This window comes from Lytechinus pictus, chromosome 3 (genome assembly GCF_037042905.1).
Source record: "Lytechinus pictus isolate F3 Inbred chromosome 3, Lp3.0, whole genome shotgun sequence".
Lineage (NCBI taxonomy): Eukaryota > Metazoa > Echinodermata > Echinoidea > Temnopleuroida > Toxopneustidae > Lytechinus > Lytechinus pictus.
Window position 1 is genome coordinate 9,283,455 of NC_087247.1, and position 121,774 is coordinate 9,405,228.

General features: G+C 36.1%; 3 protein-coding genes across 4 annotated transcripts; 2 read left to right on the plus strand and 1 right to left on the minus strand.

Moving 5' to 3' along the window:
• Positions 1-4,056: 4,056 nt before the first annotated feature.
• Positions 4,057-13,633, plus strand: LOC129256554 (membrane-associated guanylate kinase, WW and PDZ domain-containing protein 2-like). Its single transcript, XM_064096307.1, has 3 exons — positions 4,057-4,185; positions 7,640-8,091; positions 12,493-13,633. Exons 2-3 carry the CDS (start codon positions 7,755-7,757, stop codon positions 12,630-12,632), a joined length of 477 nt encoding a protein of 158 aa, XP_063952377.1. The 5' UTR covers positions 4,057-4,185; positions 7,640-7,754; the 3' UTR covers positions 12,633-13,633.
• A 14,896-nt stretch (positions 13,634-28,529) lies between these two features.
• LOC129257869 (membrane-associated guanylate kinase, WW and PDZ domain-containing protein 2-like) lies at positions 28,530-92,482 on the plus strand. The gene is made up of 23 exons (XM_054896296.2): positions 28,530-28,642; positions 32,533-32,652; positions 41,484-41,633; positions 45,567-45,762; positions 48,919-49,001; positions 50,490-50,547; positions 53,980-54,185; positions 55,819-56,007; positions 57,105-57,763; positions 58,865-59,030; positions 67,676-67,731; positions 75,658-75,727; positions 76,529-77,176; positions 77,510-77,667; positions 78,315-78,501; positions 79,037-79,207; positions 80,214-80,378; positions 81,875-81,912; positions 82,451-82,569; positions 82,857-83,283; positions 83,848-84,009; positions 85,499-85,634; positions 91,987-92,482. Exons 1-23 carry the CDS (start codon positions 28,564-28,566, stop codon positions 92,220-92,222), a joined length of 4,479 nt encoding a protein of 1,492 aa, XP_054752271.2. The 5' UTR covers positions 28,530-28,563; the 3' UTR covers positions 92,223-92,482.
• Positions 92,483-100,642: 8,160 nt separating this feature from the next.
• On the minus strand, positions 100,643-117,898 carry LOC129257866 (uncharacterized). Of its 2 annotated transcripts, none has more exons than XM_064096308.1 (4): positions 117,837-117,898; positions 112,070-112,236; positions 108,302-108,396; positions 100,643-106,913 (listed from the first exon to the last, which is right to left on the minus strand). In XM_064096308.1, exons 2-4 carry the CDS (start codon positions 112,172-112,174, stop codon positions 106,253-106,255), a joined length of 861 nt encoding a protein of 286 aa, XP_063952378.1. In that variant the 5' UTR covers positions 112,175-112,236; positions 117,837-117,898; the 3' UTR covers positions 100,643-106,252. The 2 variants fall into 2 exon arrangements, with proteins under 2 accessions (XP_063952378.1, XP_054752268.1); XM_054896293.2 differs by lacking the exon at positions 117,837-117,898 and adding an exon at positions 117,496-117,740.
• Between the last annotated feature and the right edge of the window lie 3,876 nt (positions 117,899-121,774).

A 121,774-nucleotide genomic window follows, 5' to 3' on the forward strand; every position in this document is an offset into this window, starting at 1 on the left:
ACAAATTTATTTCATTCCAAAATTGATGAACTTGTATTCACCTTGAATGAGCAAAGAAAATTTGCCATGCATGCACCTTCGACTGTCACCGCTTATTTTGTATAATACATTGGCCAGAACAAGAAACATAGGGACTGTATACTGATTGTAGGAAATGCCCTAAAGGGGGGGGGGTGGTATTTTAATCACTTGTGTCATTACATCGGGTTGTCGTGTCGGGTAAACGTGAAACCGACCATTCGAGAAAAGGGCCACCCTCCCCTAAAGTTTTGAAAGGTAGTGGGATATATTCCCCACTTTTCGGAGAGGGGGGATGGTATGAACAATCACCCCAACTCACATTTCAAGACAGAACGCAAGGGGTTTTTTTATCTTCAAATGATTAATACTATATTAATACCTTTAAATGCAGGAAAGGTGCTTAAAATTTGTCTAATTTTGCATTCTAAAAAAAAACCATGATTAATACTAATAATACCTTTAAATGCAGTAAAGGTGCTTAAAATTTGTCTAATTTTGCATTCTAAAAAAACCCAAGATTAAACACTAAGTCATTCTATATTCGTGAACAGCCTGAGATGAAACCTTGTGATAAATTGACTAAAACACTGCATAAGTTTACATATGTATTTCGCTAAACAATATGATGCAAGCCTCCAAATTTAGGTTGACATACAAAAGGAAATTTTGTAGAAATTTGTGAACAGGATGTGTATCTTAGAATAATGCGAACACAAAGCGCGAGCTGACTTAAAAAAAAAAATTGTATCCAGACCTGAAAAAAATGAAATTTGCAAACGCTTTTTTTTTAAATCATGAACATGACGTGTATCTCGAAAAAGAAATTAATGACAGCTCGAAGCGCGAGCTAATGCAATTACTGTATTGAATAAAGTTTAAAAAGAAACGATTACACCCCCCCCCCCCGCCGAAATCATGAATATGAGTAGTGTATAAGGGCGCTGAGAGTCTGGTTGAGGAGCAAATATTGAGGGTATGTCGCGGAAAACAATAGAATAATCCCCTGAGAACAATAGAGAGTAACATTCTTAAACAGTATGCGAGGAGGAGTGAGGGAGTGTTATAGGAGGGATATATCGACGATTGATGAAAATAAACATAAGCGGTCTGTTTGGACTTGTTCTTTTGTTTGCGATGAGATCAACGTATCAAGGAAGAAATAATCAATAATAGGAAGAGTGGTCATCCCCCAAATTATACATTAAGGACATTTTATACTTTCAACCAGTGGTTTGGAACAGTCGTGAGTGTGTGTTTTCAGGACTCAATGCGTAGCTTTCCAAGCATAATATGTTGTTAAATTTTAGTTCATGTAGCTTGGAGAAATCGAACAAGCAAAGAGTTGATGTCTTCGATTGATAAAACTGTTGCTACACAACTGGTGGATTATTTTTTTTATTTACTTCATCATTAGTACCAATATTAAAATTTAAAAGAATAGTATGACCATGTCATTGTACTAGTGTGTTTTAAGCATTCATTTACGACGACGGTAAGGTAAAACCATAATGGTTCCTAGTATATTGTTCATATAATATGATAGTGAGACATCCAATTATCCATAGCAACGATGTAAACAAGATACTACATGTAGGAACCATTATGGTGTAAGTTTGATATTAGTTTTATTTTCATTTTTGGATTAGAAAGATCTTCATATGATTTATTTTCTAAATGTTTTTTTTTTTTTTTTTTTTTGGGGGGGGGTTGTTTTGGGGGTTTCGTTAGTTTGAAACCAATTGATTCATTGTTTAGAGTTTAAGAGATACGTTTCTTTTTTCTTAATTTCTCTCGGTTCCATATTCACATAGATATGTATATATTCAGGCACGGATCCAGAGGGGGGGGGGGGCACGTGCCTCCCCCCTTTTTAGAAGTAAAATAAAAAAATTTAATGTTAAAATGCCATTAAAACAGAGGTGTCTGCCCTCTTTTGAAATTGAAGACCTTTTTTTTTTGCTTGTCAACTTTTTTCGGGTACGAAATATGCTTGATTTGTGATTGAAGCTTCCACCTTTTTTTTTTTTTTTGTAAAATTTTTTCGGGTACGAAATATTCTTTGTTTGTGATTGAAAACCTTTTTTTTTTTTTTGCTTGTCAATTTTTTTCGGGTACGAAATATCCTCAATTTGTGGTTGACATTTTTTATTTTTTTTGGCGTGTCAAAATTTTCCTCCAAAAAATTTGCCCCCCTTTTGGAAAATCCTGGATCCGCGCCTGCATATATCATTTTGCTCTTGATTATGTAAATATCAGTGATTCATTTACATGTATATTAATTATAACATATTGTATGTTTATGCGGACAAGGCCGTTGTGGAAAGCAGTTCTGAAACTGACAATGCCTGTATAAGTAAAACCACAAATAAATACATAAGCAAATATATATAAATAAACAAACCCCCAAAATAATAAATAAATAAATGATATGATGGACGATGATGACATTGTTGCCATAATTATGAAGATACAGTGGTGTAATTTGGTGATTCTGCGTGATACTATATACTGACCTGGTAATACCATGGTCACATTTGTTCTACGGCGGCCGTACGGCGAGTCGAAAACAGCCGTTTTAACATTTTTTGTCAAACTACATATAGGTGGTTTGAATCAAAATTAATAGTACGGCTGTATTCGACTCGCCGTACGGCCGCCGTAGAACAAATGTGACCATGGTATAAGTAATAGACCCCAGCTAGGCCTAACGTTAGATGTAAAAGTCCAATACCCCTTACCCCTCGCCTCAAAAAAAAAAAAAAAAAACCCAAAAAAATAAATAAATAAATAATGATAATAATAATAAATAAATAAATAGATTAAAAATAATAAATAAATAAAACGCGACCAGGAACAAATTATAAAGTTTGACTGCTGCTGTTGACATGCTGGTGATGATTTGATGATGATGATGATGATGGTGGTGGTGATGATGATGATGGTGGTGAAACAATAAATAAATAAATAATAATAAATAAATAAATAAATAATGTTGGTGGTAGTGGTGGTGGTGGTGATGATGATGATGATTGCGGTGGTGATGGTGATGATGATGATGATGATGGTGATGATGATGTTGATGGTGGTGATGATGCATGATGATGATGATGGTGGTGATGATGATGATGATGGTGGTGGTGGTGATGATGATGATGATGGTGGTGGTGGTGGTGGTGCATTGTGATGATGGTGATGATGATGACGATGGAGGTGGTGATGATGATGATGATCATCATCATCATGATGGTGGTGGTGCTGAGTATGATGATGGTGTTATGGTGGTGGTGATGATGATGATGATCATGATGATGGTGGTGGTGATGATGATGGTGGTGGTGATGATGAAGGTAGTGGTGGTGATGATGATGGTGGTGCCGATGGTGGTGGTGGTGGTGGTGATGATGATGATGATGCCGATCATGATGGTGCATGGTGATGATGATGATGGCGGTGGTGATGATGGTAATGATGATGATAACAATGAAGGTGGTGGGGATGATGATGATGATCATCATCATCATCATCATCATGGTGGTGATGAGTATGATGATGGTGGTGGTGGTGATGATGATTATGATCATGGTGATGGTGGTGGTGGTGGTGATGATGATGATGATGGTGGTGGTGGTGGTGATGATGATGGTGGTGATGATGATGATGATGGTGGTGGTGATATAATGGACGATGATGACATTGTTGCCATAATTATGAAGATACAGTGGTGTAATTTGGTGACTCTGCGTGATAGTGATATTGACCTGGTAAATAATAGACCCCAGCTAGGCCTAACGTTAGATGTAAAAGTCCAATACCCCCTTACCCCTCGCCTCAAAAAGTCCTAGAGAACAAACAGAAATATACACTTTCAACACTTTAATTGGGCACAGAGTTGGGAAAGATAAATTTCAATGACTTTTTGTTTAAAAAATAAAAATTTTCAACGCTGTGCCACCTTTCAATATGTCCAACGGAAGGGGCGCGGTTGCACTATGTACATCGCATCAATTGCCCAAACAAAATTAGACGCGGTCAATTACGCATGCGCATAATGGCAGTCAACATTGTACACACAAACGACATATTTTGAACCCAAGCTTATGAAAATCACTCTTTGATGTACTGATTGAGGGCAGAATTCGATTAAAATTTATACGGTTTTGAAAGGTATGTATTTAAGAATTAATATAAATGGATATAAAGTAATGACAAAGTAAGTGTATTGCTTTAAGATTGATGAGTTTTAGGTCAGGCTCTGTGGCTGTGCGGATGTGTTCGTGAGCTCATGCCATGGTTAGCTTACGTCAAGTCGCCCGAACTGGTCCCCCACGCCCTGGCTGGTTATTCTCTCTCTTAGCTGATCCCTCCACTATTTGGAGATTCCTAGGGTCCAAGGTAAACAGATATGTTCCATATACGCTGTCATTCTGGTTTAGGAGGTTTGAACCATGTCAGTACGGAATACATCAATTTTGTGGAGGAAAAAGAGAGATAATAGGAGTAGACTATTGTGTAGTTCCTTGGGCAAACAAGAGTGAAATGGTATAAGGGTGGCCTGAGTAAAGTCCTGTGGGTTGGCATTGACATATAGATCGACACATGTTGGGAAGTCCACAAGGCAGTCCTTGACTTTGCCAATAAACACTTGACGGAGATGGTCTAGCTTGGGACACTGCCCAGTAAAATGTTCCACAGTCTCGTCGGTAGATTTGCATAGAGGGCAAGTGCGGCTGGTTGATTTCTTCAGCGTGAAGAGACGACACTATGTTAAGTAGGTGGCTGTAAGGAGTTGAGCTCTCACCACAAATGCTCTTCGTAAGACAGGAGAGAGTACACTTTTCGGGTACAGGAGTTTGGCAGAAGGAGGTATACAGTCTTGCCAGTACTTATTCGATGTGGTATCGGTAGTATGGCAGTGTATCATATTGCCGGACACCTTTATTTCAGTGCTTTAAAAATGACAACTAGAGGAAATAAAATCAAGAAAAATTCAAACTTGCTATTCCAAATATTATGAAAATTATGAATATGATATAATTATTTTTTATTTACCAACCATTTTCTTTGCATCGCACTTGCCGCATACCCCTCCACGAAAAACAATTATTTTCGTGCGCGACAAATTACATCATGATTCCGGACGCGCGCCGGACGGGTAAAGATATCCTTGATTATAATGATGTAAGAACAAATTTTTGTGATTTTTTTCTTCTTATATCATATCATGAGTAAATTTTAGTATTAACTATTATTTGCTTTTTTATATCGAATCTGAGCAGATGTTGGTAATAAATTCGTGTTTGATAACTTATTTTATTTTGTCTTGTTAGCTGCATGTTCCATGGCACTTTCCAATAATAATATGCTCGCGTTCGTATCGTGACGCTCATCAAGTTCTATCGATGCGCTGCCGATCGACGGCTCTACTCACGGTAAACCTCGCGCACGGTTACCTTGAGAACTAGCCGTCGACGATCACCCACAATACACCACACCTCATCATTCGATCGAAGGAGTGGACGAGATTGAAATTCGGCAAATCAGGCCCATATTTCCGTTAGAAAATATCTCAATTGTCAATACAAAACTATGTTATATGATATTTTGAGCATTTTCTGTCATTTTTAGAGATAATTAGGTAAAAAAATGATTTTTCGCCTTGTTTATGCAATCTTGTTCTATGTATTGCTCTGTGAAATTGAATTGCGGAAGTCTTACGGTACGAATTTGTTTTAGAACGCAGTAATATGCGCGTCCGGAATCATAATAGTGTCCGGTAATACAATACGTGACTATACGAGTCGAAGCTGTGTCGGTGAATTTAGCTGTGGTGTGGACACGAGAGAGTTTCGCTCTCCCCCGCCAAACAATCTGAATTAATAAATTTTGAAATTGAATGTATTATCAGATGGTAAAATTAAGCCAGAAGGCGAAGTCTACATCCACATGTCATTATTCTGATTGCTTTTTGACTTGAGTTGAGGTCACCCAAGGGTTCATTACATGCCGCCGCGCACAGAAAATTCAAGCCATATTAGAAGTCGTGTGTTGTGGACCCAAGAAGTGAGATCCCAGCACGCGCGACCCACTAGTTAGAAATCCACTGCCAAACGCGGTTCGTGGTGCGAGGTTAGTATACTAATACTAACCTCGCAATACGTGTGAGTGAGTTGAGGTAGGCTAAATGACCTTGTGCAAAATAAATATGGTCACAATAGTTACGATTTGGTCACAGTCGCATTATTATCACAGTTCATCATAACACTACATGTATTTGTAACTTGGATTCTAGAGTAACCTGCCCACAATTTTATATGTTAAGCTTTTCTGGGAAAGAGTTCCTTTTGTGACATATTTTGTCAATTTTGGTGGCTCTCGCAAACCGCCAAAAAGGAACTCTTCCCCTTGGCCTTGGCCCTTTTTTGCAATATTCTTTGTTCTAAAATGTCTTTTCACAAAATGAACTTTGCATCAAATCAATGTTCGTCATGTTTGTTCATAATCTTTGTCTATTTTTTATTGCAATGTTTATTTTCGCCTTAGTGTTTCATAAAATCTTGAAATGTATCGCAATGAGTGGCCCCAATTTGACAGCCCCCGCCCTTCGACATAACGCGTCGCATGTTCAAAAGTCACTGCGTGAATTGAGCCACACCGCATGCGATATGCAATCTGGAAGTTGCAGCGGCCATTCGGTCATGCATCACGCTTGGACCCTATGTCGAATGAAGGCCTGCCGCTATCATGCCATCAACTTGATAAATTCATTGCGGTAGAGTCTTTTTTTGTTACAATCTTAAGTTTGTCAGAATGTTTCCGAACTTGGAACAAAACCACAGATTTCTTCATTTGTAGGGCATTTTTCGGCTACCCCGCTTCTTGAATTTGAGCTAAGCCACCACATGCTCTGGAAATATAGCACAGAATCCGCATTTTTAATGGCAAAATTTGACATTTTAAAGGGGATTTTGTGGTGAGTGATAGTGCCCATATATGTTTGGTGTGTGTTGTGATTGACTGCTAGCTCGTGAAATAAGTTTGCCATGTCGAATGGAGGCATATGGTGAATTACTGTACAGCTCAGTCACATACAATAATGTCAATGTTTCTGAGGTGCTACAATGTAATTTACTTTCGTAGGTAGCCCAAATGGTAAATTAATTGAAGCTACATGTATATTTCTGCCACTTTGGGCATCGGGAAGAGCTCTATTTTGGCTTTGATTTCGACATCATTGTTCAAAGTCTCAATCGGACATCGTCTTTCCAGTAATTTCATTATGGACTGATGTTAACGATAACATTTCATTCAAACTTGGGGCAAAACTTATATGTGCACACAGCCAAATGCTCACATGATTGCATTTTTTATCACTTGCTTCAGTCCATATCAAAATTACAGGGAAGATTAAGTCTGAGACTATGAACGACACCAAAAATCAAATGCAGCTGGGCATGTATGCATTTATAATATGTCGCTTAGAAATGTATAACATTGTACATGTACATCATTGTCATGTTTGACGTATATTGGCAGTGAGAAGAGGGTTGCATGCAAATCACCCTTGGGTCATGCATTGTTTTACCAATCTTTTATTTTGATTCTTCCCTTGACATTACAGATTCCCCAATACCGGAGGAATTTATCTTACACGTACATGTGGATACACACCGTCGAAATCAACCAAAATAAAAGGAACTCTGGATGTATGATGATGTCAAGTATTTCTTAATTAGATGGCCCTAGTATCATCGATAACTGCCACAATGAAGGATAAGAAGAACCCTAAACCCCCAAAGCACTGGACCCAGAACATTCAGGAATGTACGTTACGACGGGCCCCCGACGGCGGAACACACTTTGCGCTGGGCGGAGGAGCGGAGCATGGACAGTTTCCTCATGTTCTCGATATTCGCACGGACAAGATTTTGCTGGAGTCCGGCAAGCTTCATATTGATGATATACTTTTAGAGCTGAATGGCTATAAACTAGCAGGATACACACTTTGGGATTTAAAATCATTGATCAATCATGTTGGCTCTGAAGCACTTCGATTCAAAACACTGAAGTCTGGTAAGTCTGTTAAGTTTGTCCCCTTATCTATTATTTTAAAGCTTTCAGAAATGTATCCTTCAAAAAAAAAAAGATTAATTTCATGGCACTGGTAGAATATTTCATTCAAAATGAAAAATTATATTTGACATCTAATATGACACCTTCAGTCAGTTGTAAGACTGAAATCTTAAAAATATTAGCTTTTTACGGCACTGGCATGGCAGAGAATTTTATGTTAGAAAAAACTTTAACATACACAAATGTAGATCAATATTATCCAACAGAAGTAAGTACAAGTACACCCCCTCATGTCATGGATATATATGATTAATATAAAGGCATACATGTACATGTACATGATTTTCTATGCTGCTTCCTTTAATAGGAATAAGTCTTCTCAATTTGATTCTCTTCTTTATTCACTTCTATTTATCGAGTTCAAGAAAATTTTGGTGGTAAAGAGCTGCACTAAAAAGTTGGTGTTTATGTGAGAGGCGTACATCATCATCATCATCATCATCAGTGTACAGAAAAAGCAGGCAAGCCTGTCGAGACTTCCGGTCATTCCTTCTGATAGTGCTTCTTCCAACTTCACTAATTTGAATGACTTATAAATTATATGCATGCATGTTGTGTGGAGGGTGGATGGATATTTCTCCATGTATTACTGAAATAAGCAGTTGGCTTCTCAAATATTATTATTAAAATGTAGAATGCATGTAAAAAATTGACAAAATCTATCTACCTTCACTTTATTCAGGAATGATTACAATTCTTTGCATACATACTGTACACATGTAGCATGAAGCTAGGTCCTTTCATAATCGAATTTGTGATAGGACGCTAGCCATTAAGTTTGGCTGCACTCAGCAGGGTGCTACATAAGCACTTGCCCGATTGCCCTAGGCAAGTAAAAGTTAGAGTCGGGCAATTGTTTTGAAGTAAAGACCAAAACTACTTGCCCGAATTGTGCAAGCAAAATTCACACAGTAGAAAGCAAAATTCTCACAGTAGAATGACAAAATAAGGGTTGATATGATATGATATTGACCCTAAGTTTGGTCATGGCAGGCAAGATAAAATCACTTAATTGGCAAAAGAAATGCAATATTAACAAGGTAGATCAGTTCATGTCAAAAGAGAGAAAAGGTCAATGGTTTATAAAACCGCAAAACTTTCTTTTGAAGAGGTAAAACTTTTTTTTCACGTATTTTTTCGGGCAAGTGAAATAGATTTTTGGGCAAGTATATTCCAACTATTTGAAATTTTACTTGCCGGACCGGGCAAGCGCTTCTGAAATTTATGTAGCACCCTGCTGAGACTTGATTTCATGGATGTACAGATGTGAATTTTACTTACATGTAATCCTGTTTACAAAATGAGTTATTAAAAAAAAAAAAAATGTGCATGTAATGACTCAGGCCTAAAACAAATCTTGGCAAAGTGTGTAAAAACCCTCCTCATCCTTGTACACTGGTGGCAGAGACTTCAATTGAAAAGTGCATTACTAGATTTATATGAAATTACAGGACTTTGAGTCATGAATTGGCACAAGTTTAATGTCTTGTATATAGTAGCCTATGTTTATCTTGTATTACATATAGAACTTTGTACTCTTTTTCTTGTACTTCTACAAATCTGTGCATAACCAAAACAAATACTTGTTATCATGAGTAATTTTCAGACAATGTCTGGTGACTGGAAAGATTGAGTAACAAAATCACAACAAAACTGCAAGCAGATTCTTTTGAATTTTCTGAACAGTACAAGTCATGCATAAAAGTACACAGTAACACAGAATACATTTAGTATGACCTCCTTTCTTTGCTCGATTCTTATACTATTCCTACTACATGTATTATGAAGAAGAGCAAGTTATTTGCTCAATAATTTTTATGTGCATACAGGATATGTGTACCTAGGCTATTCCATTAAATGTAGTTCAGGATGACTTCATGTATATAGAGAACTGCATTCTAATTCTAGAATAATTTTCAGACAAGGACAAGGAGGAAAATCAATAAGCAACACAATTGTTTACTTTAAGATAATGAATAGAAAAATACCAACAGGCATCAGTGCTTTACACTTTTCTGTCCCAGAGGTTAAAGTTTGATGATTGAATGCGGAAACCTTCACTACAGTATAAAGGAAATTGGGATCATTTACTGAGGAGGAAGTTATCTGGTGTCAAGAACCTGTGGATCAGGATATTTCATTTGGAGAGGAGTGAGCTGTAAAGAGAGCGTTCTTGATCTCACAATGACAGTACCTGACAGAGATTTATCCGCACACCTGTCGCAAATTTTGTGCTTTTTACTACTGGGTCATTCCATGGGGTTGGGGCAAAAATTGTGACATCAGGGTCAAAAAATAGAAATGTAATAAATGAAAAGTTTTTTTTCTTATATGTTTCATGGGACAATTCTTCAACTAAATCCACTTACAGGCATTTCATACCACCCTGCATATTTGAGTAAATTGCGAAACAAGATTTGACAAAATACCACCGTTACACGGACATCATTTATCATCCTTACTTAGACTATACTCTCCCACTGTCAAAATAAAAGGGTTGATCTCAATTCCTCTTAATTAATATTTTGCTAACAACATTTTTAGTCACTTTATTCCATATTTTCCAACATGGCATATATATTTTGAAAGATTTAGCATCAATAAATGGAACTTGATGCTCTGTGTGTATACCAGTGCCATGTTCTGTGTCGTTCTTTTTTCTCACCAGTCAAGAAAATTCAATTTATGATGGCATGTAGAACTAAATAGTTGACAGAAGTCATGCCTCAACAGAATGGAATATTCTTTTTGGAAAAACTCAACTACTCTTTCTGGCCTAACCTTCTATTTTTGGTGTTACCACCGTTACATGGACATCATGTCTCTGTAACAGAGGTATAATTTGAAGCATTGTAAGTTAAGGTCCATTAATGGTCATCACATACCAAATTACACTTTCTGCCTTAAATTATTTGCACAAGATCAATTGATTATATTAGAAAAAAAACATTTTGCATGTCAAATTCTTTGCAAATAAAAGAAATTTAAATTAGAGTTTAAACAAAGAAAAATGTACAAAATTATTGACAAATTATGTGTCGTTCTTTTTTCTCACCAGTCAAGAAAATTCAATTTATGATGGCATGTAGAACTAAATAGTTGAGAGAAGTCATGCCTCAACAGAATGGAATATTCTCTTTGGAAAAACTCAACTACTCTCTCTGGCCTAACCTTCTATTTTTGTTTTGTGTTACCACTGTTACATGGACATTATGTCTCTGTAACAGAGGTATAATTTGAAGCATTGTAAGTTAAGATCCATTAATGGTCATTACATACCAAATTACCCTCTCTGCCTTAGAATATTTGCACAAGTTCAATTGATTATACTAGAAGAAAAACACTTTGCATGTCAAATTCTTTGCAAGTAAAAGCACTTTAAATTAGAGTTTAAACAAGGAAAAATGTACAAAACTATTGACATTATATTTAAAATCATACTAATCCTCAAGGTTCCACTTCCGTCTGTCTCTGGAAACATTTATGTTTCTGTCTAAAGGGGAAAAACGAAACAGTGCTATCTTACGATCTCCAAATCTTTTATTACTTTGAAATATCTCCTTCAAGATATTACTTTCAAATGTAGATACCTGTGTTACACGGACATCATGTCCTTGTAATGGTCATATTGAATAGCATTACTTGAATATTTGACATATTTTTCTAGTATCAACACACTTAATGCAAGTTAACTCATCTTACTCAAGTGTAGAAATACAACATCTACAAGCAAGCTTCTGTAATTCATATCAATGAACAGGTAAAATGTTTTTTTTATTCATACACAATTATAAATTTTTTTTATACCTTTGATACAATATTCAGGTGAAAAATATGTAGGGAAAAGGTTATAGTTTAGTTCTTCTAAGCTATGGTTTTTCAAGACAAAACAAGACAAAGTTGGCATAGACATGGACAATGCATTTATACCTTACACATATAAACTTGTTCAATTTGTTAACTCTAATTTGTTTTACCTCAGTTACATGGACATCATGTCCTCAAAATGGTAGTGTAGAAGTGACATTAATTAAAATACAATCATGTCATCACTGGAACTTACATACATTAGATAAAACATTAAGTTCCAACATGCGAAAAGGACAATTGTAAAGTACTTAGTGGACAAATTTAATTTAAAAAACTCACCACCTTTATATCTTGTTTTTTTAACAGAGTTGTAAGCGAGAAAGTAAAATGTACTAAGCTATTCTAATGTTCAAAAATAAAACTGCAAGAACTCTTTGGTAAACTTCTTACTGGCAAATGCAAAAAATGTTTTACACTGTACACTAAACCTGACTATTAAAATTAACATGCAATATTTCTCTCTGCATTCAGGTTACAAGTTTATGAACTTCAAGAAGACTGGTGACCCAATAAGAAAGTTTGGAAGAGGATTCTGTCAATGTCACAAAGTGGATGGAGGTAGAATTGTGCCTCGCCATCAGGCCAGGAGTACAGGTCACCAGATGTACTGAAGATATACATTTTCACCTTGAACAGAGGCTACCTGTAGTTGAGAAAAATAGTATTTGGAAGTTTGACTATATTTTTTAAGCAATAGGCAAATATTTTTTATATTATATCAAATCATTTACTTATTTATGTCTTGACATTTTCTCATTAAAGGGGGTGGATTACTAGGGACAATGAATCTGATCTGTTCTTGCAAAATACACAGGAACCTTCACTTTGTATTTTTTCATAGCAAATAGAATTCATCATTTCATAGTTCATAAATTAAATATAAAGTTACGTTTTATAGAAGGTTTTTGTATTTGTGTTGTTGTGTTCTACTTTGTTTTCACAATACAATTACTTGCCCATTACCTTTTCATAAATTATCTGTACTTCAATTTCATTTCTCAATGGATTTATTTCATCTAATTTTATTCTGCATTCTAATCAAGGGTGGTTATCTAGACAATTCCATTTAGTTTTTTATGACCATCCTATTTAATTTTCATCGCTGAAGTTTAATTTTTCAAGCAATTACATAATGTATGTTTTATTGGAATTAAATGAATTAATGGAATTCAAATCTGCAATTTACCTTCTGATACAGCAAATAAACTCTTGTGAAACAAACTTGATTGTGTGACATTTTCTTTTGTTCACTTGTACATGTTTTAAAAATCTCATTATATTGCAATAAAAAAAATCACATTGAAAACAATCACACAGGCTTTTGCTTTCTGATAAAACAAACCCCCCCCCCCCTCTCCTTACAATTGAATATATAGAAATCAAAATACAAAATATTGAAAAAATATTGAGAGAAAAAAAGAATGTGCTTAAAAGTATAACATTCAACAAGATGAAAAGTTTTGGGAAGGTTAGGCCTAGAGCCAAGAATTACTAGTAATTGGATTATGGCCATGCTTCATCATACACAAAGCACATGTACTATGTGTAGGGGGTAGTAACAGAAAAATGATTTAGCCCCCCCACCCCCCTTCTTTCGGATTGGGATCAGCCGACAAGCAAAAAAAAAAAAAAAAAAAAAAAAAAAAAAATGGGGGGGGGGGGGGCCTGCCTCCCCCGTGGCGCTGCCACTAGTTCTAAACTCTCATTTTTTTTGGGAAATTCAAATTTGATCATCAGGTCTTTGATACCCATATTACGTAGAATCAGTAGGAGCCAATTTAAACAAGGCGAGAAAGCCGCGAGATTTTGTACCAAATCTGAGATGTCAGCATGATCATCGGTGATAGAGCAGTTTTGAGTATCCATTGGCCTATTTAAATAACATATTTCGGTGTTTAAAAAAATCAACTAAATTGCGATTGAATCATGTCAGCTAACATTCAAAACATGTTTGCACGGAATCACAGTAATAAAAACATTATTTCTTTGGGGCCGTTTAGCAAATCTGGAACAAACACGGCTATGTCTCAATCACATATTTCACTTACACGAAAAGATACATGTGGGACTGTAGTAAAAGATTATGGAAAATTAGCGAGATTTTTCAAACTTAAAACACTTTCTGCATGATAATATAGTTTCACATTTTTAAGATAAGGTTTAACTGATTTAAAAATACGAGTATCGGGATAAATCTCCGTACTTACGTCGCTTTGAAAGGGAAAACATCGTGGAGATCCAATCCACCGTTACACGGACATTGCAGGAAGATTCCCAATTGCAATGCTGCAAAACACCCGATATCATAGCCGTTCATGTGCACGTGGATTTCGGCTAACATCCCGTCCGTCTGATACAACGACGGTCTCTTCTCCGGTCTCTCCTTTTTACATACGCGATGAAATGTGATCCACCGTTACAAATTTGGCCCGGACATCGCCCAAAACATCGGCGACCCTCGATTAATTTACATGACATTAACATTGGTTTTCAAAGCTAATCTTTTGATGAAAAGTTGCTTACTGCCTGCCCTTTATTTCTGACACATAACTTTGGAAAGAATGATTTCTGAATTTTAGTTATTTACCACTTTACCGCCGTTACAGAAAAAATAAACGCGGACATCGCATGTAACGGTGGTATGCGATGTTGTAGGAATGATTTATGATATGAAGCCTCTTTTTATTTGCTATCCCATTACTGTTTTGTTATTAAACAAATGTTGCTTTATCAATCATGGCCATTTGAATTTGACTAAGTTTATCTTTTAATTAGATATCTTCAACTGAAAATGACCATTTTGGATGTCACACTTGGTACCCCAAAAAAGAGTCTGGACATCATCATTTAAAGTCTCACCATCAAAAATACTTGAGGTTCAACATTTTTATTTCTGCATCAAGTAATTGCTTACATAACTGCCTTCCAACAAAACCACATTGCAACATCCAAACGCCAAACACATTTTCAGGATAAAGCCAACAATTCATAGGGAACACAAAAAAGTGCTGTTGCCCCAACCCCGTGGAATGACCCTACTACTACATGTATTGTACATGTATACATGTAAGAGGCCATTTGCCACTTGAAATTGGGAAATAAAATTTTAAAAACTATTGTATGAATGAATGAAGACAATTTATTTCTTGAAGCCTGAACAAGCTCACAATCTCACATCTACATGTAACTTGATAAATCATGATACAGATGCACAATTTTTTTTTTAATTCTTAAAAATGTTATTTTGTTTCAAGTAACTTGGGATGAAATTTTAAAATGAAATGGCTCAGTAACAGAGTGACTGAGTGAGCCTGGGGAATGGATATTTTGAGGAAATACAGTAATGACAAGTCAATACTAATTGTTCGGCCAGTGTTGCGACAGTGTCTTCCCTTGAGGAAAAAATATCATGTTTGTATTCTGAATAATGATTGTAAATTCATAACACCAGATCCAAATTTGAAACCACCCAAAGCTTCTGAATGAAAAGACTAAAGTGATGTGCTTGGTTACAATATGAATTGGAATGTAAAAATAGGCCTATCACATGAATGTGATATTTTTTAAGGGGTGGTGAGGGGAGGGGTAATGGATTTTTGGGAGAATTACCGATTTCTGTACGCATTTTTACATTTTTTTTAATTGAGCTATTGAGAATAGGCTTTATATTAAATCTACATACTTGTACTAAATGTACAAGACACCATCCTCCCAATATGAACTAAAATGGCCTTTTTCATCAGAAATATGATTTTCACCAAGTTTTGCTGCAACCCTATATTTTGTGTGAAAACTATTTTGAGAGGTACACCAAGACAAGGCTCGACAGCATGTACACTGATATTGACCACTGAGCTTTGATTCAAGGAATCTGAAGAATGTGTACTCAGTAATCTCCTTACAGTTACACTCCCACAAAGAGGGAGTCATAATGATGCCTTTCATTTTGCAGTCTGGCAATAGTGTAGGTGTAGGTGGGTTGAGTCATGGGCAAACCTCGTACACCTGTCAATAGTTGTATTCTCCCTTTCCTTACTTATTTTATTAGTTTTACTGTAAACACAAAGGGAACAATTTGTAATCTCAACGATTCATTTGATTTACATGTGTACTGTACATGTACATGTATGTCTATAATGTATGCTTACAATGTACATGTACATCTACTGTACATGTGGTCGACCCTGCATTGTAATGTCCTACGTGTCTAAATTTTGATTATAGGCCTACATTTTCAGTTGCCATTTCTATTTTTCTATGGTTTTCATGAACATTAAAAAAAATGAAAAAAAAAGTTTCAATTGGCTGTACATGTACCGTACATAAGCCTACATGTACATGTCTTAAATTTTGTGTCAAACTACATGTACACTGTATTAGAATTACATGAAGTCCTGCAATGCATACACTGACTGTAGGCGTGCAAACAAAACAAATGTAGATGGTCAGTACTCCAAGTTCTTACATGTACATGTACATGTAGGTCTTTATACACATGTACCATATTTTAAGCTATTTGTTAATAACATTTTCATTTAGTTACCGTATAACGTTGTGAGCAAATTTCTATCTTGAAAATAATTGCATGTTTGCATGTATTTTCATGCAATAATCTCATTAATCTGTTCAGGGCTTGAAGTACATACTGTATACAATGTAATACTGATCCAGTTTTTAGCAAACAAGGTTTATTAGATATACATATACAATGTAGGTCTTCGATATCCTTCACCTTTAAGCCTTATTTGTGGCCTGTCTGTTTTGTTTTTTCCATGTGACCTGGTCTGACCTCTCTCCTACTCCCCCAGCCAATAAACAGCGCACACCCATGATTTATGTTCACCCTCTAGTGATTGAGAGAACTGATCTTGAATTCTTGCCATATTTATTCTCTGTGTACTTGTTGTGGTAGTAAATTTTGTTAATTGTGTCATTGTCTTTACCATGAGTAGTACCTTGGGGGTCATCAATAATTGCAGGAATAGTTGAGGGTAATTAGCTAATTATATTAGGTGCATGTGTGGTCCTTACTACTAGCTTACATTTAGATATCGTTCTCACTACCTTCCAAAAACTAGTTTACTGGAAACTAGTTTATTGGAAACTAGCTTAATGTGTAATAATAACAATCAAAGCGATCTTCCAAACCGGTTCATAAAACCACCTCGCGATATAGTTTTCAAGATCGCTTTGCCTCGTTAAACTTGTTTTAGCGTAAGTGAGGACACAACCGTTCTTCGGAAGCGATCTTCGTACATTTTGAGCGCTCTACTCCACACGACAGGTGTAGAATGCCTACGTTGCAGTTTCGAATTTCGCATGAAACATGTCACCCCACTGAGAGCATTTCAATAGCAACAAGATCACTTTACGTGAAGTGATTTTGAAAACCACTTTCGTGTGATCAAATGGGAACGCTAGCAAAGCGATCTTTCAAACTGGTTTCCTAAACCGGTTCCCAGTAAACTAGTTTTAGAAAGCGTAATGAGAACGGTGTCTCTGTGCAATTTTAGTCAACATATTTTGAAGAATTATGTCACTGTACAAGTATGTAGACCCATCTTGTACATGTATATGTAGACATACTGGCGCATATTCTTAAGTCTGGTATATTTTAAACACTGGACTACAGTTGTGGTTTAATTATACATGTAGATAGTCTGGTGTGACATAAACAGAAGAGGTTCAATGTATCAGCCAATTTGACTCTCAAATCAGTGTTTAGGGAGTGTTTAGTTGTCTTCACATTAAAGAATTAGGAAAAAGCACAGTAAACATTACAAGAAGATGCTATATCACATGTTTGGCTTCCCATAATTTTAGCACAGTGTTAGACCATGGCCTAAGTTAAACCTGACTTCAGAATATGGGCCATTGTATTCAGAGTTTCACAGAAAATAACATTGGCACTTTGGCTTCAATATGTACTGATGGAAGTCCATACATGAACATACATGTACATGTAGCCTACTGTACATCTCCAGTGTATAAAAATAATACAATCGTGTGTGATCTTTGAACAATCATACTCTTTTGGCAGTTGGTCAGTCTTCTGTGACTACTACTGATGACTTCCTGAACTGTTTCCATTTGAAACTTTACAAAATCGGAGGAGTGTTTTCAGTTGAATTTGAAAGCTTTTATTGAAAGTTACTGAGCCCCTCAGATATTGAAAGAAGTGTGGGCTTGCTGCTTTGAAAGAAGAATGACGCACTCTGTTGACAGTACAGTCGGTCCACAAATAGGGCTCTTCTACCGGTAGTACATGTACTTTAGAACTCTCACCCCTATCCTCTTATGCTTTTCACACTGCACTTTTTGTCCTAAATTGGTGGGGCTAAGGGGGGGTCTTAGCACCACCAATTTCCCGGGGTTAAGCTTAGCCCACTTCGTTTTCACACTATGTTTTAGCAAAGTGGGCTAGCACGGTTAATAGTACGGTACTATCTGGCCCTGCAAAAGAGCAGGGTTAGCCGGCTTATTGTGGTGCTAGCACCACAATTGCGGTGCTAAGAGATGCAGTGTGAAACGAAACAGGGCTAAGCAAAAGCGGGGCTAAGCATTAGCCAATCACAGAAGTCGAAATTGCACGTTAATCGCGCTCTGTATGGTAAAATCATCAATATTTATGAGCTGTGTGATTGCCCGGGGTTAAGGCGTTAACCCCGGCTAAGCAATAATACGGGGTTAAGAAAGACAGTGTGAATCGAAAAAAAGATAGTATGGGGTTAAGGATAGTCCGGGGTTAAGGATAGTATGGGGTTAAGGAAATGCAGTGTGAAAAGCATATATCTGTAGTCTAATTAGACAAGTAGTAATTTTGTGTCATTAACAGCAAGAAGGAGGAGGAGTCATTGATAGTGGGTTGTGGTCTATCGGGAGAGAACAATAAGATGTGGGCTTAAAGTTATGGTACTAATCATAGCATGAGTCAGAACCCCTGTCCCAGCAGCTCTATAAACTGGAATACAATACAAAAGTAGAGGCTACAATTGTGTGAAAGAAGGGGGAGGGGGATTATAAAGGTGATCATGATTCAGTCCATGAATAGAGTGTAGAGTGTGAATTGAGTCATTAAAAATTGATTCTGTTTTAGAGCATTACAAAAAAAAAACTTTTTGAGCACCTGTAAAGCTGTTCTTTTACATTCTGCAGGACTACATGCACATGTATCTTCATTAGTGAAATGAAGTGTTATTGTTAAAAAAAAAACATTGTTTAAACAACAGCATCTACTGACTCTGCAATGTAGGCCTATATTGATCAGACGGAACATTCATGCCATGTTACCTTCGAGTGTAGCATTGATCATTGGAGAATCATATTTGAGAGATCTACATTGTATTCACACATCTTTCAACATTTTGCATAGTATGTTTACATTATGAAAGACATTCACTTTTATGACTGATGAAAAAGTAAAATGCAAACTTGGTTTGAATTGAAATAGATGTCTTTTAAAACCTAGATTCTAAAGGTAAAAAAGTTTTGATTGAATGCTGTCACAGTAAAGAAAGAAAGTGTAATTTGCAGGCTCGATACAGAGCTGTATGCATGTACATTTACAGTATGTGTCCATACAGAGCTGTATACATGTACATTTACAGTATGTGTCCATACAGAGCTGTATACATGTACCTTTACAGTATGTGTTCATACAGAGCTGTATACATAAATGTACATTTACAGTATGTGCCCATACAGAGCTGTTTACATGTATATTTTCAGTATGTGTGCAGACAGAGCTGTATACATGTACATTACAGTATGTGTCCATACAGAGCTGTATACATGTACATTTACAGTATGTGTCCATACAGATCTGTATACATGTACATTTACAGTATGTGTCCATACAGAACTGTATGCATGTACATTTACAGTATGTGTCCATACAGAGCTGTATACATACATTTACAGTATGTGTCCATATATATAGAGCTGTATACATACACATTTACAGTATGTGTCCATACAGAGCTGTATACATGTACATTTACAGTATGTGTCCATACAGAGCTGTATACATACTTGTACATTAGTAATTTAGTATGTGTTCATACAGAGCTGTATATGTACATTTACAGTACATGTATCTGTCCATACAGAGCTGTATACATATGTACATTTACAGTATGCGTCCATACATGTACATGTATGACTAATCATGATCTAGTGCAGTCCATTAAGAGTTCAAATTCACTCAGCTCAAGTCATATGCATGAGTGATCATGATGAGGCGTTGATTTGTTTCGATGGGTGTGTCCCAATCAAGATTTTTTTTTATGGAAGACTGCATGCAGGTCTTCTTCAAATACGTAATGGACCTAGCCAATGTTGATACAATATACATGTATTGTGAACCATTTATATTAAAAAAAAGCTACAATATGGTTCAAGACTATTGAAATGATTAAACAAATAAAATTAAACAATAATCATCCTACATGTATCTTTAATAATGAAGAATGAATGAGTTCTAGAAACGTAAAACTACCAATGCTAACATCAAACGTTTACTTGTAGATACAGTACTAAGCTTTCTACCGTAAATGTTCTCAGGTTACACTCCATGTACCAACCCCATCCATCGCTACCTAAAAACATAACAGTCAGTCCGCAGCCCGTCCGAAAGTGCTCTATTTTATTCAGCAGTATGCATAGCCGTCCGTGGTTATGCATACGTAATGAGCTGTGAAGACGAACTTTCCGATCGGTGTTTTTTGCTCTTAGAATCGTTTATTCCTCACAAAATTGGTCTTATTTTGGGGCAGATGTTGTTTGAAGGTTTGCATGGTGGTATGTACAATCGCTGATGTGGTTTACGGTACACCATGTGAAGTGTTGTAGAAACAGTGGATAGGAGAAGAGAAGAAATGGATAGGCGAGAAAGTGGAGATTTGAGAGTAGAGTATTCTTTCTTGAAAGTAGTCCTGAAAAGGACTGTAAACCAGGAAAGATTGATGAGTTGAGAACAGCTTGAGTAGTAGAGCTAGTGAGGAGATGCTGGCTTGAGTCGGCGAGTAGAGATGATGAGTAGTAGAAAGAATACTCTACTCTCAAATCTCCACTTTCTCGCCTATCCATTTCTTCTCTTCTCCTATCCACTGTTTCTACAACACTTCACATGGTGTACCGTAAACCACATCAGCGATGGTCTTATTTTATAGATAAAACTTTGAAATTTCTGATCAGCTAAATAAAATGCACATTTAATGTATTTTGAAGGCCGATATTTAGCTTAGAAAACATGATTTTTTTCAAGAAATATAAGTGAATAAACAGAGCGCATTTTTGCACCGAAATCACACTTGCGTCAAATTGATATTATAATCAATATAAAGCGTAGACATTCTTCTTTACGACTGAAAAAGAATTATGAAATTTTATGATGTAGCAAAGTCAGGAACCACAAAAAACCACGGCAATGTCCATCGCAAAATGCAGTAGAATTGCCGACGCGTTCTGATTGGTTAACAGCGGCGCACAGACTTACAACATTTCATATAGCTTAAAAAACCCGGAAGAAGTATGGAAGGGATCGATGGCGAATTGCGTAAGCGCATTATTTTGACGTGTGCAAGGACCCTGGTTCGAACCGGCCGGACTGTTTCTTTTTTCTTTTTTTTTTGGGGGGGGGGGTGACGGGGATATGTTTATGCTTTTTCTTTAAATCATATTCCTTCATCGTTCCTACCCAGCTTTATTCTCTTTTTACTTTCATGTGAAGTTCTATTTAGGCCTGTATTTATTAAATCATGGAGCTATTAATAGCTCTATGATTAATTCTTACTTCTTCTTAATCACTGCTTTTGATTTTCAAGTTCTTGATTACACTTATTTGGGCAGGGGTGGGAAGGGAAGTGAGTTAAAGGTCAAGTGCACATCAACAACAAATTATTTGAAAAAATACACAAAGCAGTTATATACACAAAACAATGGTTTGCAATTTATAGTTGATTATGTCACTCACATCACATTACTTTTTACATTTTTGTTGCATTTTTATTATATAAATTTTAGCAAATTTGATCTAAAAAATCTTCCTCGAATCACAATAGGTTACATTTATGGAAACTACGAATGTTAATGGAGGAATTAAAATCCCTCTCAAAATTTGTTAATGAAAATTAAAGTAAAATATACATGTCATGTACATGTATCAAAAAGAAAAATACACAAGAAATTAGAGTGCGTGTGACATAATCGGTTCTGTAATTTGCACATTGACCAAGATGAGCATATAATTGTTTTATAAAATTAGGCAAATTTCTCAATGTCAAAATAGTAATTTTTTTGAATTTTGAATCATAGTTTTTATGAAATTTTCTGCAATACTTTATTTTTCTTTAAATTCAAATTAATTTTTTGGTGGGGTGGACTTCTCCTTTACTCTTTGCTTGGAATAGGGAATGCACATTAATATTTATCCACGAACAAAATTGTCTAAACATATGCAAATCAGTAATTGGACACATGCTCACTTTCCTTTTATCCTGGCCACTCCCTCACATCCACCAGGTTTACAGTCTTATAACAAAAATGATGAATTAATTATAATACCATCACACCATAGCTCCATGATCACACAACATTCATACAGTGCTTCATAACACATATTTCACTTCTGTTCATATATGCAATAATTACTGTGGAAAACAAAAACAAGGCGTAACCACATTCAAATACCGTTTAAAAGGACAAATATATTATACCTTTCGAAAAAAAAAAAATTGTGAACATACATGGCACTTAACCTTCAGCACATTAGATAACATATAACAGAGTTGCTTGAGAACAAAATATAATTATGGGGCATTGCAAGAAACTTATGTTCAATTGCAAAACAACTACATGTTTGTGTTTAATCAAAGGACTTACCCTTAATTTTGAAATGTGTGATTGAGTAGAAAGTTTCTTGCAATGCACTATGAGTAACATTAAAAATGTTCTTTGGTTTTGAATTGTGAATTTTTATTTTTGTCAAGCTGTATTCCTGTCCAAGTCAGTATTCTTAGTCCTCCCCAAAACTGTGCTCTAATTTTTTTGTTTCCAATATCGATAAAGATCAATTTTCTGTTGTATCATTATCAGTCCAAAATTTGCAAACGAAAAAAGGGCTTTGTCCAAATCATGGTCTGACCATTATAGTACATGATGGAATCTCCCAGTATGAAGTCGAAAGCAGAGACCAGAGTCAGCAAGTATGCAGATCTGTGTGTAGAAGAGACAAAAAAGAGAGAAATAGTCTAAATTACTAAATAATCATTCAAAGTATGAATTATGTTACATGTAAGTCAATTAAGAGACTAACTAAGTACTGTCTGTGACAGCCACAATTTTTTTATTTTAACAAAATGGTTTATAAATACTACTGAGTACCGTAGTACCAGACTTTTTAGTTTGACTTTAAACTGTTTATAGTCTCTAGAGTAGACTGTCTGAGCTAATCATCATGGGGCTCAACTTCGACCAATTAAGAAAAAAGGTTAACAATTTTCAACATAAATCAAGAAATATCTCAAGCTATAAAAACTTGATGGAATTCGGAAACCTGATAATCATTGAATAAAACTTTAGAAGGGATCTACTTATTAAGCTTCGTTTATATTAAGTCTTAATTAAAAAAAACAAAGTCCACCGTCCACAGGCACAGCTCACATATGCGAGCCATCTGCCATCATTACAGAAGTTTCAACGTATGGGACCAAAGGCGAAATTCTACCAACCCGCGACGAACGTAATTTTGGCATTATTTCGCGCCATCGTGGAGTGAACGAGAAGGTTACTTCCGGGTAAAACGTAAATTTCTCGATTTTTAGGGTATCATTTTCTCTAAAATAAAAATATAAGGTGAGTTTGCGTCAAGTTGGTTCTGACATATTTTGAACAGTGACTTTTCTTCTTTCTAAAAAACCCTGATCGAAACAATTTGGTTATGTAGCAAAGTCAGGAACCAAAAGTGAAATTCCGACTACAAAATCGCAGTTAAAATATTACTAAAATAAGCATCAATTAAAGAGGTAAAAATGGAAGGTTGAAAATGTCGAAGTATGTAAAATAATATACCAAAATGTAGATGAAGGTCTTGAGAATAACTTACCACAATTCGTTTCGACGTAAACTGAAGTTAGCGACCAGTACAGAGCTATACCTTCAGCCCCTCCAATTCAGTGGGAAAATCAAGCCAAATTGATCGCACGTTTTCCTTCGGAGACCGCTAGAGGGCCGCTGAATAAATTTCCGTGAATATGCTCATTATCGCGCGAGCTGTGGTCTGACTGATAAACCCTCTTCTTATCAGACTATTGACACATTTATAAACGTACTGCTATTTGTGACCTGTAACTCATCATCCCTAATTAACATCTAGGTGTGGTGTTTAACTGTGTGTCATCCGATTGCTTTGATGAAGTTAGGGTATGAGGAAATACTCTTAAGCTAACAGTCCGCCCTTTCACACGGTAAAAAAACCTCGTAATTTGAATGATGATTTCAGTGAGAAATACGGCTAATGACGAATATTTAGCACGTGTGAAAAGAAACTAGAACCCTGGGACTAGAACATGATCAGAATCAAGAACGCTAATCACAGTCACGATAACAATAACAATCATTATAATGATGAGTCAAGATTCACGTGTGAAAAGGCCCATAGTTTTAGTGAGACAAACTACAGTCTACATGTTTTCCCACATGGCATGTATTCACGCACCGGTCTCCCAACGGGTGTGAAACTCCAGAGTCCAGATACAATATTTCATTGGTACTGTATGTTGCAAAATAAAATGTGTTGCAAAAATATGTTGCATTGCTCACCTACTGCCTTATTAAATCGATCTGCAACATTGGATAAGTTTTAACATTGCAGTGAGTAGGGATTTTTCGGGGGGCTCTTTTTAAAGGTCAAGTTCACCTCAGGAAAATGCTGACTTGAATAAATAGAGAAAAATCAAACTAGCATGACGCTGAAAATTTCATCAAAATTGGATGTAAAATAAGAGAGTATTTTTCACAAAACAGTGATATCCACAACTAGGTGAGTCAGTTGATGATGTCCACCACTCACTATTTCTTTTGTTTTTTATTGTTTGAATTATACAATATTTCATTTTTTATAGATTTGACAATAAGGACCAACTTGACTGAACCATATAGTATTAAACAATGATAATTCCACATGTTTAGGGAGTAATTAATCGTTGTATCACTTCACAATGAGGAGAAAATTAGAATATTTCATATAATAAAATACAAAAGAAATAGTGAGTGGATTACGTCATAGTCTCTTCATTTGCATACCAGCCAGGATGTGCATGTAACTGTTTTGTGAAATAACTTTCTTACTTTACATCCGATTTTGATGAAATTTTCAGTGTTAAGCTTGTTGGATTTTTCTCTTTTTATTCAAATCAACTTTTCATTGGGATGGACTTGTCCTTTAAAGTTTTTGAGTGCTCTTTTGAGCATTTTGGGGACAAAATCACCCCGAGCCCCTGTCTAATTTTTTCCCTGCTACAATGCCCTTTGACTCAATCTTCATTCCAATGTGATTTCTTTTTCAAGTTTAGAAATAAACACAATATTATATGTAGGCCACCATGTATTCTATACAGGGTTCTAAATCAATGATCCATACATGGAAGGAACATGATTTATATTGAAGACCAGTTCATGTATTCTTCGATACTCTTTTCCTAGCAAAGAGTATTCAATAGAAATTGATAGATATCTGTCGTCTATAAAGGCCACCGCACACCTTACGACCCGACTGGTCTACGACTGGCTTGCGACTGAGTGGGGGAGATGTGACGTCACAGATCTTGTCAGCTTGATAGTTGCAGACCGGTCAGAGACAAGTCGCAAGGAAAATCGGAAGGATATGACATGTCGAATCCTTATGACTGGATTGTAAGCTCAATCCAACTTCCAGCCAATCAGACAGCAGAGTTGTACGACGCGTATATGATAAACAACCCGCATACGCAGTAGGAAGCGCATTTTCTAAGTTGTTATGGCAAAAAGCAAAAAGCGCATGAGTGAGTTGCAGACAGCGTGGTAGTCGGATCGCAAGGTGTGCGGTGTCGAGGCTTATGACCACCTTGCGATTCATCTCCCCTCACTCAGTCGCAAGCCAGTTGCAGACCAGTTGGGTCGTAAGGTGTGCGGTGGCCTTGAGGTCAGCCGCTAGGACTGATTAACATAGATGTAAAAATGTTTCCTAGGTCGTTGGTTATATACCAGCTTGCGTTTACCAGCAAAAACGCTAGCCTGCCAAGTTCCTACGAGAGTTACCAGAAACAGAAACAGAATAAACTTCTAAATTGAGTACACTGTAGCAGTAATAATGTATAAAACTACAGGAAATAAAGGATAAAAAATAAAGGATACAGAGAGTGCTATACTATATTCACGATATTTGACATCATTTGTCAGCCGGATCCTTCTGTGTGTGTAATACCTGTTTGGATCCAGTGTACATGATGAGAATGAGATTATTTTAATCAGGCTCATGCAGTCAGTCATCTGATCATGCTACATCATGTCTCTCTGAATATTCTACCTGTATATATATAGCGACAAATCTTGTTTGTTTGTGAATTATCCATTCAAACCTATCTGATTAACAGACTCGCATGATGTAGCCCTGAGTGAATTTCCATCGAGCCTACTCTCTTTGAGGTTGATTCTTAATCACTTCAGTGCAATTTACAACTTCAGTGCAAAATGTTTTAAATCCCCCCCAAAAAAATCAGTTTGAAATAAGTATAAAGAATTTTTTAAAAGCATACAACAAAATTGGATGTAGAATAAGAAAGTTATGATATTTTAATGTTTCACTTATAAATTCAAAACATAGAGTTTTCATATTGCTTTTCCATGTACAATATCATATGATATCAATGTTTTAATAATAAAATCAAGAATACAATCTTTTTAAAGAACCTTGACTGCACTGCATACATCTACAACTGTATGTGGTTTATTACAATAAACAAACTGTTACAGTTACACATATTTATATTTTTACATCTGTATATAAAAGGGGCTTTCAAAATTGGATGTGATGTCATTCGTGACCACTTGGTTTCAATTTCAGTATTCACAGGACTTACATAATACATGTACAGTGTATAAATGGTATCTAAACAGTAGCTGGAAAGGTTTTAATAAGGGGATTATTCTTCAAGAAATTGTTATGGCTTGAGGATAACCAGTACAGGATTCTGTATACATGTAACGACTTATGAGGCCTTTATCCTTATAAAGGGATGCTCCGGGCTGAAGATATTTATATCTCAATAAATAGAGTAAAATTCACAGAGCGAAATGCTGAAAATTTGATTAAAATCAGATAACAAATAAAGTTTTTTAATTGTAAAGATTTGCATTATGCCGCTGAAACAGCTTCTAGGCATGTCTTCATGAATATTCATTAGGTGGGCTGATGATGTCATATCCCCAATTGTTCTTTTGTATTATATGAAATTAGGTTTATTCAAATTTTTTCTACCAAGAACTGAACAATTCGATTGAGAACTGATTAAGTGCATTAGTTATTTCTTGCTCCAACTTATTTCATAATAATGGAGACACATCATTTACACATTTATGAAAAAATGAAACAATTACGATTTCATGTAATAGCATATTGGGATGTGACATCATCAGCCCACCTAATGAATATTCATGAAGACATGAACTGTTTCACCGAATAATGCAAATCTTTAAAATTCAATAACTTTGTTAATTTGTTATCCGATTATGATGAAATTATCAGCATTTCGCTCTGTGAATTTTACTCCCATTTATTATTTTCAGCCTGGCGCATCCCTTTAATTTTGTTTTGCAATATACAAACGAAAAGTTTTTAGAATTTTAAGAATTTTCTGTTTGACTCCATGTTGGGCTTACTGAAAAAATGAAAAAAACATGTACAGAGAGAAAGCCTAGTTGGTCAGTCTACAGTAGGCCTATATCAAAAATACTTTACATTACTGTATATATGTTAAGTAGTGAAATGTCTAACACCTCTAGTGTAGTGCAGGCAGATGCTCTGGGCTCTAATTCTTCATGTGGTCAGATTTGCATGAATTAGTCAGGATTTTGTAGTTTTGCTAAAGGTCAGAGCGTTAAGCCCGTTGAAAATCAGAGATCGAGTTTGAGCTCTCCCTACCTTATTCTAGCTTCTATGTTGGTTGCCATGGCGATGGAAGAAAATAATCTTGGGCGGAATATTTAGCGGAAGGGAGTCACATGTAGGCCTACATGTTTGAGGCTTATATTTTAACTCCTAATCAGTTTCCTGAAATAGAATTTGCTCTGTTTACTCCTAGTAATTTTTCATGCAACTTGAAAGACAAAATGTTTTGAATTGCCATTTTTATAACCACTGTTTTGTTTGTCTATTTTGTTAATTCATATTTTTCTTATTAATATCGAGATGTTTATCACTTTCATTCATAAATAACCATTTTTGTGTTTGTCTTTCTTACTACTGTAGGTCAAAATCTTCCTAATGATTTGCGTAAGTACCTGAGCATGCGTATGCCGAAGGGCTCACCAGACCACGATCTCCAGCAGACGATCAGGGAAAACCTTTATGTTCGCACAGTGCCTTGTAAGTAATAACCAACAAATCAAAGGAATTGGACCTTACGTGGTACAAATGTACAGGTTAAGGTCAGGGCCCCGTCTTACAAAGACTTACGATTGATCCAATCAATCACAACTATGGAAAGCCAGCAACGTCAACATCTAAAATACATGTTTCTTCAAAATATTTTCTAGGTATGATGTATATTCATACATTCACTGTTTTCTTGTCAATTCAGTATGCTTCTCTTTGTTTTCAAAGGACATTATGCACATTTCCCAATTACCACATTGATGGATTTCCGTATGTATATTTCAGGTTGATTAGATCAATCGTAACTCTTTGTAAGATGGGTCCCTTATTTAGTACCAGCTTGATCATCAGTTGCAGCTGTATTGTACTCTAATAACCTTTTCTTAAATATGTAAATCAAATTTTCTTTAGGTGGGGCTAAATGGCAAGTTACAGTGTAGTCCCACCTAAAGTACTGGGTCAAGCTAATTCAACTTACTGTTCTCACAACTTTTTTTACAAAGTTGGCTAACTTCGTTAGTACGGAATGCTCTGGTGCTGCAAAAGAACAGGGTTAGTGGAGAAATTGTGGTAAGCATGGAAGTCTAGGGTTAAGAGACATCACATGTGAGAACAGAAATCCGGCCAAGCCATCTCGTGAACAGCTTCATGTAAGCCTAGCAACCACAGAGCTTCCAAGTCTCCCGGATCCTGCGGGAGAATACTGGATTTCGATCGAATCTCCCGTTCTCCCGACCCCATGCTAAAATCTCCCGGATAATCGTGATTTTTAGCTGTTAAATTGTAAAATTCATACAAACGGCTGTTTTACGAGTCTAGCATGTTCAACTCCCTTTACACCCACGTGGAACCTCCGGATCACATTTTCATTTTATCCAGTAACTTATACCAGTTTTTGTATAATCGTACATTTATTTCCAATCTAAATGAAGATAATTTTACAAAACGACTGGTGAATTAGTCTAACAAGCCATTTTATTTCCGGGTTCTGAAATGTGTGGGATGGAAACACTTTAGCGGCACTCGATGCACATGCCCCCCGATGCGCCCCGGCGCGGCCCTGCCTGGTCTCCGGCCTGCTACGCCGCGACAAGGGAAGTCCACGAGCATTGCGGGGCATTTTTCGTAAGCTTTTGTGCGCTTTATTCGAGCTGAAACTGTGGATCAATCATGGGATTAACAAGTGGATTACTTTCAGGAATAATTTTATTGACAATCCTGAAGAACAGAAGCAAAGTGGAGATTTTTTCGCCTACTAAAGTTTCACTTGGGTTGATCGGATTCAAACATTTTCTCTATCGTGAGTGAGCTAGCTTGGCACTGGCTGGCTGAGCTGTGCAGTGTGAAGCACGCCTCGTCCCGATTCATCCACACTACAATCGCATTGTCAGTGACCATGGAGATTATGGAGATGGAGTCATCCAAGACCAAGACAACAAAATATTTTTTGAAGTTTAAAGATAATTTTCAAGCGGAATGGGACTGTGTGACAATTTTCACAAGAATCACTCAGACAGAGACTTTAATTAATTACAGGCCACATAGACTAGAGTCTATAAAGTCTTTACACTAGTACAGGGCCAGGCAAGCTCATGTACCATGTTTACCAAGGCACTACTGAAGCCCCTTCCCCTCTGGACATTTAAAGGTATTTTCACGTTCAATGCATTCTTTTATGAATTATTGAAAATATCAAATGTTGTTTTTTAATGTGTTTTGCTACCCAAAACTCCCCTCCGTGGGACAGCATTCCGTCACTCCCTCACAAAACCATAGTACCTCCGCGAAATCTACTGGATTCTATCTTCCCAATGTTGGCAGCTCTGCAACCAGTCCAGGGTTACTGAATTTGTGTGATACCGGCTAGATTTCCTGAGACAGAATTAGGCAGAAAATATTGCCTGTGCTCCAGAAGACAGTTGTGGTATGTCAGTTATGTTCCCCGGTTGTCAAATGTAGCCTCAAGAAAACCAAGGGTTTTCAAGCGTACATGTTTGTATCACTGTACGCCATCCCCCCAAAACAGCAACAACAAACTCAGGTTTGAATGCATTTGCATTTTCTCCCTGTAACCAGCGACAGGTCCCTGCTGTAACCTACTGCTGGTAGTATTTGTTTTTTATGAACTGGACTGGTACATTAATACTACTTCCATTTGTGGCTGTGACCCTTTTCAAGATCATCAGGATTTAGAAATGACCTTAGGCCTGTATTAGTGGTACACTTATTTCTCATTAAGTCCACTCCAGTCATTCACCTCCCAATTTTTTCCATTCCTCTTTCTTCAATTTTCATTCACTCTCAAACTTGCCAGCCAGTGTTGCAAGGATGTTTTACAGGTTTCTTTCAGACCCATTCAATCGCCAAAATACTTGTAAATTTACAAAAGCTTTTTCAGGTCTCAAAATACCTAATATCTCCACATTCATACCCACCCAAACCAGAATAAATTTGGATGTACATTCTCAAAGTTATGAGCATGTAGGCCTACAGTATGGTCGTAGTTTTCCTGGACTTTGAGAATACCTTTGACTGACCTTGGAAATGTCCCTGTGAAAGTGCTCATAATTTTAAAAAAGTTATTTCATTGATTAGCCAGCAATAAAAAAAAAAACATTACAAGTAATTTGCTTTCGCTCTGACAAACCAACAAACAAACCCTGGTCTGATCAGATTAGATCTCGGTAAATCTTCTGATAGAAAATACCAGGTATTTTTTAAATTAGGTCTGAAAGTACCTATAGCTATTTCTTTCTGGTTGGCATGAATACAGATATATGTACATGTAGCAGTGTGTAAATTATTCCTCATATTCTGTAGGGCTGTATTTGCTCCAACTTTGTGTTAAATTAGTAATTTTGAAAGCAACTTCTGTTATGCCTTCCCCAATTAGAACTTTGATATGTACTACTCCATACATACAAATGTACATGTGTCTGATATAAGATACTGTAAGGTACTTCTGCAACACATTCATGAATCCAGGATATTCAAGATTTATTATGGCTGCTTCTCTATGTTTCCATGGTGATAAATATGAGTTGTATGTTGCATCATTTATAATAAGTTACTGACTGGTACAATGACATTTCAAATGTATGAAGGAGGTAAAATTGCTGTCTGGAGATGTATCTTTAATTATTTATGCTTGTTCTATTAAGTAAGCTACTTATTTTTTTTTTCATGATCTTTGTGTATTTCCAATGGTAATGCATTTGTGATACTTGAGATATTTTCTTGGATGTTTCATAATGATATATTAATGTTGATGCCTTTTAGATTTATATGAAAATGGAAAGCAAAATGGGGTTCTGAAGTTTAAGATGTTACAAGTAGCATTGTATGTACTTCATTTTGTACACGTACTTTAATATTTCATACAAAAGTATTTTCCATAGATAATGGAAAATGGTAAGAAACAGAACATTGTCCAACATCAGTTTTGAGAACCTCACATGGTGTACTCTACTTCGTTCCATCTAAAGTAGTTGAAACTTTAAAAATTCAAAAGTGAAGTCCATTATGATATCAAGCAAGTTGATTAAAAAAAAAAAGAGTGAATTGAACAAGTTGAAAAGTGAAGTTTCACAATATCAGTTTCGCTATATTAAAGGAAATTAGTATTTTTTCAAAGTTTGATATGAATTGCACTGTGTCACGAACCAATGCAGAACTTCAAATGCTATAAACTAGCTTGTTTATTTATCTTTTGAATAAATGTAATGTTCATTGTATTTTTGTCCTATTTGCCTTGAAATTTTCTCTGGTTGATTTCAACCAACCCATTAGCCTTTCAGAGCATTGAATAACATTGGCATGAGCCCAATAATTCCTGTCTTATCTTCTTTCTGCGCCATCTTTGTCTTTTCTTTAATATGCAGGTACTACCAGACCTCCAAGGGAAGGAGAGGTGAACGGTGTTGACTATAAGTTCCTTTCTGTCGATGAGTTCCTGGCCCTGGAGAAGAGTGGTCACCTACTGGAAAGTGGTCTTTTTGAAGGTATTTTTCAAATAGATTGTAGATCTGCTAATTTTCTTCTCAGCACAGTTTTAACGACCCAATATCAGAAGTGACATATGGAAATTGACAAACAATATTGAATATGCTTCAAAATGCAATATCCAAAACCGGCTATATTAGAATTTCTAACGGGCCGGGATTCTCCATGTATGTCATCTTGAGAATGGAGCTGTGATTGAGACAGATTGGAGCTTAACACAATACTCTTTCATTTTTGTCTCACCTGCATAGCAGAGTGAGACTATAGGCGCCGCTTTTCCGACGGCGACGGCGGCGGCGGCGGCGTCAACACCAAATCTTAACCTGAGGTTAAGTTTTTGAAATGACAGCATAACTTAGAAAGTATATGGACCTAGTTCATGAAACTTGGCCATAAGGTTAATCAAGTATTACTGAACATCCTGCCTGAGTTTCATGTCACATGACCATGGTCAATGGTCATTTAGGGTCAATGAACTTAGACCATGTTGGGGGAATCAACATCAAAATCTTAACCTAAGGTTAAGTTTTTGAAATGTCATCATAACTTAGAAGAAAATATATGGACCTAGTTCATGAAACTTATACATAAGGTTAATCAAGTATCACTGAACATCCTGCATGAGTTTCACGTCACATGACCAAGGTCAATGGTCATTTAGGGTCAATGAACTTTGGCCGAATTGGGGGTATCTGTAGATTTACCATCATAACTTTAAAAGTTTATGGATCTGATTCATGAAACTTATACATAAGGTTAATCAAGTATTACTGAACATCCTGTGCAAGTTTCAGGTCACATGATCAAGGTCAAAGGTCATTTAGGGTCAATGAACTTTGGTCAAATTGGGGTATTTGTTGAATTACCGCCATAACTTTGAAAGTGTGTTGGTCTAGTTCATAAAACTTGGACATAAGAGTAATGAAGTATCACTGAACATCCTTTGCGCATTTTAGGTCACATGACCAAGGTCAAAGGTCAATGAACTTTGGCCATAATGGGGGTATCTGTTGAATTACCATCATAACTTGGAAAGTTGATGGATCTTTCTCTTGAAACTTGGACATAAGAGTAATCAAGTATCACTGAACTACCTGTGCGAGTTTCAGGTCACATGATCAAGGTCAAAGGTCATGTAAGGTCAATGAACTTTGGCCACGTTGGGGGTATTTGTTGAATTACCATCATATCTCTATAAGTGTATGGGTCTAGTTCATAAAACGTGGAAATAAGAGTAACCAAGTATCACTGAACATCTTGTGCGAGTTATAGTAGTTTTCAAAATCAGCACTGCTGCTATATTGAATCGCGTGATGCAGGTGAGACGGCCAGAGGCATTCCACTTGTTTTAAATTCTGAATGAAAATTGTGATTATTGTATTGCTAATTGAAAACATTAATTTAACCCTTATTAAACTGCGGGGGGGGGGGGGGGGGCCAATTTGACCCCCCCCCCCCCTTGACAAATTTCGCGGCTATGCTGCCGCGCAAATTGTTTTGACTGCGCTGCCCGCTGACTTTATTTTCAAGTCTTGCACATCTATTGAGACCTAATTTGCAATGCCAGGGTATGCAGTTCCGAAATTACGCAATATTTTGTAAGCAAGGGTTTGAAAAAACAAAGAAATACATAAGAATAAAAAAAAACCAATTTTTGTTAGAAATGTAAAAATTCATATGTACACCAGAAATTAGAATTCTACTAGCTATATAAAGTGAGTTTAAGGCAAAAACAAAAAAAAATAGGGCAAATTTCATATGCTTATTGCATAATTAATTAATGAAAAAATATAACCAATTAATTTTGTGAAAATTTTACTATACAGTCTTGTAGTTTACATCCGGCTCTAGGCACGTGCAAATTTTCGCGGCGATTGTGCAATCAACGGCCGAGATCTGAGGGGGGGGGGGGGGAGTCAAACTGACCCCCCCCCCAGTATATATTGGTCTGAAATAGCCCAGTTAAAATAGGGTTAAACCATATAAGACTTTAAGTTCAAATAAACATTGAATACAAAAATCTACAAGTGTAGAGTTCATGTTGGGTTCATCTATATCTTGAAACAAAGGATAGGAATGTGAGATGACACTCACCTTTTCAGATAGCAAGTCATGTACATGTATACTGCTCCATCAAGGACATGAAACTACACAGGATATACCATCATTATTAAAGGCATATCCAAACAATGCCTTTAATATAAATCAGAAAACTTATAAAATTAATTAATTAATTCTAAACTGTCAAGGATTTAATTTCTGTAAGTTGGTTATGTCACTGAGGAAGCACTGCACTTCTTCCTTGCATTTCAACCCTGCCAATTATTGAAATTTTCCTCTTTTTTTACTTTGAAAAAAAAAAAATGATTTGGGAGTATTTATTACTTTCAGGGGCTTAACAGTAGTAGAGTGTGTAACTTCATACTACTCATGTGATAATATGAATGTATTTGGATGCATTTTGGAGAAAGGGAGCAATACATGTAGACGACGTAGGTAGAGGGGCATTTAATACACCTTGACTAATGAAGTCACTTGAAATTGCTAATGTGATATTTTGGGTGGATATTTCTGATTTATTTTGAAAAATCATTCAGTTTCTCAATTTGTTTCTTCCTCGTTGGAATAAAGCCATTAAAACTTATTATTGCCTGGGCTTTAATACACATTCAGTGAATTCATGGATGACAAGTCAGTTATGCAGAATGTAATAACAACAAAATAATACACATGAACTTTTGATACTGTCTGCTGTTATTTTTCCCCTGCAGGGTGGAACATTTGAATACAAAAATGTTGTCAGAGATGAAACACAGCAAAACATTTGATGTGAAAAAAAAATGTGTAAACTGAATAGTTGCTCACAAGAGGGCACATGGTACTTTAATACACAAGAATACTTCTCGAAAAGTATTGTAGTCTGAATGATATTTTGAAAGCACTTGTGACATTGATTTGGCAAGTTTAAAGTTCAATTGCCGAACACTTATTGTTTGTCCCCCCCCCCCTGAACATCCATCAACATCGAGAGTAAAATATACAGCCGATATTGCATATACAGTATTCGAATTTCTATCATTTTTTCTTTAGTTTTTGTTAGTTTTTGTCATGAAACCGCAGCCTTGATTTGTGTTTTTGTTGGTCGTGAGAGATGCCATTTATACCTGCATGTTATGACCTTCCGTTTGAAAGGTTCTGCTTTTTTTGTGCAAAGACTCCCAATGAAAAGATATTCGCTTGATGGGACCTTTTGTTGATTTGAAATGGAAAACTATTTCTTTGGGAATGATTTGTCGAGAGACGGATGCGTGACGGGCTTTTCATGGTGTGACGTCGTTTGTCGTGTGTTGTTCAAGTGCGTGTGTGTACCAGAATGGGACCAAAGCTTATGATTAGATCTCGTTATCGATGGGACTGATTTATGAAGTCTAACACAGGTGGATAATTCCTGATTACTAGCCCATATCCAATGGTGAGTTATTTAGAGTTAGCACTTCTTTCTTTATAAACTGCACTGTAGGTTACAATACTACACAATACAGTTGTGATGTCATTGTTTATGGCAAGTAGTTGTAAATGTTTACAGTACCTATATGTATATTCTTCACTATACTTCCTTTATTGCTTCCTATTCTGTGATAAGCCTCTTTTTAGGGGTTTTCAGGTCACATAATTCTTCGATGCATTTGAAATCTCTTCGAGCTGTGCATATTCTGAAATGTCTTTTTGCATATTGCAAATTGGAGGTGTAATATTATTGAAACTGAAACTGCATTTTTGCTATTTTAAGAGCATTCAAGCAGCGTTTGGTTAGCATTTTCTACAATTTCTAACCTTATCCAATATCCACATGTATACCATTGCCAATAAGGTACAGGTGTATTGGCCATGATACTGTTTTTTTACTCTCATTAATACCCCCTTTTTATGAGAAAATTGTTTTCTTGTGATAAATTTTTATTTTCCCACAGTCAAACTAAATACATGTATAGCCCCATGTCTTTATTTTCTCAAGATGGGTAATAGTGCTTCTTTTTTAATTGAAGCAATAAAACACACTTTCTGTCAAACAGAATTGCACCAGTGTGATTTTCAGCAATATCCAGCTCTTCTTTTTTTTTTTTTTTAGTTTTAAACAATTCATAGTTTGAACCCTTTGATAGAGGTCGCCTTTGGTGCACTTTATTAACTTGATTTAAGTTTACTGCTGCTTGGCAGTATGATGTCATGATCGAAATCTCCATTGCATTTGAGTACTTTTTATTCAAATTTCTTCTTGTTCTTCTTGTGTTAAAAAATTAGATTTTTGTTCTTGTGACTTAAAGGAAAATTTGCATGAATTTGCACGAACCAAATGGTTAACAAAACATATTTGGAAAAAGGATGATTTAGGGCTGAAAATTTGTGCCATTTTCACAACATGATTAAATTTAAAGAGCGATACCTACATGTAGTGTTATAATATACAAGTACGTAAAATGGCGATACACTGTAGTCCTAATAGTCCTTATAAATACTGAAGCCATGAAATTGGCTAAGTAATGATTCCATATTTCCACCCTTCTAATTTCTACTACTTTGTTATACTATGCTATATATGAAATAATTTTGCAACATGGGGAAGGCTTTATTTACTTTAAAAAGGGAGATTGATGTTTTTTTTTTATAAAAGCAAATAAATCATTAATATTGGTTTGATGAAGACCCATGGAAAGGTGTTCTCCTATCTTGTGCTATGAATTCAATAGAATTTGTTTTATGGTTAATGATATAAGTTGAATAGAGCTTTTTCATGGAAGTGGGTGTGAATAATATGAATATTGTATCCATGGGGACTAATTTTCCTGGTATGTATTTTATGACCACTGGGCATACTCTTTTGTGTTGCAAGACAGAACTTTGTTGAATTTTTTTTCTTGACTGACCAACAACTGAATCAAAACTCACTTTTTTTTTCTGAGGAGTAAAATTCTTCCCTGTTCTGCAAAAATCTGAAGTTTTTCAGAGAGAATGGCCTGGAACACAAACAATGATTGTTGAATCAAAATTCAAGAACATTCACTTTAAATTGGACATTTTTATAAATAAGCATTAAATTTGAGGGTGGGTTTTGCCTTTGATAATTTCATGGCCCTTTTTGTGCCCCTCAATTCGTTGCATGTACATTTACAGGTGACATGAAGAGGGATGGTTATATAGGCAATCCAATTTCGCAAAGTAATGTTTAATCATTTTTCCTCTTATGAAACATGAACCAATGTTTTTTAGGGGGGGGGGGCATATCGCTTCTGTCTTCATGCATGCTATGGATTCACAGACTGCATTCAAACTTGAAGGTGTCATTGGCTGATTTTGAATAAAAGGGTGCAATCACAACAAAGCATCAAATCACAACAAATTTATTGCAGTACCTGGGATTTAAGTCAGCTTTCAAAACTTAAAACTGAATAATTATATTAAAACTTCAACCCCTTTCTTGCATTCCATTTGAATATGCATTTAACGTCTAAAAGCATCTTTGAGCCATTGTTTCTTTTCAAAAAAACCGAACCCACATGATCCATTCTTTGGCATTCTCAAGGCATTGTGTCTGATCAAGGGGCCATGGTCTAAGCGACATTGCCTCGGGAGAAAGACGCAGTTGTACCGTTGACTGGTTAATACACTCGCAAATGTGCATACACCTCTTTAATGTATTGCATTTCATCTTGATAAAAGGAATTGAATACTGCCAATTATTTGCATATCAGGGCACCCTTCAGCATCACTTCCAACAGAAATCTCCTTTTGTGTATGTCTGATCCGTATTGATGCGACACCAACGCAATTTCTGCATATACATGTACCAGTTACCACTAGACTCCTTAGCCAAGGTTGGAAGATAAGATCAAGCATCCACTTTGAGCATGATTTTGGAGTTACATGTATGTGTTTTAGTAGATAGATCCTTTACTAGAGATGACTGAGCAGCGATTCCTACTTTTCTTGTATGGTAATTGGTATGAAGGAGAATTGAGGTCATCCTGCTCAGGGGAGAAAGTCTTGACCGTTTGTCTGGTGTCGCTGTCAGCATGCCTTGGTTGATTGTAGATGTGTACATGTAGAAGGTGATCTGTGTTAATACCATTACTGACCCATTCGAGGTAACCCTTTTTAGTTTATGTGAACTTGATACACGACCATACCTGGTATATGAATATGACATCTCTGTGAAATTTGTATCCTTGTACTGATCATAAATTGCTGTATAAGAAAATATTTTTACACACTGATACTTTTTCAAAGATATATGATGTGGAGTCTGGAGAACATTCAAGGGTTCTTCAAGAGTCGATCCAGGATTCTAGTATCGATTGATTAGGTCCAAGGCCTATTCTTTGTGCACTGTGTTTCATGGATTTCTAGAGTAGATTGATCATCATATTCCTGTTTCAATGATCTCGTGAAATTTAAGATTGTAACATTTTAGTGAAAATTTCAATGTGCATAAAGTAGACTATACATGTAGATATGGAAAGTACATTGTAGGTGAATCATATCACCGATTGCATGTGTGTGTAATGGCCTTCATTTAGGCTTACATCGTTTGTTTTGATACTTCCTTTAAAAAAAAAAACCCTCTGGTGTGGAGGTATAATTCATGAATTCTCATGTATGTATTTCAAAGTCAAGTTTTCACCTTCTGTACTTGACCTGCATTCATTTGTACTTTATATATACACATGTACTTTGAACTACAAAGACAGTACTAGATGGTTCATAGGAAGACCATATGTCTGCAGTTTCTGACAATACACGAAACCACTTACCCGTATTTTCATAACAGTGATCTAATTTCGTTGTCTTCTGAAGTTGCTCTGAATATTTGTTGGTGTGCTTCTCTGTATTTCTATTTTGGCATGTTTAGGAGTGCAAAAGTTCAAGCATTCCTCAGGATTTTGTCTCCTGACCTCTGTCAACCTGGCCTATTGGCCATGTCACAAATACACATCCAGAATCTTTTGCTTTTGTTGTGAGGCATATGGGAACCAATTCATAATATTTTACAGTCAAATCCACTGATTTGAGTGTGTATACAAATCACTGCATTTGTGTACTTTGGTGATATATGTGAGATTTTGACCCAAGATCGTATTGTTGATGTTAATCTTGATCAAATAATTATGTGTATGCTGTAAAATTTTAGAATTACTGAAATGATCTGATATTAACTTTCTTTAGCTCTGATACACTACACAAGGAAATACATGTATGGGACTACATACAAATATTGGCTCAAACGTTTTATAGCTGCTTGGTGGTATATTGAAAGTTTTGACGTCTGAACAGCAATCATATTGCAAAATGTGCCTATTGTAATTCTCTTTCCGACCAATTTGAAAAAAAGTTCCCCTATAAAGGCTTGAAGTCTGTATTTGAATTTTCTTTTGATTTGAACATTGCATATTATTAATCAAGGGTTTATCTTTAGAAGTAAACATGTCAATGAATCCCACTTTTTTATTCTTCTAAGATTTATCTTTATACACTGGCATAATGGAGCAAAACATAATTTTTGCTTCTTGAGCTCAATTGAGCTGAAGAATGTGCAGATGATGGGTTATCCTTGTTTTTCATGTTTTTTCCAAATATTTTCAAAGAATCTTTTTGAGGATGGAATTAAGAGCTTTTAACCGGCTGCCATATACATGTACATTCATGAAATGGATGTTGTTGATTCTATGAACAGAACAAGATATTTTAGACAACATATTGTGTAACTTTGAGGGTTGATTGACAATCAGCTGCATATAGGCCTATACATGCTCTACATCCGTTCAGTACACATATCAAAATAAGACTAATAGCTTCACAGACTCTCGGCAGTTTCAATACCGCATCTTCTTCCTCCTTCAGGCCAAAAGGTGGCTGGAAGAGATCTGAAATCAAATTTGTTTCCATCTGACTGCCTGTTTCACAGTCTGGGCTCTCCTAATTAGTCAATACACACGTCTGTGTTTCCAGACCAGTCTGTAACGAATATCTCGCTATGTGGAAGCGTTGCATTTCGAAGTGGAGGCAATCATGCCTTGGAAGTTTCTCACTCCCCCTTTCACTTTCTCCTGCATTCTGTCTTTCTCTTTATTGGATAAAAGAAAAATAACATTTCCAATCTCAGGAAGACAATCTTCTCATGCTATTTGCAGACTGTCTTTTTTTTTTACTTGAAAGCCATAAGAGCTCCTGCCGAGAAATGTTGTTCTCCTATGCATGAGATTGAGTCTAGACAATGCAATAAAAAGTTCTTATGGCATGTGCTCTCCAGATTGCTCATGTCTCAGTTGTCTTGAGGAGGGTGTGTGAAATTGTACTGATGTTTTGGCATTCACTTTATTCAAGACCCCTTGCATATGGTGTATTTTAGTACCACATTTATTTATCCATGTTAATGGTGAAACATACAGTCCTTCAGTAGGGGTATATACATCATATATAACCCTATGATTTTATGCAATATTAATCTATATCCAATTTTCAACTTCAATGAATGTTTTTATGATTATTATGACAACGACTCAATCATTGACAGCTATAGTAGTAACATTTATGTTAAATGAGACTTCCTATCTTTTATTTCTGTAAAAGGAACTATAAAAAAACATGTGGATGACAGAATAGTAGAGTTGAATTGCTGTAGAGTCCATAAGTCTCATTTAATATGATGTTTCTCCTTAGACCAAGCTGAATCATTTTACCAAATTTAAAAGACCACCTGAAGTAAACCATTGATTTATTAAAAAAAAAAAAAAAAAAACCAACAATTTTTTAAACAATTTTCCAATGATTTCAGGTAACCATTACGGGACACCAAAGCCTCCCCAGGATCCGCCCCCTGATGCTCCAGCCTCTACCCCATCAGAACCTGAACCCCAGCCACAGCAGAACAACTCCTCCAGTAACACAACAGATCAGGAAACTACCAAGAGGCATATCAGACCAGGTACGGTGTAATGGTTTTTATTTAAAGGACAAGTCCACCCGGGCAACAAAACTTGACTTGAATAAAAGGAGAAAAATCCAGCAAGAATAACACTGAAAATTTCATTGAAATCGGATGTAAAATAAGAAAGTTATTACATTTTAAAGATTTGCTTAATTTCATAGAACAGTTATATGCACATCCTGGTCTGTATGCAAATGAGGGGACTGATGACCCCATCCACTCACTATTTCTTTTGTATTTCATTATATGAAATTTGAAATATTTTAATTTTATTCTTGTTGTCATGTGAAGAAAATATTTATTCCTCCCTGAACATGCGGATTACCATTGTCTTAACATTATGTGGTTCAGCCAAGTTGGTTATTATTGCCAAATCTGTAAATAATTCAAGCAATAAAAAACAAATGAAATAGTGAGTTAAGGACATCATTGACTCTCTCATTTGCATATTACTGAGTTGTGCAATGTGCATAAAGGTTTTTTTTTTTTTTAAATAAGTGAATCTTAAAATGTCATAATGTTCTTATTTTACATCCAATTTTGATTAATTTTTCACTGTTGTGCTTGTTTGATTTTTCTTTATTTATTCAAATATACATTTTTTCTTGGGTGGACTTGACCTTTAATTTACTACAGAAAATGATATTGCGCCAGTTAATGAAAATATTTCTACTACTTCAATAGTTGGTTTGTGGTCCGTCTGATTTAATTTCATGAAGGGAAGTCAGCGTTTTTCAGGTCCTGATTGGTCTAATTGGTGTGAGATGGTCAAGGGCAGTCCAATAGTCTCTCCTGGCGAAGGTTGATCATTTAGCAGCTCTGATTTGTACACGATTCATTATCCCAAAAGTTTTAGCATTTCCATGTGCTTGGTCATTTTGAATGCAATTGCCAGGTTGGTTTTCTTTTCATGTCTACTGACCCGAATGCACACACAGGAAAGCATCACCAAAGTTTTCAAGTTGATTTTTTTTTTTGAAAATCACCAGAAAAATCTTTATGCAAAATTATTCAACCTGTAGAAAATTAAAACTCTACCTTTTCAAGAGAGCTCTCTTTATATTATATATTAATTGGTTTGCAGTTAAACAAAACCAAAAGAAATGTATGAAAATTCCTCAACATAAGTAGTGTTTAGTGTAAATTATGTTTGAACAGTAGGATCAGTTATTTCATATTTCTGCAATTAACTGTTTTTATTCACAAGTATCATATTAGCAAGAAATTAGATTTGACATGTATCGAGCAATATAAACGCTTCACCAGCTATCCTCGTAATTGGATTTAGATCGGAATTCGAGGTGCCCCATGTTTATACATATTATTGGTAGAGTGAAGTATTTATGAAGCAAGCGGGCATTCCATCAATCTCTAATTAGGATTCGTTCTTCCTCCTTAGCCTCCCTGATGGCAGATTGATTTATTTATAAGAAGTCAGGATTTAAAAAATACAGGGATATAGTACTTTAACAGAATATATCTGACAAAAATAAACACAAATACAATATCAGTATAAAAAACATTGATTGCTAATCAGCATGTTGGTTTTCGGCTTGATCGAGTACCCTAATTCTGTATATTTTTAATGGTTGGTGAGACTTGATTGAAGGCTACACCCGGGACCCGCTGTCATTTATCGTCAAGCTCTGGACATCAACTCTTCTTCACCAGGAAACAAATGCTTATGGTTTCAAATATGTAATATATTGCACAAGCGACACCCCCTTTTCAGGGCCACATAAACACTCGACACTGAAAGTACATACTGTACATGTAGGCTTGTATATTGACTCACAATCGCATTTGGAAACTATATTGTATTCATGAATATATACTTGGAGCACTTGATTCCATATTGCGTATATATTGGCGATGTGATCATCTTCGGAAAGGGTTAACTACATATACGTACAGTATAAATTGTGAATCTGTAGGTCCTTGATGAAATGAAGGTAAGCCTATTTTTGGAAAAATTGTATTTGAAAAAGATGTGAATTAAAATTTAAATCACCTTAAAATAATTTTTTTTGGCATGTGTTTTTTGCACACTTGTTCAAATGTTACATTAAATGTTGTTCATGCCAAGTTGATTCTCTCAGATCACACTAGAAAATGAAAATCACAAAGTGTTAAAACTGCCAAGACCTATGTGTATTAACATTCATAATTAAATTTTTAGATGTTTGTATGAAATGAGAAAAGCAACAGTGTTCCATGCTAGAACTTTATGGTTATACTCGTGTAGCTTTAATTCATAATCAGTATTCATCAGAACTTGTTCATTGAAATGCAGTAGAGTATAGTCACTGCGTGCTAATAGAACCATCAGTATGATAAATAGCAGTAATTTGCTCTATCGATGATGGACAATATCTTGTGTTCCATATGACTTGCAATTTCAAAACCATTCATCAGTCAGTCTGTTGCATACTCACCGCCCCCTCATCTCCGTTACAAAACAAGTGATCGCAGTTTGAATGTGCAGTGTGGTAGCGTTTAATCGGTAGATCAGCAGTATGATAAGCAATTGACCATGGATTTACCGTAATATTTTTCAGCATGAAATAGATATTGGATGCATGATCGTATATGGAGAAGTGTATTAATGTAGTCAAGAATTTTGCTGGTGCTGTTAGTGACTGTACCTGTAGTAGTACAGTTCAAAACATTTTAATCTTGAGAGCTTGATCGATTATTTGAAATTTTTTCACAAGTTGTTGATATATACTATAATACAGACCAACTATATGAAAATGTAATTTCTTTGATGATAATTAGTCAGGGCAAGTCCATTTTGCATTCTTAAAATGTGAAAATCGGTGAAGGTGAAATATCTTAGATGTTGGGGATACATGTATAATGTTATAATTTGCTTCAAAATATGATTTTTAATATCCACCTCCTTTCAAAATTCCTTCCCTCTGTTTTCTTTGAATATCTGTCAATATTGCTGTTGAGAATGAAGATATTAAAATATTATTTGTTTTTAATTAATATAACCTACATACAAATGGATAAAGGATTTTTATATTTTGTAATATGTGCACGCAAGTTGTTCCCTTATTGTTATGTCACTCATATGCATTCATCCTGAGAGATTGATTGACCTATAAAGTGGGTTAATTACCGTCTTTCTCTTTCAAAGAGATTACAGACGTCATTTAACAGTAACATGTACAGTTCTCCTGGGATCAGAGGGTCGTGTGTTCGAATCCCACCCGCGCTAGCATCCTTTGGCAAGACGTTGATCTGCATTTGCCCCACCCAGGTGTTAATTGGGTACCGGTAGGGTGCGAAAGTTATTGTGTGTTTGAATTTGCCAGCGCCTTTCGAGGCTGCGATGAATGCAAGGAGTGATCCGCAGGGAGTGAAAATTGTGCACTTTCGTGCGGGATTGAAATGAATCCAATGACCGGGGTGATAATATGCTGGAAAGTGCTTTGAGCCGTATATTGGAAAAGCGCTATATAAGTACTCGCTATTATAATTATTGTTATTAGTTCTAACGATGTATCCTCATTCTTTCCTGAGCTTGAGATTCATTGTTCCTTTCATATTTTCTAAGGATTTCTTTAATTTTTAAATTCTTACAGCCGCTGCTATCTCGTATGTCTTACCAAAAAGTGATCTACTCACAAGCCTTTCATGATGATAAACATTGGTGGAGCATGTATTATGAAAAGCACATTTTGTTATCAATGAAAAACAGCATTTGCTGATAGGGTGTTCCACCCCACAAGGGTAAATAAATAAAATAAATAAAAAATAAAATTCTTTTAACATAGACTATCATCCTTGACAGATTTTAATCTGCTGTATTTATAGTCTCCTGTGTTATTGGTCTTCTATTCTAATGATTACCTGAAGAACCAAGTTCCACATTGGTTTTTTAGTAATTCTTTCCTCTCATCTTGATTTGAATACCTGTAGGTTCAAAGCCATCTGCCCCTGGTAAACGTCAGCGAAACAAGTCAACGATAGAAGCTACCACCCTCAACCCCAAGCCTGTGGATTCACAGGCGGAGAAGAACCTTGAGACGGTCAGGAAACTTGAAGAGGACCTCGGACCTCTCCCGTCAGACTGGGAGATCGCCTTCACAGAGACAGGAGACATGTACTACATAGAGTAAGTCACCAAGCACTTCTTATACAGTTAAAAAGAAATACCGTATTTGCATCACTTGATGTACATTTGTTGGGCTCAGTTCTGCCCATGCTTTTTATGATGGTTTTTCATCAGAATCAGTACTACAGATATTGAACAGAGAAGGGCACAGATCAATGTTCATACATACATACAAGCATACTTTACATCTGAGCTGAAACCCTACAAGAACAAAAACAGTAATCTGGATGAAGAGTAAAGACTCTCGTAGTCACCCTGGCTATATAATTGATATTAAAAGTAACAAATTTACCTGATTAGGGCCCTATTGTGTGAATAGCTCATTCGAATGCAACTGAAAAAAAAAAATCGCTTGCAAGTCCTGATTGGACACTTCTGATTGGTTCAAAAGCAAGTTGTATTTGATGAATGGAGTTTCATTTGAATGTTTCTCTTCCTGCTGCTAGCCCTAGATGAAAGAATAGTGCAATAAGAGAAGCCATAATGATAGTATTGTAAGGTATTTATATCGTGCTCTCCGTCTAGAAGTATTCTATTTTTAGGCGTGGAAGGGGAAAAAAAAGAATTGACGATATTAGAAAAGATAAGACTTCAGTTTAGATTTGAAATTTCTCAAATGATGGTGGATTTCTCAGATCTAATGATGATAAATTATTCTAAAGAGGAATACCGTGGCAGAGAAAGCCTTTTGACCGTAGACTTCTTGTGAGTTGAAGGTCTGTAGGAGCGGCTGGTGTAATTATCTCAGGCTACGAGCTGTTGTATATTAAAAGGCATGGCGAGGTCTTGTAAAGATTGGCAATTAGGGTTATTCAGGATAGCATTATGTGCTTTTAGAGGGATCTTGATTTGAGATTCATGTATGCGTTATGAGGTCATATCAAATCAGTCAGCTATGGGTGTACTACTCTAGGGCAAGATGATTCCTATTCAGAAGAACCAACATGAATTGAATTTAGACCACTCAATTAAAAAAGGAGAGATTTATAAAGATGAACATTTAATTGTCACTTCATTTACAAGGTGACACTATAATGCTTTTTTATTACAATGATAAATTACAATGACAAAGAAATGGAACATACACTGTGGAAAATGTAGGAGATGCAGACAGTAACTTTTATTGGAGTAATCATTTGTTATCACTGTTAGCTGTATGGCTTTCTTAGTTCTACTGAACAAAATTATAAACGATATCACAAAATGCAATCCCTAAAATCTACAATTTTAAAATGTGAATATTCCCTTTTGTGTACAAGTTTTTTTAAAAGAAAATGTAAGTGATAACAGGATAAAATCAGTATGCAATGAAAAGATTGACATGATCCCTTTGTCCTCGTGGTGTCACGCTACACATGTATTTCTTGCATCTTCGATTAAGTCTTCAAGAGAGCCATATGTCATCAGGGGTATTGCTATTAATTCTCTGTCAATGCTCTAATTATACCAGAGTGCTAATAGGACAACGCTAATGGCTATTCCTTGTGTGTTGATTCCCAGAGATCATTACGGGCCGAATGATGTGTGGTGGAGATGAAGTGCACAGGGCGATAATGACTTTAACGGCCCAGCTAGTTCATGGTCAGAGATCATCCAGTGGCCGTTCCCGAGATGTATTTATAGTCCCACCTTAAGATTTCCTTGTTAAGGATTTCTTATTAAGTGGCCATGCAAGGGATGAATATCCATTTCTTTTACATTGCCAGGTGGTAGGCATGTTTTAGAACTGTCCCTAAAAATACCATCTCTGAGCAGTATACTTATAGGTATCCCTAAACGTACAAATTATTGAATTGATATGATGAACAGTAGAAAACATTTTTTTATGGTTTAAGTTAAAAATAAAAATTTATGATGATACCAACTTATAAAAGATATTTTTCTGTAAATTTATTTACTGGGTGATTTCAAGCATAGTTTTATTTCTCATCACTCACAAGATATAAGTTTTTCTCTTTAAAAATTTGATTTTATAAATGATTTTACTCTACAGTTTAAAAGTAACATTTTCAGTATGAAAATATTTTCTTGTGACTGGATATGAATACAGCTCTTATATGCATTTACAATTCTATGGATGACAAAGTCCCCTTTTTATTTCTTTCAAATGTTGCTTTTGTCCCTGCACCATAACACCAACATCACAAAATATGCATAAATGTCACAATGATTTATTGACAGGTATAATGATGATAACTTTATTGTCTATGGTGCCCATATCTTGCTTCAGCTCATAGCCAGCTGCAGCATATTGCTGAGCACTATAAAACTCCAATTGAAGATCTATACAGAAACCACATTATCAGTCAATATCCCCTGTATGCGAGCATTGTATGCATAATATATTATCTCATGCATGTGTGGTGTGCTACCGATTAGAGGCCTAGGTCTGCCTGGCTTAGCGAATCCATCTCAATATAAGAGAAAAAGAAGCTATTTTTGGTTTCGTTATGGGCAATCTGAAAGCATTGCATTCATGATTCCATGACATGGAATAGAATTTAAAGTTTAAGTACTGTATTGTTTTGGAGAAAAAAAATGGTGTGTGATTCACCTGATCAATCAGGTGAATTATAAAATGGACATTTATTTTACTTATGTAATATACCTCTGCTTAACGACCTGACTATGTTCATCTGATAATTCTTTCTCTTTATCTCTCTCTCTCTCTGTCTGTCTGCCCCACGCTGAATGATATGCACCAATCACTGGCTACAGTTTTGTTTGTTTTTGTAAACAATCTCCTCAGCCCCACCCATTTCCTTTGTCTCCTCATTCCTTGTTCATGTTGTACAATGTTATCTATCTCCATAACACATTTCTCATGTATATCTTTTAATATTTCTCTACTTTTCCACTTCCCTATCCATACATCCTAGACATCACAACATATGGACCGATACCTCTGTTTACATTGCTTTAGTCTATGCAAATACTAGGGTTCAGCGATTACCGTACTGCTCCAGATATCCTTGTGCGGACAATGAATTAATGAGGTGGTGAATTTAAACCATACTATGATCATGAACAAATGATGAATGTGAGTTTTACTGGTGTTGTTTAGATCACAAGATTTCATACACTGTGCATCATTTGTACTTTATAGTAATGTATTTCACTTGATTTTTTTGTGTATTTTGTTTTCTCATGAAATAGTCACAGAGATGAGAGGACCCAATGGCTAGACCCCAGACTTGAGAAGAAGAAGAAACATGCAGCCGCGGACCCATCGAAAGAAGGTATAATCCATGTTGAAATTTGTAATTTAAACTGCATTTACATCCATGTACATGCCCGAACAAAGACCTGGTGGGTGTTTCATAAAGCTGTTCGTAAGTTAAGAGCGACTTTAAGAACGACTGGTGATCCTTTCTTGTGGCAAATGGTATATTCATTGGCGATGGTTTAGCGCGTAAGAAAGGTTCACCAGTCGTTCTTAAAGTCGCTCTTATCTTACAAACAGCTTTATGAAACGGTCGCCTGGGCCCAGTCTTACAAAGAGTTACGATTGATCCAATCAATCGTAACTCTATGGAAATCCATCAGTGTCATAATTTTTTTCTACAGGAAATTTGCAAACTGTCCTTTGTAAACAAAGGCAAACACACCAAATTGTAAAGAAACCGATTAATTTATGAATATACATTATATCTGGAAAACATTTTGAAATAACATACATTTTAGATATTGATGTTGCTGGCCGTCCATAGTTGCGGTTGATCGTATCAATCGCAACTCTTTGTAAGACGGGGCCCTGAGCAGTTACACCCCCAAGTAGCAATAAAAATATTCATACTTTATCACCGGACCTCCGTTGTTTATTTATTTATTTATTTCAGTTTTATTTACGCAGGGTAGCCCTTTCAGTTATAGAACTGATTTACAAAGAGGCGTATACATATAAAAAAAAAAAAAAATAGTGATCACAGTGTATGAATAGATGGTCGCTGTCCGTTCCCTCATAGATTTTGTTTCCTTTTCACACCCTGATGCTATTAAGAACCCTTTCTTTATCTGGCCCATTTTATTTCTGTTTGAGAATATATTAAATATGCAATCATTTAAGATGTCAAAAGAGTTTACCTCTGCTAATGTAAGTCCCACTCACAACATATAATAATAATAATAATATAGGTATATTTACCCAGGGTATCCACTTCAGTTCCGAAAACTGTTCTCCCAGCGGGTCCTGCTATTATTATTATTATTATATGTGACCAACCACCCCCAAACCACCAATAAGTTGCCAGGGAAGGTTCTCTGTTAATAGCCAAATTAGTAAATTGGTCTTCAAAAAGCAAAAATTTAAAAACTTAGTTTGTCTGAAGGAGTATTTCTTCATCTTTATACTGTAAAACTTTCGAGTGGTAAAGTTGAATAGAAAACAAGATACAAGACTTTCTTTCACACAACTTTTTGCAGACTGCTTGGAAGTTTCATTGAAATTTCACAGTGTGCACATCTCATGCTTGAGAGAACACAAACTTCAAATGTTTTTTTCTCATTATTTTCTGAAGCTCTCGCTTGGTTTTCTCTGCATGCAATCTAGTATTCGAGTGAGTTATTGTTGATCAAATGTGACAAATCATGTATCATTTTAAGCTTGTTCAAACTTAATTTTTAAAAATTCATTTTGGACGACTTATTATTGGTTTTGGGGTCGCTTGTTTTAGATCATTTTATTGAATGTTCCAGTGCTCATCCTACATTTTTCTTTTAAATTTCAGAGCTTCCAAATGGATGGGAAAAGATTGATGATCCGCAATATGGCACATATTACATTGAGTAAGTATATGTAGGCCTATCTTTGGTTGTCCTCAAAGCCACCATCTTTTGTTTTCATTTGACAGACTTCAAAATATTTTGCAAGTATTTCTCCCCCATCAGTAAACACCCTCTAGGAAGCTTCGTATTGTAAAACTCTCATCCTTTTGAAATTTGGTGGACGGCTGATATTATATGAAAATTATTTCAGAGAGCTGAGGTTTTTGTGTTTATTTCATCTTGCTTATTTTCTATTTGACTAATAAAAGAATATGCTAGAAATTATGTGAAACATTGCTTGTGATTATATCTATTTTATTTTTTAGGGAACAATGAATATTATTGGGTTATGGAGGGGGGGTGAAAGATTTTACTATATATCCGTGATATTACTTTGAAGGCACTCTTGTAATTAGTTGAAGCGCACAAATTCCTGCCTCTAGACCAGCACACAAGTCTAAAGTATGCGATGCTCTAAATCCAATTACATACTCTATTTCTGATCACTATGACAATCATAACATATGATGAACAATGAAATAATTTTCAGAATACCAGCCCATTAGAGCAAGCAAAGAAAAATGAATGACCTGTTTTAAAATAGAGCCTTCATTGCATGAGTGTGGTAAAAATCTGAGGCATAATGGTATCAAAATGAAAAAAAACAACATACGTAAATGCTCTCTTCTCTTGGGTAATCAAGGTAATTGTCGATCATTGTTCTTTTTTTTTGTGCCCGAGGCTCACCATTTTCTCGTCTATCCATAAAGGGGTGGATTTTCCTTGCGTGATGTTATATCCTGAATTTATTCTTGTATTTTGAAGAGCATGAACATGTGTCCTGTGGTGCATTGTGCATGAACTAGTTTTGCAATCTACATGCCGTGTGTATTTCGTTGACGATGTATATTTTATCTCTTATGAATACCGCCCCATGGGAAGTGCTATATTGCATACTGGAAGTATAGGTAAATTGTACTTTGCAGCGGGACTTTTGTGTTATGCATGTTTTATTAAGTTCTATCAGGATTGATATACAGAGGAACTTTCCAGTATTTTTAGTTATTCTGGATGTTCAGTTGATAACATTGTAGATATTTTGAAAAGAATAGACTTCAATATAAAATTTAAAATGGGATGTATTTCAAGAAATTTGAGAGAATTTTTTTTAGTATATAATATTTAGCCTATAATGATTCCCTTAAAGAAAATAATAATAAGGTTTCAGATAATATGATTATATCTTTACATAATCACTGCCCCTGTATTTTGACTGGATAGATAACAATCCAGATGTAAAAAAAAAATATTTAAAGTTTTTAAAAACATACATGGCAAGGATATGTTTATACTTGGAATCACACACTTTTTGCTTTTCATTTGTTACTGGAAAATCATATTTAAATAATGTCTGGATGATATGACACAGGGAAAATGAAATTTCCTTGTTTATATGTAACCAAGTGTATGTCTCAGCCAATACTAATTAATGAAGTGTATGATTTTTATGCTGACATTGAGATTTATGGCTCTTATTCCTCTCTGAAGTACACTAGCATATGATTTTGATTATATTGGTTATACTTGGAGCTGGCTTGTATTTGAACAGTTCAGCCAATATTGACATCATGAGTAAACACACATGAAATGCGAAGTCCCATTTGAGCTAGTCTTGGCTCAAGATAGGATTATAGTGTTTGTTGCTGTTACAAAACACAAATCCTTCAGGTATTTTTGTATGGCTTCACAGGTTGCTCAACTGGAGACTACCATTTGGCTTGACATAGTTATAACCGTCTCAATATCCATACCGTACTCATCTGGCTGAATTAGTCACTTTGTGTTAGGACTTGCCTTGAAATTTGTTAGGAGTATAATTCATTCATAAATCAAATAACAAACTGCCATATGGTGTTTGAAATGACAACTGTAGGAGCTTTTCCTCATACCCATCACACGCTTCATCTACATGTAGGACACGGGTGATCATGCAACTAAAGTTAATGCATTAATTTGTAAGCCATATTTTATGATAGTTACTTTTATTTCATGAGAAGATTGAAGTGGAAGTAGTGTTACGATAGGATTTGTTTGTATCTCGGAAAAAATTGTTTTCTTTTATGGTAAAGAATGTCGGCTGTTGAATATTGATGAAGAGGTTGGATTAGATGAATGAAAAAACAAATTTTTAAAAGCCAATCTCAGCTAACCCTAAGTTTAAGTTTACTCATTATTAGGTCGCGGAGGATTTGTCAATTCGCTCTGTATTATTATTGATCTCAAAATGGGTTCGAGCAGAATCCAATGAAATTACTACCAAAGTGTTTGTATAAATAAAAAATATGTGCCAAATAGCTCTGGAAGAAATGCGTAATTGCCGAGAAATAAGCCAAATAAGCACGGAATTCCATGAAATGTCTGGTATTTTTCGAAGCAATATTAATACACTGTCCCACATATGCTTCTCTGTGTAAGTGATCATCAGAATTACCGACTTTGAGCTGAGATTTCTTGATTTTACAAAGATAAGGTTACATTGATATATGATAATATTTTGACAATTAACCTTGATTTAAAAGACTTTCTTACGAAATACCTATTTAAATGAATTCTTCTTGCATCTATTTGATGGGTTAGCAACTCTATTTAGATGAACATGACTTTTCCCTTTGTGAGATGAGGCTTTCACTAGATCTGGGAAATTGTAACAATTTCCAGGGATGCGTTCAGGGTTATCTCTTGTAAGAATTCCAGATAAGCACCTGTTCTGTTCAACTCAATAGAAAGCGATTTTCTGCCTCTTTTTTTTTATTTCTCTACTATTATCTCTGTCTCTCTTGCCATGCCATGTGTCTGTCTATCACTCTGTCTCTGTCTCTCTCTTTCCCTATCTCCCTCTCTGTGTCTGTCTTTGTCTATTATCTACATCCCTCTCTTTCTTTTAACTTTATGTGCGTGTGTGTCTACTATCTCCTGCCCCTCTCCCCCCATCTTCTTCAAGATAAATAGCACCATTTTTCACAGGGTCACTGCATGCAATGATTGATTAGCAATACCAGTAAACTCATTATGGAAATCACTCTCCATAACGATGATGATGCTTATTCATGTTTCTACCTGGCCATGTATACAGCGATATATCTATTTGAACAGTATTATCTTTGTCAGTTGTGTAGACAGTGCATTGATATGATTTGCTGTCAAGTCTTGACTTGACGTGCATGTATGCTTCCATTATCTCGTTCAGATTTGAAATGAATGAATGTGTGACTGTCAGGATAATGCAGATTGATAGTTGGATGTAATATTGATTTTTTTTGCTTGATATAAATAATCCACTATTTCTTATTATTCATTACTGTTTACAGACTAATATAATTTCGTAATTTTTAAAAGTATTTACCAGTTTACGGTCTAAACATATTTGTTTATCCTCTCATTCGTTTACTACAGTCACATAAATCGCAAGACACAGTTTAACAGCCCCTTGAAGAACGGCGACAAGACCAACTCACCAAGGTCTGCTCCGAACAGTAGCTACAACAGTCTGACCAGGAACAGACACGCAGATAGTCCAGGAACTCCCCACAGGACCTCAAATGAACCCGATGTGACCAAACAGAACAAGACCAATGGATCCATAGGACCGGAGGAACTTGGTACGAATGGTAGTAAGCCAGAATGATTAGGGCAATAAATGTTTATCAAACATCAATACGAAATAGAGAAAATACCCTCAGTCAAAAATGCATGCCTTTGAGTTGTTGAAAATAATATTTTTGGAGATGCCTCTAATGCTTAAATTTTGTGCCCAAACTCTCTGTAGAACGCAAAATGCATCCAATTACAAATAATTTTCAAAACCGTGCTTATTTCTAAGCTATATTAATTTAACAAAGGCCTGAAAACAGATACTTATTATTCTGTTAAATTCAAATCAGGGACTCAATCAGGAACTTCATTATTCCTAAAAGAATGATGAGTCTGGTGTATTTATGAACAGGGACATATATCTTTATGATTATTGGCTGTGATGGCTTACGTCACTAAGGTCAAATCGGGTCACATTGCTGACGAAGGTTGCAGTTAGCAGCCGAAAATTTCGAGGTAACTCTTCGTTATTTTCTGTTTTTTTGTGTTGTGAACCAAAGTTCAACAAAATCGTTATCTTTTACCAACACAGATGAACTTTCATGATCGGCTTTGTAGTTTGTGTAAATAATAAAACATTACAAATAGGCTTGCCGTGTTCAGTCTGTTATCATAAAGTCATGTGTGAACTTGATTCGCAACTTATTTAAAATATGCTCTACATATCGGTATCACCCTGAAATAAGAAGAGAACCATCAAGAACTTTATTTTTATTAGATTCTTGACTTGAGCATTTTGCATGGAATTCAAATGGGGATTTATAATGAACACTGAATGTATACAACTGCGACCCCAAGCAAAAATGGACTTACATGAACTAAATTTGATTAATCTCAACAGAACCATTACTTGATATGGTAAATTCGCTATTTATGTAATTTCCATTTTTTTTTGTTTGTTTTTTTTTGGTACAATTTTTGCTTGTTATCTGATATAATTTCTGAGTAGTCACATTTTCAACATTCTTGACATTTCCTCCCTTTGCTTATAATCATTGCTTATTTCAGATTATGTGGTAATTTTTTAATTGGTTTGAGAGAAGTTAGCATTCAGGGTTTGGCAAAGGTTATCATTGTTTCAGGTAAACTTGAGGCTGCTTTGTTTAGGGATCAACATTGACATAGGGATAAATTTTAAATTTCATTATATAGGGGCTGTCTTTCATAGAGCTTGATTCAAGCGATAGAGCAGTATCATTTTGAGCTTGTTGTAAGTTAATTGCAAGATTTTGTAAGATGTGCCCCCGTTGTGAGCACCACACATCCATTCAAATAATTCTTCTTTCATATACAGCAGTTGTCCTAAGAGCTAAGGTCATGACCCTAGCTAAAGTTCAATGATTGTATATGCATTCGGAGCGTTATGGCCCAGTTGATTGGTCTATTGACTTTGAAACGGAGGGTGATGGGTTCGAATACCAGCCATGGCGTAATTTCCTTCAGCAAGAAATGTATCCACATTGTGCTGCAACCTAGGTGAGGTGAATGGGTACCCGGCAGGATTAATTCCTTGAATGCATGAGCGCTGAAAGGTCGAGCTAAAGCCGGGGTAATAATAATAATAACAACGCGCCTCGGAATAGAGTATTTCTAGATAGATGGCGCTACATAAATGTCTATTATTATTACTTACTATTACAGAGAATGAGATGTACAAGTTTACCAACGACCCCAGCAAGTTGATTGGACAGCGCTACACTACGTACCTCGTGAAAGGAACCCAAGGCTTCGGCTTCACCATCATAGGAGGGGACGATCCCAATGAATTCCTTCAGATCAGAAACATTCTCCCAACAGGGCCCGCCCACGATGATGGGGTCTTGCAGACAGGTAACACCCATTTCCAGTTCAAGTTCATTCCCAGCAGAAGTTACAGAACACATGAAATTTATAATAATATTTGATAATCGATCACATTAGGCTTTGCTTGAACGATTTATATTTATATTATATTGGATGACCCAGAATGGAATACCAGAAATATTCCAAGAGTTTGGGAAAATAATATACTGGTAAAGTAGAGAAAGATTCAAAAAGTGGTAATTCACTTTGTAAGGGTTATCCCTGGTGATAATTTGATGGAGCAGTTGCATTGTAATCCATATACATGTAGGAGTTTGATGCTGTCAAGGAAATATAGAGAAACACCATTTGTTCATGAGAGCAGAACTGAAGAAAAACCCTTTGCAGCAGACCTTTAAACCATAATACCCTTTCTTAATAATACACACACACACAAAAGAAATGATTGTTTCACATTTCCTACAAAAGAGTAGCTTCTCTTTAACCTACAGCTAATGGGACCCCCCCCCCCCCCTTTCCAGCACAAAATTCTTGATTGCTCTGCAACTGTGTAACAGTACAACCAATGATAACAAAACATAAAACATAAATCTTATTGGTATAATTGGATTTGATAAACCACTCCTCAATTTTGATGGCATAAAAGAACTCTACATAGCGATGCCCTTTTCGCATGTCTCAACGTCTGTGTCAAATTTGGTGTCGATCAGACCTTTTGCGATGGAGATCTGAAGGGGAGATTCCCCTCCCCCCAGTAAAAACTTTGTCTGAAAAAGCCCAGCGAAAATAAGGTTGATGTTTTTCAGATTTCAGCTGTCATTCATTGTATTCTTCATGGACATCAATATTGATTTGTCATCCATATATTCAAATATTCAAAACTCCCAATAATTTTTGCATCTTGCTTTTACATTTCTTAACCATGTTTAAATTGTATTAAAGGATTTGACATTTAGCAACTACTCAAATCACCAATACAGATTTTGTTTAAGTCATGCCTTGGTTAACTTGTGGAATAATAGTCCCCTCATATTATTTTCTTTTGGGTGCATTTTGTGATTATGTATATGATTTAGTTACTATAAAAATAAATCTTCTCATTAAACTATTGTTTTCCTTCTCAGGTGATGTGTTGGTAGCAGTCAACAAGAAACTGGTTCTAGGCTGCACCCACCAAGACGTTGTTACAATCTTCCAAGGAATTAAACCAAATGATAGGGTAGAACTGGAAGTGTGTAGAGGATACCCTTTACCCTTTGACCCTGCCGATCCTAAAGCTCATATAGTAACCTCATATGCCATCGACCCAAACAAAGTATCCAATCAGAACGGCCTTGGGAACAAATCCAAATCGCTCGGTAACATCCGCAACCAGAACATTCCACCCGACTACATTCCGAACAACTTGGGACCAACTGGAGACGATGCGGTGTCGAGGAGCAGCCACAACAGCAGGGAGTATCCCTACACTCCGCCCACCCAGAGGCGGAGTCACGGGCCCTCCGCCAGAAGAGACACCAACCTCAATCGAATGCCTCATGTCAAGTCTCTTCCAGATCTCTCTCACAAGCAGCAGCAGGGTGGGGAACCGAACACCCAGAGAGCCAAGACGCCCACTCCGTCACTCAGCAGCCATCCGGGATACATGCCAGGATCACCCATGATTGGTGACAGGACCAGTTTATCCAGCGATGGAGGGCCGGCAGAGAAACATGACATAGTGTTTGTCAAGAGCAACCAAGGATTTGGTTTCACCGTTGCTGACAGTCCTCATGGACAAAAGGTGGGTTTTCAGTGCAGCCATGTTCAAGGCAGTATATACAAATTTGTCTTGCTTGTGTAAAATATAAAACTATTTCCAGGTCTTCAATCGGATATGTAGTCCAGGGCCCCGTCTTACAAAGAGTTACGATTGATTCAATCAATCCCAACTATGGACGGCCAGCAACATCAACATCTATTATGCATGTTTGTTCAAAATATTTTCTAGCTATGATGTATATTCATGCATTCATTGTGTTCTTGAAAATTCACTGCGCTTCTCTTTGCATACAAAGGACATTGTGCAAATTTTTCGTAGAAAAAAATTATGACACTGATGGATTTCCATAGAGTTATGATTGATTAGATCAATCATAACTCTTTGTTAGACGGGCCCAGAATTGTCTGTTTCTAAGAGGATGGGATTAATGAGCTAGTGTATATCATCTAAAATTGGTATAAACTATCCTGTCCAGCATCAGCTTTCATTACTTCTCACAGAGTCTGGTGGTGGGAAGTTATTGATAATCTGCCCCTCATCTCTCTATGAAACCTCAAGATATACTGACAGTGTAGTCAATGGATAATATTCTGAAGAGAGGTTGAATCTTCAGTAATTGTCAGAGCTGACAACTTTCATGAAACAGTGTTGTGGTCAAGAAATTATTGACTTGATATTCCTAGACACCTTTAATACTTTGAGTACTGAAACATTAATAAATTGAATATTTACGGTTCAGTCTTTTGTTTGCCAATTCTGACTGCATGTACAAATTCAATTTTTGACATTTCTTGGTTTCCTTTTTTGGAGCATTTATTCTTTGTTAGAAGTACATTCGATGCTTGCATGTATTTATTAGCTTGCTAGAAACATGAATAAGTAGTCAGCTAGCATTACGATCTTTGCAAAAACCAATGCTATTTTAATGTGCCTAGCCCGCAAAATGAACACTAAAAGCATCTAGATGAAAACACTCACTCCTGATAACAGAAGTATTCTGTAGTTCATCTTCTAGATAGACATAGCCCTGTGAAGGTTACAGCAGCAAAAGAAAAAAGATCCTACCTATTGTAAATGCTTAACATGGATAACCATTTTTTATTATTAATCTTAACATTGTAGGTAAAGCAGATCCTGGCTCCCCAAAGATGCAAGACTCTGAGAGAGGGTGATCTCCTGGTAGCCATCAACCGAGAATCCATCAATGACCTTCCGCATAACCAAGTAGTTCAGAAACTCAAAGACTGCCCTCAGGGTCAGGATACTGTCATTACTGTGCAAAGGGGAGGTATGTATTCTTTCATATTTCTAATTTTCATATTTTAAGGGAGATTGATATATTTCCAATGCCAGCATTTTCTGTTCAGGCTATTTTGATAGTTTTCAGAGGATGATTTTTCATCAGGAGTGTTTTTATTCAGCTTGGTATATAGAGTTCAGAAAAAAAATATTGAAATTCAGTTTTACTTCTTCGAAAGAATCTTTCATATAGATATCCATTGGAATTATTTATGAATTTTGTCAAAAATCTTTGGAAGAAAAGAAAGGAATATATTTGCATTGACATTGACTTCTTGTGAGTTCCAGAAAGTGCTATGGGTTTCAGAGGGCTTGGCCTCTTGATTACAGCCAGGATTTGTCTCTATATCTAACCTCCATTTTGAATTATACTCCCACAATAGTTAATGACCATGGAAAAAATGTTTCCCCATCCAATCACTGGCCAAAGAGATTTGCAGTGTTTGTGTTTCATTTCATTTTCATATCATTGTTGTACATCTGTGTTGTTTTAGTTTTGGAATGATGAGAATTCCCACTTCGTTTTAGTAGTTGATTTGATAATTATCCCTTCAGTCCTTTGATGAGAGGCTGAATTGTTGTTTATTTTCACATAAATTATTTTAACAATTGAAAAAATGAAAACATGCTAGAGGGTTCATTTTGTATCACATTTTGGTACGACTTTTCCAGACATAAGCTGTGTGTGAAAAATATCTCAATTTGATGCCTCTACCTCTGGTCTCTGATCAAATAATTCTGCATAAAAATTTACTTTAAACCTGCTCTTGTTAAAATGAATGTGGCCTCATCGATCTGTACTTCCCAATTTGGTGACAGTCTGCATTTTTTTCACAGCAAACTAAAAACTAGTTCATTATCAGTATTTTGATTCAATGGTACATCATTATTGGGAAATTGTTTTGATAAGTTTTTACATGTTGGAATATGCAAGTGCTGTAACCCAGAATTTGATTTTATTCACTGTGATTGAAATAGTTACAGTAAAGCAGGTATTGTGCATTATTTATCTTATTATCCTTTAAAATGCAAGTACTGTAGCCAAAAATTTTTATTTTATTCATTTTTCAACATAGTTAATCTTTTTACACTCTTTGAAATGCAAGCTCTGTAACAAAAAAAAAAGGATTTTATTAATTGTTTTCAAAATAGTTGGATGTACTTTATATGTGTGTCTATATACACTTTGAAATCTGACCAACATGAAAGGAGAAACATTATATATGGTTATTTTGATAAGAAGTTTGAGTTTAGATATAGGGCATGGTAACAATCTGACAGACCTGCCAACCAGTACGTTTTAGCCGTATTTTGTACGTTTTTGCAACCAAAATATGGCAGTACGTTTTTTCTTTAAACTTTTTTTTTTTTTTTTTTTTAAATTAATTAATTTATTATTATTATTTTTTTTTACAAAATCGTAATTTATTGAGAAAAATCATCTCTATATGTCTCTATTTCATAAAACGTACACAAATATTGTTATTAGATCAATGTAATTTCAGGTAACTTGTTTTTTTTTCCAAACATTTTGTAAAAACCAGGGTGAGATATACACGAGTTTCAATGGTTTTTTTTTTCATTTGCAAGAGCAGTGCGCATTTTAGCTTGCATGCAGCTTGAGCGCCGTGATGGGCGAGTGCGCCAAGCATTTTATTATGAAATACACTTTTTTGGGGGAAAATACATTTTTTTGTATCACAGAATACAGTTTTTCATTCCCAGAGGTTGGCAGGTCTACAATCATGAATGAATTCATGATGATGTATGTCTTTACACCCCCAAGGTGATGTATGCCGACGGATGATGGAGCGTTGAGAAAATATCATACATCTTGAACAAAACCATGACACGATTCTTTTCATTGGTGGCTCCAATGCTGCCTCAAATATAAAGAATAAAATTGCTGAAATGTGAAAACTGTGTTGCTTTGGGAGAGTAAAGAATTTTATTTTGGGTATGCGTATACTCTTGAGAATAATGTAGATCATTATTCTTGCATTGTGCTGCTGACAGGAGAAGTCGTACATATTTGCTCACATTCAATACACAAGAACCACTGGTATAATCCATTTTGAACTGAAGTATTTTAGTGCAGATCTTACTTAAGAAAGGTTTTTTTTTTCTGAAAAGAATTAAGAAGAGACAAAGTCATGCTTAAGGAGGATAAGTGCAATGACTAACAATTACTTGTAAATCTTGAGCTATCAAAGTTACCATGTAGTATCATTGTATAATACACATAGATTCTACATGTATAGAGCTGCAAGGTATCAGAATAAGAACTTAGAAAACCATGAAAGAATTCACAAAAGTTTGACAGGTAATGTTCTCGAAATGCATTTAAATATACTTCAATACAATAGAAGGACTGCAATATTCACAGCTAAGTGACTTTCTAGAAAGTTTTGTCGAGAAGAGTCGGGTGGGTAGATGTCATTTTGATTACAAGGGCAGGTCAGTATTGGGGGCAGAGAAATCGTTTCTAAGCCATGTGTGCCACTGATTTCTACTTGGAGATTACTGCCACATCAAAGGGAATAAACGAGATCAGAAATGTTGTTTATTCACTCGAGGAATGGATTCGTGTCATGATGTCAGAACATGAGAGATTATGACAATCTCATTAGCCTTGACAAGAAGACAGGGTTATTCCAGTTTTTACCATGACGGAGCTTGTAGCCATCACACCTGCCGGCCTCTCAATGAACCGTGCTAAGATTCTCAGATGATTATCCTTCATAAACATGATGGAATGCAGAATTATTCTTATTTTTTGTTGTTGTTGAAAGTTTGGTAGAACAAATAAAACGTGCTTGAACTCGAATTCACCCTTTATCTCCTCCAGCTGGAATTGTTACCATACAGCATGTTGGCTACATGTGGATAATGATTTCAAGTGATAAAGCACTTATGATGAAATTAATTTAATAATAATAATTAATAACGGTATATTTATCCAGGGTAGCCACTTCAGTTCCTAAAACTGTTCTCCCAGCACGCCCTGCTACTGTTATTACCCCGGCTAAGCTAGGCTACCTATTCAGGTGCACACAGCTTTTTGAGGAATTACTTCCTGCCGGTACCCATTTACCTCACCTGGGTCGAGTGCAGCACACTGTGGATGAATTCCTTGCTGAAAGAAATTATGCCATGGCTGGGATTTGAACCCACGACCCTCTCTTTCAAAGTCCGGAGACTAATCCACTGGACCACGACGCTCCACTAGTTATAAAACTGTAATGCCGTTATTTCATTGAAAGATATGATAATGTATTATGTTATTTATTTCTGAGGCCTGTTTCATGAAAACTTCTTAAGATAACAAATTTGCGATGGCGGTTGAAAGCTACTGAAATCATTTGATTTGATTGGCTGATAGTATTCAATTGGTCATATAAATTGTGCAATTGTTATTATAAGTCTCTATAAAACGGGGGGGGGGGGGTGTTTCACAAAGATTTAAGTATGACTTAGAGTCGCACTTAAATGCCTAGTTTTGTGCGTTATAAAATGCATGACCGCATTGGTCAGATCATGCCAAGAGGACGCGCACTTGTGCGTGTTGATCAATATCATGCACGCATGGGCATTTAAGTGCGACTCCAAGTCATACTTGGATCTTTGTGAACCCCCCCCCCCCCCCCGGACCCTGGTGTGGTGTGAAAGATGAAGAAAAGTAAAAAATATTTCTTTGCTTTCATGAATGAAATTATTTCAAAGGTAAAGATTTCATGGAAGATTTCATGATGCAAATTTCCTGAACATGTAAAGGTTTTCATTTTCTTTTTTATTTTTACAACGGCTTTATTTCAAGGAATATTGAAAATGAAAAGCAGAGAGAGTACACCAAACCTGACCCATCAGAGTGATGTTTGGGCGGTTTTTCGGGAGTGCACTGACTGCTCTGTTTGCAATGAAAAATGGAGGAAAAAAAAGAAGATTTATCAAAGGAAAATGAAACCTTTGAAACAAGATAGCTTGTGTGAAAACAGAAAAATCAAAGAAACAGATCAAGGAAATGTTGAGAAAAATTGAATAAATAATAAGAACGTTATGAGCATTTGAAGTTAGATCATTATGGTAATGTAGATCCTCCAGTTGGCAATGTGACAAAGATGTGTGATGTCACATGTGAACAACTTTCCCATTACTTTTGTATATATTTCACTTAAACTGCTTTTTTTATCACTTCTATCAGTAGATCATGTATTCTATCTATAGGAGGGTATGTAATACAGATTTTCAAAGAATACATTATGGATAAAAAGTTTTTATCACCATAAGAAAGAGCAAAAACAGAAATTTTGTGGGTGTTTTATAGTCCATCACAGGGAAAGGTGTTTTCGTGTGACATCACACATCTTTGTCGCATGTCGCATTGGGAGGATCTCCAATGCATTAGTGTTTGCAATATTCAAATGCTCATAACTTTCTCATTATTTGTCCGATTTTTCTCAAACTTTCTTTGATATTATTATTTGATTTTTCTCTTTCCACACAAGCCCACTTCTTCCAAACATTTCATTCCCCTTTAAGGCTTGAAGATATGAACTTGGAGAGCTCTAACAGCGTTATGGTCATACCACAAAGCCATTAACACCATGGTGTGAAACAGAGCACTCTGGAGTGCAAGTTGCCAGTGGGGAGCCCTGCTAGTTTGGGTTTTTTCCTAGCTCCTTTTTGTCTCTACTCATTACTGATTTTAAGAAATTGGCTTTATTATTTCTTGACTCCCAAATCACTATATGGAATGACAAAATTATTACTATTTTTTATAAAGAAAATATGAAACCTGGCCCCAAGCCAGGCATCCCTGCAACATATACATGTATGGGTGTGTTTATGCTTCCATTGCGAGGACAGAATCAGCGTTTTTTTTTCAAACGTCGATTCAAAATGCCGATCGTAAACGTGGTTCTAGGAGTGCTGTTTATGCTTAACTTTTCAGAGGCGAGATCACAATCTCCAGCTGGCTTCGCATGGTAATTTTTGTTGAGCAGGAAAGCGATGTCAAATTAGGCGCGCCCTTTTTCGAAAGTTTTTTTTTCCGAATGTTGTTATGGGGAAGGTACGTTGACTGTTACATTGTATATAAACATTGAACAATTTCCGATATTTTAGTGTTTTGGACTAATCACGTTTGGAAACGCTGATTCTGGCCTGAAAAGGGGAAGCATAAACACTGCCTATGAGAGTTAAATGTGCTGATGTTTAGACAAGGTAGCTTGCACAATTTCATGGAGGCCTATTTTTGTGCGAGGAATAATTTTGCATGCTGCTACAGAGAGAGAAAAGGAGAGCCCTGAATTTAGTATGAAGAAGTATTAAACATAGTACAAAGATAATAATCAGCCCTATAGATAAAGAAAGATGGGAATTATAAAGAAAAATGAAAGAGAGACAGATAGGCGAATGCGAGAAGAGATGTAGAAAGAACTGGGCAAAGCGGTAACCAGTTAGCATGTACTTGTGTCCTGATTTTGCGTTGGTTTCAGCTAATAGCAAGCATGTAGAATCCCCATAGGAATGCTTTGCGGTCCATGCCTTTATCCAAACATCTCAACTTCATGACCCTGCCTCTAAACCTTCTCATCACCTTGGCAAAAAATCTTTATGGATGCCTTTCTTGACGACCCCTTGACCTCATACATGTTTTGAAAGTTAGACTTCAAGTCCAGGCACTATTGATGCTGATCGTGGAAGCGTCGTGGTGTAGCCGTTCTGACTCTCGCCTTGTAAACAGAGGGTCGTGTGTTCGAATCCCACCATGGCCTAGCGTCCTTTGGCAAGGCGTTAATCCCACTTTGCTACTCTCCACCCAGATGTTAAATGGGTACCCGGTAGGATGTGAAAGCCTATATGTAGTATGCCCAGCAATTGAGTCTTGGAACTCTTGTTTGAATGCTCCCCAGGGAGTGGAGAAGGTGCATACATTGTATGCGGGCATGCAAGGATCCGATGACTGGGGTAATAATATATCTGTAAAGCGCTTCGAGACGTCGTTCCGATGTATTAAGCGCTGTATAAATGCGGAATATTATTATTATTGATAAAATTATTCTGATTGATGATGTTTCATTATATTTTATCCCATTTTCCATTATTTTGTTTTCTCACTACATTGGTCTATTTATTGACTGAAATGAAAAAAGTTGAAATGGATGATATATATTCAACAATCATGTTGTGGAGACACAATTAATGAACTCGGGTAATGACTAGATTAGTTGTCAATATACTGTAGGCCTACTTTGTTATGATTTAAATTACTATTTTTTTTTGGTTTTAGCAGATTTGCAAAAATTATTAAAATGGATATTAAGGAGTAAATACTGAAGTGAAGATAAGCTGCATTCTTATTTTGTAAAGAGTTTTTCTCTCGCCTGCATAGCAGAGCGAGACTATAGGCGCCGCTTTTCCGACGGCGGCGGCGGCGTCAACATCAAATCTTAACCTAAGGTTAAGTTTTTGAAATGACATCATAACTTAGAAAGTATATGGACCTAGTTCATGAAACTTGGACATAAGGTTAATCAAGTATTACTGAACATCCTGCCTGAGTTTCAGGTCACATGACTAAGGTTAAAGGTCATTTAGGGTCAATGAACTTAGACCATGTTGGGAAAATTATTTTCAAAATCTTAACCGAAGGTTAAGTTTTTGAAATGACATCATAACTTAGAAAGTATATGGACCTAGTTCATGAAACTTGGGCATAAGGTTAATCAAGTATTAGTGAACATCCTGCTTGAGTTTCAGGTCACGTGACCAAGGTCAAAGGTCATTTAGGGTCAATGAACTTTGGTCAAGTTGGGGGTATTTGTTGAATTACTATTATAACTTTGAAAATATATGGATCTAGTCCATGAAACTTGGACATAAGGTCAATCAAGTATTAGTGAACATCCTGCTTGAGTTTCAGGTCACATGACCAAGGTTAAAGGTCATTTAGGGTCAATGAACTTTGGCCAAGTTGGGGGTATTTGTTGAATTACCATCATAACTTTGAAAATTTATGGATCTAGTTTATGAAACTTGGACATTAGGTTAATCAAGTACCACTGAATATCCTGTGCGAGTTTCAGGTCACATGACCATGGTCAATGGTCATTTAAGGTCAATGAACTTTGGCCGTGTTGGGGGTATTTGTTAAATTACCATCCTAACTCTGAAAGTTTATGGATCTAGTTCATAAAACTTGGACATAAGAGTAATCAAGTATCACTGAACATCCTGTACGAGTTTCAGGTCACATGACCATGGTCAAAGGTCATTAAAGGTCAATGAACTTTGGCCGTGTTGGGGGTATTTGTTGAATTACCATCCTAACTCTGAAAGTTTATAGATCTAGTTCATAAAACTTGGGATATAAGAGTAATCAAGCATCACTGAACATCCCCTGTGAGTTTCAGGTCACAAAACCAAGTCTAAAGGTCAGTTAAGGTCAATAAACTTAGGCCATGTTGGGTAATTGTTGAAGTGCCATCATAACTTTGAAAGTTTATGGATAGAGTGAATGAAATGTGGACATGGGTGTAGTTGACAGTCTTAAGTCTCTGTTCAAATGTCATTTATGGTCAATGAACGTGGTATTATGTCATTATATGAATGATGTTTTTGTGAATGATTATTTTATAGTAGTTTTCAAAGTTAGCACTGCTGCTATATTAAATTGCGTAATGCAGGCGAGACTGCCAGAGGCGTTCCACTTGTTTGTTAAAATGGAGAGAAATCAATTGAAAGCACTTTGTAATTTCTAGACCTACCATGTTACAATATTCACATATTCACTGTCATTATCACTATCATCATTGTCGCTAGACCCCTACCAAAAGTCGGCACAATATAGGCCTACATGTACTCACTAAAATTAACAATTTACTGATGTGATGCAAAACATGTTCAGAGGTGCTCAAACGTTTATAGTGAACCCCACCAGAAAATGAACATGTTGAAAGTGTTCAATTTCAGCTATGATCTAGATTTTGTTATTGTGAAGGTAGGTGATATTAAGATATTACATTCGATTAAGTTTGTTTATCTGGGCTTGTTGAACGTTATAGTACTGTTGTCTACATGTACATTCAACACTCGGCATGAAAGAGTGCATTTTGTAGTGGGATTCACTGACTTTTGAGCTTTAGGTGTACATGTATGTGCAATTATGAATGTGAAAGTCCATCTCTAGGTTTAAAATGAGACCAACTGCCTGTCCTACAAAGACTAGCCACCCACCTCACTCGTTCTATCAACACTGAATAAATGCCCTCTTTAGTTTGGCTGTAACCGAAATCAGGGAGAAAGAGACAGAGCAGAAAAAAGAGAGTGAAGCGAGTAGAACTCCATCTCATATGACTCCCCATGTAATGTGATGCTTGCGATCCCTAGGTAGTATCAGGGACGTAGGGGTGGAAGAGAGAGAGGGAAAGAGAGGAATGGGAGGGCTAAAACCCTCTCTTCTTACCCCACCGGGTCACGTGGGAGGCAAAAAGAATCAATTGTACGCCTGTGCTGGAGATTTGGGAGGGCTGATTGTTTATGTTATGTGGGAAAAGAACTGCTACAGCGGCACCACCCATGCCTGTTCCACCACCATGGCTAATATTCTTCTCGATCCCGTGTTTGTTGCAGGTCTGCTGAAGCCAGTCCGGGGGCTCAACAAGCTCAACAAAAACAGTCCAAAAGTGGTGAGTGTATCCAACCTTCATTATACTTCTAGATATCATGGACGAACGAAAGTTAATTCTGTTTGATTGATTAAAGTTAATCGTTTGTTGTTGTTTTATATGTTTTTTCCTTTTTGTTATGGTGCATGAAATGATGGAACTTTAAATTATAGATGAATTTACCTGTGTTGCTGTGTTTGTATCGTACAATATGTGTAGGCTTATTGTATTTATGCATTATTCAGATATGTTTATGTTAGGATTTTCCATTGTTATTGTAGGGGTTAACATTTCTGATTTTTTTTATAGGTTTCCAGTTTTATCAGTTTCTTGCAATTACATTCCATTTGTCAACAACACGCTGGTATTAATTAATTAAAAAAATTCTGCTCCCTTTCTTTTCCAATTGATAGAGAGATACATTAGTTGTGTACATTTTCTGCATTAATCGCTAATTCTAATTTTTTGACCTTCGTCGAGGAATCTTTGCATTACTATACGTTGCACTCACTTGTGAGGGTGATTTCTAAGGAATCTGATGTCTGGCCCTTTAGTGTAGTAGCTGTTTAGTCCTTATTTTCAACTGCCAATTCTCTAAAAAATTCAAATATCAAATTCTTGCTTGCATATCTAGTGTACTCTCAAAAAGTTACATACAGAGATTATTTTCTGAAATTTAAAGCCAGTTCCATACTTTGGAATAGGTTTCATATAAAAACAAAAACACAGATACACACAGCACTATACATTTAAATTGTCATGTAGAATCACAAAATTTGTACTGTTAAACACATTTTCTTTTCATAACCTCCACATCATTACTGTTACATTCCGGGGTCGGGGGGGGGGGGGGGCACTTCCATAGACGAGTGGATAACAGGCGCGACCATGGGGTTTTGAAAAGCACCCTAAACAAGTGTTTTCCATATTCTGAAAATGCATCCCTTAACTAGCATTGGCGTGTGAATCCCTACCCTTAAATTAACAAGTATTGGAAACTAAATGTTACCCTTGACAAGTATTCCCTGAATTGACCCCCTAAACAAGAACAGCGATATATCAATTGTTATGTCACGGACATCAGCTACACCTTTACTTTATACATTGGGTTTAGATCTGCCCCTCCTACCATACCTTGCTCAAATCGGACTCTAAACACGTAGTGTTGGGGGAAAAAGTACATTCTTTAGAAAGCATTTAAGTCTTAGATCCTCACAAATTTGACAGTAAATATGGAATTTCCTAGCAAAATATATACCCTTTTTTCATTTTTTAGTGTTTTTGCCACCCTTATTACGTATCCACTAGTCAATGGAAGTGGCTCCCCTGGGACACATTCATATAATCTCATGATATATTGGAATAGTGATAGACGCATTGGGGGGGGGGGGATTACCAAATCTAAATACAGACTCTAAAGAAAAACTGGTTTTGAAATTATAGAAATAATTTTGGCTTCATGTACACCCACTCAGACATCTTGATGGGTTTGGAAATTGGAATTAAAATTTAGGGAGCTATATTAAGTATGTCAACCGCTCAACTTTTCATAAGACCTGTCGAGTGCCAAAGGATTTACTGCAAATTGCCATCAACCCCAAAATAAATATTTTTGTTAGAATTTCAGAGTTGGAATTTGATAGACAGATGACATATCTACATGTATTCAATCTTGAGATATGATCAAAATGTCATCACCAGTCCTTATGAAAATAGAATTCAATTATCTGCCTCTTTTAAACTGCACTTGATAAATCATTTATGCCAGTCTTCTTGAACCTGTAGGGCATCGCAATTTTACCTCATGATCAGAAATCCAGTATGGATGGATATATGTGACCAATATTCCCACTGTTGATGTAAGTTGGTTTTGTGATAAGCAACATCATGCCCAGTAAAAAAATTGTATAATTGGTGTGAAATTATGTCAATGGTTCAAATTGGAACTATCCTTCTGGTTATATTTTTAGAACATTGACTTTCCAAATAATTGTGCTGTTTGGAGTTTTACTTTTGACATTTTTTAAAGATCAAATAATGAATACTATCATACCTTTTTTTTTTTGGGGGGGGGGTCTGAAATATTATTCTCATCAGATTTTATGATAACAGAAATTCATTAAATATACCCTTATGTTCATTACGCAAAATGTATTTCTGCTGGATGTGAAATTGATGCTTGGAGCACCTCAAAGCCTCACTCAAATTCATTTTCAATTCTTATTTCTGTGGAAGAAATCCGAAACTTAAAAAAAAAAACACAAAAACAAATTCTGCTTAAAGGTCAAGTCCACCCCAGAAAATTGTTGATTTAAATCATTAGAGAAAAATCAAACAAGCATTATACTGAAATTTTCATTAAAATCGGATGTAAAATAAGAAAGCTATGACATTTTGAAGCTTCGCTTATTTTTCACAAAACAGTTATACAGTGCGTCCCACAAAAAATGAAACCGAGATTTATCGATGACTTAATCATAACTTAATCACAAATACAATAGACAAATGACCTACCATTGTAAAGCTTAGAATCTCCTCTTTCATCTGAAATTACTTAGATTATTTCTCATTCACGCATGAGTGAGCAAAAACAATTTGAAGAGGGGATACCAAAAAGTAATTTAGCGGGCTGTATCTGGGTTTCATAAAGGAAACCACATTTCTAAAAAGTTCAATATCTGCTCTTTAATTTGATACCTCAATTACGGAGAATGGTCAAGAAATAAGAAAGTTCTGGTTATTTGAAATAAGGCTTGAATTTCAATAATTTCATAAAATGAAGAGGTTTTACAGGCTAGCGTTCAAACTCACTCGACACTCCGTTTTGTTGACGATCAGCCATGCATGAAGTCTTTTGTTAACCATGCGATAGCTTCTGTGGGAAACCGGTGAAAACACGTTTATTTAATGAAATTATGGAAATACAAGCATTGTTTCGAGAGAACGTAACTTTTTTACTTCTTGACCATTTTTTGTGAGTAAGGTATCAAATTAAAGAGCAGATATTGAACTTTTTAGGCATGTGATTTTCTTTTTAGAATTCAGATACCCCCCGCCAAATGAGTTTTTGGTATCCTTTCTTCAAATTGTTTTTGCTCACTCATGCGTGAATGAGGAATAATGTAAGTAATATCAGATGAAAAAGGAGATTCTAAGCTTTACATTGGTAGGTCATGTGTCTATTGTATTTGTGATTAAGTTATGATAAATCATCGCTAAATCTCGGTTTCGTTTTTTCTGGGACGCACTGTATGCACATCTAGTGACATGCAAATAAAAGAGTCGATGATGTCCCTCACTCACTATTTCTTTTGTTTCGTATTGTTTGAATTATACAATATTTTATTTTTTACAGATTTGGCAATAAGGACCAACTTGACTTCACCATAAACTGTTAAAATAATGGTAATCTTACAGGGTTCAGGGAGGAATGAAATTTTGTTTCACTGGCAATGAGGAAAAAATTAGAATTGTTCATATTTCACATTATAAAATACAAAAGAAATAGCGAGTGGATGACGTCATCAGTCTGCTCATTTGCATACCGACCAGGATGTGCATATAACTATTATGTGAAATTAAGCGAAACTTTAAAATGTCATAACTTTCCTATTTGTTACATCCGATTTTGATGGAATTTTTCTTCAAATCAACTTTTGTTGGGGTGGACTTGATCTTGTCCTTTAAGTCAAAGTGTAATACGAAGAGGAGTATCATCTCTGCCATCTAATCTGGTAAATCTGAGATGTAGCTCATGCAATGTTAGAGTCTTGAATCCCTGTGTGGGTTTTTGGAGAGTTTTTCATATCTCAATGCATTCAGTAAACCTCCCCCCCCCCCGGCATAATGTTCTTGAACCTCCATTTTTTTTCCTAGAATATATTATGTAGTTGGTTCATCATGTCAAGGAATATGTTTATGGGTATTTACAGCACTCAAGTGTTTGCATATATGATTGTATATATTTCAGGCCCTTATTACTGGAATTTACAATTGCAGATGTAGGATTTATAGGAATAAATCATCCAAGTTTGTAGAAGTTGTATATTATGTATTATGTCATCATTATTGTTTTAAAAACAGTTATTTCATCGTTATTGTTAAACATGAAACGGCATGTCTCCTGTCATTAAACTTGAAAGGCAGCATGTTATATTATCTGTAATTGGGAAAAAAAGGAATTGTTTATTAAATACCAAATAACAACCAATTATTACATATGTATATTGTTATTCTTAATAGAAATGCAGAATACTATCATTCAAAGTAATTACTATTAATATTATGGGAAGGAAGATTTGTTCCCACAAAGGCGCACCAGAGCACATGAAAATGAATAAATTAAATAAGGAAAAAGAGGAAAATAGCTAGCTAGAACATTTGGAAATAGGCCTATTTGGTTGCACTTAAAAACAGAATCTAATAAAAAGCAATAGCTTGAAAGCTGTACCAAATAAAAGTTGTGTCCATTATCCATTTTGTAGAAACATGGATGGAAGTTGCAATGTGAACAGTGTAAATCAAATACAAATGGCAGTGGGAACTGCTTGTAATGTAAACCATGTGTAATGGAATCATGTCTGTATGTTTACCAGGTCATATGTTAGAACCTTTCTCTTACTTTCTTCAAATATGATAATATAACGTGATCTGGCCAGCTCCATATGGAAATGAAAACCCCCAGGTGTCATCTTTCAACACTATTCAATAGGAGCAAGGGAATTCTATACCCAAAAATATGAAAGTGACTAGAAAAATGTGAATTCAGTGTCAAGAAATTCAGAAATTTAAGTACATATCAGAAAAGGGAGAACTAGGAAGGCATGTTTTCAATTTTAAAAGGCAATCGCAGGAATTCATATGAAATCACCAGAATTTATGAGATTACCCTTGCATTACTCTCTTTCAACTGGTTGTGTTGAATTATAAACTGTTGACAGCCCCCCCCCCCTGCCCCATCATCTAGAAAATTGTTCAAATAGTTCACTTGTTATCAACACTGCATTGAGGCCAATGTACACAGATATGAAAATGAGATGTGTAGGCCTGTAAGGAGAAGGTTTATTTTAAATTTAGTAAATATTATAGCTTCTAACATTTGAAAAATGAAAGTTTCATCATTCAGTTGCATGCAAAATCATTCAACCCCTTCCCGCATTTTGGAACTTGGAAATTCAAGCAAAATGTGCAACATTAAAATGAATATATTCAAGTGGTGAACGGATAGTTTATTACCATTGATTACCAGATTTAAAAGTCAAGATTTTTCATGATCCCATCTAAAATGGCAACTTCACACAACAGTTGCAAAATCATGCTCAGAATGGGAGGGAATTTAATAATGTTGCGTGCAACTGTGTAGGCCCACCGCCACCGGTATGGTAATATATATATATATTATTTAAAACATGAAATTATTAAAAGTAGATTAGTAAATGGAATTTCGGTAGCAAATTTCATTCTTTTTTTTTTTTACTCCTACATGTACCACCCACCCCCATTTATTACAAAATCCTGATTTTATCTTTTAACATAAATATCAAGTAAACTATCAGCCATATGTTGTTATCCATTTTGGATAATTAAGAACCATTCCTGATTTATCTCTTTTCATCTGTTGATAGACATATCGTAATAAACATAGCCCAGTTTATTGGAGAGTAGGTAGGCAAGGTTTATATTTATCACCTGGATTCTTTACTACCAATCATCCAAGCTTGCTTCATCCAGCTCCCAGGGCTTTATTAAAGCACTTCTACAGTTTTGAACATGAAGCCGATTGCTTACAGCCTTGCTTAAAAAGACACTTGGTTTTATCGTATGATATTCCATTCATGTTTCAGGTAACATCAACATGGAGTAAACATAATAAAGAGCATGTAACGGTTTCATTTTGGCCTGTACGATGACCCATCATGCATTGCACACTGTTTCCTGTATAAAGGCTCATTGACAGCAGTGCTTGGTAAACTTGTCTCAAAAGAATTCTCAAGTGCTGTTTAGATATTTCGATGCCAAGTTGCCAACTAGAATCATATTTTTCACTTTCCATTTGTTTGATATTTAACTTGAAGGTAAAAACTTTTTGGCATATTAGTTTTACTTGTTAGTGACCAGGGAAACTAATATCTGAGCTCTACCAAATGCGGAATTCACCTTTAAGTGAAAGCGTTGATAAAGACAGGGTGCGCTTTGTCCCCCCATCATTAGAGTGGATTTGTTGTAGTCATGTGAAGGACTCTCCGGATCAAACTTCTTAGCAATCCACTTCAGATTGCCCCTGCTGCCATTTTCATGCCATTTTACATCCACTTGGACATTATTTTGGAATAACTATCTTCCAGGAAGTAGCCATCTTTGTCCTGTTATTTTTAGAAGTGGTATGTTCTGTTTACTGCGCAAGTGCACTTTCTTTACAATATCTAATTTAATGTTTGACTTTTGACAGTGACACACACGTTAATATTGCACCCACATGCAAAACTGCCTTGTGCAGTTGTGTTGTATCATCCTATCATAAAATTATCTTGTCTATGACTGCTTCGCTTTTGTTTGATATTGATTAAATAATTACATCCATGTTGAGAAAACAGAATCTAAATGTAAAATGTCTGACCATTCGTTGACCCTCTCCCAACTCCCCCCCTCTCTCTCTCTCCTGTCAAAATCAGGAAAAGGTCTGTGTACTTTCATTAGTATTGATAATTTTTATCATAAACAAAGTCCTCATTAATCAGACAGCGAGCAAGCAGAGAGTATCATCGAGGCGAAAGCGTGTCCGTCTGACCTTCGTTCTAGTGTAACAGGCCTAGGAGTGTTTACCGCGATGCTGTAAGCTAATTCTTGCGACCATGAACATGCATTGATCGTTTAGCCTCAAGGATCAATACCAATCTATATTGATGTTGAATGTGATACTGCTGGAAGGCGATGACTGTATCACGGGGATACAGATCTCATTGGTTGTGATGTCGAGTGTGGCGCAGGTGATGATAAATGTCACAATATCGTCGCAGGAAAGGCCTATATTCTGTTTGTCTAATCTGGCAAATTGGAGCCCTTCGTGAATCTGAATATTGATTAGATTAAGGATTGAAGCAGAACCCAGATATTTCCAAAGAAGTCTTTGTATTATGATTCTGATTATTTCATGATACATGCATTGTGTATTTTCATTATGATTATTTCATGATACATGCCGATAATAGGCTGGTGGAGGCATGCATCACAGGAATACCACTGAACGAGACTTCCTACATGTACATGTACAGTCTATCCTCGATGTTTGATACCGTTTCTTGCTAGTTGGGCTTGGCGGACCATTCTCTCTGATGATGGGGAAAAGTTGCTCGACCAATTATGTGATATATATTCTCGAACTTCATCATGTGTGGGATTGAGGTTTAGAAAACTTTGAGAACATCATCTAGTGTATTTGGTTATATTAACTGGTAATTCTGAACAATTGCCTCTTGTGTCCACACTCCTTTGATGATACAGTCGACCCTGCCCGAGTGACCAAGGCTCATCTGACCACAAAGGCCACACTTTCTATTTTCATGCACTATGAATACATGACTTTGTATTGGAGCCTGTAGATCAATGAAAAAATGTTATACATATTTTCTCTATTGAATGTTTTTTTTATCCACTATTAATTTCAGTGTACTGTATGAGGTTCTGTCATTGAAGGATAGATGTACAATGTAAAGCTGAATCCATGTGTGTTGATTCATACCTTTAAAACGGTATTGTAGGAGAACTGAGAAGCGACAACCAAGGATCTTCAAACTCCCTGCTACACCTTGAATATATTTATACATTTTATTTGAATGCAGAACTCAGCACATTGGCTTTGATCCCTCCATCTTTTAACACTGGACCGTTTCTGCAGCAATCCTAAGGGATAGGCCTGTATTATTTTTTATATTGTTTGTCTTTATTCAGACATTGTCCCCAGAGGTGAAGAAAGGAGAGGAGGAGAGATTCAGTGACTTGAATGGCAGCAGGCAAGATGGTGAGTCAGATCTGATGTTTAGACCGTTTTCTTGAACTATATTTTGTATGTTCTATCAGGCCACTTTGACATACTGTACATGTAGCTATAAATGTGATGAGGTGTTGTAAGTAAGGCCATAGATAACTTGCCAGAGATCAGTTTCTAGTTCAGGTCTCTTCTGTAAAAAGGACATGTTTGGCTTGAAAAGATGTATACAGTTTAAAAATTCCTATCTGGTTATCTGGAATTTTTTCTCTTCTGAATCGCATTATCTCAATCACTTTCTGAAATCGGTTCAAATCAGTTTCTAGAAAAGTGCTACAGAGACAATCATATAAATGATTTATGGTCTTTATTCCTCTCAAAATAAATGGGTATCAAATCGTTTTTAGCTGAAGCTAGAGAATGGGTGAATTCTTGCTCCACCCTTTTGGGTCATAGGGTAATCTTGTCTGTGAAAGAAACGCTCACTGTTGAGGTCTTTATAGTCATTCTTAGTGTGTGATGAAGATCTTTGATTTGATAAGAAGTAAGGAATGTGTCCGAGAAACGTCTCCCAAGAAGATATCTTCGTTTATTGAAGTTTTATTTTCATCAAGCCGTAATGCATTATGCAGGCTTTCGATGTCAAGAATTGGATCATGATTTGAAGAAACATGTATCAAAATGAACGTGACAGGTTGGTTTAGAAGATATCAAGAACGCATGGAAACAAATGACTTCATATATTCTAGGAAATAAATGATGAAAATAAAAGTTCTTTCTGAGGTCATTTTCAGACACTCATTTTTCCCATGATGCATTTTACCTTTTTTGTAGATGCAGAAGAAGACAGAGCAAGTGTAGATTCTGATCAAAAGAGAAAAACTGATATTCTTGTGGACGAAATGAAGAATAAACTGAAGAAAAAACCTCCCGCTGATGTCCATGATAGACAAGAGAGAAAGCCTGTGAATGGTGACAGTGACAGATTACATAACAATTTAGATGCGGACAGTGGGTCAGACCGACACAGTGATCACGATCGATCGCATCATGACCGGGAAGTAGAGAACTATAACAGCAATAAAGACAGGTACAGGGGGCGAGACTGGCACGATCCCAAGCGAGGTCCGCATCGGACAGCGGACCGCCCTCACAGCCGAGCGGAGCTCGACAGGCGGTCGGGTGATAGGCTACATTCCGAGCACATCCCCAGGCCGCAGAGCAGTCGACCTGATCAAGGAGGGAGGTATATGAATGGAGACTGGAGTGGGTCGTTGGATCGCAGGAGACCCCCAGAAAACAGGAGGGGTGTGGAGCCCTCACATATGGAGTATGACAGGAGAGGGAGGCCAAGTGAATCTGGGTATAGCAGGGATCCAAGTCGGGATCCAAGTAGGGAGCCATCAGAGACAGACTGGAGCCCTGATATGAGGAGACATGGACCGGGGGATAGACAAAGGAGACCTCCGGATGACAGGAGAAGTGAGTCGTTTTATCGTATACTTTTGTTAAATCTAACTTTAACACGAAGACAGTTTGTTTGTGAAATCTTACAGATGAAATTTTTCTATCTGTAGTGTTATGAATAGATTAAAGTTTAGAACAGCATAATAAAAGTGTGTTGAAAGATTAAGCTGGTGGCAATGATAAATAGAAGGTTACATAGATAATTATTGTGACAGTGGTGATGATAATGATGATGATGCTGATGATGAAGATGATTATGATCATGAAGCTGATGATGGTTAAGATGATTATGATGACAGTAGTGATGTTTAAGATGCTAATGGAATACATGTTTCCTCTTTTCATCAGGACCTGAGACTGAAAGGAGGAGTTCATCACGTCCCAGGCATCCGTCATCTGGAAGCGACCGAGATGACAAAACCATTGAATCTACGGTGTTCCTCAAGACGAGAGATGATGGTGGCTTTGGCTTCAGAATCATCGGAGGCCACGAAGAAGGATCCCAGGTAGGTGTTCTGCTCATGTTCTTTTCAAATTATTTCTTGTAACCGTATTAGGAATTGAATGAATCTCGTTTCCCTTGTCAATCTGACAAACTTTCTTGTAGATGCCATCATCAGTGGCAGAGTGACCGTATGGGGTTGCCACATCGTTATCAATAGGTGGACAACGCGCGCTTTTGAGGCCAAACAAGTACTCCAAAAGGTTTCAAACTGTCAATTGCGCACACACTTTTTCTATTGTATGTGCATGTGTGGAGTACTTTACGCATTGGTATGGCCCAATATACTGTTGTGTACTTGGAGTACTTTTCCTCGGTGTCAAGGTCGTGCGTGCGGCAGCACACAACTAGCTCCATCCAGCTTATTGATATCGTTGTGTTGCCAATTAAAGACTGTTTGTCTATTATACTCCATTGGTAATCAGTGAGTGGCTCATGTCTCACATTTAGGGTGATGTTACAGTCTTCTTTACCTTAAGCCCGATTCGTTCATCACCTGTAAATGCCAAGGACTTCTCCAGGTGTCCAAGGGGGGCGCAGGATGAAAGATGGATACTCCTGTTGACAAGCAGGAGTTGTTCACCTGCCATCTTCACAGATCCAACCATCCCTTCTCGTACTCTGTCAATGTTACTGTTTTTTTTTTTTCAGGTGTCCATTGGAGCTATCACTCCTGGTGGAGTTGCGGCTCAAGATGGCCGGTTACTGACGGGCGATGAACTGCTCTATGTGGACGGTCAGACAGTGGTCGGTTCATCTCACAAGAGAGTGGTCACCTTGATGATCTCGGCTGGTCGAGCTGGGAGAGTTTCTCTGGGGATAAGGAGGAGAGTGGGAGGTAAGTAGAATTATCTAAAAGTGAGTTGATGCAAGTGACTGTTGTACTTATTTTGGTGTATTTTACTACTAAATTGCAAGATTCACCAATTAATTTTATTAAAACAAATGGAAAACTTACTTATTCATGATTCCTTTGTTTTAAAACGCAGTAATAATGATAAAAAAGATAATAGAAGATGATGAATTAACATTGCATATAGAAGATGAAGTACCAGTTATTCATATGTATATTTTTCAAAAACATTTATGTTTAATGTTCATTTTTTTAAAATTTATTTATTCATTTATAATTTTCATTTGTTTATTTATTTATTAATTTTTTTTTTTTTTGGGGGGGCCATTGAAATAAATGGCATTTTCATTGGAACGTCCCTTTACTGTAAATTCATACAGCTGCTCATATCTTGATTTATATGTTGTGTTGATAAAATTCTATTGAGATATGTTAATTGGCTTTATATATTTTCAACTGTTGTCTGAAATTTTACTTGTTTACATAAAAAATAATCAAAATACCCTATTTGATACTCCAGGTCTGAATCAGCCGAGTGGAGGAGCTGGATCCCGCCCTGCCTCCCGTCCCCTCAGTCCTGCTTCCCCGGCCAACCGGAGATATCCTTACGAGGTCAAGCTTCATCGACGAGAGAATGAAAGCTTTGGATTGGTGGTGCTGTCCTCTACTCTCAAGACTGGATCCAATATTGGTACGATGAAGAGTCTCCAAAATCATGACAAATGGAAATTTAGGGAATGTATTTACATGATAGAAGGGGCAGATGCTCATGTGTAAGCATCACAAAATCACATAACTGAGGGTTTTACATTTAAATGTAATTAGCAGGTTTGTCTTATTTATCGCCAACGTGATGACAGGATGGACCTCCCATTAAATCTAAACATAAGTACAGATAATTTCAGAATTCTTTCCGTAATCAGATTGCCAAAAGTGGAGTTATCTCCCTTTTTATATCGTCAGTAGTTAAAAAGGACAATTATCAAGAACACAAATGAATTAAGATTTAAATCTTAACAAAGTGTTTGCAATGTTAATCATATTTGTTCCCAATATATATTCCATACCTTGTTTCGGTAACACTTTGCATGCCTTTTATTAGAACTTATCCTAAACTTTCAATCAGGGTATATAGTGCATGGTGTGTTTTATTGTAAAAAAAAATTCTTATCCAAAAAATTACCATTGAGTTGAATGTGGTGTTGATCATTAGATACAAGAAATTATTTTGACTGTAGTTGATATTTTTAAATTTACTTAAAGAAAAGTAAAACAATGTTTCATTGTATACATGAAGATGCCATTAGATTGTATAGGATGAATATGATGAAAATGCCAAAATTTGATAAAGAAAATGTATGCCATTTTTGTTCCTGATTGCAGCAAGAAAATATGGTTATGGGAATCATCACTCTCTCTCAAAAAAGAAAATAGTGGTCTATTTAAGAAAAAGAAAAAAAAAAACCAACACCACCATTTGCCTACTGACAGTGCATATTTCATTTATTCTTCAATATTCTGTAACATCTCGTACTGTTTTATGTAAATTGGTGAACGGCTATATCTCCACATTAATAACTTCCATTATAGCTGTAGTTTATGTCAGCTTGTGTAACCAGTCATGTTTGTAGATCTATAACCTATGTAGCCCCCCCCTCTAACATTCGAACCTCCTCCCGATTGGTTGCCCTCTATAGGCCGTATCATTGAGGGCAGTCCGGCAGACAGGTGTCGTGACCTGGAGGTCGGCGATCGTATCGTCTCTATCAATGGAATAGACATCCGGAGTATGCCTCACAAAGACATCGTCAACATGATCAAAGATGCAGGCACCACTGTTACACTAACCATCGGGTCTAGAGGTAGGGGGCGCTGTGCACCTTTTCATCAGAGTGGATTTGTAGCCAGTGGGGTGTCGCATGTACATGTATTTTCTTGCTCATCCGCTAAGATTGCCAGTTTTATTTGTTTGTTTTATTTTTATTTCTGCGTTCACAATGATACATTATCAAAAGTATTTACATTGTATGCAATATACGAAATAATGCATAATGTATACATTATAATCATAATACATAATTAGAACCCCCCCAAAAAAAATGGTGTGAGCATATACTTCACTTTTAAATGATTAAAAAAAAAACATTAACTAATGAACGCAGGAGACCGCCATCATGAGCAGTTCGAATTCAAATTCATTTATTTCATATCTCTTCTAAAGTTAAGCTTGAAATTGATGGCGGCCTCATAAAAAGGGTTCGTGACAAAGATTGATATGTACTGATCAAGTTTTAACGAGAGTTACAACTGCCATTATTTAACTACCATGGTAACGGCTCAGCAGCCAGTCAGTCAAGGTTTCCATGGTTGTAAACCTCACTTAACGGCCCCTTGGTGCCCAGGGTCAAAGGGCAACATTGCACCAAAAACAATCCCTCTAGATGAAAGCAATTCAGAAATTCATTTGAAATTCATGAAATGATTGACCAATAAGGAATGATTGTCACTGGCACCACTCTCCTAATATACCACTCTGCCTTTCATCTCCTCGTTTACAAAATTAAACTTTACGACATGAATATCTATGTAGAATCTTAAAAAGATCTTTATAGCTAAAGCTCTTTCTCCATTGCACACATGTATTTCAAAATCACATAACATTTTTCATCCTCTGTGTATATCTCTTTAAAAATAAGATTGAATTAATCATGCATGCCTTATAATTTTTTCCTATGAGTATATTCCTTGAAATACCATCTTTTGTTTGTAGTTTTATTCTTGTGTGTATATTTGATAACACATATATTCAGTAATCAACCTTATTCCAGTACAGAATGATATTGATATTGTTTTTTACTCTGTTAGGGTGGACATTTTTATTCTTCTCTTTTTTATTAATGGGGGAGGGGGGTAAATTTATCCTTCTTTTTATCATTTTACTCCAATTTTGAATGCTTTTTGGGCCCCATATCAACCAAAAAGTGATATTCTCTGTTCCATAAAAACTAGTTTAATTGCCCACTTTATAAACCTCATGTTCTGTTAGAATTTTAGTGTTTGCTTTATATCTTCCCTGTATTTTTTTCTTCTTCACTTTTACACATGATTGATCATTTTTTTCTCATTCTTATAGTCATTCATATTCACATTTCTTTCAAATATCTTCATTTCAAATATGTCAATGCTTATAATTGCTTTAGTTCACTTCTAATTATATAGTATTAAACCCAGAGCCTATTAAATCATAATTTTCTGTTTTATTCTTGTATTATCTCCCAATACTTCAGCTTTTTTGCTTGTTTGATGCAAAATTGATTTAGATTATAATGTTTTGTGTGTGATTTCTCTTTAATTTTAGGTGGAGAGGATCCTCTGAACAGAAATCAACCTCCCAAGGTATGTCTTGAATGAACCATGGAATCATTAAATAATACATGCAAGGTCATCAAACCCTCAAATAAAAACCTAGACTTCATTAGATAAAGATATATCGCACAAATTAGATGAAAAAGCCCAAGGATTTTGCTGAGGATGATATATATCTTATGAGGGCAATTAGATATCATCTCAGAATGATAACTTTATGGTATTTTTTAATGAATCATTTACTAATGCCTATGTGATCTTACTCTTCACATACTGTATGTAATATTTCCCCCTCCTTTGCGTCATTTCCCTTTCAAAGTTATGCATGAAAAATAAATGGCAATTGAAAAGAATCTTTAAAAGTTGGAAATTTTCCAATTTGGGAAAGACAAGGTTTTTGCTTTATTTCTCCATGGAAAGAAAAAAAAGTCATACATGCCTATCTACCTTATAATATGGTACATGCAAGTATATTCGTGTATCCTTGATCACTTTAAAGAACGGTGTTTGTATGATTTAGGTGTGATTCATGCCTTACTTTTTTGTGTATTCTCTATTGCTTTGATAGAACGTTGGTCATATGGTGAATGCTCTTGCCATGCCTGCACAGATCAAAGGTAGTGACGGGAGTATGAGGGCTCCCCAACCGATGACCAATCATATTCAACCTTCTCATCCGGCTGATAAGTAAGTCTGTTTCTCTGATTAGTTTGATCTTCTTATTAATGGAGTGTAATTCTCAAATGCTTTCAGTGTCATTTACTTGCCAATTACTATGATAAACTTCAATGGATATAGACATCCAGGGGAGGCCAAGACTTTCATTAAAAAAAATAGTTGTGTTGATTAATAGAAGACATTTGATCAATCATACCAAATCTATGAGATTTGCATTATCAAAAAGCCAAATGTTATATGACAAAAAGTATACATTTGATGAAATAAGCATGTCTTTTTTGTATTCCTCCATGCAGCAAGCCAACAGAACCCATCTACGCCAAGTCCTCCAAGTGGAAGCCAGAACCCGAAAGAATACGCAACCAGCCCACCAGACCCCCGTCAGCCCCTCCCCAGAGCATGACGTACCACGATGGCCCGCCACGCCCAAGCTCCCCGCCCATGGGCAAACCCATGAGGGGAATCCCCAGGCAGCAGCAGCAGCCGCCGCCACCCAACAACCAAGATGCTGGATGGGGCGGTCCACAGCATCCCAAGTCTCCCCATGCAGGGCGCAGGAGCTATGAGCCTCAGCGAACCCATCCAATGTCTCCCCCACAAGAGAGAAGGTATAGAGGCCCGCCGGCCAGTAATCCCGTTACGCCAAGGATGGATCGAAGGGGGTATAAAGAACCAGGGAGACAAGCTCCACCGCAGGGAAAGCAACTCATGTATCCACCAAAGGTAATGATCATACCACTCAAGAGCTTTCAGTCATTGGGGAGATTCTTTTATTGAAAAATCACAATGAGAATTTCTGGTAATTTTTAGTAGCAATTATAAAAGTAAAAACCCTGGTGATTGAAGCGAGCAATCTATGCAAAGTGCATTCCAGAGAATTATTCAGCGCCGGTGTCTAATTGGTAAATATAGGAACTATTTTCAGAGTGGAACCCTGAGCCTTGTTTCATGAGCTTGGTTTTAATGGCAAGGAATTGTTTTTTTTTATAGAGTATTCCAGATCAGGGTTTTGTTTCTTGAGGTAATGTCCTGTCACCAGTTGTTTCATAAAAGATTCTGTACCCTTTAAATTCAAGTGAAAAATTTTACAGAGCCTTGCAAACTTTTGGCTCAGGTAGTCAAAAATATGTATGTATGTTTAATTTCATTGCAGTAAATATGACCTATTTCAAGTCATCATATTGTGTGGTTATGTGACTGCATTGGTAGTCATTCATACATTTTTTTGACAATTCAATAGAAAAGTGGTTATGTATTTACTTATTTGATTTATCCGACCACTACCAGCGCAACGAACTGCAGCCAGGCGACTATTACAATGTGGACCTGAAGAAAGGATCCACCGGCTTTGGCTTCAGCATCCGAGGTGGGAGGGAGTACGACAACACACCTCTCTTTGTACTTAGGATGGCCGATGACGGCCCTGCAGCGCAGAGTATTCTAATGAGGGTAAGATCCTTAGGTCGTGTTCGGTCAGTAATCCCAAGTTTCAAATCCGGGCTCGTCCTTGTTTAAATGGCAGTCGCCGCAATCGCCCTTACCCCTTCCTTCCACTTTGTGTGATTCAGTCCATCTTACTACTTCAACCCAACCAACCTATTTTGACTTGCAATCGATACTTTGACTTTCGATTGATATTTTGACTTGCAATCAATACTTTGACTTGGGATTGATTTTTTGACTTGCAATCAATACTTTGACTTGAGATTGATTCTTTGACTTGCAATCAATACTTTGGCTTGAGATTGATTCTTTGACTTGCAATCAATACTTTGGCTTGAGATTGATACTTTGACTTGCAATCAATACTTTGACTTGGGATTGATTCTTTGACTTGCAATCAATACTTTGACTTGAGATTGATTCTTTGACTTGCAATCAATACTTTGACTTGGGATTGATTCTTTGACTTGCAATCAATACTTTGACTTGAGATTGATACTTTGACTTGCAATCAATACTTTGACTTGGGATTGATTATTTGACTTGCAATCAATACTTTGGCTTGAGATTGATTCTTTGACTTGCAATCAATACTTTGACTTGAGATTGATACTTTGACTTGCAATCAATACTTTGACTTGAGATTGATTCTTTGACTTGCACTCAATACTTTGACTTGGGATTGATTCTTTGACTTGCAATCAATACTTTGACTTGAGATTGATTCTTTGACTTGCAATCAATACTTTGGCTTGAGATTGATACTTTGACTTGCAATCAATACTTTGACTTGGGATTGATTCTTTGACTTGCAATCAATACTTTGACTTGAGATTGATTCTTTGACTTGCAATCAATACTTTGACTTGGGATTGATTCTTTGACTTGCAATCAATACTTTGACTTGAGATTGATACTTTGACTTGCAATCAATACTTTGACTTGGGATTGATTCTTTGACTTGCAATCAATACTTTGACTTGAGATTGATTCTTTGACTTGCAATCAATACTTTGGCTTGAGATTGATTCTTTGACTTGCAATCAATACTTTGACTTGAGATTGATTCTTTGACTTGTAATCAATACTTTGACTTGCAATCAATACTTTGACTTGAGATTGATAGGTTCACTTGCAATCAATACTTTGACTTTAGATTGATTCTTTGACTTGCAATCGATTGATACTTCGACATTTAAATTTCAACTATTTCTGCAACGGGCCCCTAACAGATTTCAGTTCAGATAGTTCAAAGAATATTCTCAACTTATTTCAATCAATACAATCTGCTTTTGTTATTAACATACACGTTTTTATTAAAATAAAACATTAAAAAAATCACAATATTTACAAAGAATTTACATGATTGAAAACATAAAATCAAGTAGTATACCAAACGCAGGTCACAATATTTTGCATCAATTCAAAGTTTTCAAGCTAGTGTGAATATTCTATTATATCTCTTCTCCACCCCCCTCCTTATTTCCCATTCTAGGTCGGTGATGAGCTTATAGAGATCAATGGTCAAAGCACAGAAGGTATGCTTCATAGTGAGGCTATAAATGCTATCCGTAATGGTGGAGATTCTATTACTTTGGTGCTACGAAGATCTTACAAGTCTGCTACCATGGGTAAGCTTCTTTTTATTCAAAGTTGATATAGATAGCACAGGTCAGAGGATTTTTTTTGCCACAAAGTAAAGTAAACTCACTGAATTGATCAATGAAATAACAGAGGTTAATGGTATCTGTATTGGAGCATGTGTTTTTATCACATTTAGAAATGATGAGTTATGATTTCAAATATTGATAATGTGAAAAGAAAAACAATTCAAATTGATTCAAAATAATCACTTGTTTCAGATAAAATGAATCATTGAATATTGAATTAGATTTACTTCATTAGAGTGAAAGATTTTTACTGTTTGTTCTGTGTAGTTTTATATACCAGCTTTATAGTGATTGTATGTGATATAATACCCATACAAAAATATTCTTCAGAATCCTATCAAAATAATCTGATGCAATTGCGAAGAAAAGGAAAAATTTAATTTGTTTATATTTTCACCTCATACCAACGATATATTGGATATTTTTTCCCAATCTGTCCCAAAATCAAAGGAGCTAACCTGTAAGCAGTATTACTTCATTCTTTTTGGCATTTTCCTTCTGTAACAATCAATGTTAAAATTTTGTATTCTAATTGAGCATATGTCCAGCTTTATATCAAAATTTCAAAATTGTTGTTCAGCTATTTTCATTTCCTGAAGGTCTTTCACATATAAATTCAGTGGAATAAATGTGTTCTAATTCATTATTTTCTCTCTTGTCAATTCTAAATCTCATTCAAATGATATAAATTGATTTTCCTTGTATGTGTATTTGTAATTATGTCTTTTTTAAAGAACTTTTTTCATTACTTCCATTTCTGTTTTTGTTTCTTTTGTAAAGTTGATTAGCTTCTTTATCAACGCTTAGTATTTTCAACAAGAAGCTCATTATCGTAATGCGTATTTCTTTATTTAATGAAGTGTACCCAGTATGTAAATGGTGTTATATTTTGTTTTAAAAAAAAAGCTTATTTTTATCAATTATTTTTCCCCCAAGAGTATATCTGAAATGAAAAAGCTAACTATTGTGACCATGGACCTATTACGAATGGACATTCAACGAGAGCATTTTATGACCACCACCTGTTTCCAGCTGTCAAAATCGCTGTCTAACCCTTAACTTTCTCTTTACACGGTTTTTACGACGACCGCCCGGGGCGATTGTTTACACAAGCTCCTTTCGGCCATTGATCGTCACCGATCGCTCACTGGCCCTCTTTCGACCGAAGACGGTCATGTTTTAGCCCCGATTGCCAATAGGGAAAGTCCCTACATTACCTAGAATGCAATGCGCCATTCATATCCGGTTTTTCAGAACATTATTTAAGGCTGTCTATAATGTGCGATTGTCGTCTGACCATCAAAAAAAATCCCGTTAAATTTCATCAATCCTGTGGAATTTTATGCCCAAATGAAAATCAACTTCTGACCGAAGGTAAGCGCTACTATCGACATCAATACTGTCTGAAAAAGCTGCATTTTTAACGTTTTTCCGCACATTTCTCCGTCGAATATCGACTGCTTTTTTGCCGTATATATACGGATCTGATACGGATCTGCAAGGTGATGTCAATGCATTTCATGTGCGGTTGTTTGCGATGTACGTAAAAAATATGTTTATGCACGCCTGTTTTCTTGTTTCTGCTATCATTTTCATAGCGCTAACGTTCGCTGCTGTGCGTTGCTTTTGATAAAGTGAACGAACAACATCGCAATGGGTAGGAGCAGCGTACAATTGATTTCCGCTGTCCATCAGTGAGAGCGTGTTTTTTACGACCGGCTTGATGGGCGTCAGCTGGCAGCGCTCTGTTTATAAAAGGATTAGCGGTGACGGTCTTTGGCCCAAAGGAGGGGATTCGTTGAATGTCCATTCGTAATATGTCCATGTTGTGACCTTTCATCACGAAAAAGTCAGCAAGTTGCAAATGTTATTTAAATGAAAACAAAAATTGATTCTTACCAGTATGTTCTTGTTTGTCTTGATAATGAATGCATCAGCTTTCACAGAGTATTACATGAAGGTTGAATCAAATATTGTTTTCAATTTTATTTCCCTGATAATAATTTGTTGATTAAAGTCTATGAATAATAAACCAGCTTCTGTTAAGATACCCTGATGAATTGTACCAAGACTTTATGATTCCTTCCTGATAATGAGAGTAGGCACATACTTTGTAAAAACCTGAACAACGCAATTTAAAGTCTGTATCTGACCCTGAACGTTTTCACAGATAATAGATTGATTCTTACCTTCCAGAAAAAAAAAGCAAGTGTCATAACCGACTGTCTTCCCTAATCTGGAAAAAAAAATACCATAAAGCATTTGCCAACATTATGGTCGTTATGGAGTTGGAGGGTCACAAATTTTTTGAACTCATTTTCCTCGGAAGAAAGATGCTGAATCGAATCGCTGTTTCTCTCTATTTGTGCTTTTCATAATTTTTCTGTCATTCCGCAATAAATGCCATTTCTGTCTATGTGTTCACATAGTGTTGCACTTAACGTCTTAAGTATCGTTTGTGATATCAATCCTCTTCAACATGTTAGCTGTTGCAGTTTGTAGGCACTTGACTTTCCAAAATTTCTGTCTTGTTTTAAATGTTGCAAATCAAACAGGCTATCGTTATGCTGATCGCTACAGCACTTATCGTGAGTAATTAGTGGATATATTTGATTAAAAACAATCTTAACACATACATTTACACAAGTCATAGAGCTATATCTGCATACCATACATGTATGTCCATAGGGACTAGTCTATTTCAAGCCTGAAGAATGTAGGCCTTTTGTGTTATGAGAATGTTGTGTGTACATGATTTGCATATCTCAAAATTAATGCAATTATATTTTGGGACAATTAGAACAGAATCGTTGAAGTGTAAAGTCGAATACTACTAGTACGTGTTGATAAGACAAGTTAAAAGGTGATTGGTACTGTTAAATCTAAAAATAGCACCCTTTTTTTGACTTGCAATTTTTAAAGCAAAACGCTTGATTGGAGAGATTCATTCTTGCGTTTTTCTTTGATAAGTGCAGTCAAAAAGCTCTGACATGTTTTTTAATTCTCTGCACTATTTTTAATTAGTATTATTATTACCTTAATTTCTAAAGGGGTTTTCCCATTGTATTCAATGTTGCACAACCTATTTATTCTGTATTGCAGTTAGGTTAGTTTCATAATATGGCATTGTAGTAGTGGAATTAAGTGCATGTCAACAACATTTAGTCATCTATACATGTACATCAGGGCCCTGTCTTACACAACTATGGACGGCCAGCAACATCAACATGTATTATTCATGTCTGTTCAAAATATTTTCTAACTATGATGTGTATTCATGCATTAATTGTTTTCTTGAAAATTCACTGCGCATCTCTTTGCATGCAGAGGACAATGTGCAAGTTTTTCGTATAAAAAAATTATGACACCGATGGATTTCCATAGAGTTACGATTGATCGGATCAATCGTAACTCTTTGTAAGACGGGGCCCAGAACTTGGAATATCATTCTGCACAAATTTTGTATATATCTATTAACTTTGAATTGGCTTACTCTGAAATTCATTTCTTCTGTTAGCATGGATCCTTCCTTCTTTCTCTCTCTCTTAAATCTATAATGGTCTTTATTTTTTTAAATCTGGAGATTTTTCATTCAGAATTCTTAGTTTCTCAATATTATTCCAAATGAAGTGCCCGGAAAGATGTGTTATGTGTATATTGATTTGATATTGCTCTTTCAGTTGCTATTTCCACTTTCAATTGCTAGCACTTTCAGTAGATCTCCCATTGTTGCATCATCTAAAAATCTCAACTCACGATCGATCACTGCTTCAGACCACAATCTGTTCATTGGATAACTATTCATGATATGTCTGAATGAAGTTGGATAAATGACAAATTAACTGCACGGAGGTTAAATCGTAAGGCTCAGGATTGTGATGCATCATGCATGTAGTACATCACAGTTCTGTTAAGATAAGAGTGTAAACCTTACAGCCGCGAGCAAGTGGCAGCAATGCATGTTTGCCATCTTACTGATCACAAAAGGCTACTGAAAGTGCTATTAATTGTTATGAATGAGCATGATGTAATAGCTATAACACTAATGTATAATATTATGAAGGAAGTATGATTTTCTCTATTATCAAATCAAATTAGCAGAATTTAAGAGGAAGAGAATTTTTTGGTGAAATACATCAAGACATCAATAGAAGACATTTTTGAGGTTCATTCAATGCTTACAATCATTTTTGACAAGTCATGAGAAAGTTCTGGATTTTCGCACGCCTGTGTAGTACTTGTTAGTGAACACTGCTTAGAATCACCTTTTCAATGATTTAATCCCCTTGAAATTCATGCATAAATTACTGCAACCTCCAGTCAACTCAATGGCCCATATTCTGAAATTGGGTTTAAGTTAAACTCTGGATTTAAGTTGTGGTTTAACTATAGATAGCCAACAGTGACATATATCTCTCGCATTGAAGGGTCCGATTCATCAGCTTGTGTGACGCTCACATCATTCATAATAGGATATAATAATTGAAATTGTTTTCTTCACCTTAAATGCAGGAGGAAATAGCAAATACACATAAAAAACATTTTGACACTTTTGGCTTCCCATAATTTTAGCACAGAGTTAGTCCATGGTCTAAAGGCCACCGCACACCTTACGACTGTTCGCGATCCAATTTTTTTTTTTTTAAAGCAGGTATTTCTGCATTTATTAATAAATCAAAATTACAAATTTATAACAATGATATAACATCAAACATACATAATGATCAAATTACAAAGGTGACAATTGTATAGTAGTTAAGTAGATGTAGACATAATTCATGTAAACAATAAATAAATTCAAATGCAGAGGCCAGCTATCGTAAGCTGAAAGCTTGAAATAATAGCAGCCAGGGACAAATCGCATTTTGCTCATTTTCTATAAATGTGAATGGGACATATCATTTTATTTGAGGTTAAAATTGATTGAAAGAATACTAATATAACCATTTTGAAAGATTGCAAGTCTTTATTTTGGAGTAAAGGCCAAATTAGTTTCAAATCGTAGCCAATCGTACGACTGCTATGACGTCATTACGACTAGATGTTAAATTTGCTTTTATTCTAAGAAGGATGATAGCATAGTCACAGATTTGAACATAGGTATTCGTATGATGATTGAGAACATTACACAGTAAGAAATTCCATGTCTCAATATTTGCATCAAATTCTACTACGTTTTATTCCAAAATCGGGTCGCAGACCAATCGTAAGGTGTGCGGTCGCCTTAAGTTATTACACTTTAGAATACAGGCCAAAGAGTCTAGTTACTAATTACCTTCCTCCATTGCTTAAAAATGGAATTTCAAAATGGAGTTACTAATTACCTTCCTCCATTGCTTAAAAATGGAATTTCAAAATGGAGGAGAAAAAACATCTGTTTTTTTTTTTCTTTTCTGAAATATGCTTTGTGCGTTTTCTCTTTTTCTCCATCATTATTATTGCTAAAATTTCTAAACGTGAAATCTATTTCATGGACATTTGTTGCATTTTGTTATTATTTTCCATGCTCCAAAAATCAAGAATGTAGCCCATATTCACATAAAAGTTTTACAGAATTTAGTAATTTTTACATCTTATTCTATTTTCTAAAGGGTTTCATGTATTACTGTTTATTACTTGAAGAGAGTATGATGTAGTTTAGAAGTCAGAAAAGTATGCAGAAGTTCACTGTGGGTTTAATAGCATGAATGTTTAATCTAATAAGTTGATGTGTAAGGATCTGTTGATCACTCTCATTGTGGTGGCATGCATGTTGATTTGTTTAACTTGTTCGAAAAGAATACCGGATAACAATCATTTTGTATATTATTCCTTTTGTTGTTTTATATTATGCTTTTTTGCATGAATTGTGTAAAATTGTACATTATGCCCAAGGTGCAATGAAAGAAAGAATAGAGAGAGAGAGGGAGAGAGATATTGATTTTTGAAATTAGGTTAGATGTCATATTTAACTTTGGTGAAAACTTGATTTTCACTGTTAATACAGTTAGATCATTTTTAACATGAATTAGACAATACTTTCATCATGCTCATAAGTTGCAGTGTACATTTACCAAAAAAAGAAAGCTGTATTCATCCCCTGTATTTATATAAAATTGTGTTGTGACGACAACTTGAATACCGTATATAATTTTGACGTTTCTAAAAGTCGTTTGTAAAAAAAAAAATAATAATCAAGTAACATGTGACTACAATTTAAGTGTTTGATCAACTTCCATGCTTTCAATAAAGATGTGAGGAGGTATCTATTTGTATGTCAAAATGTAGATGATTCTTTGAATTTCATTTTTTTCTCCCTTTTTCCACTGTGCAGACCCCAGGCACATGACACAGACCCCACCCCCTATGTTTAGGAATGCATCAATGGCCGTCTCCAATTCATCACTGCAGAGTGACGAGATGCAGCGTGATGATGGAATGGGTCGAGGAGGAGGAAGTGGAGGAGGGGCTGGAAGAGGAGGAGGAAGAGGAGGGGGTCGAGGACGAGGCAAAGACCACTTCGATTACTCCTGGAATTACCGTAGTTTGCCAAGAGGCTTGAAATATTAGAGTCCTTTTTTTTTAATATTCTTGGAATTCTCCCCACATTCAACATGAAATGACTTGGCTATTCTGTTCTACTTATTTATTCATTTATTTACCATTAGATGGAAATTGATTCATTTTTTTTGTACTGTAGAGCATGGAGGATAACATACCAAACGGTTTTTTAGATTTATTTTTGTATTCGATGCTGATGCTTTTTTAACGATAACTTGATCCATGTTGATAACACTATCATACATTCTTTCTAAAGCATGCTGGATTCATGCTTTTTTCTTTTTTAAAAATATCATTAATGTGTGGTTCAGGATCATTTACAATGTTAACTCCTCAGTCTTTAATGTACCAATGTCCATGTATGCATTAAGGTTATCAAAGTATTGCAAATGTTCATTCATGAAATTGGTACATGTATCAAACTATGTTATTTTCACTGAAGCCTTATGTGTTTTTAAATTGATTTTAAAACCAAATTATTCCTTGATATTATCCATAAAAAAGTTATTATGTCAACATGAGCTTCATTTTCAACTATGAAATGAGTATGAAATGACCTTAAAAAAATCATATAGAAGTACCTTTTCAGTAGAACATGAAGGATTAGTGAAAAATGATGTGTTCCCATTCTCAATTAGTATGATAATGTTATGTGATCTCTTTTGTTTTATCTCTGATTTTATTATTTTTTAAATTCTATTCACTCTGATCATTGTAGAGTCAAAACTTTACCATGGATAATCATTATACACACATTTGATTTTGATTAGGTTACAAATACCTCTTTTCATTCCTGATTTTTGTTATTAAAAAAATTTTAATGAATTTTCATGGGCTATTTTACACTGTGTGCTTTAGGTGAATAACAATGTCATCATTTATAGACAGTAATCATGTAATAGCAATGTTTTCTTATTTAATATAAAAGATATATGGAAAATAATTACAGGCAAACTGAATTCAGTCTTGATTGATGGGGGGTGCCCGAGAAATTGATTTAAAAGCGGAAGGGGAGGAGTATTAGCCTGTCTGTGAATCTACTGTGATGTCATGCTACGATTGTGTCTATTTCTTGTCTGTACTTTTGTTTTCCTCAGATGAAATTTGTTTGTGTTTGTGGCGACTTTCAGTTGTATAACACCAGCATAACACCAGCCCGGAATCTATATATGTCCACACCAGAGAAGTATTGAAACAACACCAGTTTGGAATCAAACCGATGCTGCTTTAATACTAATTGGTGTTGTATAAACACCTATCTGGTGTTAGACCAAAACAAAACTGGTGTTGTTTTAACACTTCTCTGGTGTGGACATATATAGATTCCGGGCTAGTGTTAAATCAACACCAGAGTTTTTGCAGTGTAACAAGAGTATTTTCAGTGCTTGGGAACAAACAATGAAAAAAATGCTGGCAACTTGGAATTTTGAGCACTTTTGGTATTATATTACTGACAAGCAACTATTTCTTCATATTAGGCCTTCTTCATATCATAAAGGTCCTTGCATACCATGCCATCATTTGTGGAGATACCGTGCCTTGAGCTTTGTACACCAAAACTTCAGTCCATTAATTTCAAGTTTTGGTATAAAAGTGAATATGCCACCACCTTTGTTTGCTCATGGACTGTTGTAAGTCCATGGTTTACTCACGTATTGAGTTAACAATGTAATGTAAAAACTCTGGTGTTGATTTAACACCAGCCCGGAATCCTTATATGTCCACACCAGAGAAGTGTTAAACAACACCAGTTTCGTTTTGGTCCAACACCAGATAGGTGTTTATACAACACCAATTAGTATTAAAGCAGCATCGGTTTGATTCCAAACTGGTGTTGTTTCAATACTTCTCTGGTGTGGACATATATAGATTCCGGGCTGGTGTTAAATCAACACCGGAGTTTTTGCAGTGTGGGTTGTAAGCAGGACTGGTTTTAACTTTGGATTACTGTTCGATTACCCAAAGCAACCAGCACAAATGTGTTAACTTTTGCTGTGTGATCGCTCACTTCGGAACACACGTTGCCTCATCTTCAGGTGTACTCAATCTTTTGTGGTGTAAATGAGCTAAGAAACGGACCAAGCCTTGATATTCATGCCTTGCATATTCTTTACAAAAAAAAAAGAAGAAAGAAAGTATGCTGTGAACTTGCTACTACTGCCAATTGTATAGTCATGATTTATGTAATAAGCAACTAGATTATAATCTCTCCATAGTCAGTGAGTGTATTCAATGGTATCATGGCTCTGTAATATCATATGAGGATATAATAGTACATTTCAGCTTAAATTTATGGCAAGCCATGTACCAAAATACACTCAATGGTGAATGTTGTTAATTGTATCTTTTTATCTAATATGGCTCAGATGTGTACTCAATTATTTGTATTCAAGTCCCTATATTCAATCACAAGGCTAAAATAAGATTACAATGTCCAATTGTGATCTTTTTTTTCAATTAGAAAAGGAAACGCATTGCATTTCAATCTAATCACGAGTATTCATATTGCCCACATTTTCCATAAGAAGCACTGTATTCAAATTAAAAATGTTTTTTCATTAGATTATTCAGGGATGTCATAATTATTCGGATGGATTTGAAAAGCAGTGATTTTAAATTTAGTGCTTATTAAAATTCCATCCATATTGAACCTTTTTAGAATTATTTATTGAATTATTTAAAAATGATGGCTCTATTTAAACAACAATTTAATTGATTATATTTGTTAATTTATTACAATTAAAGTTATCTTGACTTTATCTATAAATCACAATGCCCAGAATATATACATGTTTTTTTAACAAGAACTAATATTCCATCTTAGCCAGTCTACGGCGGAAATTAAATATAAAAATTAAGTGGAAGGTTTAGATGAATTACAAACACATGGAGTAATGCAAGTAATCAAATCATTAACAGCGGATTCAGAAAATGATCAAGAACGCATTTTGAAATTTTACAGATTTTTTCATAAGTAATGAGATTGTTAAAATGTGATGCCAAATTATTCTAAACCAAGAAAAGTTATCATTTTGCTCATAACAGAAGCATGGGTATGTTGTTCTTCATAATGTGGGTATTTATTTGGTAGTTTTCTTCTGTGTTCCATTCTTATAATGGAGTCGATCTAATTTCACCTCAAAAGAAGTAGCCTCTGTTTATTGAAATTGTGAAGGGAAATATTTGGACAACTCATGAAGATTTTGCCTATAGGAGTTGCTAAAATGTGGCAAGTACCACTTTTCTATGTGTGTGGTTGATATGAAATCTCTGATTCTCTTTTTGATAAAGATTGTCTTTTTATCTTTTATTGGATAATTTACTAAATTCTATCCCTATAGACTACCTTCCTTAGTAGGGAATTCATGTCTTTTAGTATTATTATTTTCGATCATAGAATTGTAAGAGCATGCATACATTTGGATCAAATGAAATTACTCCCTTTTGTGTTTAAATTTTATTTCTCAATTAACTTTCTGCATATATATTGCTGGCTAGCACAAAGTATTCTCAAATATAGTCATTATGAGATATGTGAATAGTAGCATTTATTATTTAACATATATTTCGAAGTTCACACAATACATGGCAAAAATATTTGTGTTACAATGATCTGTTTTGGATGCTCTTCTGAAGCACGTTGATTTAATCCACGAAACCTTGATTTTTGTTTGTGATCATAAAATGTTATTTGTCGTGGCCTTCTTTTTAAAAACATAGCAAGACAACAGATTCTTGTATGCTAGACAACTCACTCTGTCTGTGTGCATGGTAAATCGAGAAATGTAAGACATTTTATAGTTTGTAATCTATTGTACAGATTGTACAAAATAAATCATATATGCATTAGAATTGTAAATAACTTTTTTTTGTTCTTGTGTGGTTCAAAGCACATCCAACGCTTATATCCTCTATGGTTATTTTTTTTACACTTTTTTTTTTTAGAATGAATTATCAATATTTATCCTTTGTATGTGTTCGTTTGCCAAGGTAGTATCACTTTTAATCTTAAATCAAAATGGCCAATTATATCCTGTTGATGAATTTATGATAATGAAACGATGAGTACTTGTCATCAGTATGCTTCAACGCTCACAGTACTTTGATGTCGCTAATCTTCTTTAAAAATCTGGAGTATTTTTTTTTACACAGAAATACTGACCTAGGTTGGTTGTGTTTGAATTCATTAGAAGGATATTGTTTCTTGGGAGGGAGGGAGGGAGGGAGGGGGGGGGTGGGGGGGGGGACGGGAGGTATGATCTGCCAAAGTAATTCTTATGGTTTTCAAATGAATTTTAATGCTCGATTGTATTCATTTTTAGAACAATGTTATTCTGGTTCTAGATCAACGTAATTCTGGAAGTGAGGAAGCAAGTCATCTAATTTGCTCGTGATTGAACTTTTGAATTTCCATTGCCGATAGAGCGCGTTTGATTGTTCAGGTTTTTCCATTTTCATCTGGTCTTGCCATTGCAGTCTGTTTTCAAGTCCAATGTTTTCTTATTTGTATTCCCAGTTGTCGTAGAAACGAGTTCAAATTGTAATCTTTGTTAGAAGAAAATCATCAACTGTAATGAATTCCAATTATGATATTCTTCTGTACATTATTCAGCCATCTGGTTGTGATCAGAGTTATTTTTCAATAAATAGAAAGAAATAGCTGTGTATAGATAATTATCTGAATGAAATCAATTTTCACCGTCAGGTGCAGAGTTTTAACCTTTTTTTTTTAATTGCATTGTAAGAATGTATATGAAAAATATATAAATAAACGGTGATGAGCCTGATTGTTTTTAAGAAATCTATTTTTTACGGGGGTTCGGAGCCTTATACCGTGCTTCTCTCTCCCATGCTTGAAAATTTGACTGGTTCTCTTTGTCAAGATCTAATGAATGAATAAATGAATGAATCTTGATCATTTTATTATCAAGCACATGGCATATGTACATGTCTGTATACTACTCATTAAAGTTTGTACAAAGACAAAAAAAAATAAGAGAAGTCTCTTTCTTTGGCGTGTTTGCTCGTGTACTTATGGGAATGAAAGTCGCCTATCTTTCTTTGTCTGTGTGTGTGTGTTCAGTTGTTGAGGGTGTGTGTTTTGAATATGGGGAATGATTCTATAAAGTGCTTAGACATGCTTAGAAAAGTGCATGCTCATCATTAAAATGTGTGTTGATTGGTAAAGGAATTACGGTACACTATCCAACTCTAATATGAAGGAAAAGTGGTTTGATGTGTCAAATATTGCTCTATGGGGGTTAAAAGGAGATTAATCAGAAGATGGAGAGGGTCCTTCTCATACAGAGAGATGGTCAGTTTATAATAATGATAATAAAGGGCACTTGTCATCATCTGAAAGGGGGGGGGGGGGGAGTGTGTAATATTTAAGTTCTCAGCACCAAATAATATCCAAGTATCATCCCTGGCTAGGCCATTAAGGATGCCATGCAAATTGTGTATTGTTGAAGGCTAGTTCCGCGAGGGGCGTTTGACCTTTCTTTATTCTACAACTGCATTACCACGCAATAACACTAATATTAATCAATCAATATTTTATATCACCTTCAATCAGAATAATAAATTGATAATCAAATCGTATCAGGCCTGGAGTGTCGGTCACGACGATGCGTGTTCCCACTGCCGAACTCGTCAATCCAATCAAGTCGTGTCTTGTCTAGTTTGACAGGTTCATGTGCCCTCTGATCTGTGGTTTTCAGCTCTTCGTATTTTCTTCTTATTTGTTTTATAAAATGAAAGTGGCGTCCATCATCTTCCCGTCTCTTTGTAGAGGTCCTTTTGTATCAACCGAGTCTGTTATATCAATAACAGGAAATCTTCAAAGCCCCATGATCTCTTTGACGAGATCATGGGGCTTGTTTTGTCGACATGGTGCGATATTTCATCTTGCCATGATGACTAAACAGCCTTGTTTTGTCGACAGAGTGAGATGACATGGTTCGATATTTCATCTTGCCATGAGGACTTCAAAAACTTGTTTTGAGTCGAAAGGGTGAGATACGTAATCTTACCAAGTCGACCTAACAGCCTTGTTGACACTGTAATGGCATGTCATCTTGCAAAGTCGACTTACAAAAAGTTTTAATGTTGACATGGTGACATACGTCATCTTACCATATTCACTTGGTGAGGTAATGTGTCTCATATTGTCGATTTGTAAAATTGTTATAAGTCGACGTAAGTGAATAATGTATCTTACCACATCATCGACATACGACATTTTATATGTCGACTAGGCAAGATCACATGCAGGATAATGTTTCTTGCCATGTCGACATGATAAGTCGGAAAGGCCTTTTAAACTATCTCGCCACGCCACAAAGTAAATGACACTGTCTTTATACCGTGGTTTTTAAGATAACTATAAAAAGCAGTATGGCGTATCAGACGGAGCGCCCTTTACTAAAGCCCCCATCACACTTATTCCGAATCAAGCAGAATTGGCCTGAATGAAAGGTCTATTGTTTGACCACCAATTGGTCATTTAAATCTACTTCCAACATCGTTCGAGAATACCCCTCGAATGTTTTGAACATGACCAAAACCTTCGGGACGGCCAAAAGAAATGACAAAAATATTTCGAATGCACTCAGAATGCAGTCAGAATATTTAGAATGCCCCTAGAATGTCCAAGAACGTAGCACGAATTATCAATCTGACTCCATTGCGGTTCATTTTGACTAGTGTATGATGGTACACCTGGTCAATTTACTGAATTTCAACTCCAGTTTGATGAATTCATAAGTTCCTCCCAAAAATTTCTAGATTTTTTGAATATTTTTTCTTTCCAGCTTCTGCTCGATTCCTGCTGATTCCGAATAAGTGTGACGGGGGTATAATAAAAGGATAGAGAGAGTGAGAAGTGAGAGATGGGCGACAATGAGACAGGAAAGTCTGAAACAAAAAGGGTCCCCCCCCCCCCCACATCACCACCAATCTCTTTACCCAACGCCCCGGCGTCATGTTCTTTTCAGGTAGGCCTATTCTGTATTGGACGTGGTCATCGTTAATTAATCAATTTGGAATGCAGTAGCCCTTGAATGAAGTATTGTAATATCTTAGGCATGCTGGACGGTTATTTGTCACTTCATCTTGCACAATTATTGCTCCAAGGTTTACAAAAAACACCCATCAAAATAGTGAGTTCTATATCATTTTTTTACAAGTACTTTAATAATTTTTTGAATGAAGTTTTGTTTTCAATTATTATTATTTTTTTTTAATCTGATACAGCATGAATAAGGCTGGTGTAGAATAAGAGGAAAGTATATAATCAATTTCAGCAGATCCTGAGATGAAGTTGATATAAATATTGAATAAATGACAACAATTTGATCCCCCCCACACACACACACACACACATTTTGTAGAGAGATGGATGTTATCTCCTTTCCACTGGCTAGATGGTCAATTTGGGGACATGATGAACCCCCCCCAAAAAAAAAAATTCTGAATAATCTCTTAAAAATTTATTTTTTGATTTGAAAAGGTCTAAATTTTAACTTGCAACTAATGCGGGAGGGCAGGAGTTCAAGCCCCGGCCGCATCAGACCAAAAAACGTTAAAAGATGGGAGTTGCTGCTACCCTATCCTTTTTGGCGATCACCGGTTGAAGGGATAGCGCAATGTCGATCTGGCACTGCTCAGTGGCTGCTGCGGGCCCACGATTAATTGGGCAAAATTATATGAACACCACACGGCTTGTTGTTCCTCCTAGTTTTGTTTTATTTATTCATTCATTCATTCATTTACTTTTTTTTAATTTTTTTTTTATTTACTTTTTTTTTTTGGGGGGGGCACTGTTGTTTCTCGAGGTGTAGGTTCGATTCCTTCCACATTCCACAATGACGGTATGTTTCTTCAAAACAACAGTTATCATAAATATCCTACCAGACATAACAGCAACCGCCTGTGCTAAGAATTCCTTTGGCTCAAAATGCTTTTAATTTAACGGCCGAAATTTTTTGAATTCTATCCATAGAGACATTCAATAGGCCCTCTCCTTTTGGAGAAAAATGAAAAGTATTTTTGATACTCTCTAACAAAAGAAATGGATTAGTTTTTTTGATGTCCTGAATATTTGATTCAACATGTTTTGTGTTTAACCAGGGAGTTAACATATCCTCACCATCATCAAAACTATGCTTTCATGACAATCAGCATGCTTAGATGGTCACTTTAATCCATGTGTGCACGATCTTTGTTCTCTCTTCTCTCTCTCACTCTAAACCCCTCTCTGTTCAATCCCCCTCTCCCCTTATATTTTTTAAGAGTCTCTCTCCCAGCTCTGTCTATACTTTTATCTTTATTCTCTTCAGAAAAAAATGCTTTGTTTTGACAAAAAAATCAATTTTTCATTCGGATAACATTTCACTTAAAAATCCAGACAAGCGTTGGCAGGTGCAAAATTGTATGATAGAAAACTAGATTTTATTCTGGGTAATAATACATATTCATTTGAAATAATATCTGCATAAAACATGAGAATGCCAATTCATCTTGTAGTTTGTGCGTTAAACACAACAAATCAAAGCCTCTGCTGCGTCATTTACACCATGGACCTTACTAGTGGGTCCATGTTTCCACCCAGTGCCCTCAAACTCTATCAAACACTGACTTATTATTCATGATTGAAGCATGGCTTTTGGGCATTGACACCTTGCAGATATGAAACTGTTGCGAATTATAGGAATCATTGTCATGTCAAATCTGGCATATCTTTTTCAATACTTGTTCATTTTCAATACACGTAACTTTTATCTGGAGATCATCTCCTGACACACCTTTTCAGTGATTTTCCCTGACAACTTTGTTCTCATTCAACCGTATGCAAGCATTTTTGTAGCTGCAGACAGTTGCCAGTAAAAATCAATAATAATAATAATAATAATATGCAACATTAATATAGCGCTTAATACAATATTTCTAAGCGCTGCATACTATTATCCCGGCTTTAGCACGGCTATCCTGATCGGACGCTCGAGCATTCAAGGAATTCCTTCCTACCGGGTACCCATTTACTACACCTGGGTGGAGAGTGGCAAATGTAGATAACGCCTTGCCAAAGGATGCGAATGCTGCGGTGGGGTTTGAACCCCGGACCTTGTGGTTCAAAGTCCGGAGACTTATCCACTGAGCCACAACACCTCTACATGACAACTCAATGACAAATCACTTCACAAAACGCTCCCCGGATTGAAATTCTACATATTGAGATACCTGTACTATTTTGTTAAATACCACATACCCTTCTACAGTTATGACAAATACAATGACCTTGATTACAGGCAGGTAGCACTAGATTTACAGCGAGTCCCAGGAAAAAACAAACAAACTAAGAATTATCGCAGTTTTATCATACATCCATCACAAATATGAGTGACGAATGACATATCATCTTGAAGGTTACAGCCTCTTCTTTTATCTGGTGTTAATAACATTATAGATACTATATGCATAAGTTAGTAAAAACAACCTGAAGAAAAGTTATTTTAAACCCCTCCCCCTCATTTGGTAGTGAAACCTTTTTTTTTTGCTTGTCAAATTTCTCGGTCAAACCCCCTCCTTGGAAAAAAGCTAGATCCGCCCCTTGAATCTAAATGTTGTAAGGCTCTATTCACTAATTCACAATGCTAGTTTATCACAAATGTTGGTTGCATATTATGGATAACAGTGACTGAAAACCTGCTATTTGATTGGCTAAGAGATGGGGGGGGGGGTCACATTTCCAAGTATTGAATACTACCAATGTGCCATACCAACCACTGTAAGTGTCATACCAATATAACTTTGCACTTCACTATTAAACAGTTAGACAAGTTTGGTCTTCTCACACATTCCACATTCATTGCTACAACTGTATGAATAATACATTACCACACTATGCATGAATAACATTCAAAATTTCACAAGTTCTCGTCTTTCCCCTAATAAGTATACTGGAAACTAATGGTATGAGTTTTATAATGAACACCAGCTCTAAACCATTCATAGTATCAGGAAGAACTAATGAACATTTGCCTCCTTCATCTGCAATCATGATCTAGGGGCCTTTTCATAAAAGGTGTTCGTAAGTTAAGAGCGACTTTAAGAACGACTGGTGATCCTATCTTGTGTTAAATGATATTCACCAGTAAATGTTCATTTGTGATTATTTAGTGCGTACGAAAGCTTCACAAGTCGCTCTTAACTTACCAACAGCTTTTATGAAACGGCCCCTGGCACGACTGATAAAGTATGCATACCATACAAATTGATCAATGTTTGGATGCCTATGACTAATAGGTAGGGAATCAACTTTGAGGAAGCAATATTTTTTTTTCATTTCAATATCACTTCTCCACAGACAACTTTACAAAATATTTTAACACAAATGTGTTTTTTATAAAAAGCTAGAAATATTGACGCAGCAACTTTTCAGACCACAGTTTTGGTGGATTTTATCCCTCATCCCTTCATGCCAGTATAATACCTTATGGGTCAAGGTGAAAAAAATAACCGAATCAAACCTTAATACATGTAATAAAATCTTAATAACTTCCTTTTTGGGTAGAACACCAAGGATAGAACACCTAGACATTTCACTTACAGTGCATCTTGTACATGGAGAACTTGTAAAAGGATTAAAGGTTGAATGCACAAATAAAAGTCAATGAAGTAAACTCATCCATTTGGGAAATTAGTATGGAATGCAGCTTTGACTCGGAGAAACTTGAAAACTAAGTTGTAAAACAATAAAATAGAATTCAAGGATTATGAACAATTAAAAACAGGGACTAATCATTGATATGCTTATGTGGAATGGATGGAATATGTAGAGACTCTATTAGAGTTGATCTTTCAAAGTACACCATTGCTACTTACTCAGATCAGATGTCTGAACTTACATAAATACTACAGATGTGAAAATAAATAGAATATGTTCCTCTCGAAGTGTGTGGAGTTTTAGGCCCAAACAAGTTAGGTACAATTCCAATTGAGAATGGGAATATTATTAGCAAAGGATATGATGCAATAAAGCCAGGTATGACAAATAGGACCTTTATACTTCCTAAAAATCTGCAGGAAACAAAACTGCTCAGGAGAGAGCATACCAAGCACATTGGCCTACTTTCAAATGTCACAATACGACATTATGGTCTACAACTTTAACCACTAATTAATTCAAACCATAAAGATAAGCTAAACCATTGTAGTCTTAAAAAAAATCATAAAAAACTTTACCACTGATTAATTCAACCCATGGATAATGCTATCGTGGTCTGCAACGAAATTCATTAAATATCGAAGTGTTAACCTGTTCAAACCTGAACCCACTCATGGACTGGACACTGAGGATAATGCATGTCACAGCAAAATCAATCAACAGGGCCCCATCTTACAAAGAGCTATGATTGATCCAATCAATCTCAACTCTATGGAAATCCATCCATACCATAATTTTTTACAGGAAATTTGCACAATCTCCTTTAGTAAACAAACAGAACAACACTGAATTTTCAAGAGAATGATGAATTTATGCAGAAAATATTTTGAACATACATTTTAGATGTTGATGTTGCTGGCTGTCCATAGTTTTGAATTGTGATCAATCGGATCAATCGCAACTCTTTGTAAGACGGGTCCCAGGTCAAAAGGTCAGATATCAAACTTGCTTGACCATTTAAGAACGAAACCAAAGTAAACGTGGACATTACATTTCAAACCACGACAAATCTTACACAAAATGGCTGCCAATAGTTCAATTACAGGTCATGTACCATTGTTTCAGTCAAACCACAGAGCAGGCCTGTTGGTTCACATAATTTCCCCTTTCTAACATGACTTAATGCTCAGATGCCACTGAAATACATGTACAAGTAATTAAAAGACATTGAAACTTTGCATTTCTAAGTATTTTTACCACAAATATACAGTCCTGCCAAGTCATAAAGTTTCATGTCATAAATGTTTCCGGTTTCACTCTGGTAGTTTCACAGTCCGGCTATTGCCTGGCCTCCTGTAATTTTTTTTCAAACCACAGCATTAAGGTCAATGCATTAATTAGACTTTCTATGAAAGCATGACTTGACAGAGAGAAAAGTAGACAATTTTTTTTCCTAGACCTAATAGACCATTATATAAAAAATAATAGGACATTACTTAAAAAATAATAAGATAACAAGTGTAAAATGGATTATTAATCAATTTAATGTAAACAAAAAATATTATTTCAATCCAATCATTTCTTTTTGTTTAGTATTTAAGTTTTATGTACCTCTTTTTATTAGATCCAAAATTCAATTCACATTTATATGTTCTCCATACACATGTATTCCAAATCTATATTATATCTCTTTACTGTCAAATGTACATTGTAAATTGCAAAAAAAAAAATTAACCAGATAATACACAGGTCTGTACAATTATTCTTTAATAGTGTACAGTCTGACCTGCACATAAGAATTCTGGTTTCGTAGTAAAACTTTTATAGAACTTTTCAGTGAAATCCTGAGTAAATAACCACGAGTTGCTTGTTAATGGTATTTGGTATGGTTCAGCTAATCTTGAATACTTTCTAGACAACATCTTAATATTCTTTTCACCTCAGCATAGGCCTTTTCATAACATATATATTTTTTTATGGTTTGGAGTTTTCTTGATTTCCGCCATTAGTAGCAGTGGCTACTATAGATACATATTTATCAAAAATTATACCTACTTTCAAGGTCTGCAAAATAAATTAATCCACAAACACTTGTGCAGTTTCTGGAAGACTGAGGCAAGTACAAAGCGATAGGACAGGCAAGTCCAAATTGCTTCAAGAGCTTTGTCATTGACTTAACATTTCAGGCCTTTCCATATTTGATCTCACATAAATAGCCTAGAAAAATTAAAGCGTACACCTGGTGAGTGTTGTATAAAGCTGTTCGTAAGATACGAATGACTTTACGCATGACTGGTAACCCTTTCTCATGCCAAGTGATATCCCTATGCAATTGAGTTAGGACCTAAGATCATGCTCCAGTCGATCGTAAAGTTGTGCGTAACTTTACGAACAGCTTTATGAAACACCCACCAGTATGTATCTCACCTCATTTTGATACTCGACTAATGACAGATAATATTTTAGCAGCAGTAAACTTGTGAGATATATCTGGCAAGCCTCAGATAAACAACCATAACGGATGATGTGCCCCTAAATAAGCGCAACAAAATCCTTTCCCTATCATTGTGGTTCTCTTTTAAAGAATGCCTGTTTCATGGCGTCCCAGTTTCGATGCACCAGAAGTAGAGAGATGCGTCAGAAATGCAGGGCTGTACCCAGACCATCTAACGCTTGGACGGTTGCTTAGAATTGAAGCAGGAACATGTAACATGCATATGCACTCGCTAAAGCTACATCCTTGAACCCATCATAGTAGACAATAACTTCGAATTATCACATTATTGAAGTGATAAAAGTAACAAACTCATAAATATTCCAGGGGGCCATTTCATAAAGCTGATCATAAGTTAAAAGTGACTTTAAGAACGACTGGTGATCCTTTCTTTTGGTAAATGATATTGACCATTTAATGTTCATTGTTGATTATTAAGAGCGTAAGAAAGATTCACCAATCTCTTAACTTACGAACAACTTTATGAAAGACCATGACCCACCAGATGTATAACCAGTGTGAGCTTGGGTAGGAAACAGACTAAAACGTGCGGTATTCCTTTCATTTCTCTTGCAATATTGACATTCAAATTCAAACCTAATATCAAGGAAATCACACTCTGGAAGCCTGAGTGGCATGTCATATTTATTAATTTTCTTCGCTAGATTCATCGAGAAGCTGTCTTACTACAACCATACCTCTATGCTGTACAAAACACCAATATGTGTATACTGGTACTACTCCCATTTTGGCATTGTTATGCAAGCTGTTTCTCCTGAAATGCATCTTGATCCACAAAATCTCTTGTCTGTTTAACAAGTCACTGCCTTGCCACCCTGCAGACAACACACGGCCATACTTGATCTTTGGTCTTCCAATCTAAAAGTCATAATTAGCAACAGGTTCTTTCAACAGTCTACAAAGCATTCTCCATTTGTCAGGATGATTCTTCCTGATCTCCATCTCAACCTCCTGCGGCAGTTTCCAGGTTGACTGGTTTGTCTTGGTATCGAGGAAAAATATACGCCCTCTTGTGGCCTCGCCCTCGGTGTCCCGATGCATCATCCAACCATCGATGAGCTCCGATTCCTCCTTGTAGAGACCACAAGAGCACTTCATACGACCCACATTCAGAATCTCTTTGTCCACTTCCTCACAAAGCTGCAGTATCCGGCCGAGTTGGTCCGATTCCACCTTGTCAACGCGGGAGTAGAGATGGCGGTACTCCGCGTAGATCGGATTTTGAGAGGACGGAAGCGGCATGGGCGGACGTTCATCGATGGAAGGCTCCTTCGGCAGGCTTGAGAGGGGCGGTGCTCGCTCCCCTGGAGCTGGGGTCCCAGCGGTTGCTGGTGTAAACCTGTTGGCATTGATTGCTTTGGTGAGGTAAAGACCTTGATGCTTGGTCCCTGGGAAAGGATGCCGTTGGTAGTATTCTATGAGCCTGGCTAGAGATGAGAAGACATCATCGCTCTGGAAGATACAAACTTTACCATGCCTCTGTTCTACCTTGATGTGGAAGATATTCTTCCGGTCAACTCTGTTTGGAAAATATACAAAAGAGAGTGTGCACTATATTACAACATAATTCAGGCCAAAAATCAGTACTGCAGCACAAAACCAGGAAAATTGGGAGAGTTCAATGTTCACAATTGAGTCAGCTCAAAATATTCCATGCTAAAAAAAAAATCAGCCATTTTCACAACACTTTCCAACCTGCTGTCCAAACAAATGATGAACTTCAATTTGTTTTACAGTAATAATTAAGTACAACTGGGTAGTCGGGTAAACAAAAAAGTATTAATTTTGACATGATCATGGAGGCTGCTCTGCCAAAGACTGCAGAATGATCTAATACCTGAACTTCAAATAGTTGAATTAATCACATATTTAAGAGTGATGAATGGGAATAGTGGTATAAAAGCAAAGGGCAACATACAGACAGCAATTTTCTAGCAGGCATTAATCTTCATGAGAAACTCATAAAGCAAGCAATAAAGAAATACAAAGTATCATCTATACTAATCACTGTACAGAAAACCAGTAGTTTCACAATCCGGAAATCAAACACAAACACAAGATTTCCCTTTGCCAATTGTACGAGCTATTCATGTGAAAGTGGTCTTGTACTATATAGACTATGATCGAATAAAACAACTCTTGGGGCCCGTTTCATAAAGGAGTTGCAACTGTTGTAACTTTGCCATTATGGCAACTACCATGGTAACAGGGCTCAGCAGTCAATCAAAATCAAGGTTTCCATGGTAGTTGCCATAATGGCAAAGTTACAATAGTTGCAAGTCCTTTATGAAACGGGCCTGTATATGTAACTTGCAACACTTGTCTTCAATTAGCGCTTTGTATTTCCAAAGATTATTTATGAAAGAATTATCTTGTAAAACAAACCTTTAATACCCCACCCTCATTGCTCTTTGGCTCTTCATTAATCTAATTGCCCTGTATTTTGCCCAAGATTGTTTAAGGGTTGATTTTATATATATAATAAAAGGCCCTCATTTGCTATTATGTTGCAAGTCAAATGATTGAAACAATTTACAACAAACTTAATATTGACTTTGACTGAATACCCAATTTTGAACCTAAACTACACTCATCAAATTCAAAGGTTTTAGGGGGTGATTCTTTGTTTCCAAGATGCAATAAACATTCAGTGGGCAAAGAAAAGCTCAAAATTAAAGGCTGTTACCCTATTTCAATCTCGTAGTATAACATGCTGTACAGTACCAGTCTCTGTAACACTATTACTTTTAAAAACCAGAGAATAGATTTGGTCCACTGAATCTATTGTTTTCTGGCTTTTACAGGTAATAGAGATTCAAAGATAGTTGACTGGTAGTGTATGTTGGAAAAAAAAAATTAGAAATTAATTAAAATTGGCTTTTAATAAACAAAATTGTGTAAACTTACACAATGGAAATGACAATAGTATCTTCCTGTGAATTGCTCTTCCTCAGTAGAAAAGCCCCTCTAGTATCCAAGTAGTACTTGAAAATTCTATCCTCCTAAAATGGAAGAATAACAAAAACAGATCTCAATCAAAGATTTAAACACTTCATGAAACCTATATTGCGTAATGAATATCATAATTTCATATAAGACCGGGGTCAGTGGACGCCCTGTATCGCACAGGCACGGCGGTTCACTGTTGCTAAACAGTTATCAATCTAGTTATGATTGAAATTTTACATACAAAAAATGCATGAACAATACAAAGAATGAATACTAATCCATCAAAAATGTTAAACTGTGAAGTGCATGAAACATTTTTTATGGCTTTTCATGCTCGTTTATTCATTCCTATCAACCAACCTGGATGTCAAGAAAGCAATATGATGTAAACCCAAATGTTTGTGTTTTTACCATCTACATGTGCACATTATACCCGTGATTCATTAAACATTGTCAGAAAACATACAGTACAAAGAGAGTTTTTTAATTCCCTGGATATCATACAAACATGATAACGCACAACATGGACAGTAAGTACAGGAAGCCGTGTACTCAGGAAATGATGTCTAGAACTCTATTACAGTACACCATGTCTTTTTTTAGTTTTGTTACACTGAAGGCCAACCAAGTCCACTCAAATCATGAGTTCAACTTCAATTTTTTTTCCAAATGTGGTATATAAACAAATGGCCATATCATAGTTTCAGAAAATGTTCACTTCCTAAAATATCTAAATATTATTTCATATCTTTCCTCGGATTTGATATGACAACTTCCAGTAATAGGCATTGCAGAACTTTGTGTTGAATATTTTGCTTGACAGGGGATTTTGTGTGTGCTGAAATGCCCCCCCCCCCCAAAAAAAAAAAAAAAAAGTTGGAGGAATCGGTGAAGGAGTTCTCATACCTGGTGACCAGGGGCGGATCCAGGATTTTCCAAAAGGGGGGCACACATTTTTCCGATGAAAATTTGACAAGCAAAAAAAAGGTCCTCACTTGGGTTAAAACGTATATTTAAATAAAAAAATTAGATTATGGCTCTCAAAAGGGAGGGGGCATGGGCCAACTGTGCCCCCCCTGGATCCGCCAGTGCTGGTGACAGAGTAATTGTAAGAGTGGGTGGTTGGACGTGACAGATAGAGCAGTAAGGTTTGTAGTGTGGGTGAAGTATAGGGAATGTCAAGAGCTACAGGGTACTACGCAAGAAAATATTTCGTTAGGAGATGAAAGGAAGGATAAGAGTTGTGTGGGATCGGTGATGCTGTATGGGAGGAAGATATCATGGTGTTTGAGTGAAAATGAGACGGGGACTTTGTTGAAGACAGAGAGAGTGCAAAGGGTCATGTGGTCTAGTGGTTGGAGCATTGGACTCATGATTGTGAGTTCAAATCCCAGCTCTGCCATTATCTCCACTTTAACCAAAAAGGCCCGAGAATAATTCTGTCGTCTACAACGGTCAGCCACTATATGACTGATTAACCTTGACACAAAATGTTTCATATGTAATTGGTTATATACCAGCTTGGCGTTGATGCAGCGGATAGCTGCTTTGCCAAGTTCCTATGGGAGTGACCCCTGGAACAGAAACAATGGTGAGAGCGATGCGTGGAGTGAAGTTGATGGATCAAAAGAAGACTGAGGACTTGATGCAGATGGGTGGTTTAGAAGGGGTGGTCTCGTTGGCATCTAGGCGAAGTGGGGTACTTTGGTGTGCTGAGGGGGTATGAAAGGCATGTTTTAAGAACATTGACTATTGAGTTCTGGGTGCTTTGAGGAGGGGCTGGCCAAAAAAGACAAGGAAGAAGCAAGAGAAGAGAGTTAGAGAGCGAAGTTGGTTCAGTCGGTAAAGTGTCTGCCCATTGAACCAAAGATCGTGGGTTCGAGTCCACCCCGCGTGGATGACTGAAGCCAGTGCGTTGCGTGTAAACATCTCTCCCCTGTTTCATAAATGCAGGCTATGTTACAGTGGAAAACACTCTGTCCCTCGGAAAGGACGTTGAATGGAGGCCCTGTGTAGAGGAGAGTCACCACCTTTGCACGTTAAGAACCCACTGCACTATTCGAATAAGAGTAGGGGGAAACCCCGGTGTAGTGGTCCACCTGCATTCCCCCAGCCAATTGTATCGGGTGGAGAGGCGTCTGCGGGTCACAGTTCTGTGTGCGCGCCCTTCTAGGCGACCCGGATTGGCTGGCTCCTCCAAGAATGCGCCTTTGAATGTCTTTGACAGATATATGGCGCTATACAAATGCTGTGCATCATCAAGAGGAGGGGAGTTGGTCTGAGGAGCGAGGATGCACTTAAGTGCCTATATGAAGTGGAAAGAGGCAGGCAGTAAGGGGGACTGCAGAGAGTGTGACGTGAACCCATCCATCCACCTTCGTTCAATGGGGACAAATCGGACAATAATCATTTTTAAGACTTAACCAGATTTTCCATGAAAAAAATTGTTACAGAAAAATGTATTCAGAAAAAAAACCCCATAATAATCAACAATCCTTTACACGTATCACATGAAAACGACACATAGACAATTCCGTCTGTAAAGCTCATTTGTATTAATTAATCATTATCTTATTCCAATTGATTTCAAACATAACACTTCTTTCATTGTCTCAGAGAGTTCTGAGTGGTTTGAATATGATTCACTTTCAAGTATCCAAAACAAAAACAAGGAAATGATATTCAAGAGCTATTCGTAAGTGTCCACAATATCCTTTCACATTCAGTACAAAAATAAATGACTTAATATTTATTTGATTCTTGTGTTTACTATTAGTATCTTATCATCCATTTCAGTACCATGTCATTTATTATTGAATTGCATCATGTATTATACAATCTCCTCCAGATCATTTCAATTTTATAGATTCATGACTCAGTTTATGGAAGCAAATTAATGGTAAGTACATAGTGCAAACATTCGTACATCCAAGAAGAGTGTACTATAAATTTTGCCTAACCAAAAGATTTACAAGGACCCATAAGTCATAACCATGGATTTTCAAACAAACATTCTCACTTTTACAATGTAAATTTTCCAGCTTTCTTTCCGAAAAACGTCTCAGGTATCCTTAAATTTATTCATCAAATTAACAAATTAAACACTGTTTTCGTACTTACCAACACTGATGAATAAATTATGCTCAGCTTCCCCCCCCCCCCCCATTCTGAGCTTCAGACATTTACAAATTTTGAAATGATATTTTGTATGTTTTAAGACACTATCACTTCTTAATTGTACGGTATGTATAACCTGATGTTGACATGAAAAAAAAAAGGTTTTCATCTAACCATTCCTGCCTTATACTAACCAACACAAAAAGATACTGAAAATAAAATATTATATGACCTGCGAAGTGCAAGCAATATTGATGATTATAATGCAAATAAGGTCATGATAACAACAAAGTTACCTGGTAACAGAAACTTTTTTGTTACCATGGCCTTACTTGCATATGTTTTGTTCTGTTTGTTCCCATGAATATCGGCCTGATGAAGGCGCAAGGCCGAAAGCTTGCCAAATAGAATACGATCTGAAAGCTACATCTTGCATCATTCTCGTCATTTTACATCTATTCCTTTAAATACGATGGGCTGCACCACACGTCTTGCAAAGGGCCTTCTCCCTATAATTTTTTTTTGGGGGGGGGGCATGTTTTCCTCACACCCGAACATTTCGGCAAATTAGCTTATGCGGCGCCGACAGACAGTTACGGTGCAACTTACCTCGGTATTTGTAAGTCTTCCATGGAAAAATAATAGGGACTCTGCATGTTGAAAGATGGTTGGTCTAGCTGGGATCTGAGGTGCTCCAGGCCCATTCCTCTCCATATTCTGGATCAATATATTGGGGCACCAGATCTTCTTACATCTGGGTCTTTCCCACCTCTAGACTGAAATTCACAAATAAACAAATACATCCATTTAAAAACTAGGAACGCCTCATATATGACCAATTTATTGTAATTTCATGTTACTGGGCAAAGGCCCAGTAACATAAAATTACAATCAATTGAGGAGAAGTGGGGGGGGGGGGGGGGGTCACCCTCCCACCATTAAGATATAGATTTGCCCGACCCCCCAAAAAAAATAATATTGACGTGAAAAATTATAACACGCAATGCAAAACAAAGTTTAAAATTGACATGAAAATACTCAAACATATAAAATTGTCAATATTTTGGTGCGCTTTGCAAGCAAAATTCTGTGTTCTAAATTGGCATGCACAAAAATTCTTTCACTTTCCCTCCAAATCCGAAACACGATTGATACCTCTGATGACCATTAAATGAAAATTTTTATGGAATAGGGACTTACAAATTATGCAAAATTATCTCATAAAAATTAAAAATCCCCAATCTTAACCTTTGTTAGGTTTTTGATACCACAACATGGTCAAAATTTGTTGACACTAAATGACCTAAGAGCAGACCTGCCAACCTCTGGAAATGAAAAACTGTATTCTGTGATTAAAAAAACTGTATTTTTCCCCCAAAAAGTGTATTTCATAATAAAATGCTTGGCGCACTCGCTCATCGCGGCGCTCAAGCTGCATGCAAGCTAAAATGCGCACTGCTCTTGCAGATGAAAAAAAAAAAACATTAAAACATGTGTATATCTTCACCCTGGTTTGAACAAAATGATTGAAAAAAAAACAAGTTACCTGAAATTGCATTGATCTAATAACCATAGTTGTGCACGTTTTATGAAATAGAGACATATAGAGATAATTTTTCTCAATAAATTACGATTTAGTTTAACAAAAAAACGTACTAAATACGGCGGCTAAAACGTACTGGTTGGCATGGCAAGTCTGTAAGAGGCTTAGACCTTGGTCATGAGACCTGCAACTCATGTCAGATGGCCAGTGATACTTGATTACCCGTATGTCAAATTTTCATGAAAAAGGCCTTTATACTTTCTATGGATATGATGACATTTTAAACAAGTGGAATGCCTCTGGCGGTCTCACCTGCATCACGCGATTCAATATAGCAGCAGTGCTGACTTTGAAAACTACTATAAAATACTTATTCACAAAAAACATCATTCATATAATGATAAATACTACGTTCATTGACATTTGACCTTGATCATGTGACCTAAAACTTGTCAGTGATACTTGATTACCCCTATATCCACATTTTATACACTATATCTATAAACTTTGAAAGTTATGACAGCAATCTAATAATTACCACTAAAATGGCCAAAGTTCAATAACCTTAAATGACCATTGACTTTGGGCATGTGACCTGAAACTTGCATGAGATATTCAGTGATACTTGATGACTCTTATGTCCAAGTTTCATGAACTAGACCAATATACTTACAGTTGAGATGGTAATTCAACAAATACCCCCAACATGGCCAAAGTTTATTGACCTTTAACGTTGGTCATGTGACCTGAAATTCGCACAGGATATTCAGTGATACTTGATTACTCTTAGGTCCAAGTTTTATGAAGTAGATCAATAAACTTTCAAAGTTATGATGGTAATTCAACAGATACTCCCAACATGGTCTAAGTTCATTGACCCTAAATGACCGTTGACCTTAGTCATGTGACCTAAAACTAAGGCAGGATGTTGTTCAGTAATACTTGATTAACCTTATGGCCAAGTTTCATGAACTAGGTCCATATACTTTCTAAGTTATGCTGTCATTTCAAAATCTTAACCTTCGGTTAAGATTTGGTGTTTGTTGACGCCGCCGCCTTCGTCACCACCGTCGGAAAAGCGGCGCCTATAGTCTCACTCTGCTTCGCAGGTGAGACAAAAATTAACCTTAGTTAAGATTTCAATATTGACGATGCTGCTGTTGTCGCTGCCACCATCAGAAAAGCAGCGCATACATATGTAGTGTTGCTATGCAGGTGGCAAAAAATGGAAAATTACTACCATAGTTCTACTTATTCATGGTCCTGTTTCATAAAGACTAAATTCATAATTTCTATAACAAATTTTCTAATAACCAATCAGATTGAAGGATTTCAGTAGCTTTTAACTTTTAAATTGCAAAATTTGTACTAAAACAAGTTTTATGAAATGGACCCCTCATCATGGTTTTACAATAATCAAAGTGTTAAACATTTTTATCAACTGGAGGGTACTCCATGCTGAAAATAATATACATGGAGTAAAATTCAGAGAGAAAAAAAGCTGAAAAGTTCATCAAAATCTGATAGAATATAATGAAGTTATTGAATTTCAATTTTCAGCAATATTTTATGGATGCCATCATGATGATGTCACTTACTAAATTTCCTCTTTCTTCTTTCATTACATGAAATAAAGAATTATTTCATATATTAGACTTAGTCTCAGATGTGATGTATTCCTTGAAAACAAAAAAAAGTTTAACTAAATCACTGAAATTCAGTAGTCAATCATATTTTTACACCTTTGAAGGACAAAGTTTGAATAAACATAATTTCACATAAAACAAAAAAGATATTGGGACATCCAAAAGAAATGGGATGACTCTTTTTTTATCAGCTTGCTCATTGCATAATCAACATCTGTATTGGTGGTAATTTTTTACCTGATTGCTAAGAAAGCATTTGCTTGTAAGCAAGCAACCAGAGGACCGACGGCTTAAGGTCCTCTCCAAAGGACCTGGTACTGAGGATTAATGCCTTACCAAAGGGCACTAGCACACCAAGTGGGAATCGAATCGGGTCACCAGAATACGAATCCCCCGCTCTACCGACTGAGCTATCGCCCTGTAAAAATTGTTTTAACCAAACTAATACAAAACTTTTAATTGTTACATGTATATTATTGTTATTCCTGGCCCAATCCTGATTAAATTTTCAGTATTTTGCTTGTCTGATTTTCACATTCAAATCAAACAATTTTCAGCCTTCAAGTCGAGAACCTCACTTAAAACTTGTTACTCAGTTTTCAATTTCCAACTATATCACCATATATCACCCACACTACAATATCCGCATCTGGGATATATTTCCTGAAGCTGTTTTTTTAGTAATTACTGATTTTCTCAGTGGCCTGTTTTCTGAAGTTCAGTTTAAGTTACATGTAGCCCATGGTCTAACTCCATAAATTACCAATTAACATTCTATATTTCTTACGTTTACTGTGCTCCAAGGTATACTAAACTATTTAGTATAGATTTTCACACAATTATAAATTGTTCTTGGGAGAAATGCTCTAGTAAATTGAATGGATTCTGTAATGTAAGAGATTTGTGTCACGATTTTGTCTATCTATAATCAAACCACAAATTTATACCAAAGCTTAAAGATAAGTGCCAGGACTTTCTCCTTCTTTGGAAGTATTTAAGAAACATCTCAAGACTGCTTTTAATCAATAATCTTTACATACATGTATTAGTTATTATAATTTTGTATTCCATCATTGTGTGAAGCGCTGTGAAACGATGATATATTGTAAGAGCGCTATATAAATGAACATATTATTATTATTATTATTACTTGTTGTACCGATGGATTTTTGTAGCGATTTTAAAATAAGTTCGTTGAGAATCCAATCAAAAGACTGTATGTAAAAAAAATGTGTCAAAACTTCTAGAATATATTGTACAATTACTAACAATTTAGAAAAATAAGCATGGAATTCCATCCGAATGTAAGGTCCCACATGTGCTTTATAGATCTGTGTTGCTGATTTTCAGTGCAGTGTGATCATTTTTCACCTCAGATTTCGTGATTTCACAAAGTTCAGTTTATCATAAATGTAACTGTTCCAGATCTACAAAATGGTTATGGTGACAATTAACCTTGCTTTACACACTTTCTGAATTTCTCAGGAAATTGAAATCAGTGCCATGTTTACTCTAACTATACTAGACCTAACATCTTTTTGGGGGAAAGTAATTTTCCAGGGTTGTTTTTTATAATAGAGGCAGAACACTTCAGTCAGGGTCTCGACGTCTCATGAATCTGTCTGGACTAGATCTAGACAGCTGGCAGCCGTCCGTTTGGAGGAGGTTTTTAACATTTTTTTTCTTCATTTCTCCTCGTACACAGACGGCTCGCAATCGTACAGCCACCATTAGGGGGGTTAACAATGCGAAATCCCGCCGACGGTGCTCATCGATTTTTGTCTTTATTTCATAATAATATATAAAAATAGCTTGACCAAAATAAAGATTATTCCGATTTGGCCTGAAATGCACCGAAATGGGAAAACATAAACTTAAAAGGGGAAAAAAACAGTGACTTCCTTCGGCTGTCGTGTGACCAGACCTGCCAACCTCTGGGAATGAAAAACTGTATTCTGTGATAAAAAAAACTGTATTTTTCCCCAAAAAAGTGTATTTCATAATAAAATGCTTGGCGCACTCGCTCATCGCGGCGCTCAAGCTGCATGCAAGCTAAAATGCGCACTGCTCTTGCAGATGAAAAAAAAAACATTCAAACATGTGTATATTTTCACCCTGGTTTGAACAAAATGATTGAAAAAAAAAACAAGTTACCTGAAATTACATTGATCTAATAACCATATTTGTGCACGTTTTATGAAATAGAGACATAAAGAGATTATTTTTCTCAATAAATTACGATTTGGTTGCAAAAACGTACTAAATACGGCTAAAACGTACTGGTTGGCAGGTCTGCAAGTCCCACTTCCCTGGTTTATCCGAACTTAATACATAAACATATGGCGATTGAGTCCCTGTACAGATCGAGTTAGAACTTCTGTCTCTGTTATTGTTAAATTGGTGAGTGGAGCCAGGCAATGGAGTTCAGCGGAACAACCAACATAACAGAGACCGAAGCTTATCGAATCCTGATCACTGATGTGGCTATTAAAGTTAAACTAGTCTATTAATTATTATAAAACAAACTAAGAGTTACTAATTAAAAAGAAAGCATCAGTATCAATTCATTATGTCACCGAAACTGTCAATGTCATTCCCACTCACATAGCAAGGTTAGTATACTTTGCACAACACACATAGAGCTAGGCAGTGGTTTGGCTTATGCGCTACTTAAATACATATACCCTGGAATCGTGATTTTACTTAAGAAGTTGTGTGCGTAAAAATTGCACACACTGGCATTAGGAATAACCTCTGAGTGTCGTTCAGGCCTAAATGGAGTAATGCCATTTAAATATGGGTTAAAAAAACTTCTTTTAAAAACTAGAAACAAGAGCAATAATTACAATTCCGTTCCTTGAAGATATTCCGAGAAGTTTCCAAACGATTGGTTGGAAATGCTGGAACACTTGGTGAAGAGGAAACAACAAATTCGAGGAAAATATCCAGTCACAAAGTCAAAGGTTCAAAGAAAGGAGTCGGGAGCAGAAATATATCAGCGCACAGTATAATCATATCTTGCAACTTTCTCTGTTTTCTGTACGTTAACGCTCATCATTATCATCAAAGCAAAAGGAAAGGGGGAATTCCCTGTTTGTTGTCTGATTGGGGGGGGGGGGGGGGACACCCACTGCAATTTTCACTTTCACATGAAATAGAAATTATTATACCTATAATGTCTTATTACCTTGTAACAAAATCAGCAATGATTTATCTCCATATGGGTGTCGAATGTCGATCACGGGGGGGGGGGGGGGGGGGTGATGGGGAATCCGGGGATGGCCTGTAGACGTGTTATCACCCGCTTTTTACTTGAAAAAATATTTAAAAACTCCCAATAATTTATGGTCGTATATGATGATAATATAAACATGATAAAGGAGGAATTTAGGGGGGGGGGGGGGACCACCCAAATTTTTTGACAAGCCCCCCCCCCCCAAAAAAAAAAAAAGGTTATCAACCAAAATTTTAGGGGGACCATCATAATTTTCAAAAAAAAATTGGGGGATCCACGCAGGAAACAAAATTGACAAGCAAAAAAAAGTTATCAACTAATAATTTAGGGGGATCGTCCCCCACCTCAAATTTAGGGGGGACAGGTCCCCCCGCTTCCGCAACCTACATGACCTATGATCAACGATATTGATTGTTGTTTTAACCATTATAGACCAGCATAGACCAATAATAGTTGCAGGATGGCCATCTTTTTTCTCGGAATTTTCTTATGCTTATTGTTATTGAATGAAACCATTCCTTTCAGATATTGTTAGAAACGGATGGATGGAGAAAGAAATAAATCCATGAGGAAATAGAATAACATGTTCATGTCTATGTTTTTATACATGGCATCGTTTTAAAATGTACCCCTCCATGGCTGTGCCCCCATTTATTTACCACTCATTTGAATGCCACTTCATTTTATTTGTATTCACAGTATCCCGGTTTATATGATGTAAATCATTAAAGTGGAGAATATAGAAAAAGAAATGAGAATTGGAATCTAAAAGAGTGTATAAAAGGGAAACAAACAGACAGGATTCCTCACTCCTTTATAATGGATCATTTTTTTGGTCACTTTTTCGAGAAAAAAAATCAGCTCGCCCTTCGGGCTTGCATTACAGTTATTGATTTTTATAGTAGTACGTAACCTTGTGGTAGAAATATAAAGCCCCTCACCCTCACCCCCCCCCCCCCCCCGCTGGCGTAAGACCTACAGATGTGGGTGTTAGGGGCATATGGACCCCAATACTTTCACCACAAAGTGAGAAGGAGAAAAAAAGGAAAATATATATTTTATATCATGTCAAAATATCACAAAATTAGATTTTTGTGTTAAAAGAGGTTACAATTTTTGTTCTCTTGCGTCGCTCGCTTGCAGCTTTTTATAATTTGTTCACTATTCGCTATGGTTGACTCTCTACGGAATTCAATTTTCATTACGCCACTGACCCCCCTCTAAAGTAAAAAAAAAACAAAACAAGATTTTCGGGGGCCAAGAAAAAAGGAGATAAAGAAGGAAAGGGAAAAATGAAAGTTGATACTGTTTTTTTAATATTATGTCAAAATCTATAAAAAATAGATTTTTGTATTTTTAAAAGGTCAATATTTTTGCTCTTTCGCTTCGCTCCTAGTTTAAAAAAAAAAATAATGACCTAATATTCATGACGTCTGACCCCCTCCATTTGTTGGCTCCATCATTACGCTACTAATCCATATTTTACACCTCTATCGCCAATGTAGTTGAATACCTATATGGTTTTTTTTTCGAGGCCGAAAGAATGGTAAAGTTATTTGGATGAAATAAGCCAGAGCTTTCGAGTTTTTCAAACCCGTAATTTATTTCCGTGAATGGAACCAATGATTAACATAAAAGAGGAACCCCGATGAACCATGGTATCAGTTATTGTGTGATATAAGTATTATAATTTCTCTCTCGAAAAGTGCGGGGGGGGGGGGGTTGTACAAGCAATACCCGTCGCATAAAAAAAATGGGGGATATTCCCCCCAAACTGGGATTTACGCTAGCTTTATTTTGAACAAATTCCTTGATTCATGTAAGCCAATGCATAGCACTGGCCCCTGACGAGTAACAACTAATGTAGGGCACGTATCCCTGCCCCCCCCCCCCTGACGAGTCACAACTGATACAGGGGACGTGCCCCCCCCCTTTTGAGAAGCGAAATTAATAATTTGTAATGTAAAAATGCAATAAGAACAGACGTGTACCCCCTTTTTTTTAACCCGAAGACCCTTTTTTTTTTTTTTTGCTTGTCAGATTTTCTCGCGGACGAAATATCCTCCAAAAAATTTGCCCCCCTTCTGGAAAATCCTAGGTACGCCAGTGCTCAGTTTTATCTAATTTTATTCAAACCACCCATAATGAAGCTGCATGGTACAATTTTCTACTCGCTGTACGGCGGCCGTATAGGGGAAATGTGCCGGGAAATGTAACTGAGGTATTGCTAGTTCATTCAGCCCCAGGGCTGTAATTTACGATGCATTGCTATTCCGTTTTATTTATTTATTCATTTTTTGGATAGTGTATTATTAGTAATGTACATTAATTAGTAATGTACATTAATTGACATCATATCAATTATTCATATTTCACTGCGTTTGTGACGAGAACGTACTTTAAACGTTTTACATCAGGATATTGATTCGTCATTCTACAAGTTCTCTTTCTCTTTTCATCGTTTTCATGCCTTCCATTCCTTCTTTGTTTCTTTCTACTGCTCATTCAATTTTTGTATTTTCTTATTCATTTTCCTCTTTATAACACGAATTGTTCTTCCTAATATAGTATTTCTTTTTCTTGTTCCTAATTTAATATTTCTTTTTGCCTATCCTCTATCCTTTTCCCTTCCCTTCACCCTTTTCTTTCTTCTCATAATGCCTCTTCATCCTTCTTCCTCCTTCCATCTTGTATTTTTCCTTCCACACAGCTTCCTGCACATATTCTTCATGGTTCTCTTGTAATGATAATGATTGTTCTTTATTCTTCTTTCCTCTTGTGTGGATGTGATCTTGTCGGTTAATTTTTTTTCAAATGATATTCACCGGATTTTATTCGTAACATAATGCATTTTTTTTCGTAATTTTGTTCTTTCAAATTTATTTTATCGGAAAACCTCTTCATTCCTCAGTATATGTAGGCCTAATAGGAATATCCCTTTGACAGAGAATAAAGGAAACATAAAGTGATATGCCCACTAAAAAATAGGAAGAAGAAAAGTGAGAGATGATGAAAGAGAATTATAGAGAGGGAGCTCGGGAGAGAGGACAATATGGGATGCTCACAAAGGAATAAAACGAAAGAAAATATCTTCTCCTTCATTTTCTTACTATTTTTCATCTTTTTGCTGCATTCTTCTTTCCTCATTCACTCTCCCTCTTTTCTCTTTTCCTGAATGCTTATTTTCCTCTCATTTCGTTACTTATTAACAACAAGTTGTTTAATTTTATTTTGGTAATTGTTTAAACTTTTTAAACAACTTGTTTAAAAAGTTAAAAAAAATTGTTTAAAAGTTTAAACAGTATTTGTTAGAGTGACGGGCTTAAACAACGTGCTTAATTTTTTTAAATAGCGTTTTACATTATAAGTTATCCCCTCTTTTGGTTTATTTTTGTCCAACTGCATGTCGAAATTCAAGCTGTCGGGGAAAAGCGACGGCACTTCCTCTTGATCTTTCTGATGTCATTCAATCGTGGTCATTCATTCGAAATAATTGCACGGTATTTATTCACTTGACAATTACTAATTAAACTCAAGAAGACCAACAGCACAAGGTCTACTTGTTAGATTTTGTGTCTTATTTGATATAGATATTGACCTATACCATTTTCAAATGGCTTTTCAACCGGGAGTAAAAATTGACCTCTTATCTCACGACTTGATACAGACGTATGGAGACAGGCGACACTGTCCTAGATTTTCTTCCCCATCATTTTAATGATATTGCTATTTTACATACATACATACATACCGAGGTTTTTTACCTGACTGCTAAGAAAGCATGAATGCCTGTGAGCAAGCAACCAGGGGACCAACGGCTTAAGGTCCTCTCCGAGGGACCTGGTAATGAGGATAAATCCCTTACCAAAGGGCACTAGCGCACCACTTGG

What these genes read in the sequence shown, in the direction of transcription:
- LOC129256554 (XM_064096307.1), top strand. Translation starts at nt 7,755, where the DNA reads ATGGCCCTAGTATCATCGATAACTGCCACAATGAAGGATAAGAAGAAC. An exon ending in ATTCAAAACACTGAAGTCTG is followed by an intron (nt 8,092 to 12,492) that starts GTAAGTCTGTTA and finishes CTCTGCATTCAG; the next exon opens with GTTACAAGTTTATGAACTTC.
- LOC129257869 (XM_054896296.2), top strand. Translation starts at nt 28,564, where the DNA reads ATGCGTATGCCGAAGGGCTCACCAGACCACGATCTCCAGCAGACGATC. An exon ending in CGCGGACCCATCGAAAGAAG is followed by an intron (nt 49,002 to 50,489) that starts GTATAATCCATG and finishes TTTAAATTTCAG; the next exon opens with AGCTTCCAAATGGATGGGAA. An exon ending in TATGGCACATATTACATTGA is followed by an intron (nt 50,548 to 53,979) that starts GTAAGTATATGT and finishes CGTTTACTACAG; the next exon opens with TCACATAAATCGCAAGACAC.
- LOC129257866 (XM_064096308.1), bottom strand. Translation starts at nt 112,174, where the DNA reads ATGGAGAGGAATGGGCCTGGAGCACCTCAGATCCCAGCTAGACCAACC. An exon ending in GAAGACTTACAAATACCGAG is followed by an intron (nt 108,397 to 112,069) that starts GTAAGTTGCACC and finishes CTTCCATTTTAG; the next exon opens with GAGGATAGAATTTTCAAGTA. An exon ending in ACTATTGTCATTTCCATTGT is followed by an intron (nt 106,914 to 108,301) that starts GTAAGTTTACAC and finishes TTTTCCAAACAG; the next exon opens with AGTTGACCGGAAGAATATCT.